Raw genomic sequence first — 144,179 nt, forward strand, 5'->3', positions numbered from 1 at the left:
GTCTGCTTATTACTGTATTCTCATGTGGACAAACTGACAGGAGTGGAGCCTCGCTTCGCCTGTTCTTCTTACCAGGGGTAGGCAACTAGATTCAGCTGGAGGGTTTTTGGCGGAGCTGATTGTCGGGGGGCCGGATCATAATAATTTTAAATAAAGGTAAAGCTTTTACTATATTGCCTCTTAGATCTCCAAGTGTCTAGGGCAGAGATATAATAGTTTTACCCTACGAGGTCAGGACTACTGCTGGTTTTCTATTCGACCTGATAATTAATTGCACCCACATGGTGTACCAGGTCTAAATCAGTCCCTGATTAGAGGGGAATAATTTTAAAAAGCAGCACTACTGGGTCTAGGGCACTCAAACTAAGCTCTGGACCTTCAAAGCCAGTTCCACATAATTTTTTCATTGTTCCCCTCTAATCAGGGACTGATTTTTGACCTGGGACACCAGGTGAGTGTAATAAATTAAGTACTAGCAGCCTCCAGACCCTGTAGGGCAGCATTTCCCAAACTCTGTCCTAGGGCACCCAAGGGAAGTACGTTTTGGTTTTGCCCTACCACTACACAGCTGATTAAAATGATCAACGCTTGATGATTAGTTGATTATTCGAATCAGCTCTAGTGCTAGGGCAAAAACCAAAATGTGCACCCCTTGGGGTCCAGAGGACCGAGTTTGGGAAACCCTGTCGTATGGTCAGAGTTGAGTACCCCTGGTCTAGGGGATATGGGGCTAGGGGTTGGCCCAATCCCAAATTTAACCTTAAACCCTTCACCCAATGCACTTCTGGAGATCTGAGAGGATTTGATTGGTATAAGCAATATGGTGAAACTTCTCCCTGGCCTATCAGAGGGCAAGGTGGAGCTATTGCGATGTTACTTAAAGTACACCTATCAGATCTCCATAAGTGTATAGGGGCCGATTTGGGATTGGGCCTTTGTTTCTGGACAGCGCCTACATTTCAGGACCATTACGCATGAAACACTGAGAATCAGACTGCTGATAGGTACTTATCACAGTGGGAGGCCGTTCCTTCTCTTGCTAGAACAAAAGCGGTACCTGCTGCGTGCCGACCCAGTAGCGATGGACCTGCCGTTTCTACTAGTAGAATGGTAATGCTCGTCAGTGGCCAACAACTTTAAAACCTACCCTAACCAGAAACCGTGGATAGATGGCAACATTCGCGCAAAACTGAAAGCGCGAACCACTGCATTTAACCATGGCAAGGTGACTGGGAATATGGCAGAATAAAAGCTGAATAGTCATTCCCTCTGCAAGGCAATCAAACAGGCAAAACGTCAGTATAGAGACAAAGTGAGTCGTAATTCAACGGCTCAGACGTACTGTATGTGGCAGGGTCTACAGATAATCACAGACTACAAAAGAAAAACCAGCCACTTTGCGGTCACCGACGTCTTGCTTCCAGACAAGCTAAACACGTTCTTTGCCTGCTTTGAGGATAACGCAGTGCCACCGGCGCGGCCCGCTACTAAGGACTGTGGGCTCTCCTTCTCTGTGGCTGACGTGAGTAAGACATTTTAAACTTGTTAACCCTTGCAAGGCTGCCTGCCCAGACTGCATCTCTAGCTGCGTCATCAGAGGATGCGGATACCAGCTGACTGGTCTGTTTACAGACATATTCAATCTCTCCCTGTCACAATCTGCTGGCCCCACATGCTTCAAGATGGCCACCATTGTTCCTGTGCCCAAGAATGCAAAGGTAACTGATCTAAATGACTATCGCCCCGTAGCACTCACTTCTGTCATCATGAAGTGCTTTGAGAGACTAGTCTAGGATCATATCACCTCCACCTTACCTGCTTCAATTTGCTTACCGCCCCAATAAGTCCACAGACGATGCAATCGCCATCACACTTCCCTATCATATGGACAAGAGGAATTAATACCTATTTAAGAATGCTGGTCATTGACTATAGCTCAGCATTCAACACCATAGTACCCTCCATGCTCATCAATAAGCCCTGTGCAATAGGGTCCTGAACTTCCTGTCGGGCCGCCCCCAGGTGGTGAAGGTAGGAAACAACACCTCTACTTCGCTGATCCTCAATACTGGGGCCCCACAAAGGTGTGTGCTCAGCCCTCTCCTTTACTCCCTCTACCCATGACTGCGTGGCCAAGCACGTCTCCAATTCAATCATCAAGTTTGCAGACAAACAATAGTAGTAGGCTTGATTACCAACAACGACGCGACAGCCTACAGGGAGGAGGTGAGGGCTCGGAGTGGTGCCAGGAAGATGACCTCTCACTCAACGTCAACAAAACAAAGGAGATGATCGTGGACTTCAGGAAACAGCAGAGGAAGCACCCCCTATCCACATCGACGGGACTGCAATGGAGAAGTTGGGACGTTAAGTTCCTCGGCGTACACATCACTGACAAACTGAAATGGTCCACCCACACAGACAGTGTGGTGAAGGCGCAACAGCGCCTCTTCAACCTCAGGAGGCTAAAGAAATTTGTCTCGTCACCTTAAACCTTCAAACTTTTACAGATGCACAATTGAGAGCATCCTGTCGGGGCGTATCACCGCCTGGTATGGCAACTGCACAACCTCTGGGCTCTCCAGAGGGTGGTGCGGTCTGCACAACGCATCACCGTGGGCAGACTACCTGTCCTCCAGGACACCTACAGCATGTCACTGGAAGGCCAAAATGATCATCAAGGACAACAACCACCAGAGCCACTGCCTGTTCACCCTGCTATCATCCAGAAGGTGAGGTCAGTACAGGTGCATCAAAGCTGGGACCGAGAGACTGAAAACAGCTTCAATCTCAAGGTCATCAGACTGTTAAATAGCCATCACTAACATAGAGAGGCTGCTGCCTATATACACTTACTTGAAATCATTGGCCACTTTAATAAATGAAACACTAGTCACTTTTAATAATGTTTACATATCTTGCATTACTCATCTCATGTATACACAGTATTCTATACTATTCTACTGTATCTGTCTATGCCACTCTGACATTGTTCGTCCATATATTTATATAGTCTTAATTCCATTCCTTTACTTAGATTTGTGTATATTGTGTATTTGTTGTGAAATTGTTAGATATTACTTGTTAGATATTGGTGCACTGTTGGAACTAGAAGCACAAGCGTTTCGCTACACCTGCAATAACATCTGCTAAACACGTGTATGTGACCAATAAAATTTGTCTTGGCTTTGAGCCAATCGGAGAGCACAAACCCCCAATTAGGGGAACCAACGAGTGACAAAAAATGCATTTTCTCTACATCCACGGATGAGCCGGTCACACTTCATATGAAATGTAGGCTATGGGATGGTAGCTAGCTAAGGGCACAGACGCAATACTAAATACTTCCTCCAAGCTAGCTAACCACTATAGCTAGTATTGATGTTCTAATTAAATCACAATGGATTAGTTTCCATGAAACAGCTTCCTGTGTTAGCTGCCGAGCTAATGCAGTGTCCTTAGCTAGCTAGCTATGTTGTGCTAAACATTTTGCTATGTGCTAGCACTGGGATTATGTAGAGTGAATTTAATTGTTTCTTGATCATCTTGTTAGGTAGTTATCTAGTTGATACTGGCCATTCTACAAAATGGCAACATCAGCGCAGCTAGCTAGCTAACGTTGGAATCTAGACCATAAACTAAGCAAAACATACAGACATGCATTGCCTAACTACGCTACTGCCTTCTTCTGGTTTGTAGTATTTTAAGGCTTTGTGACTGATGACTTCAAGGTCTTTGCTGTGTGAACACGAGATTTACTGCCGACACTCTGTTCAGAAGTGCAAATTACTCTTGGCTGGCGTATGGTAAACAATCCTGTGTGTGTTCCTGCTCTTACATGTAGGTGTGCTTGATTTACCCTGCCCAGCACCCTTGATAGGTAGAGTTTCAATGTTGGAAACATTTTATTGGTCTGAATGTCTGATGTGGTGGATTTTTAACCGGTTTGCTTTTGCCAGACCATTACTATTCCAATGAAGGTGTTCTTTGTCATATTTCTTGCAGTATAGAATAGATAACCTTTCCACATTGACAGTGCAAATGGCTAGACGTTCAGTCTGTATAATCGTTTTTGGTTTGAGTCTCTTCTCTTCGAAATGATTTAATGCCTCCTTTTATGTTTTTCCTATTTCAACAGTGCTCTTCCAGTGCCTGCTCCGTGTCCAGATCCTTCCGGTGCTGCCCTGACGGGGTGGTATTGAATGGCTGAAAGAGAAGGCTTTCTTCAGCTCTGGGAATAAAATGGCTGACACCACAGAATCCAAGAGCTAAGACTCTATTTTACCCTTGTCTACTTTGTTTATTATCTTGAGACTTGAATACCCCTTCCTTAAATGTATACGCCTACTATGGCAATGCATGATATGAGCCGTGTCAAGGGTTTCCCCTGTAAAGAGTGTGATATGGTTTGCCCCAGTACACCTAGTCTATTAGAACACATGAAGGCTCACTACCAGCAAGAAGAAAATGGCAGGTTTGAGTGTGAGCAATGTGGCCGCATCTATAAGCATGCTGGCAGCCTGGCCAACCATAAGAAATCCCATGAAGTGGGTTCCTTTCAGTGCCCAGTCTGCACCAGAACCCTGCCCAATGCTGTGGCTCTGAAAAACCACCTCCGTATCCACACCCTATCCCCAAGCAGTGCCCAGGCAGAGGAAGACGGCGGTGACGAAGGCGCTGAAGACGGACATGATGAGAGGAACTATGGTCTTGCACAAGACCTGTCTGATGGCTTTGCCCGCAGTCACCTGAACAACAGTGGAATGGGTCATGGTGTGATGTCACATGACCCAGATGATCATAAGAAGTCACCTGTAACCGATGATGCCTGGGATCGTCCATTCAAATGCGATCAGTGTGATAGGACCTACCGCCACCATGGGAGCCTGGTTAATCACAAGAAATGTCACCAGGAAGGGGCGTTCAAGTGCACCGTCTGTTACAAGCAGTTCAACAACCTGGCTGCTCTCAATGGTCATGAGCGAACCCACTCAAAGTTTAAGACTCCTGGAGCATCGATGGTTAACAACATACATGATTCTGTGACTGATCAGCGTTCGTCTGCGCCCCAAACCGATGATGCGGCTAACTGCTTCTGCCACCTGTGCCAGGTAGCTTTGCCCAACAAGAGTGACTTCCAGGAGCACATCCTGTTGCATAATGCAGCCTCTTCTTCACTGGGTCTTTCCCGTAGTTTCCCTGGGATAATGGCGCACAATCTCAGCGCTGTCCGCTCCCCAGCATACACACCTGCCTTGGGTGACCCTCTGCCGCTTCCTCCTTTGCCAAATGATAAACGTGGCCCCTTTGACCCAATGCTTGGACCTCCTGTCAATAACCCCATTTACACTTGTGCATACTGTGGGGCTGGGCATCCTGATCTGGAGAGCCTCAAAGTTCATTACCTGACCCATGACCCCCACCCAGGCTCCCATGGTCAGGATGGTATCCTGAACACTGATGGGATTGGCTCTAACTCTAACCCATCACCATCTGGAGAGAGAGTGCATTCTTCTGATGATGGCGAACGTCGTTTCAAGTGTCAGGATTGTGGGAAAAGCTACCGCCATGCTGGAAGCCTGGTTAACCACAAGCGCTCCCACCAGACTGGCCTCTACCAGTGCACCATCTGCTGCAAGCAGTATCCGCACTTGGCAGCGTTGCATAGCCACCTCCGCAGCCATAAGGGAAGAACATCCAACCAATCATCCCTCAACACTGAAGGCGACTGGCTCTCCTCTGAACCCCTGACACTTGACTCTCAGAATAGTTATGTGCAGGAGGGGAGCGGCGCAACCACCCCCATCTCCCTACCGGGAAATCTTGGTGACGCTGCTCACTTTGTACCTGATGGTGGCCACAGCAGTGGTTTGGATTCACTGGAGTTCCATGATCGATTTGATGGCTCCCTTGCCCAGAGCAACTCTGGGCACTCCCCTCTTCCCCAGAACCACCGCCAGGCTGATAGACACATGTGCACTGACTGTGGAGAAATGTATGGGGACATCTCTGGCATCAAGTCTCACATGTGCCCCCAACGGCGACAGAACCAGGGGATGTCAAATGGATTCATGGGAAACATGAGTGGCTACAACAGTCCTGGAGGCGCTGCTCTCCCTTCAGGTGGAGGAAATGTGAAAGAGAGCAATGGACAGCGCTCTCAGTATGGTTCTCAGTCCCATGCCCAAGTAGGGGGGAAAAGGATGAATAAAGAAGATGACGATGATGGTGAAGTGTACCAGTGCTCGGTGTGTGGAAACCATTATGCCAGCCTCAGAGCTCTGAGAAGCCATCTGCGCAGCCATGCTAACAATCCCACAGGGCCTGGGACTTCGGCACTTTCTCCTAACGGTGAGGCAGACTGGAGGATTATCTGCAGCACCTGTGGCCAGAGCTTCTCCAGAAAGCAAGACCTGTTAAACCACCAACTGATTCATGGGCCACAAAGGTCAGATGCAGCAGCGCAGAGCATGGGGGCCGATCCCACCAATACTAATGGCAAAATGGATGGTGATGGGAGGAATCACATTTGCGTTGACTGTGGCATGTTCTTCGCTGATCGCCATCACCTGATCACTCACCTGTGTCCTGGAAAGGGAAGAGGAGGAGTGCTGAGCAAAGAAGGATTGAATGGCGCTAAAGGGATGACTGGCGGAGATGGAGTTAGTGGCGGCGGAGTTGGAGGACCTGGAGGCAGTCGTGATATGGGAGGACAGGACCGTAGACAACAGATGCCAGATTCGGAGGATCGACCCCACAAATGTGACCAGTGTGGAAGGGGCTACAGGCACCCTTGCTCCCTGCTCAACCACAAGAAATCTCACAAGACCGGAGTCTTCAGATGCCTTGTCTGCCAGAAGCGCTACTACAACCTGCTGGCCCTCAAGAACCACCAGAGGACCCACTTTGATTTAAAAAGGTAAGCTTTTGTTTGATGCTTTTCCCCATTGAGACTTGTTTGTCTTTGTGGGCCTATTAATAACATAAGATCTGTTTGCATAGCTGAATTTGGTCCAAATTTCTAATTGTCATCAATAGGACAGTTTACACTAAAGTCTGGATTGTACAGTATCTCTTCCATCGATTGGTCTTTATTTTCTCTGAAATAATGACATGTGGTATTTTTCATTGTAATAATACTAGATATGAGTAAGAATAATCAATTTGCCTATCGAGGGCCTCCGCATTGATGTAAAAAAAAATAGGCATTCGATTTGTTGAAGAAAACACACCGCTTTTCCCTCACTGTACAGCGGCACAGCTGAAAAACTAACAACATTGTCATTTTAATGTAAGAGTCTACTCTGTGCTACAGTCCAATCTGTAAAGCTAATTTAAAAACAAAACACCCCTTAAGCAACCCTGAGGAACCCAAGAAATGGCCAGGCCATGACATTTTTGAATCCATTCTAAACGTAAAATGTATTTCTGACTGGTGATTTCCCTTTATTGGCTTGCTACAGCAAGGCTGCCGCTGGCACAGGGAGAAGCGGTCCCCAAGTGGCACCCGATTCCGAAACGATGGCTTTACTTGAATGGTAAATAACCTTCCCCAAATGTGCTTTTATCATCATTACTAAACGTAGCTAGTGCCCATTCAGCGAGTAGGCTTGTCCACTCATTATGTTAGGAGCGAGTTGAATGGCTGGCAGATCGTGGAATAGGGAAAAGGAGTGTTTACCAGTAACTAACCCATCTTTAATTTGGTCCTCACTTTCTTTTGCAGGCACAAGTGTGAGGAGTGTGGGAAGGCCTTCAAGATCCAGAAGCAGCTAGAAAACCACCTTCGGCTCCATGAAGAACACCGAGCAAAGGCTCACGCCCAGCTTGCAAAACTAGGCAATGGGAGGTATCAAGGAGGACCCTCTGGCATGCAGGCCATGAGAGGAGAATCGTCCAAATCCCAGAACCCTGGCATGGGGGAAGTCAAGTATGGACAACAACAACAAGGCTTCAAGCAACCTTACTCAGAGGCTGGCACTTCGAGGGCTCAGAATTTTGATCTACAAGAAGGGGGACGACGACCCTTCGCCTGTGATGAGTGCGGACGGAGCTATCGTCATGCAGGAAGCTTGGCCAATCACAAGAATCTTCACAAAATTGGCGAGTATCACTGCAATGTCTGCAACTCCACTTACCCGAACCGCCTGGCCATGAAAAACCATCTGCGTCTTCATTTTGCCCTCAAGAAGCACACTTGCCAGGAATGTGGCAAAGGATTCCGTACCCAAAAGCAGCTGACCACCCACCACTCTGCACAGCTCTGCAAGGGGGCTGCAGGAGCTGTTGCTCAAATGGATTATGAGTGTGATGGGTGCTGCGAGGGTTTCGCTACTGCAGACCAGCTGGCTGCACATGACTGCCCTGCTCAGCAGCTCCCTTCGTCCTCGGCCTCCCTCAACAGCTCAAGCCTCAGCATCGATGGGGCTGACCTTGTGCCAGATGAACGCCCCTACAGCTGTGACATCTGCAACTGCTCTTACAAACATGCCAGCAGCCTGCTGAACCACAAGCACACACACAAGACGGGCACCTTTACTTGCACCTACTGCGACAAGCCGTACTCCAACTACATGGCGCTGCGCAACCACATGCGCATCCACACGCAGAAGAAGAGGCACATCTGCCACCACTGTGGGAAAGCATTCCGGCTAGCCAGATTCCTCCGCAATCACCAGAAGGTCCATGAGGAGGGCCACACACGCTTTGGCTGCACCAGCTGCGGGAAGAGCTTCCAGGGGAGGTCAGGCCTGGCGAGGCACCGCTGCGGGGAGAACCAGGTAGGCAAGGAGGGCAGGAGGATGGCCACTGCAAGCACGACAGGGGGAGAAGAGTGCCGGTACACGTGAGTTTTCGTCTGTTGTTTGTGATTCTTGAAGTGAAAATAGTGAAGATCATAGGTTTCTACATGTCTATTACAGGTATATGATCTCCAATCCGGCTTCCTTGGGACCATACGTGCACCGGAATTCGGATATTTCTGAAGTTTGGACAGATTGATTAGTGGAGACCAGATAAGTCACCCTGTTTGCTTTCAGTTAGATATTCATCCGTTTCCTAGGCTACTATGAATCAGACTTGATTTCATTGTTCAGTTGGATGTTTTATTTTCTGCTTTTACAAAGAATACTGCCATTAATTGATATCAATTCAAACTAGCTGACAGTATAATAAGTAAGATTTATGATTTGTGTGTTCCTTGTACTTGTTATGAATTGTAGTGCTCCTTTGTTTGTGCTTCCCTGTCTCTTTTATAGGTACATTGTACATTTTAGGTTGTTGGTAGTGTAAACCTAGTTTAGTGGGCTTCTTTGTTTGACAAAGTCAAGGCACAAAAGCTGGTTAAAATGGTAAAAGACCATACAAGTGAAAAGGTTCTTGTATGTTTTTTTGTTGTTGCTGATACATTGATAAAGAGCATAAGCCTATCCTTAGATCCACAGTAAGTATTTGGAGCTTGCTACACTGCACATGCTTTGTTGTAATTTAGTTATTTTATGGGGGTGGGGTAATCTGCACTAAGCCACCATATTTCACCACAGTTGCGGCCAATTAGAAAGTCAGAATCATTTCAATAACTTTGAAAGTGTGATGGAATTGTTGTATCCAAATGTGCAGTGCAGGGAGCCACACATACCTTCTAAGACTCAATCAAAGAATTGAAAGCTAATTTAATGACGATCCATATTTTCCCCCCTTGTTTCCACCAAAAATGTGTCCCCCTCTTTTACTATGTGTATAAATTGACTATTTCTTCTTGCAGGACATGGTAAACCACTTATAGTCATCTCCAAAGCTTTAAGCCGGATTCCAGATCATATACCTGTACAAATTATTTTGAGATATATAAATTTAATCTAATGGAAAAGTGGTAACCAGCCAATTAGTTTTGATAGATTAGTAAAAAATGGACCGCAAGCAGTTACTAATTTCTTCTTCTCTTTTGTCTCTCCACAGATGTGACCAGTGTGGCCGCTCCTACGCCCATGCCAGCTCCCTCCTCAACCACAAAAACACCCACACCGTCGGCATTTACCACTGTGCTGTGTGCCTCAAGACCTATTCCAACCTCCTGGCCCTCAAGAACCACCGGCGCATCCATTCAGAGATACGGCGTCACCGCTGCCCAGAATGCGGCAAGGCTTTCCGTGTCTCCTCCCAGCTTAACAGCCACCGTCGCGTCCACCTAAAGGAGAGGGAGCTAACTTGTGTCCCCTGCCAGCGCAGCTTCCCCAGCCAGGCCAGCTTCCGGCTCCATCAGGAGATCTCCCACGGCCAAGCCCCCAGGCCCCCCCAGCAGAAACAGGCCAGGGCTGGGGGAGCCTCTGGGTGCACATCCGGGGGCGGGAGCTCAGGCCTTAACTGGGACTCCGGCCTGGATCTCACGCTGTTGCAGGCCCAAGGACTGGTCCCCAATGGACTACCAAAAATGAACTCCCTGTCCTTCCAAGGCCCCAGTGGCAGCAGGAGCCGTGGGGCGACGGGGACCAAGTCGCACGTCTGCAACCAGTGCGGCCGTGGCTACCTCCACGCCAGCTCCCTCCTCAACCACAAAAACAGTCACAAAACAGGCGCCTACTTCTGTAACTCCTGTCAGAAGGAGTTTCCCAACCTGATGTCCCTCAAGAACCACCGGCGCATTCACACTGAGCCCAAACGTTTCCAGTGCCCCGACTGCGGAAAGTCCTTCCGTGTGTCCACCCAGCTCATCTGCCACCGGCGCATCCACACCAAGGAAAAGCCCTTTTCCTGCCAGCAATGCGACAAGCGCTTCTCCAGCAAGTCCAACCTGCGCCACCACCAGAAGGTGCACTGGAGCAGCTCAGCGCCCCCTACAATGGCCATGGGCGCTGCCAGCTTCTTGGGTATGCCCTCAGGCCCATTTCTATAAGTATGGGTGGGGGGTGGGGGTGCTAGTGTGAGATGCATTGAAATGCCAAGGTTTTAGAGGTGCCAAAACTCTTAGTCCCCTTCCTTCTCATTCACCACCATCTCCCTCTTGTTGTAGAGTGTGAGGTTTATATCTGTAGATGATCACAGAGCAGATTATGTGTTTTAGACACACAGGCCCTGCATGCAACCTGAGACAAGGGAGGGGGGAGGGGGAGAGGACTGACTTGGCATGGACGACATCTACACTGGTTAAGACAGTCTGGTTGCAAAAGCTTCCCCCATCCGCTTCATCCCAACCAGCATGCCTACTCTTGCTTGCATTCACTCGATGGCCTTTGCTAGGGGACGAGAACCCATTCACCTGTATTGGTACGCAAGGATTACTGCTCACTCAGTGTAGGATGTGTGCTAGACTTCTCTGTTCGGCCCTTTAGAAACCTTAATGATATACTGTTGTCATAGCTCCCTGTTGCATGTTACACAGTAGATGATTGTAGATTTCTCGGTGTTTTATTGACAGTTAAGCCCCAGTGTCAAAGAAGTTACAGCAAACGGGGCACAATGGGAAGAACATCCTTATGCCGTGCCGAGAGTGTGGCGTGAAGCTCACCAAGTCAACCACATTGATGAATTTGACCAATGATAAGGGTTTTTTTTGTGGCATCTTTGCAGTTTGAATGCATTGCACATCATGACATCCCATTCCATATCTGTCGATTTTGGATAAAGCCTTTGCATGCGGCCTTTGTCATGTTCTACAAAACATCTTAACCAGTAAGAACATTTTTATTTCAAACAGTATCTCTGAAGTGAGCAATATGTTGGAGCAAAGAGTTGAGATGTACTTTGGCATTGTAAAAATGTAGTTTTAACGGTCAATTAATGCAGTGGTTGGATATGTCACATTTCTGTAATATAGAACTGACCTGAGGGTGTATTGCTCTCTTGTGAGGTTCTAATCGTTTTCTAACTTGTGTGTTTCTTGCAGCACGAAGATGAGCTTCAAACCTTATTATTCTGCAGATGACAGCAATGCTCTTTATCGGTTGCTTCTTTCTGGCATCACATTTGTGTGTTCCTCCTAATATTTCAAAAAAAAAAATGTTTCTGGGCACCCTTATTTTAAACACTGCGCCTAACTAGTTAACATGTATAGACAATAAGTTGTGGTTTAAAAAATAAAAAATAAATAAAAAAAGAAAGTAAAGAAAATGTATATTGTTAGGCCCATGCCGGCATTTGGTTTTATCCTGTATCGTAATCGTATTTCTGACTGTATTATTTACAGTTCGACTTTTATAAAACAAATCATTGTAGAATGCATTTATTTATATTAACACTTGTAATGGAAAACGCTAGTCTTAGGATCTCTGTTTAGGAGCTGTGTTGTAACCACCCCCTTTCCTTACACTTACCCCTGACTATATGTATAAGTGACATGGAGTCAAGTATGAAGGACTCCCAAAGAACACTTGTTACAGTACTCCTCCATGTTGTCTCAATTTGTTATGGTTTAAAAAACAAACAAAAAAAAGTCCCTTGTACAATAAACAGGGAACTTGTATAATGTGTGTTTTTTGATTGCAGTACAAAGATTAAGGAATTATTTCTGAAGTGACGTTGTGACTGTCTCCCCTCAAGTCAGACTGGACTTCCTTCTGTTTCACAAAAAGCTCACACTCAAAGGGATGACTTTGTGAATTGTTTGTGCGTTCAGTCCTCATTCTCTAAGTTTTTGTTACACCTTATCGTAACCCTTGTATTTATTAGTATTTCTTTTATTTAATTGCGTTTTGACTATTCAAAGCTCTGTGTGAACACCTTTTTACTGGGAGCGCTGGTGCTAGTACGTGAAATATAAAGTGACAGTGAAGTGATTTAGGAGTATTGTGATGACTAGACCACAGGACAACTAACTATATTTTAATTGAACTCTTGCGTTTTCTCCAGAATTGGTTAAAAGTGGACACTTCCAACCATCATTACGGTTAGATTAGAAAGGATTGGTTTGAACAACTATAATGAATCATTTTCAGTTCTAACTTTTTTGTTTCATACATGTATGTAATGCCTACTATACACTTTTTATAAACTGTTTTGATAATTCATTTCTTAACAAAACCTGTCCATATTATAACCCCTAATGCTGAGTACTGAAAATAAATAGCTGGAAAACAAGTGAAGAACATTGTGGTGAATCAATTGTCCTTTAACGCCACACTTTTGAAAGTGTTTTAATCAACATGTTTTCACACAGGCAATTTTTAACCTGTGAAGGTGAAATCAACCTGGGTTAACTCAACCTTGTTAAAGACTTGGCGTGAACATTTTCACTTCAGTGAATTGGTCAAATTAAAATGCGTCTAGTTGAGGGGCCAAATAATTGACCTGTTTGAGGATATGTAAGGAAGGGGGGTATACAATTGCAGATCTTTAAGCAAATGATGCAGACTGAGGATGAAGTTTGATAATGTTATTTACCTTGTTGCCTCTAGTGGTGCCCTCATCATACACCTAGGCTGTGTACACAGACAGCCCATTGCTGATATTTTTTTCACTAAATGTTATTTTGATCAATCACATCAGATCTTATTCAGAGCTGATCGAATTAGTTATAATGGCAATTAGTGGAGAAAAAGATTGGCATAAGGCTCCCTGTATAAACACAGCCCTAGATGATTTGACCTGCCATTTTCAGTCCTTTACTCAAGTTTAGTGCAAACAATAAAAAATAAAAAAAATGGACACTAATGCATCTATATGTAATCTTTAAGGTACAATGTTTGAATGCATTCCATTATCTTGATGCTAGAATATTTATTTGTTTTAATGCAACACATAAAATTCCCAATAATATTGAGTTTACAATGTGGTTGTTGAAAATATACCTTTTCATTTTATAACCAACCAAATGGGTTTGGAGTTCTTTCATCCTTGGAAGAAGAAGAATATCCTCCCAAAACTCCTTTCTTTAGTTTTTCCACTTCGCTGATATTTCGCCCAACCTCATTTTTCCACGTAGGCTTTTTTTTTTTTTTTTTTATCAACCCGGTCAAGTTTGAGAGTGCATATTTGCCGCTAGTTAGCTTAGCACGCTAACACCAGTGTTCATATGGAATCTGTTGAGCTGATGCCAACGTCTAGCAACCACAATGGCATTTCTATTATAATATGTTGTTCAAGAGTGTGGTCACTATACACGTTGGATGGAGTGTCTGCGTGGTGGTGAAGTCTGTTTTTGGATGTCCACTTTTGTTCAATTGCTTCCTATAAGCTCTTAGATTAGTATGGTAAACTAACAAGTGGCTGCTCAAAATAACTAAATGAAATATTTTTGTCTGGGTTGATTAAGAAATGCTCAAGTATTGGGAGAAACCAAAGGAAATAGTTTTTTGAGTAAATTGTCCTAAGGGTTGTAGAATCAACATTGCAATATTGCTGTCTCCCGATTTTTGTGTATTTGTCACCATGAATATGAAACTAGCCCAGATATTGAAGATACAAATCTCTAACCCTTAATCTTTCACATGTAACTGACCTATTCCATATTTGTTTTGTTTTCATGTACATTTCGTCTTTTATATATGCATGATAGTTTGTGCTTAATAAAGATCCATCCGTGTTGAATATAATTAACTGTAGCTATACATTTGTTCCCAAATTGAGACATCAGATTCTTCTACCAAATTCAAGGTACAGTTACAAAGCTATGTAAACGACCAAATTAAATACTGGTAGCTAGTGGAAATGCATAATAAACCCATATACCTGCAGTGTACAGTGGGAGAGTGACATTTACAACACATGTAGACTTACCGTTTGACTCAAGGCTCAGTACGCCATCAGTGTAGGGAAGGCCGATTTGATTTGCCCAATGGTTTGATTGACATATTGAAAAGGCTCAGGTGAATTGCCCGAAAAACTATTTATTGTTGAAGGTGCCATCTTTAACATTTCAGTAATATTTTTGACTCCCTCTCTGATTTTGAAGAATATGACATCTTATAAGTCCAAAATATTATTTTGTAGACACTATTGTTGGGCTTTCAACTTCTGAAAACTAGAACCAATATTGAATCAAGAAGATGCTGCATTTTGTATAAACTGAGGGTAGCCATGATGTGCCACTCTGACATGTGGAAATGTTAAAGAATGCACCTTTAATTGTTGAAGAATTATTGATGAAGCTGTTTCTAATGCAGCTTTCACATGCTATTGGAGTTATCAGAAGCTTTTAGTTCCCAGTGGGAAATTTCACTTGAAGAACTGTCCAAGTCGAAATTACAAGTACAGAGACATTTTTGTTACCCAAATTGTGACGTTTCACCACTGACCTTTTACCTTTGACAACAAATCTGTTTTTGATAATTACACCCTTATCAGTATGTATAATGTAGCTAGTCTGACCATATTGTTGATGTTAAGCAAGCTAGCTTACTTCATTAAGAATTGTTCCAACTTCAAAAGCACTTGAACACAACCATGTCGGGCTTATGACTTTCCAGTTTCCCCATTTTCCACAAGTATGTGAAGCCAGCATTAATGTGTATACAAACGAAATATCAGAATTATGGCATGACACAATTCCTACATTTTACATTTTCAGGTCATCCACCAATTGGCGCAGGGAGACCACCCAAGTCGCATGTCTGCAACCAGTGCGGCCGTGGTTACCGCCATGCCGGATCCCTCCAGAACCACAAGAACGTCCACAAGACAGGTGCCTATTTCTGCAGCTCTTGTCAGAAGGAGTTCTCCAACCTGATGGCTCTCAAGACCCATCGGCGCATCCACACTGAGGTCAAACGCCACCGGTGCTCAGATTGTGGAAAGGCCTTTCGTGCACCTAGCCAACTCATCGTCCACCAGCGCATTCACACCCAGGAGAAGCCCTTCTCCTGCCAGCAATGCACCAAACGCTTCTCCAGCAAGTCCAACCTACGCCACCACATGAAGTTGCACTGGAGCGGCTCAGCGCCTTCCAATTTCCTGGGTATGCGCTCAGGCCCATTTCTATAGGTGGGCAAAGGGAAAGTGCTGCTGTGATATACATTGAAAAGCCAAGGTTTCTGGAGGTTTGGTATAATACAAGTTCAAAGTTTACATTTTCAGGTAAACCGGTAATTGGTGTGGGGGCCAAATCGCACATCTGTGACCAGTGTGGCCGTGCTTACCGTCACGCTAGCTCCCTCCTCAACCACAAGACCATCCACAAGACAGGTGTTTATTTCTGCACCTCCTGTCAAAAGGAGTTTCACAATCTGAACGCCCTCAAGAACCACCGGCGCCTCCATACGGAGACCAAACGCTACGAGTGCCCGGAGTGCGGAAAGTCCTTCCGTGTGTCCACCCAGCTCATAATCCACCGGCGCATCCACACCAAGGAGAAACCCTTCTCCTGCCAGCAGTGCGACAAGCGCTTCTCCAGTAAGTCCAACCTGTGCCACCCTCTTGGCTCTGCCTCAGACCCATATCTATACAAAGTATGGGTGGGGGTGAGGAAAGGGGAAGCATCGAAATGCCAAGGTTCTGGAGGTGCCAAAACTCTTCTTCACCCTCCTTCTCATTCACCACCATCCCCCCTTTGTTATAGACTGTGATTTTCATAGAGCAGGTTATGTGGTCTAGACACTCAAGGCCCTGCATGCGACCCCAGACAAGGGGAAAAAGTGGACTTGACATGGACACTATCTATACTGGTTAGGATACAGGTTTCAAAATCTTCACCCATCTGCCTTCATCTCACCCAATCAGTTAGCTGTGCTTACTGCATTCACTCGATGGCCTTTGCTAGGGTACAAAAACCCTTCCGCCTGCAATGGTACACCAGGATTACTGGTAAAAAAGTCAATATTAAGGTTTTGGGATTGTTCCATTTAGACTGCTACACATCATAACATCCCATCTGTTAATCTTCAGTGAAGCCTTTGCTTGCGGCTTTTGTTGTGTCATACAGTATAAAAGATATTGAAGAGTAACTCATGGATTTTAAACATATGCGCAATATGTTGGATTAAAGAGTTGTGATGTACTTTGACATTTTACATTGTAAAGATTGAGTTTTAACGGTGAATGTAGTAATATAGAACTGACCTGAGGGTGTATTGCTCTCTTGTGAGGTTCTAATCGTTTTCTAACTTGTGCGTTTCTTGCAGCACGAAGATGAGCTTCAAACCTTATTATTCTGCAGATGACGACAATGCTCTTAATGGGTTGCTACTGTCTGAGATAACATTTTTGTATTCCTCCCATTATTTCAAAATGGCTCTTGGCCCCAATATTTTTAGCACTGCGCCTAGCCAGCAAGCATGTATAGATGATGAAAAGAAACATGGATAAAAATGAAGAAATGTATATTGTTAGGCCGGTGCCTGCATTTGGTTTTAACATGTATCATAATTATACATCTGACTGTATTACTAACAGTATGGCTTTTATAAATCATTATAGTATGCTTTAGGATCTCTCAGTTTAGGAGCTGTGTTGTAACCACCCCTTGTCCTTACACTTACCGCAGACCGTTCATCATGTACAGTTGAAGTCGGAAGTTTACATACACTTAGGTTGGAGTCATTAAAACTCATTTTTCAACCACTCCACAAATTTCTTGTTAACAAACTATAGTTTTGGCAAGTCGGTTAGGACATCTACTTTGTGCATGACACAAGTCATTTTTCCAACAATCTTTTACAGACAGATTATTTCACTTATAATTCACTGTATCACAATTCCAGTGGGTCAGAAGTTTACATACACTAAGTTGACTCTCCCTTTAGACAGCTTGGAAAATTCCAGAAAATTATACCATGGCTTTAGAAGCTTCTGATAGTTGAAATCATTTGAGTCAATTGGAGGTGTACCTGTGGATGTATTTCAAGGCCTACCAAACTCAGTGCCTGTTTGCTTGACATCATGGGAAAATCTAAAGAAATCAGCCAAGACCTCAGAAAACAAATTGGAGACCTCCACAAGTCTGGTTCATCTTTGGGAGCAATTTCCAAACACCTGAAGGTACCACGTTCATCTATACAAACAATAGTATGCACGTATAAACACCATGGGACCACACAGCTGTCATACTGCTCAGGAAGGAGACACGTTCTGTCTCCTAGAGATGAACGTACTTTGGTGCGAAAAGTGCAAATCAATCCCAGAACAACAGCAAAGGACCTTGTGAAGATGCTGGAGGAAACGGGTACAAAAGTATCTATATCCACTGTAAAACGAGTCCTATATCGAAAGGTTGCTCAGCAAGGAAGAAGCCACTGCTCCAAAACCGGCATAAAAAATCCAGACTATGGTTTGCAACTGCACATAGGGACAAAGATCGTACTTATTGGAGAAATGTCCTCTGGTCTGATGAAACAAAAATATAACTGTTTGGCCATAATGACCATCATTATGTTTGGAGGAAAAAGGGGGAGGCTTGCAAACCAAAGAACACAATCCCAACCGTGAAGCACGGGGGTGGTAGCATCATGTTGTGGGGGTGCTTTGTTGCAGGAGGGACTGGTGCACTTCACAAAATAGATAGCATCATGAGGTAGGAAAATTACGTGGATATATTGAAGCAACATCTCAAGACATCAGTCAGGAAGTTAAAGCTTGGTCGCGAATGGGTCTTTCAAATGGACAATGACCCCAAGCATACTTCCAAAGTTGTGGCAAAATGGCTTAAGGACAACAAAGTCAAGGTATTGGAGTGGCCATAACAAAGCCCTGACCTCAATCCTATAGAATATTTGTGGGTAGAACTGAAAAAGCGTGTGCGAGCAAGGATGCCTACAAACCTGACTCAGTTACACCAGCTCTGTCAGGAGGAATGGGCCAAAATTCACCCAACTTATTGTGGGAAGGTTGTGGAAGGATACCTGAAACGTTTGACCCAAGTTAAACAATTTAAAGACAATGCTGCCAAATACTAATTGAGTGTATGTAAACTTCTAACCCACTGGGAATGTGATGAAAGAAATAAAAGCTGAAATAAATAATTCTCTCTACTATTATTCTGACAATTCACATTCATAAAATAAAGTGATGATCCTAACTGACCTAAAACAGGGAATTTTTACTAGGATGAAATGTCAGGAATTGTAAAAAACTGAGTTTAAATGTATTTGGCTAAGGTGTATGTAAACTTCCGACTTCAACTGTATGTATAATTGATATGGAGTCAAGGATGAAGGAGTCTTTGACACTTTAAATTGACTGTACTTCCTTAAGTTTCCCTTGTACAATAAACAGGGAGCTGCTATGTGTGTTTTGATTGCAGTATGAAGTTTAAGGAAGATTAAGGATTATTGCTGCCATTTGAGTGATGTGTCTGTCTTCCCTCAACTCAGACTGGACACTTCTGTTTCACACACACAAAAGCAAAACACTTACAAACGGATAACTTTGTTAAAGTTTTGTGCTTTTATTATGTTAAGTTTGTTACTTTTGTATTGTAACCTTTATATTCATTCATTAGCTAGTATTTCCATTACATTACATTACATTACATTTAAGTCATTTAGCAGACGCTCTTATCCAGAGCGACTTACAAAATGGTGCATTCACCTTATGATATCCAGTGGAACAACCACTTTACAATAGTGCATCTAAATCTTTTAAGGGGGGGGGGGGGGGGGGGGGTTAGAAGGATTACTTTATCCTATCCTAGGTATTCCTTAAAGAGGTGGGGTTTCAGGTGTCTCCGGAAGGTGGTGATTGACTCCGCTGTCCTGGCGTCGTGAGGGAGCTTGTTCCACCATTGGGGTGCCAGAGCAGCGAACAGTTTTGACTGGGCTGAGCGGGAACTGTGCTTCCTCAGAGGTAGGGGGGCCAGCAGGCCAGTGGTGGATGAACGCAGTGCCCTTGTTTGGGTGTAGGGCCTGATCAGAGCCTGAAGGTATGGAGGTGCCGTTCCCTTCACAGCTCCGTAGGCAATCACCATGGTCTTGTAGCGGATGCGAGCTTCAACTGGAAGCCAGTGGAGAGAGCGGAGGAGCGGGGTGACGTAAGAGAACTTGGGAAGGTTGAACACCAGACGGGCTGCGGCGTTCTGGATGAGTTGTAGGGGTTTAATGGCACAGGCAGGGAGCCCAGCCAACAGCGAGTTGCAGTAATCCAGACGGGAGATGACAAGTGCCTGGATTAGGACCTGCGCCGCTTCCTGTGTGAGGCAGGGTCGTACTCTGCGAATGTTAAAATTTCCATATACAATTGTGTTATATTCAACTATTCAAAGCTCTGTATGAACGTATTTTACTGGGAGTACTGCTAGTAAGTGAAATATAAAGTCACTGAATTGATTTAGGAGTGTTGTGATAAAACTAGACCAGAGGACAACTGTATATTTTAGTTTAACATAAAAAAGTATACAAAATGGACACTTGAACCTTCATTACAGCTAGTTTAGAAATAATTGCTTTGAACAAGTTTTAATTTCAAGTTCTTACTTTTTGTAGTATATATGTAATGCTTACTATACACTTTTATAAACTATGTTTTGATTATACATTTCTTAACAAAACTTGTCCATATTATAACCCCTAATGTGGAGTACTGAAAATAAATAGCTGGAAAAATGTGTTGTGAATCACAATTGTCCTTCAGCTCCTCACACTTTGTATGTATTTACATTTTTTATAACAGTCACAATTTATTTGAAGGTTACTTCAATATTTCCAGGACTCCTATAGTATTTCATTGCTATAGTCATGAACTGTTTAAAGCAGGGTTAAAGTAGGCCTGTTTTGGGGGCTCTTTTCTATGACAGTGCATTCCCTTCAGTCAGGAAGGCCTGTCATAGAAAAAAGAACAAATATATTCACCATCATGATCACTAAGGCTTTGCTCATTTGTGCTCAATCAGACAGTTTACCTGAGCGGTCTACAGTTATCCCACTTCCGTTTCCCAATGTCCATGTCCATTCGGAATGATGAATGTGACCTAAGCCCCATGTACCATGGGAGAGCAGAGGAGTCTAGCATCAAGGCAAATCCCCTGGGGCCAAGGACTGTGACTGTCCTGAGAGTCCAGTAAGAGGAAGCCATTCATCACTGTCTGGGGCCTTGTGACCCTGGTGTTCTGTTGATGCCATGAGGGGACAGTGACTAGGGCACTATGTATTCCCAAATGGCACTCTACTCCCTACAGTGCACTACTTTCGATGAGGGTCCATCCCACTGGGCACAGACATCAGTTCAACATCCAGTTTTGATTGACATTTGGTTGAGTTGTGAATTCAATGATGTGGAAACAACATTGATTCAACCAGATTTTGCCCAGTGTGTAGGGAATAGGGTGCCATTTGGGATATAGACAGAGTCTGGGTGTGCAGCCATGAGGGGGTAGCGGGGGAGTACAGCATGTGGATGTGGAGGTAACAGACTATTGAATCACTGCGCAAAATGGAGTACTGTATTTATTTCGGTGTTTTTTCCGAAATGTTCAAATTGGTTGTTTGCGCTTTCCTTTGTTGATTGGTGGAGCTAGATTAGTATGGCTGACACATGGGAATGGTTCAGTTAATCAAAAACATGCCTTTTTATTTGCATTTCCTTTTATCTCCATCTTGAATTTCCTACTTCTCCAGATTCCCCATTCAGGTCATTTCATTGTGGTTTTGTGTGTCTTTCACCGAAACCTTGTGTAAAGTATTGTACATTCAAATGTTAAAATATGTGCTGTGTCATTTAACAAATGCCCATACTAACTAATTAGAATCAGCACATAGTAGAGGACAAATGAACAGCAGTGTACTGTACAAAACAATCATAAAACCTCAATGGTAAGTAGCCATAATGAGGGGATGGAGATAGAATTTGCACCAGGGTGAGTTATCAAAGTGGGGATGTCTTGCATGCCTTAATGATGAGGTCATAATGTGCAGACTGGACCGTGAGTTATGGATTCATAATGGTCCTTTTGGGAGGCTGGGAACCTGACGGGCAGTGTGCTGGAGGAGCTAACCCACACAGTATGGCTGAGCAGCTGTTCAAAGCCCTTTGTTCAAACTGTCTGAGTAGGAGTGCTGATATAGGACCAGTTTTGTCTATTGGATATTAATGAATAATATATGGACAGGGCCGGATCATAGATCCGCACTGCTGCCCTGAGATGCTTCTTCAATATGGCCTAGTCCATCTTTAAAAACACACTGGATGGCAGTGGGTCCTTTCAAGGAAGAACATTGACATAATACAATAATGATGGATTACATTTATATTGTTCGTTTCACGAGGTGTCAAAATATGTTAAATTGTAAGGAGTGAACTCTGTCACCTCACCCACTACCAATTTGTAACACTTGACTTACCTGAGTGACGCACAGCAGCCATTATTGAGTCAGAATGCTTGCCAAGTCTCGCATATCACAGTGGAGAGTTGTCTGAGATGTTGCTAACCCAGTGGAGGGCGATCAGGGTCTACAGAGATACTCACTGTGACTTCATCCAAAACTCAATGAATTGGCCCCAGGGACTTCAGACACACTCGATGCTTCATGACAAGGTGTTGATAGGATAACATGAGGATGCTTAACACAAACTAATATCCCATATTCCTGAATCAAAATAACATGAAATAACATTACATTGCCATATGTTTGGTAGATTATGATCTAAGAACATCATTTACAAATATTACAATTGAATTTGAGCCAATGTGTACTATAGCGAACGAGACTGACAACAGTAATGAAGACCAACCACTGCGAGGGTACACTGAACAATCCTTTTCTTTATTCATTTTTTGTTATCATTTCAATATGTCTGTCGGGTAAGTTTTTTTTATCATTTTTATTTTAAATTAAAATTTGACACACTTATAAAAGACAGCATCTGCATAGAGTTGTCATCTTAAAGATCCATGGAGAAAAGGGAGAGAGAGAGCAAGAGGGGAGATAGCGAAGGGTGGGGAGGGGAAATACTGGCACATCACACTAACTAAACAGAACAGCAAACAGCAGTACAAGAGAGGGAGAGAGAGGGACAGATAGTTTTTTACATTACGGTACGCACACATACACACACACAAAAAAAACGGGACACAAGTTGCATTTCCAGTCAAAGTTGCAGCAAACGATCCAACTGTCCTCTTTTTTTCAGTCTCTCTCAGTATAATTTTCTTGTTTCGCTCGATCTCTTCCACCCTGACAACCCCCTCTAACTGACTTTCACTGAACAAGATGGAGTTGTTCTCTTCTACCTGTGTTGTTACACATTTCAAATCACTTCCACCAACTGTGGCTTTCGATCTGCAACCAAAACTGTGTGGTCGATCGAGGTCTGGAATAATTTTGTCTCACTTCTGCATGTTAGAGAAAGCCCTTTTTTTTGTATTGCACATAAAAGTGGATTTCTATATTGTCACAGGCCAATCTTTGAGAATGATCCACAACTTTCCCTTTGAGGATGATCAGACCTCCTTGGGTTGCTCTCACAATTGGGACAAAATCCTCTCAAACTCCTAAGAAGGTGATTCAGTTGACGCGCTAAGATATCGGTACAAAAGAGGACAAAACTCAACGCAGAGCCTAACTCATTTCAAAAATTGAAATTCTTCTTACAATTTTGACAGTGGAAATAATTTTCTCTCCTATTTCTCTCCCATGAACATAGGAGAGTTGCAACACTTGCCAGACATTAAAGATCACACAAATGAGTGCTTAACTACTTTAAATGTCATGACCACTACGTAATGACGGGTTCAATTAAGAGAAGGACTTATTTTTTTCACCACAGTATACTTTCCACAGCGATGAGAAACCCTGGACCTATGAGAAGAAGTCCAAAGCCAAGTGACAAGGTTGACATTGTCATTATACAAGACAATACCAATCATAATGACAGGTCTGTTTTTGGCTGACTACCGGCTAATAATTGGAGACAAAGAGAGTGTTTGAGTTCATATTTGTCCTGGAAGCAGGAAACCGAGACAACATGGCAACATGTACGTTGCCACTCCCTTCTTACTACGGATGGAGGGAAGCACTATTCATCAGAGACGGATGCCTCTGAACGAAATTAAACTGATGGGTTTTTGACTGATATGGTTGGTCACACAAATTATTCTTTCTTTTGTCCAAACACTCCAAACACGCATTAAAACTGAAAGAACATATATGTACGGACAGTCAGTCCAAAGAGGGGGGACAGTGGGTATAGGGCAGAGATCGAACCACTTCACAACTTTGACAGGAACAAGTTTCTCAGTAGTTTTATACATGGACATGCAAGTCATTTTTTTTATCTCTTTGAAGTATTTACAATAATTACAAGACACAAAGATCCAGTTCAGTTTGACAAAATTGCGAGCATTCAATATTACTACTATTATTTTTGTTAACATAACTCCTTTATTTCTTTAAATCATTGCTATAATATAATCACTCACTTTTTTAGTTTAGCATTTGATCATTTTGCCATTCTTTCTCCCTCAGTTTGCACATGTTACTGCATTTTCATTCCATTATAATAATATAATTCATATCTATTCAGTTTTCTGTTAACCTACTGTTAGCCATTCAGATAATGATCAACTTTCTGAAGTCACAATTTCGGGGCACCGTTCCTACACCGCCAACCCCCCTCCCAATTAGAACACTGATACAAAGGAAATGATTTAATTTCAAGAACAACCTCTTCTGTGAAAACAGTTTGAATATTGACATAACGGTGAGGATAAAGCCAGTGGCCATTGCATAGGGCCTTGGATTTCTTGTGGCTACAACAAGCAAATATGTATGGGTGCCCATATATAGCCAGCGAAACTCCAAAAATGAACCATGATAATATAAAACAGATATTTAGTTTTGAAAGATCTAACTGGTTATATTTGCAGTTCAAGACCATATTCAAATGCTTTCCAGAAGAGGTTTTTCTTGCCATTGACTGCACTGACAAGGCTTTGTACTGACAGAAGCTAGATGGCAAGGTCATTACCGTCATTCATTCTCCACTCATTTACAGAATGCTTTCTCTATGCTCACTACGTTTGGAGGTCATTCCGATGTACCGCACACCCGATACATCTATTTATTTCAAAACAATACAGGAATAAAAACATAGAATACTTTGGTTCATCCAGGTCAGTGCCCTTATATTCACCAAAGATGATCTGGGTACACTCCATTCAGGTGTGTTGCCAGCACACAGAAAGCAAAGCAAGTGAGCATTGAAATGGGTGGTAAAGAAGCCATAACAAAAAACATGTAGATATTGTGTGCATAAAGATAGGTGTATAGACTATACAGAAATAATAATAGTCACTGTTGTCTCCTTTGGACTCAAGTGTAAGAGGACTGCATGTACATCATATGATTATGCATCTCTTCTCACTATTGCAACCATGAAGACTACAAACTACGAATGATTAAAGGACAATTTGTGAAGTCCATTCAACAAGTCATTTCAAACGTTTGAATCAATTAGCTGACAGAACAATGTACAATGATTTGAAGGGGGGAAAATAATTGGGATGATAACTCTAGATTCCTATTATTATATTATAAGCATTTTTTTTGTTGTAAACTTGACTTTCTTTGTGCTCTTTGATCAGGTGACTGAGAACACGTGGGGCAAAATGCTTTGGTTTGAATTTGGTAACATATATAAATAGTGTATTTTTGTTGTTCTGTTTTCAACATAAAACTGGAACTCAACAGCTACAACCCATGGACCTGCTAAACCCAAACAGCCCTTACGCCTAGTCGCGTGCTCAGAGTGTGATGCAACTGGTCTGCGTCGATCACAGACGTGCACACACATACTGTACACAAACAAACGTTCATGCTCACACACAAACACACACACGCACCATCTTTTTTTGTTGCCAGGGACGAGGGGCATGCACACAAGGCCTAGGAGCTCACAAGTTGCAGTCGCAGCTTAAAGACTCACGATTAACGTTTCCTCACAAAGGACGCATACGCCACCATAGAAGCACACGAAGCAAAGTGGGATAGATGCCATGGGAGAGAAAGAGGGGTACAGAATGGAATGTATCAGAATTACTACTAGGGGTTCTGCCATGGTGGGGGGAAACCGCACAGTACAGTACTCTGGAGGAAGGGTGGGACGACATTTTGCACCAAACAGTACCCAGAGGTTTACACACACTCGTACATACGTAGATCACCTCTCTGGACGTACCGCTGTAAATATGGTGTCTCTGTAGACTTGCAATAAAACAGACACCAGCAGTGATATTACTATAACCCCTCACCCCGTCCCCTGTGAGTAAATATAAATAATCGATCGATAAATTAAACCGTGAACGTGATAGACAGTGTTTTCTTAAAGAGTGTAAAGTGCGCACATGATCGAGAGCAGAAATCACCATGCAAACTCACAAAGCCGAAAGTTGCATGCCTTAAAGAATAAGGGCTCCCTAGCCATATTCCTTTTAAAAAACAACAACGACATCAATATAACCCCATTTTAACTGTACATGTAAGTGGTTGGACACATTAAATACACAGAAGCTTTAAAAAATAACATGCTGGCCAGTGCTGGAATGACTTGAGGACTACAGTCAGATTCCCTCCTGGATCTGTGGGTGGAGATGTTGGTCGAATGAACCTACATTTCCCGTTTGCCATTCCTATGCCCTCAATAGCTCTTGCTGCAGAAAGACGTTCTTGCCATGGAAAGATACAAATTGGACTTCAGAGGCTCACCAAAGTAATATAAGCGCCTTTAAGTCATGGTGGGACTGAAATATCACGTCTCATGTGGTGATGGAGATTGTACAGAACTCAAAAGTGGTTACCGGCACGTAGAAAACAGTGACATGGGTTAGTCCTGAAGTTAAATCATGTTTAACTGTTTAAATAGAGGCCATTTTTTGTTGTTTCTCGCTCAATGTGTTCCAAGGTGTAAAGTGAGTGCCAAACTCCCAATGTTATGTGGTTGTTCATGGAAAAAGTCAGCAACGCAAACTCCCATTCTGTAAGGACAGCCCACTATCAAAGGCCACTGTTTCACACTCAGAACCAAAGAGCCTTTTGCATGGATATGTGAAACGACTGAACCTTTCATCGAAGGTTTCAGCTTCCTATTTATTGCAAGTATTGTCCTTATGATGATATGGCAGACCTTAGCAAAAAGCCTCAGCTAACTACTACTTATCACTTGAAAGGGACATGATTTGGTTGGCCGCTGAGCTGAAAGTGGAACATAACTTTAATTTAGTTACTATAGTTTAAAGTTTGGACAACAACAGAGACAGTTCAATGACAGTCAGTCAGGGATGACCATCATAGGGCCACTTGACTTAGAAATTCACCAAGAAACCGACGACTTTGAAAATAACGTTCCTTGCTGATGACAATGACAGGGGAATGACTGTGAAGGGTGAGTGGGTGTGTATTGATTTTGTAGCAGCCAATAGGTAAGATGAATTAGGTCTAACTCTGAAATATCCTATCCAATGTCCTGTGAGGTTTGCATTAATCGACTATTCTGTGTCAGAAGGCTAATCTAACGTGATTCTCTGTGTTGGGGCACCCGTGAAGTAAAATCATCTGCCTTTGGTTTTACACTGAACAGAGTCACTTTTGGCATTTGGAAATGTTGAATTTAGCTACATTTCCATAGCACTCTTAAAATCCAAGTTCAGAATACTGAGAGCTGGCTCCTCCCTTTGAATATACAATATTAAGGACATATTCAACACAAAATTAGTATTTTAAGAAAACATTTGACAACATATTGTTTTTTCCTTACAATTATTACATATACAGTCAAAGTATCAATTACAAGAAAACACAGTTTCATCTTGCGGTGGCTAGCATAGTCTGTTTGGGCACTTGAAATGAAGAAAAATACAACTTCTGACTTACATTTAAGTCATTTAGCAGACGCTCTTATCCAGAGGGTAGTACAGGAGCAATTAGGGTTAAGTGCCTTACTCAAGGGCACATAAACAGATTGTTCACCTAGTCAGCTCAGGTATTCGAACCAGCAACCTTTCAGTTACTGGCCCAACGCTCTTAACCACTAGGTTACAACTTATATCCTATGAAGTTCCTACATATAGGAAGCTAACGTCAAAGGATAATTGGGTTACTCTTTAAATTGGCTATAATCAAATCAAATCAATACACCATCAATAAAGTTGTTGCTTTTTCAATATCTATTGATCGTAGAGTATATTCGACATTCTGATTAGGTCCATGTCCAATCTAGATCACATGGGGTAAGGCCTTGTCATATGAACTACACTGGGACACTATTCCATGAAGGTGACCCCAAACAGTCAGAACGATTTAGTTCATCTAGTCGGGGCCAACACCGTCAACGCAAGCCAGGGAATTGGGACTTCGAGGGCAAGAGGCTCACGAGTCATGATTTTGATCCAGTCATTCCCGCAATTTGGATCTTAATCTGCGACATTATAGTGCTGGCTTCAACAGAGTCACTATGACATCCGTATCATGTTGCCATGCATATTTCCTTGGCAAGGTAGAGTTGTCTCCTTCAGATAAATGTAGCAGCATTCATATCTGTTCTTAGCCTGAACTCAAATGGCATTGGTTTGTAGATTGTGCAATCATAGAGCACAGTATTCTCTCCTGACCTTGTCATTCTGAACTGGTAATTGTTCAGCACCATCAATGGAATATTAAGAGGAAAACACCCATCTTTATGAAATGGCACCCAAACAACTCAAGCAGAGGGTTGAATAGGTTCCCTTAAAACTCAACATGACCTACCGATTGATAGATTATCAATACCTAACATGTTTTATGAATCGATTCTATAGTTGCGTGTTTTTTAAGATTATATCTTTGCTTAGTAAAAAATAAAATTTCACAAGAGGGGCACACAAACTTGTTCCATTCAAAGTACCCATTTGCTTATATGTTTTGTATCTTTGAAAATAGAATAAAGCAAACTGCAAAATATAGCTAAAGGTCCATAAAGAAAATATGAGGCCAGACTATTTGTCACAGGACACATCACACACTATACGACCACAGTAGAACTAACCACTTCCAAAGTAAGACATGAGACTCTACACCAGGGCTAGCCAGCATTTCAAGTTTTGAGATTCCGTTGTTCAATTTTCATCTTTACTTTTTAATATGTTCCACATTTTTTGCAAAATCTGTAGAACAGGCATGACGGCTATAGGTCTCTCTTTCTTTCACCTCTCTCTCTCTTCCTTCCCTCTCTGGTGTATTTCTTCTCTGTCTGTTCTCTTTTAACATCCTTGGGAAAACTCGAGCTGGTCGGCTTTCTTTGTCAAAACTGCATAGTTCGACCATCGGTTTACCCCCCCCCCCCCCCCCCCCCCCCCATCTCTCTAATCTGTCTCTCTGAATTTGGTTTCTGCCACAGACATATCGAATTAACTGAAGACCCGGAGACATTCCTCTCTCCATGCTCCTACTATATGGATAAGAGCAGAGAAGGGCTTTGATGGAGCACCTGCAAACTGTTAAGTTGTTCTTTAAACCTGCTACTGCAGTGCCACGCCTTTCATCTGCCGTTGTAACAGCTCCATGGGTGTAAGCTCTTGTCCCTATTGGTCGAAGTAAAGACATTGTTGCGAATGAATGCCTATCTAGGAGATTTGATTAGCCTATTGGCAGGTTACTCAAGTTGACTACACTAATTTGACTGGCTGATTAACCTGATTGACAGGAATAATCAACCCATGAGAAGTCTCTAAAAGACCAAAACCAAAGTCAGTGTCTCCCAACGAAACGTGATTATTGTATCTATGAAATAAGCTACACCGATCATCCCAATTCCCTTCTTCTGTTTTGTGCATTATGTTCTAAAATCGCATTCCAAGTAAACTACCTTTGCTGGAACGACACACAATTTAGCAGTCATTGGCACTGTCCTGGAGATCCCCCAAAAAATAATGAAACGTAAAAAAAATATATGTTTTACGTCATATTTCTTTCCAGGTAGCTAACCCATGTGCTGTTTCTTATGTTCAATACATTTACATGTACATTGCAAATATTATGTTTATTTGTACCCTCTTTTTTGTATGTTATGTATTTAGTCAGTTATATTGTCGTATTTTTTTTGTCTTTGTTTTTTCAACCCCACCCAATCCCTTTTAGAACGTTTTCCTTATCTGATATTGTATATGATATTTTTCTCTCTGTGTGTTTTTTTTCTCTTGTGGCCGTCCTTCATCGTTGTCGTCGTCATCATTAAAAGCCCAGGTATCCGCCGATAGTGGACGCCAAGACAACTCCCAGAATAGTACAGCAGACGATGATCATGAGCTTCTTCTGCAAGGGGGGGTGGGGGGGGGGGGAGACAAGGCGGTGATGGTGTTAGCAAGACACAGGGATGTGATTGCATACATGCTACGGGACAGTTTTACGGTAAGGGACAATATCATTTATCTATACAACACATTACTGTGTACATTATGTCCAAAGCTATCACGCCTGTGGATGTTGGTCGCTTGGTAATCACTAAGGTACTGTGTGAATGAGGGTGAAATGCCCAAGAGGAAATGCACTGTACATGAAGAGGTGGTGGATATTATTATTATTAGAGTGTGTGCGTGAGTGTGTGTGTGTGTGTGTACTCTTTAATAATATAGTATGAGGGGGTGGTGGGCATTAACCTTTTGTGGTGTGATTGACTGTAGGAGGATGCTGTGCCTATTTTAGTATGTGTGCCTGTGTTTGTTTATATGATGTCATACGTATAGTATGTATATTAGAATGTACAGTATGTATATATCCTCATGTAGGTGGGGGATGTGGATTACAGCAAAGTAACAGTGATAAAACATGAGTATGCACAATATATGCGTTAGCCCTGCTCTACGGAGAGCCTGTGACTTACCTTGCGAGCCTGGCTCTGGTATTTGACAGCCTTCTTGGTGTCAGACACCGCCCGCTCCACAAAGTCCACGGAGTGCTCCACGTTGTACTCAATTCTGTCAATCATCTCTCCCTGTAAACAGCAAAAAGCACCGTCATCAAAATGCAAGCGGACTGAGGAGAATACCTTGTCTATTATCACTTAAAGTCAGCCTCAACCACATTGTATGCATATGTTTCCGCCCCATATTTTTTAAGGCTCATGTGTGGTATTGTATTTCTGGTCTTTCAAATCCAAACAAAGCTTCTAGCACAAATATAAGCTGTTTCTATTCATTTTTATTCCAGTTATAAAGTACTGTAAGTGATATTGATGACGCCACTTAGCATCTAAATGTTGTCTTCCATCTAAAGGATGGATTTTTTTATATTAACAACAGTATGGATACATAAATGAGATGAGCTTAGCTAAGTACCTATGTTTATTCATCACACACAATTGCATATTGTCCATGAGGAAAAGCCCTCAGAGAAAGAGAAGAATTGTCACTCAAAAGCATTTTTTCCCCCCTATTGTACTTTGGATGAAATAATCCAAAGCCCCCACTCACAAACGGTTTATAGTGCATGAGCTAAACTTAGAAACCATATTTCCCTGTTACCCAGAAGCAATTTCCTAATTTAGGTCATCCTGATGAGATTCATAGGCTCTTAATGGATGTCAACAGTGAGAATCGAAATTGGCAACATAGTATTCTCATATTGTATCTCACATAATGTATAGAGATGCTATGTAATATTAATAAATGTTCTGTAAATATGAAAATATTTGATCATGTAACTTAATTAAGTTACGTTTTGGGAATAAACTGTAGTATGTTACCAACACATTTAAGACAAAAATTCTAGAATATCATACAGTATTTAAGTGAGGTGATTTGTCATGCATTTATAAGGTGCAAGTATTTGCTATACCATTTCAATTTAAGTGCAACCACAAAGCCACAACCCTGAACATACTGTAAGAACCCTTCGTTAATTAAGATAACTGAACCCTAGCAACAGAGAGCCGGCTACACGGATGAAACCAGGATGTAAAAAAGGCTACAGTTGTAGCCTGAGCTTTTCTGAATGGCTACACAGCATTGCTCATTGGTGTGGAACTAGTTTAGGCAACAGTGTGTTTACTCACAGTCTCAATCTAAACATAGAATGATAACAGGATACCGCATGCAACATTTCTCTAGTGTCAAAGCACAATTACTCATATATGCCTGTGAACCCACACGCCCGAGGCTAAATGTCATACATTCATACGTTCAGCTCCAAATATCTGCCCTGTTCTCAGTCAACTGTGTCAAAAACGAAATCACAGTTGGACAGATTTCATTATGGAAGATGTAAGGCACAGTCCGAAGATACATAAATGCTCCAATGTTTCCATTTCAACATCACAAAATGACTCTGATGCCATTGGTGCAGAATTAAGCCACACCCTTGATATTGGCGTGAGTAGGCCCGATTGTAATCTATTCTGTGCTCAAGATAAGGCTAATGGCATAAAACTGGGCTTTCATTAATTCATTCATCTTTTAAAAACATTTCAAATAAAAACAAAAGTTTACCTGGCTCTCGACCAGCATGGCCATGTCTACAAACATGTCGTGCAGCTCACGGATGCTGTTCTCCAGCTTGATGATCTCGGTGTGTCGGGTCTCAATCTCATTCAGGGCCTGCTTGTCTATCTGAGAGTCCATCTTGATCTAAGGACCCAAAACAGAGGGTTGAGAAGGAGACCGAGGATGAGGATAGAAGAGGATTTGATGTGTTATTTTACCCCCTGTAATAATCAACATTCTTCTTCTGTTAAAAATCATATCAGGACATAGCGGTAGTTTATTGAAAGCAAACGTGACAGATGTAGCGAGTTAGCTATAACTAGCCACACAGGTTATTAGCATCTGTGGTCCCCATGCCTTCACCGTGGATATATGTCTGCCGTGGGGAATGGCCAGGCTCAGGTGTTGTACTCACATCATCGGTGAAAATGGCAAGCTTGCCACTCTCCAGCATATCCTCCAGCTCCTCGTTGGTGGTTGTTCTCCCAGCTGCCGAGCACACACAGGCACACGCACGCACGCACACACACACACACACACACACACACACACACACACACACACACACACACACACACACACACACACACACACACACACACACACACACACAATGAAATATATTGCCAACAAATGATCATAATGCTTTGCCCGATGCACTTAAAGTTTAGTTATTTAAATCAACACATTTCCACGGTTTTAGTGCCAATTTGAGGCACAGCACAGATTCTGGGCAGTAATTAAAAAAGAGCATGTATCTCTAACCAGATGTCTAGAATAATCTAGATCAATTTAAAGCTCGAAGGTATCCTAAAAATATTATTCAAAATGAAAGAAAATACAGCTTTTAAATTAAATGTACGAGCTGAATTACAATCAAGTTACCACTGTACTATAACGAAAGTCTTTTGTTTTTGCAAACTTTATGACTACACAACTTATCATTGGCTAATATGTGGTCATATGTGGCCATTCAACCCCCTTGTCTACTTAGTATAGTCTTAATAAACTTAAAATGCATCTATTCTGCTTAGTCTGTCCCAGTCTTTGAAAAATACTGTGTCTGTGCATAATACTAGTTGATGTCTGGATCTCAGATGTCACTATGGCTGTGAGTTGTGTATGAAATGCTTGCCAGTGTCTGTGTCTGTGTACTTCAGTATTATCTAATACTTCAGTATTAAAAGGATACTCACTGTCTGTGAATTACAGTCTGTCTCATATGAAGGTCAGTGGGGCTGCCTTGAAAATATCCTTACGTCTGCAAAACCCATTTTTGTGTCTGCGCTGTTGGGTATCAGTGTATATTTAGTAAGAACTCTGGCTATTTCTTGTGTAAGATACTAACGTACCTCCTTGTCAGTCGGTGTAACCCTGTCTGCTGTGAAAATGTGTATGCATGGCATTAGTCTTGCTGATTTATTTCCAATCACAAAATCAATCAACCAATCAATCAATTGGATTGTATTTGTGCAGCCATTTTAACAAAGTAATTGACAAAGAACGCTAAACAAAGTCTGGGCCTAACCCACCCTAAAAGAGAGAATCTTGGTTGATAATGTCAATATACTGCAATGTCTGTGTACTGTATGGTTCTATGCCCTACGAACTGTACTATACTTGTAAAGTATCGCCATACATAGATACTACATAGAGCAGGGTTCCCCAACTGGTGGCCCATGGACCGAATTTGGCCCGCGGGTGGAATCATTTGGCCTCCCAATATTTTTAATTTGGCCACCCAATGATCCATGATATAGAGTATAGTATCGAATGTCAGTGGTGTATTAACTGTGCCCTATGATGGTGGTGGGCTACAGATACTCACTGATCTCCAGCTGTCTCTGGATACGGTCCTTGCAGCGGTCCCTGTATTTGGACTGCGTGGTGTTGTACTCGGTCATCACCTCTACAAACTTGCGTGACAGCGTCGAGTGCTAAAAGGACAGACACAGGGAGATCAGATGGGGGGTTAGGGAGTGGCCACTGGCGCAAAGAAAATCATAAATTAGGTCGATCAACACCATCTGATAATGTGATGATGCCTAATTGGCCATTTGCAGTGCACATCAATCATAGCCTTGATGAAAATGGCAGAAACGCCTTCATATGTATGCACACATGCACCTGAATTCAAATAGTGGCTGCTGCATTAGAGATTTTGCTGATGCTGCAAAGTCAATGACAGTGGCAGTTGAACGTTCCGTCCACCAGAGGGGATCATTGAGTATCACTGAGCCTTGTGCATTGAATTACTGCCGAAAATAATACAGGCAGGGGTCAAAGCAAGGGTGGCTCAATTCTGTGTCCTGGAGGGAAGGCCTGATATTCAGCCCAGCTGTGTCTCCTGCTCAGCTTGCCTGAATAACCCATTAACGATGCAGGGCAGAGAATAAGAGAGAGGTACACTCTTAGAAAAGTGCTATCTAGAAAAGTGCCATCTAGAACTTAAAATGGTTATTTTGGCAGTCCCCACAGGAGAACCCTCTGAAGAGCCCTTTTTGGTTCCAGGTAGAACACTTAAGTTCCATGTAGAACCCTTTACACAGATGGTTCTACAAGGAACCCAAAATAGTTATGTTTGCTATCAATGACTCTGCATATTACCTGGTCATGGTGGGGACCAATACAGAGGTTTTAAACTACTTGATCCAAAGTAAGAACCGCTGTCTTAAAATTATACTATTTTGAATTTATTTGTTATTACTTTTGTACAACACATTTTTATATGTTAATTAATCTGCAGTGCAAATGAAGACTCCACACTGCATCAGCAGTGACTATAATTTCCTGGAACAAAAAAAAGGTTCTACCTCAAACCAAAAAGTGTTATCTTAAGGGGACAGCCGAAGATCCTTTTTGGAACCCGTTTTTTCTAAGTGTAGCTACGGTGAGGATGGAAGAAAGGCTGGGTTAGTGGCAGTGAGTCAGAGGATCAGGTGGTTGAGAGAGTCAAGAGCCTAAAATGACAGATGTCCTTTCTGGCCACCTCTGAAGAACATTGGTTCACAGTGAGATGATCTGAATTTCAAATGAATAAACATTTGGGTGGTTTAAAAGAAAACAGTGTCATTTTGAAAAAGGCACAATTCAGTGCACAGCTTGATTGAATGTTTAGGTGGGCTATAGTGAGTATCTAGAGTTGTTCATGTGATATGATATGGGAAATGTCACCTTTCCCATTGTACTTGTATTGGTATACTGTGGGTTCTGAAATGATTGACACCCTTGATAATAATTCAAATACTGAGCTATATTATATGCTCAAAAATAGGGGGAATTATATTATTTTATACTAATACAATTGCTCAGAGAAAGAGATGATTTTGTTTAACAAGTAATATTTTTTTTCTCAAAAAGGCAAGGGTCAAAATTATTGACACCCCTAAAGATTCTTAGAAATATAGTAATCAAAAGTGTAGTATTTGGTCCCATATTCCTAGCACGCAATGACTACACTATGGATAATCCTGAATGAATCATGAATAATGATGAGTGAGAAAGTCACAGAGGGTCAAAAATCATTCATACCCCCAAGACCTCTCACCATTACCAATAACAGGGGAGTATAGTATGTCTTGGGGGTATGACGTTTGACCCTCTGTAACTTTCTCACTCATCATGATTCACAATTCATTCAGGGTTATCCATAATCACGGTAGCATCCACATTAATGAAGAAGTGTTTAGAAACATGCTCTATTCTTATTTAAAATATAAGTGAGTCCAAAATGACACGATACATGATTTACCATTCATTTCTATTGGGCACAAAATTATCTGAAACACAACCTAAAGGAACTGCAAATGCATCCAACAAGTTTGTAGAGTCACAAGTTTGATGTAGTTATTACGTGCTGTAACGTCTGCTTCCAACTCACACTCTCAAAGACGTAGATCCCCTGAACGCAGCTCACTCTCCAGATCAACAATCACCTGAATTCTGATCACCTGTATGTCATGATCACACACTATTTAGTTCAGTTCTTTGCACCCAATCATTGTGAGGTATTGTTTGTTTTGTGACACACTTCTATTCAGAGCTCTGGTTTTCCCGTAATTGAATCCTCCAGTGTATGATTGTTTTTGCCTGCCTCACTAACGCCGCCTCTTGCCTATTCCCTGCCTGTACCTTAGCCTACCGGATTTCCTGTTATCAACCTATTGCCTGATCTCCCGGATGATGTTATTAGCCGTTTCCCTTCCTGTACTGTTGCCTTGTTGGACCCCCCTGTGTATGACCTTCTGCATGCCCCTGGACCCAGCTACCTGCCTCCTCCTGTGGTCCTTTACAATAAACACCTGCTGCACCCTGCACTTGAAATCAGCTCTCAGTCTCCCATCGTGCTCATTACACGTGCTAGGAATATTGGACCAAATACTAAACTTTTGACTACTTTATTTATAAGAATCTTTAGGGGTGTCAATCATTTTAATCCCTACCTTTTAGAGCAATTGTATTAGTATAAAATAATATATTTTCCCAATTTTGAGCATACAGTATAGCTTAGTGTTTGAATTATACATTTTATACAGTCATTATTGCTCATCTTTATCAAGGGTGTCAATAATTTCACACCCCACTGTATGTGAATAATGTTGGTAGTGTTGCTGTGTCACTCCTTTTTATACCACCTCCTTTTCATACTGCAGGGCAGTGGCTCAGCTTATTTAAAGGTCTCATAGCCCTTTCCTGCAGTCAAATTACTAGTGGCCTCATGGGTGAAATGTTATTCATATTTTTAATTTATTCATAATTCCTAAACAAATATTTTTTTAAAGCTACTGAAAATCTGGTGTTTCTACGTCAAATGGTTTTGTTATTTTTCAGTCTTCTGTGATGTACACTGAACAAAAATATAAACGCAACATGTAAAGTGTTGGTTCCGTGTTTCATGAGCTGAAATCAAACGTCCCAGAAATGTTCCATATGCGCAAAAAACGTATTTTTCTCAAATGTTATGCATACATTTTTTTTACACCCCTGTTGGTGAGCATTATAGCATTTGTCAAGATAATCCATCCACCTGACAGTTGTGGCATATCAAGAAGCTGATTAAACAGCATGATCATTACACATTACACAAGACAATAAAAGGCCACTCTAAAATGGGCAGTTTATTCACACAACACAATGCCACAGATAGTTTTGAGGGAGCGTGCAATTGTCATGATACACTGCAGGAATGTTCACCAGAGCTGTTCCTAGAGAATTCAATGTTCATTTCTCTACCACGTTGTTTTAGAGAATTTGGCAGTATGTCTAACAGGCCTCAACTGCAGACCACGTGTAACCACGCCAGCCCAGGATCTCCACATTCGGGTCCTTCACAAGCGGGATCGTCTGAGGGGAGGGGCATGGGTGCTGAGGAGTATTTTTGTCTGTGATAAATCCCTTTTGTAGGAAAAAACAAATTCTGATTGGCTGGGCCTGGCTGACCATTGGGTGGGCCTCCCAGGCCCACCAATGGCTGTGCCCCTGCCCATTCATAGATTAGGGCCTAATTTATTTATTTCAATTGACTGATTTCCTTATATGAACTGTAACTCAGCAACTTTATTGAAATGGTTGCATGTTGTGTTTATATTTTTGATTAGTATATACACAGCTGAAGTCGGAAGTTTACATACACCTTAGCCAAATATATTTAAACTCAGTTTTTCACAATTCCTGACATTTCATCCTCGTAGAAATGTAGGATCCCCACAGTTAGGATCCCCACTTTATTTTAAGAATGTGAAATGTCAGAATAATAGTAGAGAGAATTATTTATTTCAGCTTTAATTCCTTTCATCACATTCCCAGTGGGTCAGAAGTTTACGTACACTCAATTAGTATTTGGTAGCATTGCCATTAAATTGTTTAACTTGGGTCAAACGTTTCGGGTAGCCTTCCACAACCTTCCCACAATAAGTTGGGTGAATTTTGGCCCATTCCTCCTGACAGAGCTGCTGTAACTGAGTCAGGTTTGTAGGCCTCCTTGCTCGCACACACTTTCAGTTCTGCCCACACATTTTCTACAGGATTGAGGTCAGGGCTTTGTGATGGCCACTCCAATACCTTGACTTTATTGTCCTTAAGCCATTTTGCCACAACTTTGGAAGTATGCTTGTCCATTTGGAAGACCCATTTGCGACCAAGCTTTAACTTCCTGACTGATGTCTTGAGATGTTGCTTCAATATATCCACATAATTTTCCTCCCTCATGATGCCATCTATTTTGTGAAGTGCACCAGTCCCTCCTGCAGCAAAGCACCCCCACAACATGATGCTGCCACCCCCGTGCTTCACGGTTGGGATGGTGTTCTTCGGCTTGCAAGCCTCCCCCTTTTTCCTCCAAACATAATGATGGTCATTATGGCCAAACAGTTCTATTTTTGTTTCATCAGACCAGAGGACATTTCTCCAAAAAGTACGATCTTTGTCCCCATGTGCAGTTGCAAACCGTAGTCTGGCTTTTTATGGCGGTTTTGGAGCGGTGGCTTCTTCCTTGCTGAGCTGCCTTTCAGATTATGTTGATATAGGACTCGTTTTACTGTGGATATAGATACCTTTGCACCTGTTTCCTTCAGCATCTTCACAAGGTCCTTTGCTGTTGTTCTGAGATTGATTTGCACTTTTCGCACCAAAGTACGTTCATCTCAAGGAGACAGAACGTGTTTCCTTCCGGAGCGGTCCCATGGTGTTTAAACTTGTGTACTATTGTTTGTTACAGATGAATGTGATACCTTCGGGCATTTGGAAATTGCTCCCAAGGATGAACCAGACTTGTGGAGGTCTACAATTTGTTTTCTGAGGTCTTGGCTGATTTCTTTAGATTTTCCATGATGTCAAGCAAAGAGGCACTGAGTTTGAAGGTAGGCCTTGAAATACATTCACAGGTACACCAATTGACTCAAATTATGTCAATTAGCCTATCAGAAGCTTCTAAAGCCATTACATAATTTTCTGGAATTTTCCAAGCTGTTTAAAGGCACAGTCAACTTAGTGTATGTAAACTTCTGACCCATTGGAACAGTGAATAATAAGTCAAATAATCTGTCTGCAAACAATTGCTGGAAAAAGTACTTGTGTCATGCACAAAGTAGATGTCCTAACCGACTTGCCAAAACTATAGTTTGTTAACAAGAAATTTGTGGAGTAGTTGAAAAATGAGTTTTAATGACTCCAACCTAAGTGTATGTAAACTTCCAACTTCAACTGTATATAAAGTGTAATATTGGGGTGCAAATTCAAAATGTAATACATTTCAACTCTATATCTGACATGGTACAGGTGTCTTCATTTTTAAAGCCCATAACCATGTGTGTGTGAGGTGTATACTTTGGTTTCAAAGTAGATTTGTTTAAATTACCAAGAAACACTCTGTGTAACCCTGATTCAGCCCACCGCAGTAAAACTGTTTGCAATTGAGCAGATTGACAATCTTTCACATTTCCATTCAGAGAATGTGGTGCCGTCATAATTTCACTCCATATTCAAAGAACATACCTTTGGTTTTTGTGTTACTCTAAAGTTAACCAAGGCTTTTAAATGTGGTCCCATGTGAAAGATAATTAGTCCTCATACAGACGTCATAACCTAATGAATCTTTATTTGAGAATGAAGCTTCATTCACCATCACCGGTTAATTTGAGAACAGGTTACAACCCAAGGGGGAGGACCTACCCCAATCCAGCGGAACATTTATCCTAATCTTTAATCGTTCGTTTTTTAAACACATTTCTCACATGGCTTTTCTAAAACTCTTGATATATGCCAAGTTGTTTAATCTTAAAGGTACATTTGAATATATCTTTCATAGGGCCCTTCTTAGGTGCTACATAATTACTTACTTCATCCTTGAAATGACATGATCAATTAACACATTTTCTATCATGTCAAAAGATAAATGGACGTCAATGAGCTTTTACATTCAACGGTGCATGACGGTCCATGGTCATGAAGGCCTTAGGAATTCCCGCTTCATAGGGGTATCCCTTAAGTCTCCTACTATATGAAGATTTATACTCTAGGCCTAATTGGTGGTATTCTGGGTAGGCATCAGACCACATGGTACAATAACAATATAGCTTTAAATCCAGATCTGTATTCAAATAGTATTTGTTTTCATTTCTTTTTCAAAGCCAAGTCTGCAAAAGTGTAGTTGGCAGAAGGCTAAAGTAGTGGTGAAGCCGTGTATTCTCCTTCTTTATGATACACCAGCAGCTTTATGTTTGATCAACACCTTTTTGGTACTTGGCATCTCCTCAGTGGATGTGCAGAAGATAGAGGACTCACCTGTGTCTTACGAATTCGCAGGTCTGCAGATGATCTGTTCAGCCCCTCCTCCTGCTCAATGCTCTGTTCGATTGCTGCGAAAGAGGCAAGAAATGGTGAGAAATAAACAACGGAACCACCAAACAAACAGAAAGGAGATTCCCCATCTTCCACTGAACTTCAGTCAGTTACCTCTCCATCAGAGTCTGGTACTACTATAGCTAGCATGCTAATATGCTAACATTATGCCATCTTGGGTGGAGCAACGAGTACTGTATGTCATGTGCAATGTGCTAATGCTACAATTACAAATAGGCCCAGGCCTAATGATACAATTCTACAATTCTACAATTTTACAACAGATTTGTAAAAAAGGCATTTTACTTAATGAGTCATCATACAGTACCAAACCCGATAGGGGGAAGTCAGACCCGAGTTATGCGCGTAAATGGAACTTAATTCCCTTTTTATGCACTTTTCTCTCTAGGCGTTATCGTGACCTTGAACTTAAGCATGAGGTAAAGTATGTGCCAGCCAGCTATTTGTTTGGGGTGGAGATCATAGAACTGGAGGTGTGGCAGAGGTGTGCCTACTGATACGCTGTATTCTGATCTTGACTTAATTCCCTCATAATTCCACCACCTTCACGCACGAGAAAATCATTAATAAGGTCGAGCAAACTGTCAGTTCCAAAAAATATCTACTTTACGATAGAAATAACACCAATCTCCATGCACTATCATTTAGAAACGTATAAAAGCTATTGATAAGACCTAGGTAAATTAATAATCAGTTTGGATAAGGGGATTATAAATATACAGTGCCTTAAGAAAGTATTTACACCCCTTGAATTATTCCACATTTTGTTGTGTTACAAGCCTGAATACACACAATACCCATAATGAAGTGAAAACATGAAGTGAAATCATGTTTTTAGACATTTTTGCTAATTTATTTAAAATTAAATAATGAAATATCTCATTTACATAAGTATTCACACTGCTGAGTCAATACTTTGTAGAACCACCTTTGGGTAAGTCTCTAAGAGCTTTCCACAGCTGAATTGTGCAATATTAGCACATTATTCTTTTCAAAGTTCTTCAAGCTCTGTCAGATTGGTTGTTGATCATTGCTATACAACCATTTTCACGTCTTGCCATAGATTTTCAAGCCGATTTAAGTCAAAACTGTAACTAGGCAACTGAGGAACATTCAATGTCGCCCTTACAGAAAAAAACACATGATTTCACATGTGGAAAATCACATGAGTTCACGTGAAATTTCATATGTGAAATCATGTGAAAGCCTGTGTTCATGGAACACTTCACCTGTGATCACATTTTCACGTGTAGTTTCATGTTATCACAGGTTCCTTTACATGTTGTCACGTTATCACATTAACTTGACATAAGATCACATATGATCACATGAAAATGTGTTTTTGTAGCACTTCACTTATGTTCACGTGAAATGCATGTGGTTTTCCCATAAGGGCCTCTTGGTAAGCAACTCCAGTATGTATTTGGCCTTATGTTTTATGTTATTATCCTGCTCTAAGGTGAATTTATCTGACAGTGGTGTTGGAAAGCAGACTGAACTAGGTTTCCTCAATGATTTTGCATGTGCTTAGCTCTATTCTGTTTCTTTTTATCCCAAAAAAATCCCTAGTCCTTGTAGATGACAAGCATACCCATAACGTGATGCAGCCACCACCATTCTTGAAAATATGAAGTGGTAGTGTACTCAGATTTTCCCTAAACATAATACTTTGTATTCAGGACAAAAAGTACATTTCTTTGGCACATTTTTTTCAGGATTACTTTAGTACCTTATTGCAAACAGGATGCATGTTTTGGAATATTTTTGTTCTGTACAGGCTTCCTTCTTTTCACTCTGTCATTTATGTTAGTATTGTGGAGTAACTACAATGCCGTTGATCCATCATCAGTTCTCCTATCACAGCAATTAAACTCTGTAACTGTTTTCAAATCACCATTGGCTTCATGGTGAAATCCGTGAGCGGTTTCCTCCCTCTCTGGCAACTGATTTAGGAAGGGTACCTTTATCTTTGCAGTGAGTGGGTATATTGAAACACCATCCAAAGTGTAAAAATGTATAACTGCACCATGCTGGAATGTCTGCTTTTTTTTACCCATCTACCAATATGTGCCCTTCTTTGCGAACCATCGGAAAACCTCCCTGCTCTTTGTGGTTGAATCTGTGCTTGGAATTCACTACTCGACTTAGGGCCCTTACAAATAATTGTATGTGTGGGGTACAGAGATGGGGTAGTCCTTTAAAAATCATTTTATGTGACTTGTTAAGCACATTTTTTTGTCCTGAACTTACTTAGACTTGCCATAACAAAAGGTTTGAATGCTTATTGACTCAAGACATTTGCGCTTTTAATTTTATTAATTTGTAAACATTTCTAAAAACATCATTCCACTTTGACATTATGGGTATTGTGTGTAGATCAGTGACACAAAATCTGAATGTAGTCCATTTCAAATTCAGGCTGTAAACACAACAAAATGTGGAAAAATTCAAGGGGTGTGAATACTTTCTGAAGGCACTGTAGGCCATTTTCAAAACGAGAAGTTGCTTTTTAGGGGCAGTCACTTTTTAAATCAAAAGATTTCCTAAGTATGAATCCATAGTGTATTGCTGACCACAAACCAAACATTATTTTCCAGTTGTGTTCTAAATTTGATGCAACGGTGTAAAATGCCTCGGTGCATTTGATTTGGATCGACAAAACAGAGAAATAGCAGGATTTTCGGATGTCAAATTGTCAGCTTATGACATACCATCTCCTTTTGAACAAATGCAATGTTCCCAAAACTATAAAACATTGATCAAAAACAACACATTTGGGGTATTCTGCCAAGCCCCTTTTAAATAGAGGTAATGTCCTTAAAAAGCTTTTGAAAAAAAAACGTAATTCCTGATACATACTTATGGACAAATGTTGGGTTTCTCACAACTACGAGATAATGTGATTCCCAATATAATCTATTGTGTACTGTATGTGATTATTCATCGTTTTACATTGGTTTTCTCTCTCTGTGTGACCTTCCCCAAGAGCATTTCAGAGAACAATAAAGAATGTCAAACGAAAGCACCAGATGTAAGGACCTATTATGTCACCCATAGTATAACATTTGCATTTGTGAATCATCTATGTAGGCTTTATAAGGGCTTCATTAAGCTTCATAAGATTGTCAATGTAACTGCGCAACCCCTTCTCACAATATCTCCCACCTCTTAACCTCTTTTAGGCTCCCGAGTGGCGCAGCGGTTTAAGGCACTGCATCTCAGTGCTAGAGGCGTCACTACAGACCCTGATTCGATCCCGGGCTGTATCATAACTGGCCGTGATCAGGAGTCCCATAGGGCGGTGCACAATTGGTCTAGCATCGTTCGGGTTAGGGGAGGGTTTGGCCGGGGTAGGCCGTCATTGTAAAATAAGAATTTGTTCTTAACTGACTTGCCTAGTTAAATAAAGGTTAAATAAATAAAATTAAAATAAATATTCCAGATTAATTGTCTAACTATATGGCGCATACTCTTCCTGTAATTTTTCTTTATGACTACTGTGCGCCCTGGTCAAAGACACAGTGCTCCGCTGGTGTCTCTATAAGCTAGGCCCACTTTGAACCCACCTTAGATCAATAACAAAGGAGATTTCCATATTGCTGATTGGATGCTTTGTTGCTGCTGCATGGTGCCCAGACGCCAATGTCCCATCACTGTTCATTACCTTTGATAGAGGAAGCTCTCTCTCAGCATCAAAGTCTTTTGTGATGCAATTTAGAGGAAACAACCAGATAAGTGGGAGTTTTCTAGATTATTGGACTATAATAAAGAACGAAGTTAGAGGAATGCGACTCAGCGACATTGAGTGAGTGGTTTCCTATCTGGTTTCAGAGGGAGCTTATACTTCAAAGGAGATTAGTCTAAAATTCCTACTGGTATTTGAATTCATGCCCCAAAATCAGACCTCTTGTGCACATTTGTATAGTATCTTAGTGGTGGTCTATCAGCAGCGAGTGGGTTGGACACTGAGATGTTTGAGATGTTTGCCTCGTGGTGCTTCAGGTATTTTCATATCAACTACATATAATAAGTATGATTTGTTTTAGTTTGTGCCTCTGAAATGATCGATTTTATGTTATGTATTCTTGACCTATCTTCGGTCTTGTATCTTGGGTAGTGCACCTGTGGTAATGTGGATAATGCAGGGAATCTATAGCGTATTTACCCACAGCATCTGTGAGGTCATACAATATCTATCCATGATGGTTTCCCTATCGTTGCATAACATCCTGATCAATCTAGAGAATCTACCGTACAGTTGAGTATCTACAGTTGAAGTTGGAAGTTTACATACACTTAGGTTGGAGTCATTAAAACTCGTTTTTCAACCACTCCACAAATTTCTTGTTAACAAACTATAGTTTTTTTTAGCAAGTCAGTTAGGACATCTACTTTGTGCATGACACAAGTCATTTTTCCAACAATTGTTGACAGACAGATTATTTATCACAGTTCCAGTGGGTCAAAAGTAAAATCTAAAGAAATCATCCAAGACCTCAGAAAAACAATTGTAGACCTCCACAAGTCTGGTTCATGCATGGCAGCAATTTCCAAATGCCTGAAGGTATCACATTCATCTGTACAAACAATAGTACGCAAGTATAAATACCATGGGACCACGCAGCCATTATACCACTCAGGATGGAGACGCGTTCTGTCTCCTAGAGATGAACATACTTTGGTGTGAAAAGTGCAAATCAATCCCAGAACAACAGCAAAGGACCTTGTGAAGATGCTGGAGGAAACAGGTACAAAAGCATCTATATCCACAGTAAAACGAGTCCTATATCGACATAACCTGAAAGGCCGCTCAGAAAGGAAGAAGCCACTGCTCCAAAACCGCCATAAAAAAGCCAGACTACGGTTTGCAACTGCACATTGGGACAAAGATCGTACTTTTTGGAGAAATGTCCTCTGGTCTGATGAAACAAAAATAGAACTGTTTGGCCATAATGACCATTGTTATGTTTGGAGGAAAAAGGGGGAGGCTTGCAAGCTGAAGAACACCATCCCAACCGTTAAGCACGGGGGTGGCAGCATCATGTTGTGGGGGTGCTTTACTGCAGGAGGGACTGGTGCACTTCACAAAATAGATGGCATCATGAGGGAGGAAAATTATGTGGATATATTGAAGCAACATCTCAAGACATCAGTCAGGAAGTTAAAGCTTGGTCGCAAATGGGTCTTCCAAATGGACAATGACCCCAAGCATACTTCCAAAGTTGTGGCAAAATGGCTTAAGGACAACAAAGTTAAGGTATTGGAGTGGCCATCACAAAGCCCTGACCTCAATCCTGTAGAAAATTTGTGTGCAGAACTGAAAACGCGTGTGCGAGCAAGGAGGCCTACAAACCTGACTCCGTTACACCAGCTCTGTCAGGAGGAATGGGCCAAAATTCACCCAACTTATTGTGGGAAGGTTGTGGAAGGCTACCCGAAACGTTTGACCCAAGTTAAACAATTTAAAGGCAATGCTACCAAATACTAATTGAGTGTACGTAAACTTCTGACCCACTGGGAATGTGATGAAAGAAATAAAAGCTGAAATAAATCATTCTCTCTACTATCTGACATTTCACATTCTTAAAATAAAGTGATGATCCTAACTGACCTAAGACAGGGAATTTTTACTAGGATTAATTGTCAGGAACTGTGAAAAACTGAGTTTAAATGTATTTGGCTAAGGTGTATGTAAACTTCCGACTTCAACTGTATCTATAGTGGTGGATCTACGGTTGGTCGGCTACCTAGCTACAGTATAGCAGCGCTCCCTGGTGAGGCACTTCCTCTGGCTTGCTGCCTACTGCCTTTTCATTTTTCACTGTGTCATGACTCAGCTGATTTGCATAATAAGGCCAAGGGGGGTCTCCTTAATGTGGTCTTAAACAAGGGGTTTACCTGTCTTTCAGTAAATATCAACACTATATGGCTGGTTGAAAGGTCATTGACCATTGTTGTTCTGTTGCTTAAACACTTTGTCTGACTGGATGAGACAGGAGCTGCTTCTCTCTCCTGGACTGCAAAGCTACCGCATGACATACTGTACAAGGAAGCAGACTAGTAGCATAACGTAGCGTAGCGTAGCGGTCGCCTGTAAACCTGAGGCGATCTTTCACACGAGGTCTGATGGAAAATGTTGCATTTTTGGAGCGCAGTGTATAATGCACTTAGCATTCAATTCATCTGAATGTTATTACCTTTTCTGTACTGATGCTGGTTTAATGCACTATTCAGTGTATTGGGAGTCTGAAGAGGTTGCTTCCTAGTTTACAAACTAGACTGGCGAGCAACTGTAAATGGTAGTTCTTACATTGTAAAATAACAATTTTCAATAAAATGCTATTGAATCATATGAGGCACAAGAGGGTATTCCTAAGAAGAACGCAAAGCCTAACATAGAAATTGCTACACCATCAAGTCCTATTACAGTTTTTAAAGGACATTTTTCAATTCTCACTTTATTAGTTATTAGGAAATGGTGAGCAAAGCAACATATTGCACCTAGATCCAGGCGTCAACTGATATGCGACCTGGCATGCTGCCAGTCTGAGGGCAGAGGCTGGAGGAAGAAGGCGTTTGGATGACAAGAGTGATGTCAGCTCCATTGCGGCTTTGTTTTTTACAATATGCCCCTTGGGGGGATCACCAGAGACAACCTATTTTCTACAGCAAAACCCCCAGAAGTATATTCTCTGTTCTCTACTGTACACATAACTAGGCAGCTGACGAGCTGATTTAAATGATTTGCATATATTCATGTGTTCACAGTGGGTAGGGTTGAAATGTATAGTAATGCTACTGTAAAAAAATATACAATTTGAGAGTCAACTGAGAAATTCTGCAGTTTTTTTTCTGTATAACGTCGAATCAAAGAGTACCCAAGATTTTTGTATGCTCTCTGTTTTTATCTTTACTTCCTACTCAATTGTATTATAAATCTACCACATGAGAGAGACTATTGTATTAACAAACGATATCACGGATTCGTTTCAAACAAACACACACTTGCAAGACTGCAGTATGGTCTGTATATTCAACGTATGCAAATATTTGTCTGTATGTTCGAGATACGGATGGAAAATTAAAACATGAAAAGCAGATCCATGTTCTTAAAGGTCAAAAACAGACAGACCTTGTGGGGATTGCAATTATAGACCGATACCTACCATCAAAGCTGTTTTCAGTGTGCATGTGCATTTGCATATGCGAGTGTGAATGGGATGTGTGTTGGGGCGAATGGTTGGATGGAACTCCCAGATAGATGAATTCACTGCTCGACCATCACACATTCATGCAGCAATGTCCTTGAACTATCATGGCTTGAATTGTTAACTGTCAATCCAGTTAACATTAGCCGCCTCAGCTTTGCTCTTAGCTATAATTCTCCCCTCGTTAAAAATACAATTGTTGTAGATGATACTCTGACCCCAATTGACTCTTGTCCTTATTAACAAAAGTCCCTGAGATGCTCATTTGACGTTATTGCAGGGGGCCACTAGACGTAGCAAATATCGTCATGTTTGTCCATCGTAACCATTTTGTTTTAGGATGATGGGCCTGAAATCATGGGGACTTCCTTGAGGACAAACACTCTCTGATTTAAGGGGCTGATAGACTAAACATTGTCTTGTGTTTTTATTTGCGCTATAGAAGTCTGCTGTGTTGCCTTTACATAAATGGCTTCATTGGCTTTATCTGACCATCAGTGTTCTAGTCAGGTAATCTAATGAAGCAAGTGTTCTGGCTCTGAGAAAGTGTTTAAGTAGCGAGTTCAGTATGAAAATGGAAAAGATAAATAGGGTAGGTTTGACATAATTTCCTTCATAGCCAAGAGGTTCTAATCTTGTGTTCAACATCTAGCGTGGACAACTTAACTCCGTGCTGTAATGGTTGGCATGGTGTTTTTCAGGCACTGTGTTTTCCAGTGTTTCACACAACATTTTCCATTTTCATTTTATATTACCTTTTAATTTTGAGCGAACTTTATTGGCTGTCTTCTTGATGTCAGCTGTGAGGTCCTCCAACTCCTGCTTGGTCTCTGAGATACAGAAAGAGAGACAGAATTATGCCATGCTCAACATTGTGTTCCATATTATACCATTATGGCAACAATATTCAGTTATCACAATTCCCAACCTGTGTCAATCACAATACCACTGATAAAACAACTTAGGTTGTCAGTAAATGAATGTATTGTATGCGAGTGATATTGCAAATGTTCTCATGTATGTATAACAGTGTGCAAACATACTAGTGGGTGAATGAAAAGTGGTATTGTATGTGAAAATCAGTTTATTCATCAGTTTATTGTCTAGACAAAGAATATGGGATTGTGGAGGTTGGAGTGGATGAGTGTGTGTGACAGTGTTTAAGCCTGTGTGTGTGTTTGCGTCTATATGAAAACGTACTCATGCATGAAACGGTGCACACTGTGTGCGTGCGAGTGTGTTTGTGTGGGACTCAGCTGCAGTGTTTGGGCTGATTTATTACCGCTGCAGTGCCATTCATTCAGTCACTGGAAACCAGCTCAGCCCTTTCTATCTCTCCTCTCTTCCTCTCCTCTCTTCCTCTCCTCCTCCCTCCCTCCCTCCCTCCCTCCCTCCCTCCCTCCCTCCCTCCCTCCCTCCCTCCCTCCCTCCCTCCCTCCCTCCCTCCCTCCCTCCCTCCCTCCCTCCCACCCACATACTTCACTTCCTACATCATCCTCTCCTTCCTTCGCACCTGTAATTCCCTCAATCCCTCCCTTCTCTCTCGACCACCTCCGCAAACATCCCAACACTCTCATCTAGTCTAGTCCAAAAGTCTGTTTTCCAGAGCACTCCACTAACAAGAGGACTATCTCCTAACACATCATTAACTGGTAATAGAAATCTCATATGCATAATTTGTTTATCTACAACAAATGTATAACGTCTACCCATGATTATAGATAACTAATGAGTTAATTGCCGGCATGTTTCTCTCGCGTTGTAATTTGGCTGTCTGCTCATTAAGATAGTTTGTGCTTTACCTAAGATAAGAGTTTTCACAAGAGTGCAGCACCTACATCCGCTGGTTAATCGTAAAACATGTGCCTTGTAGACTCGTACTTCATGAATCATAAAGACACAACATATCTAATTCTGTGACGCTAGGAAGTACACTCTTAGAAAAAAAGGTGCTATCTAGAACCTAAACGGGTTCTTCAGCTGTCCCCATAGGAGAACCCTTTGAAGAACTCTTTTTTGGTTCTAGGTAGAAACATTTTGGTTCTATGTAGAGGGCTCGACATTGAACCCAAAAGGGTTCTACCTGTAACCAAAAAGGGTTCTACCTGTAACCAAAAGGGTTCTCCTATGGGGAGAGCTGAAGAACCGTTTTGAAACCCTTTTTTATAAGAGTGTAGTTTAGCAATATTGAGAGCTGGAAAGGTTTAAAATAAATCATTCAACACACTAAAATAATATCATTTAGAATCTAATTTTGTGGTAGAAAAGGATATTCATAATTTACAACAGTAAGCTACTACAATGATACAGTATTCTACCACTGCTCTACGGCGTTATTATATGCATTGAAATGTAGGGACTGTTCTGTCCATCACAAGTAAGTCAATGATATATTTACAGGAACATTAGGATAACCAGTCATTTGCATACAGACAACACAGATAGGTCAATTACCTTTCAAAGTACTGTATCAGCAAGGAAAGCCATTGTAGTTTTGTGATATTTGTTTGGGGTATATTTAGAGTCAATTAGTGCAAATTAACCTGTAATCACTGGGCACATTTTAGGTGCTATCAACAAACCAATCAGATGCTAACAAGCTCCTGTCTGGTACTTAATAGGCTAACACTGGATGCCTTGATTGTTGGGTTGTGTTGTGTTTTGAATACTGTGCTGTTTTTTCTGAGATTATGTCTAAATGTTAGTGTATTTAAGGTGTCCTGTAGCTACTCCATGCCTCTGCATTTGACCTGTCTATCGATTATCCGAAAGCAAAAAGGGTCCTATGAAACTGAACTGGAAACTCATATCAGCACATAACAACACCTCCTTGTGGGTCAGTACTGCTGTCTGGGGCTAGCATACGTGATCTATATTTCAAGACACAAGAGCTGGCTACAACACAAAGCCATTTCAGTTGAAAGATTTAGCTTTTGGCCCCTGAACCCTTACCTATAAGACCTTTACCTTTAAGACCCTTACCTTTAAGACCCTTACCTTTAAGACCCTTAGCTGAAAGGCCCTTTCCTATAAAGCCTTTACTGATAAGGGATTTTATATGTGTAAGTGTAACTGCATATAGACTACAACTAAATAGCTTACTAAATAAGTTGGCTGCCGTGTATTGCCTTCTGTTAACGGGTCCTCCCTGTCCTTGTGTTCACCCTGTGTGTGACGTGATAAGTGAATTCTGTGCTAAGTCAAATGGAGTGATTCCTCAGGATTTCACTATACATTATGGAGATGCCCTTCGGCCATGATTGGAGAGAGGCATGAGATTTAAACATGTTCCGTTGCTAAGTCCAAGAATGATTGTTCCTTGTACGATTCACAATTCATTTGAAAATAGCAAAGTGTGACAGTGCAATCTGAATAACTACAGGCTACAGCGTGAAGATAACTGATAACTGAAGATGAATTTTCTACACAGATTTCTTCAGTAAGCAACTACACTTCCCAGCATGCATTATTCAAGGAAGTACACTGGAATGCATTTTGTATCATCCACTGACTACTAAACATTATTTGGAATGGCTTGACTACCAAACATTATTTGGAATGGCTTGACATAGGGAGAGGTCAAATTTAAGCTTTTGGTTCATTTTGAGGACATAAATGTAAGATTAAGCTAGCATACATGAATATAATAAAAAACAGAACAGAAACAGAAATATGCCGGCAATTCTGTAGGGACAACATACATACGGTCTGAGTTGGAATATTTAATATAATCAATAATAACAGTGAATCTGAAGATATTATGTTTATGTGAATATATGTAAGCAATGATCTTCCTACTTAGACGCTTTAGTCACAAAGAAATGTTCCAAATGACCAGATTCCCCACATTTATCACATAAAGAAATCAGACAACATACACACACATAGCATAGCAACCACATACTTACTAGTTAAACCACCTGGGTAGATAACTAGTAACCAGTTAGCTCACTCACAAAAACTGAACTCCAACAACTAGTCCCCTGGAGCAAGTCCTTCATGAAGCATGCATCACAAGAAAAAAAAGGAGGGGAAATGGGGGGAAAAGGAAGGAAAGACAGACAGAAAGACAGAAACAGTCCAACAACATTACATAAGATAAAACATGCTTGTGTAGAAATTGAAATCATAAGACAAAAGTAATCGTACGCAAAAACACATTGAGAAGCTACAATAAAAGTGATTGGGCAATAAAAGGGATGTGAACGTGTGAGAAAAGGAAGTGAAATCAGAAGGATTCCGTGATGACGGTACAGTAGGTATTGTGCCACTGCCTGCCCTGAAACTCTGGGTTAACCCAGACTAGAGGTTGTCTGACAAGGCCTAACATTAGCAATGAAACATTCATTCACTCCAGTTGAGTCACTAGCAGCCTGGGTCACTGTGAACTCTAAAGAACATGCTACACTCATCTCCTAACAACAAGCACGGCCCTACAGCAGCACGGCAACAATGAAGGGGCCATTTTCTGAAACGTCTTTCACTGTACGTTCTCGACTGATTGATTGTGTCATAAGGGCCTAAAAGCAGTGGTTGAAGGTTAACAGGATTGGATTTCAATCAAATTATTGGAGAAAATACAATAGTATTTAAATATTTACACACATCTTCATGTCTGTTTTATACCATACTCATAAGTGTTATGCATGGTAATAGTTAGGGCTCTTCTTTTTTCTTGAAGCCTGCCTCCAAACAACTTCATTTCATGTTAGGGCAAATGTATGTGTTGTCTTCATTGACAGTAAGATTATAATGTGTCATAATAATGACAATATTGTCACAATAAACACAAAAACACTTTTCATTGAGTATTCGGTGAGTGTGGTGGTGAACCCTCGTCAACCAGTGGGTAGAGTCCCACCCTTGAAAATTAATTTGTTGAGTCGTGTGTGTTGGCCGGTTGTGAGTGCGTGGGCCGGGTGTGACTCAGTAAGAGATGAGTGGGTGGGGTCACATTCACTGAGTGCGTGGGTGGAGTATCTCCCACAGGTATATAGCCAGGGTCACACACACACTTAAACCAATCTGTCTCTGCTATCCTCAGGCCCTTACTTACTCCCCCTCACACAGACCTGAAAGGATTTGACACCAATACTAAACTGGAAAGCAATATTGAATTTTCTGGCATATCACTTCTACCTATCCAGTCCTGTCAGTGCTGCAAGATGGAGTCCATGAGGACTGAGGGAAAGCAGTATGGAACTGGTATGGAATTGGGGCCCCGTCTTAAAAGTATCCATTCCGGCTCATGGATGTGGCTCGTGGCCACCGAGACTTACTTTCATCAGGGTTGGGCGCTGCCAGGATGGCGCTATGCTGCTTCTTGACCTGCTCCACATCTTCTGACAGCTTATCTATACAGACTCGGATCTCTTCCACCTGCACAGGGAGTGAGAAGGCAACATACATGAGGGCTTAATTCTTATACTCTTTAAATGAGTGTACTGTCAAATGGCCATGGTCTAAGGGGCTTTTCCGTTCTAGTAATTCTATTTCTATGGAATTGACAAACCACAGCCACCCATGGAGAGGATGTGTGTATAGCGTGGGAGTGCTGAGGCCTCTGAACCTCATCATGGACAGGATTACCTCACACACTCAATCATTGACTGCCATGACAACCCAATGGAAGCACTTTCTGGTGGGTGGGAGAGCAGGGGAATCTCCATAAGACCACATAAGTCAATTACTGACTGGTAATTATAATCTCTGCTGGTTTAGGGTTTGGAGGCTTGATTCTTAGCCATCGTTGGGGGAATTTAGGAAGGTTATTTGGTCTAAATGGTTTGCACACTGAGACATCACAGCGAAACCTGTTCTACATACATACATACATACATACATACATACATACATACACCGGCAATAACATCTGCATGTGACAAATACAATTTGATTTGTAATACCTTATTACAGTATTAGCTATATATCGTCACACGTTGGGGATCAATATCTCTATCTAACATTTGTATGATACAAGACGGTTGCTGTTTTAATGGTGGGTGTTCAAACTCCTCCAACCCCACAGAATGTGCAGAGGCGCCTGCAGATAATACATATCCAAGAACTTCTGACTATCCCCTGAAATCCTGTGCAAAGTCAGACTCAGCAGCCTAACCACACATTCTGTATTCATTCCACCTCTCCATCTGAATGGGTTGTGTAATCCAATTCCCAATACAGACGTGTCAAAGGCAGATACAGATGTGTCAAAGTCCCCCTATTCTTGGTACTGTTTGTGGATATGCGGATACTTTTGCAATGACTGTATGGATATGAGCATCTATGTGCTCTGCATTCCTATTCATTCTCTTCTCCATTATTAATAGCTCTTCCTATTGTTCTTTCTATGGGACAGAGAGTTCAATGACAACGGCTTGTGAGCTACTTCCTCAACGAAGCTAAGGCATACCGAATAAACTCATGCTTTATAGTGAATCATTGTTTAGCCCAGATTGAGCCAATTCCCCTTCCCCTATAGTGTTCACTTAATAGTTTTAGAGGAAAGCTTTGTAAAGCTGGTAAAGATTCATTTTCATTAGGACAGAGGAGTTGAGCCACAGCCCATAAGGTAGTGAGGAGCACAGCTAAGCCAGGCTATATGACTGCACCCAGCCTGCAGCAGCAGCAGAGCTCTTCAAAGGCAGGTGTCCTCAATCCCAGCTAGCCCCTCAGGGCCCCATTAACAGTGTCTACCTGGTCTTCCAGGCTTGATAAGATGCCTATCAAAAGACAAGGACCAGAGTTGGGGATTTTGTTTGCGATTCATGGTGCTGTATTGCAGATAACTGGGTATCTGTTCAAGGTTTTTGCTTTAAAAGCCTTTCCAAAGAGAGAAAACAATTCCTCTGTGTAAAAAATGGAGGGGTCTTACACAAAAAATAAACTACTGGAAATGTTAAGCCACAGATTGTCTGTACTCCCATAAATGCTGGGACATTCTGTAGACATCTTGTCAGACATCCAGGATGTTAATGTCTTCGTTAAGACTTAACACTCAGCGATAAAGAGTTCTGGCAGCATCTCCCAAGTATGAAATATACCTCCACTGATAGAGTTGATGGATTCACTGCAGTCTTATTATGGTAGGAAGAAGAGTAAGTTCACTCAATTTTGGCTTTCCCCCGCCATTGGATCGTCAATTAGTATGCAAATCATTCCAATTTATTGTGGTTGAACACACCAAAGATAATATTGCTCTATTTGCATATCCTGCCCCTTCTCCTTTTCCTCTCATAGCATGTTCCTTGTTGCATAGGATGAATGTGTGAAGAAATTATGCTTAAGCACTTTCAATTTTGAAAGATAAAGCTGAAGGGAACATGACCTGGAGGTAATGTAGCCAGTAGGCCTATTTTCTTTTCTTGTTTTTACATTATGGGGCCGGATGGCCCCCATTATAATATGGCATTAATAACACTGCACTTGGAAACACTAGTAAATGGGTAACACGTAAAACAGTAACACCTTAACTTTAGAGATATGGCACTTATAAGGCATTTACCAACAGTTAACTGCCAATTATGACCTTATGGCATTATGCATAGACCTTAATTAGTCATTTTGCCCCCTTTTATTAAATATGACCTGCAGACATGTGGATACAAGAAACTACCAGGTTAAGTTATATATGTAATAATGGTTATTAGGATATTTCTCATGCCATTCAATGGCATGTATTACAGTTGTTTTGTTGCACTGACCTGTTCAAAGAACTCATCCATGAAATGATCCCGGTCAACCTGGACAACTTCTTCATCATCATCGCTGTCCTTAGCCTGAAACAGAACAAGTGAAAAACAACATCAGTGGCATATTGCTATTTATTGTTGATTGTGTATTTGTGACCTGTGCAAACCGCAGATAACACAGTACGACACTTGGCTATAGATCTCTCCTAACTGTTGGAAGGGTAAGGAGTAAGGATGGAAGGGTAAGAGTTAGAGAATGAAAAAGGAAAACCCTTGTATCCATACTGCTTAGGTGACATGCATGGCAGCCATTTTAGATAAAGCCACAAAAAAGGCTTTGAAATATGTGTGTTATATTTGCGCTGTCACTTCAAACAGTTCATGATATGAAGGGAATGACCCTTGAAGGGAGTGAAGGGAGTGACCCTCAGCGTCTTACACAAACCCTCCTCGGCTTAGAGCGATGCGGGCTATTTAAACTGACCTCAACAGGGTCAAGGACTAAGACACAGTGAGAAAGAGAGGCTGTATACGAAGGTGTTGAAAATGGCAGGAGAATCGATGGAACACCTTACATTTGCGCTAAAATAATAAAGACGTGTCCTCGGCTTCTTGTCGCGCTTAGCGTTGATGAATTGCCAGAGGCCCATGGAGAGGGCCTGAGGTGTGTAGTGTTGGCAAGGTGGAGCGTGGGCCGTCTGCCATAGGGCAGCACACTGCTCATTCTGTTGCTGATATTAGGGGCACTAGAAATTATACACCCAACAAAAAGGCAATAGATAGGCCAGAGATCACCGTGTATGATCAAATTGATGAACTGTTTAGGCAACAGCTTGATGGGTATTTTGCCTATTTGCGCCAGAGAAGGGCATAGTATTTATGTTCAATAAACAGACAAGCAATAACAGCAAGCGGCAGTTAGATCTAGGGCTCTATTTAATCCGTAGTGCTGAAGAGCTGTGCTATAGCGCGATAGACATTTAAAGGCAATGTTCCCGCGTTAGCGGAGACTGCATTCACAGTAAACGCTACATATGTCGGCTCAATCGGAAATGACCTATACATTTCAATTACACTATAACGCTGAACCTCAGCGATATGGATTGAAACGAGCCCCTAAAGTGTTTTGTGACCTAATGGTAGCCATGTTGAATCACATTGTGAGGGGGAGAAGGGTTGACAAATCCATTTCACCTGGGGAAAAACAACAAACCGACAAGACCTCTACAGAAGTCCACAACAGAAGAACAGTCATTGCTGAACAGCTTAGTCATAAACACAGCTAGTGGACAGCTATCTATAACTGTTGCCAAACAGAGAAATCTACAAAATGGCAGCCCTATACTTGGGCACACTCTAGTTAACCTTTTCCCTTCACTCTCCATTGCTTCCTGTATGTCTTCTGGCCAGAAAAAGACAGGAGAGTTAAGTCCTCTAAATCGCATCTCATGCCAAAACATACAGCAGCAACGTTTTTTCATAGGCGCATATGGGAGGGAAAAATAGCTCCAAGGGAGAGGCTGGATACGTTGGAAGGCCTAGTCGAGTTGCTGAGTGTTGAACTTGAGCGCTGGCTCCCTGATTGTAACGGACAGTTAACTATGTCTCCAGCTGTTGGGGCTGGCTTTGCCTTGGTTAGGGTTTGAAACATTTCCCTCCAGTCCTCACCTCTAACTAGCTAGCTCCACCTCGAGGCTGTGCAAGTTCATGTTCCTGCCCTGTGTGCCCTCAGATGACAGTCACCCACTCTGCCTTGTATGGTATGATGAGAGACGGTTCCTGGTTGGATCACTCACTGTCCAATGTAATGTGACGCTAGTGTATTTGGGGTGTGTGACAAAGGATTAATATGGCTTCAGTGCAAGGAGCTTTGATATTGATACACACTGCAGTTCTTGGAGGACATGGCACCATTTAGCCACTTTGCTGTTGTTATGTTTTTTTCTCTTACCTCGTTGTATACATTTTTTGTCATTTAAATGCTTTTCTGAAAAACATGTCATGACATGCCATTTTGTTAATTTTTTTGCTCCATTTAAGCACATAATAGAGAATATAATGTGTTGAGTTTTCACAGTAGCTTTCAGGCTAATGAGCGGTGACTCACATTTGTGCTAACATTCACACAGGCAATATCAATGACCTATCATATTCGTATCAATTTCTAGCAATTATTTTCTGAAGCATTTAGTACCAGCTCCATTTAAATGGCCATAGCTATGCAAAAAAAAATGCTGTGATTATTTGATTAAATGACATGTTGCTCAAATTTGGGTTAATGAGTAATTGGTTTCACCTCTACACATGATCATCAAAGAGAAAGATATATAGAATGTTCAATCAGAATAAACAACCGACAGGCTTCCACAGAGAACAGCGATTCTGACAGACTCGCCTGAATCAGTTTAGGTTCCCTTGGTTTTTATCAAAGGCTACAGATCTGGAACTGTGGTTCATCTATGTGGTCCGTTTCATTCAAAAGGCCTTGGACTGGAGCATGTTGGAGTAAGATATGAACACGACTGATTGTGTACAATCAAGTGACTGTGGTCATACATGTATTGTGTTGTCCTCCAAGCTTTCATTGTAAAAGTGTCACACCCTGATCTGTTTCACCTGTCCTTGTGCTTGTCTCTACCCCCCTCCAGGTGTCACCCATCTTCCCCATTATCCACTGGGTACTTATACCCGTGTTCTCTGTTTGTCTGTTGCCAGTTCGTCTTGTTTGTCAAGTCAACCAGCGTTTTGTCTCAGCTCCTGCTTTTCCCCAGTCTCTCTTTTTCTCGCCCTCCTGGTTTTGACCCTTGCCTGTCCTGACTCGGAGCCCGCCTGCCTGATCACTCTGCCTCCCCCTGACCCTGAGCCTGCCTGCCGTCCTGTACCGTTCCCCCACAACTCTGGATTATCGACCCCTGACTGCCTTGACCTGTCATTTGCCTGCCCCTGTTGCTGTAATAAACATTTTTACTTCAACACAGTCTGCATTTGAGTCTTACCTGAAACATGATAAAAAGGGTGTGGTTACAACAGACAATCAATCAAAGTATTGATTATAATAGGCATGCAGATACCACCAATCTGGATAATGTGGTAGATGTTTTCATAGGTGTAAAGTAGCAAGTAAAAACCATATAGCAGACATAGTAATATACTATGCTTGCGATATAACTGCAGTGCTGCAAGTAAATCATGAATTTGATAAGAGATAGTGGCCTATTCCTAGATACTTTCCAATTAAGATAACTGACGCAGATTAAACATTTTAATCCATGTTGAAACTACCAAAAGCTTTACCATTACTTTCAGGGAACCCCCAATGGTTTGTTCACGATCAACTGCTCAGATTTCCTCCTTCCCAGAGCTGAAATATTCTGTCAATTGTCTATGTATTATTCATAGAATGATGGAACTAGCTTCTGCTGCATATTACCCAGCCCACCATCTCCATGGCTGCCTGACTGTTACACTGCACAGATGCACACAATCTTAGCTGGGCTTATTTGATATAGATCATGATGTTGTAAGAGGTATCAATGTATGTCAAATTCTAAGCATTTAGCCTACACCTACGTATTGCACAAAAGGTGAATGTTTTTAAACTAAACAAAATGTGCCATTTCTTGTTCAGTGCATTCGGAAAGTATTCGGACCCCTTGACTTTTTCCACATTTTGTTACATTACAGCCTTATTGTCACGTCCTGGCCAGTATAAGGGTTAATTGTCATTTTAGTTTGGTCAGGACGTGGCAGAGGGTATTTGTTTTATGTGGTTCGGGGTGGTGTTTTGGTAAAAGGGCGTTTGATTTAGTATTTCCGGGTTTTGGTTTATGATCTATGTTTATGTAATTCTATGTTGAGTCTAGTGTGTCTGTTTCTATGTTTGGGTTCATTGGGGTTGGGACTCTCAATTGAAGGCAGGTGTTGTCTATTTGCCTTTGATTGAGAGTCCCATATATGAGGGTGTGTTTGTGTTTGTCTGTTGTGGGAGATTGTTTTTGCACTGTGTTAGGATAGCCTGCAAAACTGTTGCACTGTCATTGTTTATTGTTTTTGTATAGTGTTCACGTGAGCGATTAATTAAATTCAAAGATGAACACGACATCCGCTGCGTATTGGTCTACATTTTCAGACGACGATTTCGCTATATCGTCAGAAGACGAAGACAGCCGTGACACTTATTCTAAAATTGATTAAATTGTATTTTTTCTCTCATCAATCTACACAAAATACCCCATAATGACAAAGAAAAACAGGTTTTAAGAAATGTTTTAAAATATATAAAATAAATTGAAATATTACATTTACATAAGTATTCAGATTCTTTACTCACTACTTTGTTGAAGCAACTTTGGCAGTGATTACAGCCTTAAGTCTTCTTGGGTATGCCTCTACAAGCTTGGCACACCTGTATTTGGGGAGTTACTCCCATTCATCCCTACAGATCCTCTCAAGCTCTGTCAGGTTGGATGAGATGTTCGTTCGGGCTCAAGTCAGGCCTGACTGGGCCACTCAAGGACATTCAGAAACTTGTTGTCTTGGCTGTGTGCTTAGGGTCATTGTCCTGTTGGAAGATGAACCTTCGACCCAGTCTGAGGTCCTGAGTGCTCTGGAGCAGGTTTTCATCAAGGATCGCTCTTTACTTTGCTCCGTTCATCTTTCCCTCGATCCTGACTAGTCTCCCAGAAACATCCCCACAGCATGATGCTGCCACCACCATGCTTCACTATAGGAATGGTGCCAGATTTCCTCCAGAAGCAACGCTTGGCATTCAGGTCAAAGAGTTCAATCTTGGTTTCATCAGACCAGAGAATCTTGTTTCTCATGGCCTGAGAGTTCTTTAGGTGCCTTTTGGCAAACTCCAAGCAGACTGTCATGTGCATTTACTGAGGAATGGCTTCTGTCTGGCCACTCTACCATAAAGGCCTGATTGGTGGAGTGCTGCGGAGATGGTTGTCCTTCTGGAAGGTTCTTCCATCTCCACAGAGGATCTCAAGAGCTCTGTCAGAGTGACCATCAGGTTCTTGGTCATCTCGCTGACCATGGCTCTTCTCCCCCGATTGCTCAGTTTGGCCAGCTCTAGGAAGAGTCTTGGTGGTTCCGAACTTCTTCAATTTTAGAATGATGGAGGCCACTGCGTTCTTGGGAACCTTCAATGCTTCAGAAATATTTTGGTACCCTTCCCCAGATCTGTGCCTCGACACAATCCTGTCTCGGAGCTGTATGGACAATTACTTCAACCTCATGGCTTGGTTTTTGCTCTGACCTGTACTGTCAACTGTGGGACCTTAAATAGACAGGCGTGTGCCTTTCCAAATCATGTCCAATCAATTGAATTTACCACAGGTGGACTCCAATGAAGTTGTAGAAACATCTCAAGGATGATCAATGGAAACAGGATGCACAAGAGATACATTTTGAGTCTCATAGCAAAGGGTCTGAATACGTATGTAAATAATGAATTTCTGTTTTTCATTTTAGCGTCCACAGTTTCTAAAAACCTGTTTTTACTTATTCTGAGTAGATTGATGAGGGAAAATGGTTATTTAATAAAATGTAGAATAAGGCTATAACAAAACAAAATGTGGAAAAAGGGAAGGGGTCTGAATACTTTCCGAATGCACTGTAGATGGTAAGCCACAAACAAATATGCATAAGCACACACACAGTTGTAGTATCACACAAAAGCATGTTGGCTTTATTTGAAAAGGCAAGTGCACATAAATGGATAAATGCACCTTCATCCTGATATGTGACAGAGATTAAGTGAGAAATAGATATTTCCGGACTTTAAAAATATAAATTGTGATCGTAGAAAAATCTAATATGACAAGTAGCTTTGATTGTAAAAGAGTCAGGTAACAACAAAGATATTCAGAATATCCAAGATAATTGCTATATTGTAATTACTTTGCCACCATGGCCTATTTATTGTCTTAACTTACCTCATTTGCACTCACTGTATATAGACTTTTTGTTTTCTTTTGTTCTACTGTATTATTGACTGTATGTTTTTGTTTATTCCATGTGTAACTCTGTGTTGTTGTATGTGTCGAATTGCTATGCTTTATCTTGGCCAGATCGCAGTTGCAAATGAGAACTTGTTCTCAACTAGCCTACCTGGTTAAATAAAGGTGAAATAAAAAAAATGTAAATAAAAAATAACTGACCTCTTCAGAGAGGCAATGTCTTCTCATATTTCACAATGTCAGTGTTGTATTACAATTTGGAGTAATAGGGGTCTGTGTTAGTGTTGTATTACAATTTGGATCTCTTATCACAATAGCACACTTACCTACACACTAACACAGACCCCTTCTAAATCAATACAGCTATAAATAGCTACGCTTGAATAGCTACATTTGTTTGCTAGCTATCACCCTACACCACTATGCATTGTTTGAGTATGTGTGCATGCATACGTGGTGGCTTTATACTATGTGTTTAGTCAAGAAAAGAGGAGGATACCAATCATGCTTTTCACCCAGGGGTGTAGAACAGTCCTCTAGGACTGCAGTGCTGCAGGTTTTCTATTTTGCCCTTGCCCATAATTGATCAGTTAATGTCACTGATTGCCCAGAGAGTCCACACACCTAGCAACACAGGTCTAAATCAGCCACTGATTTAAAAAAGCAAGAATGAAAACCAGCAGCCATTGCAGCCCTTCATGACTCAAAGTCAGGCAGCACCTCTTTTTGAACCCGTAACAATTATTAATTAAATATGGCAAATGTTATGCAGAAGTATTATGTTACGATGTGAGTAGCATATGTACCTCATTCATCCCCTGGTGTCACTACAAGGTAGATATAATCTGCAATCACTACTTTTGGCGCCTACCTAAAGTCAGACAGAAAGCACCCAACATGTGAATTAAAATGTGTAGTGAAACGAGCAGCGGGGCTAATGCTAACTCATCGCTAGCTCTGTTGCCAGATGCCTCTGAGGGGATCCTCATCACAAGCTGCAGCTATGTCGGCTAGGCTACAGCTATCTCATCTTGAACTGGTCAGCATTTTTACATTTCCATGTGTGTTGTCTACTCACTGTAGCTATATTTGGCTGTTTTCTTCCTTTACACCTCCCAGGCCCTGCCAGCACTCCACCTGCATCCGGTTTCACCCGACGGGGAAATGGCAGCCTCTCTAGCCCTTGCTTGCCAATGGGCAAATAAGCTAGTTTACAGCTCATGTCTTCCATATGAGAGGCATGTGTATACTAATGAAAAGGGGCCAAGGGGCAAAACATTCCATGACAACAGATATCCGTGAGGAGAGAGAGCATGTACGTAGGTAGGTATGAATAGATGCATATATGAGCAGGTAAATCTGTTAGGACTATGTTTAATGGAATGGGGTTTAGGTGGAATTCAACTGACGATAGGAATGTGACTACAATAGTGCATAACATGTCTGGGCTGCAGAGATAAGGCTTGAGAAAGGTTTGCTGCAGTAACATCAGAATTCAAATCTTTAGATTGTGTTACAACTGGTACCAGATAGATGAATCTAGTATTAAAATTCATTTGGACAACAATGGTACAATGTAGACACTGAGGAAATGAAATGCTAATTATTTAGCAGAGAATAGACATCAAAAGATGCTGTGGGATAAGATATGGTTGAATACGGTTGCACGTGGTTGGTGGAATCAGATGGGGTTGCAGAACAATCCACAGAAATGCAGTCATACACAGTTTAGCATCACCAATGTACCTACCTAGTGTACCGCTCACTTGCTTGTGGCAATGAATTGTTGTAACAGCTGGACTAAACAAAACATCACGCTAGCATTCAGGTTACACTGGACAGGCTAAATTGCTAGACTGGCTAATCAGGGCTCGAACCAAGTCATATTTAATCTAATGTTAAGTAGGGACTATATCTAATGTAGAGCTTATAGCTAAAACTAACTCCAGACAACCTACTCTTCACTGTACACACTATTCTGAGTTACAACAAGCAGCAAAAAGGACTTGACAGTAACGTAATGGATGCACAGTACTTCCACCATTCCCCTCCCTTCAGATATACCAGAACATTCAAAAACACATTCATTGCTAGGTGTGAATGCGACCTCATAGTGTTCAGAGCAGCACATAAAGCATTGCACATCTGGGAGATAGGCCTCTTGAGGGCACCACAGGGAAATGCTGCTGTGTCGCTCTGAGCAATGTAGGGCAGGCCTAATACACCTGCCATGTGAGTCTCAGTAATTCTGGCTATAGAATATAGAACAGTACACGGTTATAAACTGTTTAGGGATCTAAAAAGTCGCCCTAGTTAAAAGTGTGTGTACTCTGCATGTGATCCAAAGACATACATCATCGCATTTCAACTGGGTAACCCACATGAAGAAGCCCTGTCTGTGTCCCACTCACCCCCTTTAAGTAGCCAGCCCCGTCCAGATGCATGCCAGAGACTCGCAACACAATGAAACTCTTAACGACCACAAAGCTAGCCGTGGGGTTATCTGCTCGCAGACTGTAACACACCTTTTTAAGTAGTTCATTCATTATATTCATGGGGATACAATGCTAGGAAGGAAGCATGCATTCTAAAGTTGTATCTCTGGATGTCGTGTAAAAAAGAAAAAGCTAGCCTTCAATGAAAATGTAGTAATTTAAAAACCTTCAATAGGCTTATCCCTCACACCAGAGAGAGGACTATGTACTGTACAGTATGTTATACTACAGGCAATGTTACCCTTATGGAGCACTATAATGATACTAAAGGCAAATCATCTGAAATGTACACTAAAACATTTTAAAACAGTACAATGAATTACCTCCAACACTTCTGTGTACTAAATGATCCTCGCCTCATTAAAACAACACTACAAATTTGGGCCGTACATAAACGCTGAAAAATGTACACCATCTCACTCGCTATTACATAAGCAAATATTTCATTTATCGCTTATTCATCAAGCCGTTGACAGCCTAACCAGCTGTTTTGGATCTAGTGGCAGGGAGCTTCCCTCTATATATATTGTTTTATTGGTGGAGGAGAAGGGAAGTTACAATGCTGTTGTCCATGGAATCACATGAAGCTATGACATTGGCCCTGCAGTAAAAATGTCTACATAAAATATAACATGTCCCACTGCTTTGCTTTTGTGAGCGGATGGATGAGTGGATGGATGAGTGGATGGATGGGGGAAGAGATTATGGATGCATAGAATGTGAGTATTATGTGTGTGTGTGTATGTGTGTGTATGTGTAGCCTTGGAAGTGTACATTTATGTGGATGTGTGTGGATGTGTATCTTATGAAGTGTTATTCACAAAACTCTAGTCTGGATCTCTGAGATTGCCTAAACACACAAGTATTGATTATCTCCTAAAAACACACACCCTAGAGAAAACAGCCAAAGCACATTTGAAATGCAGAATTATATTCTTGCAACGTTCTTGAAAACCATTTGAAACTGAAGGCTCGTAAAATGATCATATTGAGTAAATCATATTAAATTTGATCCATTCAGCAGCTTAAAAACCAACAACTGAGACGCAGTTGAGGTTTTATGGGAGATATTGCAGCAAACAGCATCCGTGATCGCCTGCTAGCCTGCGGACAGCATTGGATCCACCAGGAATAATGTGAGTAGCATCCAGACAGCTAACAAACAGTGTACCAGTTCAACCACAGAGGACGGATGCATACTGCTGCGATCCCTGCTGCTGATGCTATAACAAATGTGCTGCTGGGAGGATGGATGGATTGATAGGGCCCATGTATGTGCAGCTGCTTGGTCATACAGCTTATAAACCTATTTGTGCAAATGTATACACATGTGTATATGAGTGTGTTTATGTGCATATTAATTGGATTAATTTGACTGACTGCACTTTGACAGCTAAAGCCCTGCGGCAAAGATGGAGCTATGGTGAGTGTGGAGGAGGAGGAGGAGCAGAGGGGATGGGATGAGAGAGATAGAGTGAGGCAGAATGTGAGAGAGAGATAGAGAGAAAGGGTCAAGAGAAAAAAGAGAGCGGCTGTGGGGGAGGGGACAGAGGAGAGCAAGAGAGAGAGAGAGAGAGACAGAGACAGAGTGGGGGATGGGAGGAAGAGGGAGGGTGAGATCCATGGAGAGAGCGAAGGAGAGGGAGACAGAGATGGAGAGAGGGAGGGAGAGAAATTGGAAAAGGGTGGGGGAGGGGAAGAGGAGAGAGTCTGTAGCTAGCTAACACACATGATGCAGTTTAAACAGCATCTGTTACCACCTACAAAAAATCTCATTGCTCCCAGCACAGTGGATCAAACAGCCATTGTGACCCAACCAGGGGTCGCCCATTCCATATGTCACCCCACCCCCAACGCCATCCCTCTGAATCCACGCCACACAACTCTCTGTCAGGGAGAGTTACATAAGCCTAGGTGACCTCAGGTGTGAGGGTGAATACAAATGTCATGAGCGCCTTGCCCAACCCTTAGTCCATCTGTGCTGGGAGTGGAAGAAGCCATCGGAGAGCGAGAGAGACACCCTGTCCCCCATTACTGCCCATGTCTTTGGGGCCTGGTAACAACATTAACTAATGTCCCAATGTAGTACATAGGGGTTAGGGTTAGACTTGGGGAGGTTGAGGGGTGGCAGCAGAGGTAGAGGGCATGGAGAGGGGAGAGATTAAATAAAGAGTCCTAATGTATACACAGGTCAACCATCATCCACTTCATGTCCATCTTTTGTCAATCCATGTTCGCTTTTCCACATTCAGGGCTATGAAAAGCATTGATTGTCACTGTCTATGTTCCTTTATCAGCCGTCATTCTGATGCATTAAGGGGGCCAAGGGAGAAAATGGAAGCGAGCCGTCTTTTTTATGACTCATAATGGTACGCGGGATGGATGGAGGATGGAGGAGGGGATGTTTAGATAGAAATAGATGCTGTGGCTTCCACACTGACTCAGCGAAAAACTCACGGGAGTGTCTTAAGTGTAGTAACAAACAAGTTTAAGGATGTGATGAGCGAGCTGCACTGGCTGCCAAACCTGGGCTACAGGCAGCACCCACAGGCTCACAGAGAGAGAAAGGGAGGCTCCAGTAGAGACACAGGTTTCGACCCGATTCTTCTCCCTTCTCCCGAAGTGTGCACTTGCACACTCACCATGGTGGAAACTCCCTCCAGTATACGCTTGCACCACTCCAATGCTTTTAAATCCATGAGAGGAAGTGCATATGCTGGGAGAAGTGTGGAGAATCGGGACGCACTTCACTTATTCATCAATACGATGCACAGTCATATCAACCGCTCTTCCCAGAGTATTTTACACTGTATGATACTCATCCACTGCACTGCACTGAGCATCCCCAAAAAATCCAGAAATATAATTAGTGAGAAATGGAAATGTATTAATCTTATATTTAAGTAATAAGGCCTGAGGGGGTATGGTATATGGCCATGTCACGGTCGTCGTAGTAAGTGGACCAAGGCGCAGCGGGTCGAGTGCTCATCTTAACTTTATTTGTGAACACTTAAATAAACAAAACAAGAAACAAACTAACAGTCTTGCAGGCTAAATACAGCAGTGCAAAGAACAACCTCCCACAATTCCCAAAACAAACATACTCCTAATTATAGGACCTTCAATCAGAGGCAACGATAACCAGCTGCCTCCAATTGAAGGCCCCAATCCCAAATACCTAAACATAGAAATAAACACCCTAGACTCGACATAGAAATATACAATATAGAACTAAACCAAACCCCGGAATACATAAATCAAACACCCCTCTACATAAACACACACCCCGAACCATATAAAACAAATATCCCCTGCCACGTCCTGACCAAACTATAATAACAAATAACCCCTTACTGGTCAGGACGTGACAGGCCAATATATCATGGCTAATGGCTGTTCTTATGCAGAATGGGACCGGCGAGTGCTGAAGCACATAGAGCATCAAAATTGTCTGTCCTTGGTTGGCACCACTCACCCTAGAATTCCAAACTGCATCTGGAAGCAATGTTAGCACAATAACTGTTAGTTGGGAGCTTCATGAAATGGGTTTCCATGGCCGAGCAGCCGCACACAAGCCTAAGATCATCATGTGCAATGCAAAGCGTTGGCTGGAGTGGTGTATCAAGCTTCACCATCTGGCAGTCCGACGGACGAATCTGGGTTTGGCGGATACCAGGTGAACGCTACCTGCCCTGTGAACGCTACAGTGCCAACTGTAAAGTTTGGTGGAGGAGGAATAATGGTCGGTGGCTGTTTTTCATGGTTTCGGGCTAGGCCCCTTAGTTCCAGTGAAGGGAAATCTTAACTCTACTGTATACAATGAAATACTAGACGATTCTGTACTTCCAACTTTGCGGCAACAGTTTGGGGAAGCCCCTTTCCTGTTTCACCATGACAATGCCCCCGTGCACAAAGCGAGGTCCATACAGAAATGGTTTGTTGAGATCGGTGTGGAATAACTTGACTGTCCTGACCTCATCATCCCCATTGAACACCTTTGGGATAAATTGGAACGCCAACTGCAAGCCAGGCCTAATCGCCCAACATCAGTGCCCAACCTCACTAATACTGTGGCTGAATGGAATCAAGTCCCTGCAGCAATGTTCAAACATCTAGTAGAAAGCCTTCCCAGAAGAGTGGAGGCTGTTATAGCAGCAAAGTGGGGACCAACTCTGTATTAATGCCCATTATTTTGGAATGAGATGTTCGACAAGCATGTGTCCACATACTGTTGGTCATGTAGTGTACCACAAACCCCCAAGGTGCCTTATTGCTAGTATAAACTGGTTACCAACGTAATTAGAGCAGTAAAAATACATGTTTTGTCATACCCGTGGTATACGGTCTGATATACCTTGGCTGTCAGCCAATCAGCATACAGGGCTCGAACCACCCAGTTTATAATTTACACTGTGGAATGGGTTAGAGGTTAAAGTAACTAATGAAAGAGGGCTAATCGAAAGGTTGCGTGTCGGCTGAGCCATATCTCCAAAACCCTAACACAAAATGACAATCTTCTAATTCCCCTTTAAATGAATTAATAAAAACTTAATGACTATCACTATCAGTTTTTATCAGAAGTTTGTGTGTCATCAACAAGTATGATAAGAGGAGTAGAAATATTGCCAGAGGTGTTTTTGGAAACATGTGGCACGGTGCTAAGTTCAAACTCAATTTAGACCTTCTCTGAACTGCATGCAAAGCCCCCAAAATACATTTAGACTTACTTAAATTCACTTCATCACTGATTAACCAAGTCTGTGGTCTCCCTCAGGGGATTACAGCTGAGAAATGGAGACAGGTTCGTGAGGCTGCCAAGACATTTTTGGGGCATTGTACATGACCAATTCCCAGAATTCAATGAGTCATGTAATCAATATATAAAATGGTGAATGATGGGAGGGTTTAACAAATCTATGATTGCGTGTTTTAAAATATCTTGCATCACGTAGCCTAGGAACCTATAGGAGTGTTCCATCTTACAACTAGTGTCTACCTAGATTATTCTTCATCCTGTTGTCATATGCTCTAATGTCAACTGTTCATAACAACTGCATGACCACTTCTGTCATATGTTATTACATGCTTCATAAGAGTCTACATACCAGATGATATTGCAGGGTGTTATGTCATTTACTAACCTCTGTGTCACATTATTACATTGAATGGAATGACGGGTGTCATAACCATGTCATATGCCGTTATAGAGAAGGCACAGACACCTGAAGTAAAGTGAGCTTCATTTGAGGTGTTATTAAACAGTTACGCATGTGGTTGTTCAACAGGATGAGTTGAGAATCACAAAACGTTACCATTCAAAGGATCTCCAAGAAACTGTGGCAAATGGGAGCACAGATGTATTTAAGATTGTACATTTTTGGAAAAACTGCACTCCAGATATAAAAATGAAACATTATAATACCAACAACTTGCCAAAACAGAAAAATGTCCTAATAAAACGGAAGCAAATAGAATTTTACAACATAAAGGTTTCTGGAGCATACCAGGATTTGTGACAGCTGTGAAAAAAGGAAGATGTGCAGGCTACAGTAACAATGGCTAGTTAGTCAGGTATCTAGCTCGCTAGATAATTAGTTGATGTTGCAACTGCAACATTTCGTTGACCCACCGATGGCTAACTAGCTTACTATCTAGCAATCTGCTAGCACTAGCTAGTTAACTACACTAGCTACTGGTGGAAATACAAAACATACTCTGTAGCACATTGCACATTAACACCCTCTTTCACACTTTAAATGCATCTTAATACACATTATTTTACACAATCGAATTAATGTCATTAGCTATTGTTACCATTAGCTACTGCCAATGTTTGTCTATGGATGTTCCGTGGCCGTGTGCTCAATTTTATATACCTGTCAGCATTGGGTGTCCACATACTTTTGTATAGTGTATGTTTTGGCCAATGAGAGAATTTGAAGCCACCGGTTGGTCATAAGGTATTTCAGTTAAATATTTCAAGAACAAAATTACAAGTATTTAAGATTTATTTTGCTGTAGTGGGGACAGTAAATTAGTAACTTTCAAAACATTTTATTTTAACGGAAACAAATCCATATATTTTTTCAGTTTAAATTTGTATGTTTAGCTCACATAATATCATTTAAAAGTCTGTAATAGAATAGACATGGATTTTTGACATGTTTTATTTATCTTTATTTAGGAGAGTCAGTTAAGAACAAATTCTTATTTACAATGACGGCCTACCCCGGCCAAGACCTAACCTGGATGACTCTGGGCCAATTGTGTGCCACTCTATGGGACTCCCAATCACGGCCGGTTGTGATACAGGCTGGAATCAAATCAGGGTCTGTAGGGATGCCTCTAGCACTGAAATACAGTGCCTTAGATAGCTGCCCAAATGTAGACATTAATAAATGCATTTCTACAGCTTCCAAAATATCTTTACAATGGTGGGGGATTGCCAAGATGGAGGCGTGGGGCTTCAAAACAGTGCCCCCTGTCAGTCATCTAGAGTGTATATAAATCATTGGATTTGCCCAAGAGAGAACTACTGCCCCATCTCCTTGAAACCACGGAAGTTTAAGGCCGATTAAAAAATGTAAATATTCGTGGCCAATCTTCGTGTAAAAATTTCTTTTTTGCGAAGACAGTCATGTTACTAATAATTGCTTCTAACACACCATATGTATGTCATTGAACCGATTATTTAAAAATTGCACACAGAAGACGTTATAATGATAGTTTTGTTGCTAATGGCAGCTTGCAGTACCCCGGTCAGCCTTCAACTTGTGTTACTCAATGAGTAGGTTTCCTGAGTAGGTCAAACTGCGCATGTTATGTCTCCATGAGGCACCATCTTCGCAAGCTTCCTGGTCTTCAAATGTGCTATTGAGTCTTCACATAGGAATGAATGGTGTCATGTGATTGATGGCTTTGGCCATTCTTTTTACAGTAATTGGATTTGCCACATGAGCCGACATCTGTCTTCTCCCATTCTTTTACTTAGTCCCACCCTTCTTCTTCTTCCAATTTCAGGATTCGCTGACACAAGAACTCTAAATAACTTTTCATTGGGTCTCCAATCTCTCCATGACATTTCAGGTATACTGTATAATTTGTAGAAATGTTTGCAGGCAGCGCTTTGCAGTGGAGAAGGTTGGAAGATGGCAGATGGTGAGATGACGCCAGGCAGAAAAAAGGGCGCGAGGTTCAAACCCAAACCAATATCTGTGAAATTCAAGCTGAGTATTTTCTCCTTTGAGTGAAGTACAGAGGAGATAATGACATGTTATGCTTTTTAAAACCCTGAGCAGTCGACGAATAGTGAACTCAGAAATGTAACCTGACAGAAGGAAAGAGGACAAACATGCGCCAACACGTGAGGTGAAGGCTTCCGAGCCTCACCCCAATGATCAGAAAAATGCCCAAGATGACTCTGGCCCAGTGGGAGTACAATTCGTGGAGAAAGTGGATCCATGCCTTTTGGCTGATCTATTTGTGGTATCAGGCTGGGTGAAGAAGGAGTTTGGTTCTGTCAATTCGGTCAAAACATCCAGAAGTGGACTTGTGTTGACTTTTTGTGTGTTTGCTGCCCAGAGGGAGAGGGTGCTACGCATTTCATAGCTGTGTCCTGCTTTGCTCTCCGGAACAGAGCGCCACTGAAAGGAGTGATCTACGTGAGTGTTGAGGTAGATCTACTTAAGTTGAGGATCCCCTGTGTCTGCGATGAACACCGTTTGGTAAAACGCAGACCCGATAGCGAGCACGAGACTGAGGAGACCTTGTCTGTTTTTCTGAGTTATGATGCAGAGTGTTTGCCGAATAAAGTCATGCTAGTGTATAAAAGTTATCCCATGAGAGCTTTTGTTCTGAACACACTACAGTGTTTCAGGTGCCAAGTTTATGGTCATGATGCAGCAGTATGTAGGAGGGAGATTCCGAGGTGTGAGAATTGTGCAGGTGGACATGGGACAAAGTGGAGTGTTTCAATTGTGGGGGTGGCCATGTAGCTGGGGATCAGAAATGTCCTGTGCTGGTGAGACTGATTTTAAATTTCCAGGGTGAGGGCAGTGCAGAAAGTGTCATATGCTGAGGCAGTGAGGAAAGTAGAGGATTGTGGGCAAAGGGTGAGGGAGCCTGAGAGGATTAGGTAGTAGGCCAGTACAGAGTTACCCAAACAATTTTTGCGTTAGTAAGGTTGGCTTCGTGGCGTTTATTGCTGTGGTCATTAATTGTACCGTACAGATGGAAAGGAAATCCCAGAACATTGAATTGGTAGTAGCAGGAGCAGAGAAGTTTTTTGGGTGTCATAGATTTTAGTGCAGAAGAACTACAGGGGGTTTTGAGAGAAGGGGTTCCAGCCTCCCAGGCCGACGGCCTGGTGTATGATTTGTTAGGGCAAAAGTAGTGGAAAGGTGTGGTGGGGATAGTGGTATGTATGTAGGGGTAGATGGTGGTGCAATTTCTTTTTTTCCTCATTTCCTTTTTTTGTGAACAAATGGTCAATGCACTTTCTGAACTGTGAAAAGCAGCAATACGCAACAAAGCGTCTAGTCAGACGGAAAACCACATGAAGAAGAAGAAGACAGTTTGCAGATCCTATAAAGTTATTTAGCTAGAGCTCTTGTGTCAGTGAATCATATCGCTGAAATCTGAAGACGAAGGGTGGGACTTAACAACAGAACAACAACACATGAGAAACAATGAAATTAAAAAGTAATTGTGTTTAAAGTGTACTGAAAGAGAATGTATTGTGTGATGTGCTGCAAAATGTGCTTTATAATTCGAAATTCCTCCGGTAGCTAGCAAGCTAGCTAGCTAACTATCTAGCTATGCATAAATGGGGGCACAGTGGGGCTGCTTGTGCTCATGTCATGGCCCTACAGCTGTGGCTACCTAGCTACAGGCGATATTTGGATTGTGAGAAGCATGGCTCTCCAACTCTATTCCTGTCACGTCCTGACCAGTATAGGGGTTATTTGTATTTGTAGGTTGGTCAGGACGTGGCAGAGGGTATTTGTTTTATGTGGTTCGGGGGTTATGTGTATTGTAGAGGGTGTTTTATTTATGTATTACGGGGTTTTGGTGTATGTTCTGGGTTTTGTATTCTAGGTTGGTTTTCTAGTTTGTTTATTTCTGTGTGGTCTGTGTGGCTCCCGATCAGGGAGTTGTTCCTGATTGGGAGTCATATATTAGTTGCGTGTTTTCACCTGGGGATTTGTGGGTAGTTGATTTTGCATTGCTTGTGATTATAGCCTGTAAAACTGTTCCTGTCATTTCTTTGTTTATTGTTTTTTCCGTGTTCACATTTTAATAAATAATAATAATGATGAGCACGCAACCCGTTGCGCCTTGGTCCTCTCTCTCCTACGACAGCCGTTACAGTTCCTGGAGAGCTACATGTTGCAATTGCACCATCAACTACTTAGTTGTGTTTGGCAAGTTGTTGGTATTATAATGTGTCCTTTTTGATATCTTGATGTGGTCCAATTTGTACAACTCCAAATAAAAGAAATCCTAAGTACATCTGTGCTCCCATTTGCACATGTTTTTTTTTAATCCTTTGAATGGTACAATGTTGTGATACTCTCAACTCATCCTGTGGTATAAGCACATTCATAACTGTTTTATAAGACCTCAAATTAATGTCACGTTACGTAAGGTGTCTGTACACACTATAACGGCATATGACATGGTTATGACACCCATCATTCCGTTCAATAATGTGACACAGAGGTTGGGAAATGAGAACACCCTGTAATATCATCTGGTATGTAGACTCTTATGTAGTATGTAATAACATATGACATAAGTTGTCACGCAGACTGTGTAATAGCAGTTGTTATTAACAGTGACATAAGAGCATATGACAGCTGGATGAACAGAACATGACACCCATTATAACAAATTTTATAACATCTTATTTCGTTACTTATAATTATTTAAAATGACTTATAACAGCTTATGACAAATGTTATAATGTGTTATATAGTTATAAAGGCTTTATGAATGCATACATAAGGATACCTACAGTAAAGTATTACCAATTTTTTCTCCTTGTGTTAAAAGCAAATACCCAATTAGGAAGATTAAGCTGTATTGACTTATTGATTGATTGTTTTCTGTTGCCTTGCCAAATCCCCTTGCAGAAGACATTATAGGGAGCAGTGAGCTGCATATTTCTTCACCTCCCCTCCCTCCTTCCATCCCTTGCCTCATGAATGAAACAGGAAGTGGGGTGATCGATTACATATTCAACTTACACAAAAAAGAACAGTCTGAACTATATGTAAACGAGCTTACTCACTTAAGTATTGCATCTGAATGCTGTTTCATTGTAATTTACTTACTTATGTCCAGACTAAAATTCAACGGCTACAACTTATTATGTAATGTGGGATATTCAAAGTGTGCAACTACTGCTACTACCACCATACCAATGTGAGATCAGCAATACTGGTAAACTAGGTCATTTAAGGATGCGAGGGGCATTGTGCCGATAGCACCAGTGATGCCATCTTTTAGAAAAATAGATACACAAAGGAGGATGGATATTCGGAATGAAAGTGACAGCATGGGACAAATACATGCAAAGCTGTTTCTAGTATCAGGATTTGATTGTACAGTTATAATGGTACTCTCTAACCTGGATTTCCTCCCTAAATGCAGGATTCAATTGTTGTTTGATTTTTTAATTGTCAGCAATTACTATATTGTTATAGTATAGTTTCTATGTAAAGGGTAGTACTACAGAAGGGTCATCCCTCTTTGCAACTTTCTGAGGACTTTACATCAGCCATAAGTAGCTTCTCACCCATCAAAATGCTTTAAGTGCTTAACTTATTCATGTACTGTAGTAGAGAGAGATATTGATTACTTGTTGGGGTCATACGTCTGTAGCTTTATCAATAGTTAGGCTACCTGCAGGCATGGGTTCTTGAGGATCTCAAATATACAGTACATCAATCTAAATCGGTCATCATATAATGTTTTTTCCTTCTGTTGTAAAACTATTTCACTCACTTTAGTGGTTGGATTGATATATCTGGGAACACCTTTTAAATGTGTTTCTCATCAGGGTGTATGATTTCTTCACAGTGTAGTAAATGGATCTGACATTTACCCTTTACAATCACAAAAAGACATTGTATCTCCTCGCCCCCAAAAAATGGCAAAACTTTTACCTCTAAAAGATCATACAACACAATCAGACCATCTGACATTCCTAGATTGTTTCCAAGACAATTTCCCCAACTAGCAATTTCCGAAATAATATTCCGCACCGATAACATGGTGATCATGCAAACTGAGAGAGCAGGTGACAATCAAACTTCAATAACATCTCCCCAACATAGTGGTCCTTAAGGGACATGTTGCTGCTGAACTCTTTTCCTTCCTTTGTCCTATCATTGTGCTGAGTCATTTAAAGACGTTAGATTAAAACCATATCACGTGACGTAGTCCTTTACAGTCATACCCGGGATTGAAAATGGCAGATTTGGGCACTGATAAGCGCCTAAATTGGAACAAAGTAGCTGTACAGTAACCTGCTATAAATTACATCAGAGCTCAGGCTCTAATCTTCACAGCGCTGACTGACAGCCGTTCTGAACTTGAGCACAGCACGCGACAAGAAGTCGCCCCAATCCCTCCTGCTAATTGAAAGTTTTGCGAATGTTTTGTTGTCTGAGTAAGGGAAATGCTTTATATTAAAAGGACTCTGTGTGTTTTGAAAGATGAGACATTGAGGATTATAATAAATACCGCTTTGATGTCATACAAGCAAGCCAAACACCTGTGCACTTCACATTTCCATAATCATCAAACTCAATTCATATACAATGTCAACGTTTTTGATCACTATGTTTGATGTACAGTTACCAGATGACATGATGTTATACCCTGTGTTGTTCTGAACAGAATGAGCCTATGTTTGTCTATTGTGAGAATAAAATTGCCGTGGAACACGCACCTGACTGCACTCATGAGTCCTTTCTACACTCTTAGAAAAAAAGGTTCCAAAAGGGTTATTTGGCTATCCCCGTAGGAGAACCCTATTTGGTTCCAGGTAGAACCCTTTTTGGTTCTATGTAGAACTATTTTGGGTTCCATGTAGAACCCTCTGGGGAAAGTATTCTCCATGGAACCCAGTAGGGTTCTACCTGGAACCAAAAGGGATCTTCAAAAGGTCTCCAATGGAGACAACCGAATAACCCTTTTTTTCTAAGAGCATACGTGCACCAAAAGTATGGTCTGTTTCTCTGAATTACTTTATGAAAGCCCTACACGGTAAGATAGTATTTTATAACTTATCTAGTCTAGCTTGGCAATAGAACAAGCTTCAAATGATGCCCACCTGACCCTGATTGTGATTTATAATGGTCTGTTTTTGGATTGTGTAAGCAACAGTAATTGTGTGATGGCTGGGATGCAGGGTTGTGTTCCAAACAAAACACCTACAACTGTACTTGCTCTAGCTCCTCAACGGCACAGCTAGGAGAGCTTAGAAAAGCACCTTGTAGTTGACGACTCTTCTTTGAGTCATTAAAGTGCATTGAAATGACTTAGTAACTGTGCACACTTTGAAGAGGTGTGCGGCCACTTGAATACACCAGTTAGTTCTCTCACTCAAACCCTTGTAATGTGTTTGTCTTATGTTGCACCTACCCCACATTCTCCAAGAATATTCTTATCATGTTACTGAATGTATCCAGAGTATTTCGGATTTAATGTTAAATCACATGAAATCCACAGTGTAGTGTTTGGATTCAGTCTTGTGTCAAAGGAACTGTTGTGTCCTAAACTTTGGTCTAATAATTTCACCATAATGACATTTTCCAAACCGTTTCAATTGCTACCATGCTTATGCATATGTTTTCATATTTCTTCCGTTATTAACATTTCAATGTAGCCCTATCCATATAGGTCCATTTTCACGAGTGTAAAGGGTTAAATAAAAGTCTGAATTTGTGGCAAAGAGATGGCATACCCAACACTTCGGATTCCGTGTTTCAAAACGTACAAAAACGGACTTCAATGATCATGGGCATTCAATATCAAAGAGATTTCGATTCTACAGAGCTTGAAAGATAGAATGATAGTCATTGGAACATCTTATTACTTAAAGCAGTGTGAGTCACAATAAATCCCAACTGTACGGCATCCTGAGACGATGGTGACGACTGCTTCACCTTTGTTTAGCTCAGTCTGAGTGAAAGGGGATGTGAGGTAGGCTAAGAAACAGAATTCCGCTGGACAGCCACCTGATCTCATCTGACTGATCAACCCGCTCCTCTCTGACTTGTATGGGCACAGTCGGGCACAGAATCCTCAGAAAAGTAGGATGGTCACCAGAGTGAAAGTGATTGTTCAGCGTGTTAATTTAGTGGCTAAAATTGTTGACAGAAGAAAGTGGTCCGGCCTGGAATGGCCAGTCAGCATGTCTTTCTTTACCCTACGTTGACATTTAAAAAATGCAAGCTATTCTTTATATAGCACATAGTAAAAACAATTGAGTAAAAGTGGAGTAGGAATTATTAGATGGTTTTTGGACTTTCTAGAACTCATTTGAAGGTATAACCCCGAGGAGAAATGACTCGCTGTATTGAGGTAAACTTAACTATATCAAAAAAGCAGGGCAGACATCGAGGTAGTTTCTATTTAATAAAAAAATCCTTCAGTCCAAATATGTGGGGATAAACAACATGTGACAGATTCAGCAGTGTGAGGTGAGTAAGACTCAAAGACAGAGACAGAGACTGTTCCTGAGTACCCTAGGCCTACTAGACTAGTCAGCTTTTAACCATACCCCCAAACCCAATCCACACAAAATACATACTACACTCGAAACAAAGGCTATTTATTGTCCACCTCAAGTGACTTTCCTTCCATTGTTCAGTTCATTGCCATTGAGAGGACTATAGATGCTAAAACATGCCGTAGAGGGCTATTTTTACTGTATAATGTGTCCACCACGTCAAGGGCACGTGTACCAGTCTGTAAGTACCAGTGGGCAAACAGATCCCTCGGTCAGATGAAAGACGTCTTGCTGCAATAAATGCGTCACATTCCCTCCTGCTATTTAATCCTGATTAGCATTTTTTTTACTTCATTGTTGAACTTCTGTGTCTCTACGACTACAGTTACAGGCTTAATTACGTTTTGGGTTGACAGAGTGCAAAGGAAGATCCCTCCGCTTAAATGACTTTGTGGAGGAGGACTCAAAACACACATCACTCATTCAGCTTGGGTCTGCGCAACATTGTTTATTGGGAAATAGATCAAATGTAGGACTTATCTACCGGTAGTTCTAGGTTTGTGTTTGTATTGTGTGTACCACTGAAAACCACTGTGATTTTAAATATAGTGGCTGTCTTTGCCCTTGGTTGCATATGACCTCACAGAACACTGCGCCCGTCCCCCATCATCCCCCACTCTACCACAGACGCGCTAGACTTTAGGGCTAAACCAGGAAACTGTGGCTTTTCCTGGGTTATTCATTTCCAACATGGCTGCCGTTATGACTCACCGCTTGATACAAACACATCTTTAGAATAGATAATGCACATCCTTGACCTCTCCTGGAATCTATTCTCCATCCACGAAACATCATGCCTTAAGGAAAATACTCAAAACAGAGCGACCAGAATTCTCTGGTGCAATCTGCTATTACATTGATGTGGCATGTAGTCAGGGGTGGTGCTCATACATAATGTATTACTAGCTGCGGTAATCACTCATGGGGAGTGACTATTGGAGGGCCATCAAATGGAGATGCTCTGCTACACATTTTGCGACCCCCCTTCCTTTTTGAAAAAAATCCACTTTAGGATAAGAATCCTTTCAGTAATGACAGCCTATACATCTACTAACTGCATCAAATGCAAATCGCCACTGTGGTCTCTGATATAATTTGTTTAGCAGTGAGCATGATGACATTTTAGGGTCAGGAAGGATTACTGTCTCCTAGAAACTTGACAGAAATGTCCTAATATGGAATTGTGTACCATAAAAGATGCATACTTCAAATAAAAGACAACATAAAAGTAGATGAACATTTCAACTTCAAATATGCCAATAAAATTACAAAAGCCGCTACAAACAGATGCAAATATGTCAAATGCATTCAGTTCAGCAGAACTGCTAGGCTGTGCCATTGAGACAGAACTTCCCTCATACAGATTTTAACATGCAGTTGTTTTCCTAAATACGATCATTTCTGAAATACATCCAGCAGAATTCAGTCATACACTTTGACCAAACCACTTTGACCAAATTCAGCGTGTATATCCACTCCCCTGTACACAGTTCTGCTCTGCGTTTTTTAAGTGGTGGTTTGTGCCATGCCCTTCAATGACTCAAGGACAGCTTAAGGCACAATAGAGCCAAGATATATCGCAACTTTCATGTGGCATAATCTTTATTACAGCTGGCAAATTGTTCTTTGCTATCATGTGTATTCTACTATCATTACAACACGTTAGCCCTATTAGCTTTAGTATCATTTGTGCTGAGGGAGCCTTGATTAACCCTTGTTATCAAAGGTCAAAAGGTTATAGAAGGTTCACTCATTCATCAGCTGCTATCTGTGTTTGATTGTACCCATTTCGATGATGAATTGTTAAAAAACAAAGGCTTTTGATTCAGAATAGGTGGCTATAAATGTATCCTATTCCAGCCTAATTCTCAACAGCATTGATAAAAATATGAACAATGTCATCTTAAAGTTGTTTCATTGTTATTACATTGCAATAACAATGTTTTGCAACATTTAAGTATGGTAGTGTATAAGCTGAGCTAACCGTGTTGCTAACGGAGATGTGTGGGACTTGTTAGTACAGGTGAATGTTTCAAAAAGTATTCACTCCTCCCTTGACTTTTTGCGTTTGGTGCATTAAAAAGTGGGATTAAAATGTATTTGATTGTCATTTTTGGTTAATGATCTACACAAAATACTCTGTAGTGTCAAAGTAGAAGAAAAATTCTAACATTTATGAAAAATAAAACATGAATATATCTGAATTAGATAAGTATTCACCCTCCTGAGACAATACATGTTAGAAACACCACTTACAGTGTGAGTCTTTTGGGGTCTCTAAAATATTTGCACACCTGATTTGTACAATATTTGCACATGATAATTTTTTTAATTCTTCAAGCTCTGTCAAGTTGGTTGTTGATCATTGCTAGAAAGCCATTTTCAAGTCTTGCTATAGATTGTCAAGCCGATTTAAGTCAAAATTGTAACTAGGCCACTCAGGAACATTCAATGTCATCTTGGTAAACAACTCCAGTGTAGATTTGGCCTTGTGCTAAATTAGGTAATTGTCCTACTGAAAGGTGGGTTTGTCTCCCATTGTCTGTTGGAAAGAAAACTGAACCAGGTTTTCCTCTAAGATATTGCCTGTGCTCAGCTGTATTCCGTTTATGTTTATCCTAAAAAACTCTGTAGTCCTTGCCGATGACAAGCATACCCATAACATGATGCAGCCACCATCATGCTTGAAAATATGAAGAATGGTACTCAGTGATGTGTTGTGTTGAATTTGAATTCAGGACAAAAAGTTAATTTCATTTTTTGCAGTATTACTTAACAACCTTGTTGCAAACTATGCATGTTTTTGAATATTTTTATTCTATACAGGCTTCCTTCTTTTCATTCTGTCATTTAGGTTAGTATTGTGGAGTACAGTAACAACAATGTTTTTGATCCATCCTCGTTTTTCTCATATCATAACCATTAAATGCTGTAACTGTTTTAAAATCACCATTGGCCTCATGGTGAAATCCCTGAGCCATTTTATTCCTCTCCGGCAACTGAGTTAGGAAACACGCCTGTATCTTTGTAGTGACTGGGTGTATTGATACACCATCCAAAGCCTAATTAATTAATTTACCATACTCAAAGGGATATTCAGCTCAGATATTTTTCTTTTTACACTACCATTCGGTGCCCTTCTTTGCAAGGCATTGAAAAACCTCCCTGGCCTTTGTGGTTGAATCTGTGCTTGAAATTCACTTCTCGATTGAAGGACCTTACAGATAATTGTATGTGGGAATACTTATTGACTCAAGACATTTCAGCTTTTCATTTTTTTTTATACATATGTAAAATGTTCTACAAACTAAATTCCACTTTCACATTATGGGGTATTGTGTGTAGATCAGTGACACAAAATCTAAATTTAATCAATTTTACATTTAGGCTGTAAAACAACTAAATGTGGAAAAAGTAAAGCGGAGTGAATACTTTCTGAAGGCACTTTATATACATTACCACAGAACTCTACAGTACAGGAAAAAGCCTGTCAATGTAAATAAAGGTGTGCTGTCTAGGTCGGAGACGGAAGTCAAACACTCATTTCCTCTGACGCAATCAGGGAGTTCCAGCTTGTGTCTTACTAAAATCCCTGTTTATGTGGGACACATTGCATGGTAGGGCGGTGAATGCTGTTTTTCTCACTCTTAATAAACTTCCGTCATGGCATACATGACTATGAATGCTAAATACATGTGGGGCTAAATAAAGCAACACAGGGAATCGAGACACAAAGCTTTAAGCAAAATGACAGAAAATATACAGTAACTGGAATAACAGAATGTTTTGCTAATTCTGCATTGGACACAAAGATGTCACTGGATATGTTATAAACCTGTATAAATAAAGTCACTACCTTACCAAGTAGGTCCAAATTGGATTCATGTATTGCATTTATGGCTCTGCCAGTCAAGGACACAAGTAATGGTACTGATATTCAAGACAGTATAAATTACATAATGTTCTATAGACTACTAATATGAGAGGTTGGCAATGCGATAGGCCTATACATAAAACAGTCCAGAAGAGTATCCACTTTGCAACTAAAATGACACACTGTCTGCATTTAGACAGGCAACCCAATTCTGATATTTCACTAATTGGTCTTTTGACCAATCATATCAGCTCGGAGAAAGCTCTGATATGAAAATATATGATGTGATTGGTCAGAGGACCAATAAGTGGTAAAAAAAAAAAGAATGCAGTCATAAAACCAATTAAAAAAAAAAAAAAGCCCACACATTTTTTCTCTGAATAAATGTATTGTGTCATGCAGAATGCTAGTGCATTTACAGAAATGTTAAGGACATTGAGTGAGTGAAAGCTTTTGGTCTTGGGAGAAGAAATCAATAACGTGTGTGTGTGTGTGTGTGTGTGTGTGTGTGTGTGTGCTGTGTGTGTGTGTGTGTGTGTCTGTGTGTGTCAATGATAGAGAGCAATATTAATTTTATGAGTAAGGAATTCCAGTGATATCTCTGTAGCCTATAATGCTTAGAAATATGTTTTTGAATAAGAAACTGTGCCTTTTCAACCCCCAGAATGTGTCCCTTCTCAGCAACCCCTACCCCAATTATGTCCCTTCTCAGCAACCCCTACCCCAGTTTATAATCAATAACATTGGAACATATATTGTGCAGCAACGCACGCGCGCACCCTCAACCGAAGGTCTATCAGCCGATTCTTTGGCTTACACGGGAATAGTCGGTATAGACATGGTAAATATAGCCGGCCAATCTTTCGCTCAATCACACGTAGCACATTCGGTAAAACCCGTGCAGACACGGCTTGCTCAGAGTAGGACGATGTAGCGCGCCACGTATACGTCACTGTGATGTTGATGATTACATAAAACGTAATTATTACCCAATCATATAACATCTGTTGCCAGAATTACGTGATATTCTATCATTATAATATAACATTAACAATATTATTTCCATAGAGTTTAGACTGACGGTAGCGATTATTTATCCATTTCACTGCAGATGGCATAGATTATATCGGGAACGTGAGGGGCTTGGGTTGGGGATACAAAACCATAAATTACAGGTAAAGAAAGAACGAAAATCCGTCTCAGAGAGCAAGATAATCTACAAAAATGAGCACGTCTAATAAACGCTCTTATGGTTCGTTTGGACGCGAAAGCATCATAACCGAGATATTTTTGTAGCCTAGTCTCCTTGAATCTGCAGTGGGCAGTGAGGCAAGTGCCTAGTGTCTGACTGAGTATGGATCTTGCTGTGTTCAGCGTTTCAGTGGGAAGGCACAGGAGGCACAGAATTCATGCAAGGTGAATCCGCTGACCAGGGGCTATCTCAGGAACGGTGGCACAATCACAATCATGTGCTATAATGTTCACAGCCTGTATAGCCTGTATTGGCTCCACATTTTGATATAATAATCACACACAGGCACGCACGCACGCACACACACACACGCTATAGATATAGGTGCAGAGCGGCAGTGAGTCCAGGCGTTTCCTCGGATATTTTATTGATCTCCAGACGTTGGAGGTTGGGCTACGCCAAAAAAAGCCATGCATGCTTCGGGGCCTCATTTTGATTTGATTGCCTTGAGGATAGGAGACATTTGTTTTTCAATTAAACCTAGACAGACAAATTGCACAAATATATGACAGTGGCTATCCTTATGGCATATATCTAGTCACTGAATGTGTTGTAAACCAGTATGAATGTGGTTTTCCAATGCAGGGAAAAATTAAACCCTGGTGCAGATCCTGCCATAGCATGGTGTCGCCAAAGCGAACCCAATTGAACCCTATAGACGCATAGTTGGGAGAGAGCTAGAATTCTGTCCTCCTTGATCGAATTTGGGTCTAATACAAGCAATCATGTAAGCTATACCTTATTATAGAGGCCAGTTATAACAAAATGTACAATCTCAAAATATGACCCCCCCACCCCCACCGTAGTTGGCCCCGTCCCACTCGTATAAAACGCTCTCTCCATCAACTATCTAGAAAAAGATACATCCGATGGGCTGAGGCAATTCTGAACAAATATTTAGTTCTACCAAGGGTTGAATAAAAATCCTTAACAGTGTTTGCAGGGATTGCTAGGCTAGGCGCACTATGGGCTAGGATAGCTTTCATCCACAGTATTTTACCACTGTTCTGGGTAGCTGTCCATCCAATAAGCAGTCATACGCTTATATTGATTTGGGTTATTTCTAGCAGTAGACTATCTATGGTAGATGAGTTTGTTTTATATGCTTGCCTGCCTGCAATGCTAATAGCCCTATACTATTTTCTCAAATCAATGCATTTTAACGGACCTTTAATAGAGAAGTCATATTTTTATCATGCTCACATTACGTGTATGATCATCAGTGCACGCATGCGGGCACCACTAGGCTATTGACACTGATGGGAAGACACATTCGAATGCGTAAAATATAAATTAATAGCCTAAAGATATCAGCCTCTGTATTTTTGGTAAGAACCGAAACCTCAGTGCACATATTTGTTATGTTTGCCGTGAGCTAGCGCTCAGCAAGGAGATGTCAGACGCTGACGCCCGATTGCGGTGAGGATTCGGAAGGGAGGAGAGAGTGGGACCAAGAGAGGAGGGCAGGAATGGTAGAAATATATAAGCTTACACTTCGTAGTTCTTGTGTACGATCCTTCATTGTTTCCCCGCCGTGCTGGCTAAAATATAATCGCCTGGGTTGTTCCGCCTCGTTGTCTTCTTATGTCTAAAGGTCCGACAATGTTATATTTTCTTCCAGTATTCAAATGAGGGGGTAGGCTCTGAGTCTCCCCTGTGCGCTACCTTCTCTGTCTTTTTTCCCTTTCTCTAGTCCCCCCTCTACCGTGCTTGTGCGTCCTCCTTGGCGGTGCAGTGTCGCCCCGCAGCGCGCTCCGACTCCAGCAAACGAATGCGATACGAGCGCGGTACTGATGCTGCAAAAAAAAAAGAATGAAAAAAGAAGCGATGCAGAGGGATGGAACTCTGTGCGCACGCGTGGTCTTCATCTCTATCACTTTACCTGCTACCCCTCCCCCTCCGCCCTTTTTTCCCTTCGGTGTCTATCCGCAGCGCGTAATCGGTCAGCGCCCCATGCCAATACAGTGAACTGTAGTTTGTTTTAGGTGAATTAAAATAATTTGGTGAAATTCAGTCCACAAGCAGAGACTGGGTAGGGCAACGGAAACCCCAGCCCCCCTTCCCAAAGGAGCGGTTTCCACAAGGGGCTCAGGGTGGTCTATAGTGGCAGGCAGAAGGGAGTGAGATAATCAGAGGATGAGGTGATGTTACCCCCATTAAACACGTTTTTTTTTATCGGAAGCCACCCACTTCAATGCACAAGAGCTCTGTGTATGAGCTGTCCACCACAATCCTGCAAACGCCATCATAATGACTGGAATAGAAAGAAGTCAGCTGTAGGTTAAAAGGCAATGTAGCCTAATGATTTAGAGAACTCAATATCAGACTTGACTTTCTGCTTTAATATTAGGCTACAGCAGACTGTTTTACTGACAGGCCTAGATTTTGAAAACCTTAACATAGTTGTATATATATATAATTTTTTTTTTTTACAGTTATTAGATTGTAATACATCTAGACCTGCATTATAATAGCCTATAACCCGAGGCAAATGCCATCAAAATTGTTTCAACATTTCAGATATTTTTGTTTAATTAAATTAGAATAGGCTACCATGTTAGATTGCTTTATAAGTTTACATCTTGATTCAAAGTTATCTTGTTGTATACTGTATTCAGGTGCCTTTCCCCCCAAACCAACAGGAGGAGTCATATTACTAAACACAACATTAATATTGTCTCCATTTCCTCACATGATGACTCAATTGATCAGAGTTGTGCACTCACATTCCATATTGACAGTATCCCTGAATGGCCCCTGACTGTTTGAGCATAGCCTACTGTAATGAATAATCAATAATAGCTCCTAACATTATTCAATGCCTGTATCCAAGGAAATGTATGGACTTCATGTCCTAATAATGCACGTTATATCCTCATTCACTGGAATCATTAGTCTAGCCCAGACGACCCAACCTGTGGCTTGGTATGGTCCAGTACGATCTGTAATACTTCTGTTTTAACTCTACAACCAATGTACAGTAACCGGTACTGAGGTTAGACTGAAGTTGTCAGGCTACCAATATTAAAATGGGAGAAATTCAAAAGGATAAACATATACTATCTACCAATTAATCAGTACCTATGTCATGCAGTGCCGTCATATATACAGTAAGATCGCTAATAAATTGGGCCGAGGTGCAGAGTCATTTCAAATAAGGATTTTATGATTGTGATGAACTCACGCTCTACTCTAATTTCCTTGGAAATGGCAGCATGCCCAGTGATGAAGCAACAGTCTTGTACTGTATAACCCACCTTGATGTCTTCCATTTAGCTAGCATAGAGTAGAAAGAAAAAAAGCAGCGATGAGGCAGGGTTAAAACACAGCCGATAGAGTGGGGGGTTCACCTCACTGAAAAGGGGGTATATCCTGAAGGAGACCCTGATAGTCATTACATGATACATACTGTATGCCTGATTCACACTATAGGGCTGACCTGAACTATACCCTGCTGGCTCTGACCATTTCTTTTCACATTGTTCTGCAGCGTTACAGTAACTATGGTGGATGCGTAACCAGTTCAGCCCAGTGCGGCTTGACTCGGCACAGTTTGGCTCAGCTCAGTTTGGCTGAGTAGTGTGAAATAGATACAGTAATGAAATCCCATTGTGCACATTGCTTGTTTTTTAACTGATGCCATCTGGGTAACCTGTTCTTATCACTTCTTAGAAGTTCCCAGCTGTCTTCACAAAACCAGGCCTGCTGAAAAGGACTCGGAGTTAAGGCCTACAATTGAAATAAAAAATACATGATCTAGAGGTGTCACGCCCTGACCTGAGAGATCCTTTTTATGTCTCTATTTAGGTTTGGTCAGGGTGTGATTTGGGTGGGCATTCTATGTCCTTTTTTCTATGTTTTTGTATTTCTTTGTTTTGGCCTGGTATGGCTCTCAATCAGGGACAGCTGTACATCGTTGTCGCTGATTGGGAGCCATACTTAGGCAGCCTGTTTTCCTTTGGGGTTTTGTGGGTAGTTGTTTTCTATCTTGTGTTTTTCACCTGACAGAACTGTTGGCTTTCGTTTTTGTTTAAGTGTTTCGTCATTTATAATAAATTATGACCACTTACCACGCTGCATCTTGGTCCCCTCTTTCAGACGATCGTTACAAGAGGTAGGTAAGTCAGAGATTATACATGTCGTATACACCACAAGTGCTCCCTTCAAAAAGTCATAAAAACATTTTAACTCCAGGAATTAATCTTGAGAGGTGATTATCCTTTTCCAAATAATCAGCCATTATAATTAGAATTCTAAACTGTCATCACCCAACCCTTGAATTTCATGTGAACGCATGATCTTATGTGGAGTTAATATGATAATATGTGGCAACATGTAAAGCAACATGTGATAACATGAAGCTGCACATGTGAAAACGTGATCACATGTGAAGTGTTCCAAAAACATGTTTTCACATGATTTCACGTGACATTTCATGTGAAATCATGTGATTGTACATGTGTGAAATATTTTTGTTTCTCTGTAAAGGAATACAGGGCCAAATCCTACTGTAACTTGATATTCATGAATAACTTGAATTCTCATGTCTACCATTGACCCCAATAACATGGTTTACATGAAAGTCTGGGTTAACACGTGTAAATTCAGCCCACAGGTAGGATTCAGCCCCAAAGTATCTAATTATTCAGTAGATAAATAATCCCTGGCACCATGATAGGCCTACTCAGTTTATTGAATGACAGTACAAGCAGAAAATAGAAAATTCAATTATCAAATGTAATTTTCATTAACAAAGTTTAAACATGTGAAAGGAAAGTAACATAATTACACCAAAAAAAGAATAAATACAGTGTAAACTAAATGTAAGTGACATGTAAGGCACATTTGCTTTCTCAGCTGTTGCCAAGTGTCATGTCAGTTGGGGAATGTGGTCATATTTCTGTTACCTTCGTCTAATGCAGAGGATGGGTCCCAAATGGCACCCTATTCCCTATATAGTGCACTACTTTTGACCAGAGCCCTATGGGCCCTGGTCTAAGGTAATGCACTATAAATGGAATAGGATGCCATTTGCAACCATCCAGAGTGATGCATCCAGAGTCAGTGGTCTCACCCACTTCATCTGGGTGGTAATGAATCAGCAAAAGCATTTGCGTAATGTTCCCCTTCAAGCAAGCCTCAAGTAGAGCTAAAATCCCTCCTTTCACATTACTTCGAAGAAGTTTTTTTTCATGTGTCACAGTTATACGAGTAATACTGAAACCCCAACTATTTGGATGTATCAGACATTACATAGATTGTAAAAAAAAAAAAATAGGTCAATATTGAGAAATTATTTAGTTTTCTGACAGAAAGAAAAACGATACGAATGTAGTGGCAACCCTGAAGCAATGAATCATTTTATTGCCTTGGAAAGGAAAGACCGAGCTTCTCAACGCAAGCTAATTGGTTGACCTATAGATTTAATGAATATTTTTGAACTGATTTACCATTAGCCTCATGTAACAAAGGTGAAGCAAAGAGAAAACTGCAAAGGACCGTCTGGCTTGTCATGTGTTGTTGCGGCCTTATGCTCCACAGGGAGTGAAGAGGAGTAAATAGTCCTATGTGGCTCAGATGTCAAGAGCATTGGTTAGAGGGTTGTGGGTTTGATTCCCGCTGGAGGTCACGTACTCTGAAATATATGCACTGTACTGTAAGTCCTTTTGGATAAAAGCATCTGCTAAATGGCATATTATTATATTATAATTAAGTAACTCATTTAACATGAAGGGCACCGGTCCTGTTCCGTTTACTGTGAGAACCCTGGAAGAGGGTGGGTAAGCATCTCTGTCTTTCTGTCCCAGTCATGGACATAACTCAGCCTACCCTGGGACCCAGGCGAGGGGGCATACTGATCACAGAAGGCTCCTTTAAGGCTGGGGCCGCAAACCACAGACAGGGACACATAAATCGTACCGTGTTTCAACTTGAAACTTTGGTTGACGTTCATGCCCCTTTGAGGGATTATGGAGCCCTTTCCTAGCAGGTCATAGTTCCATCTGTGGTCATGGTCCCACACCTCAAAGTTCAAGGCTCTGTTAGGGAACACAGAGAGTGGGTGAATGAGAGAGAGCACTCTAAGTAAGAGCAGTGGTAATACACAAAATATTCACAATGCTCGCTAAATGTATTTTTTTTCTAAATGTATTTTTTTTTTTTACTCTTACAAGGTTTTATAGAATTAGGCAGCATAATTACCAAACTGGAAACTACCCTGGAGATCCCACCGACAAAGACACAGAGAGCCCAAAACACCCTTAACATATGTCTTGCTGCTCCACTTATTCCTTTGTACAGGAAGCCTATACATAGTAACCCTCAAGAGACGGATATGACTATTTAACATAAAAATTGAAAAAAAACTCACTGTCTACTTTTCAAATCCACCGTTCCATACTGAATCCTGTAGTTCCAGTAGGGGAAGTCATTGTTCCAGATCACAGGAGTGGAACCGCCTTGCTTTCCGTAGAAGACCTTGACGTAGCCATCTGTCTTAGATAAGTTGTCGCCCCAGAGCCCCGTAGCTCGGACCACCGTCACATTCATCCTGGCCACGCCCGGTTTACCGGGGCAGCAGTTGGAGTCCACGTTCCTGTGACCGCTACACTTACAGATGCAGTCTTTGTTGCGTCTCCCCGTCTTGCAAGCAGAAGGGCAGGAGATGGACACAGCGTACTTCTGGATGTAGTCTCTGATGGCATTGCGCAGGTTGGCCTTAAGGATGGGGTTGTCTCTGGCCAGGAAGTGCAAGGAGCTGAGCTGGTAAGAGACCCCACCAGGGACCTTCTTCAGGGACTTCAGCCAGGTTTTATAGCCAGACTTAATGTCAGGGTTGAAGAGGATGCCCACAACCTCAACGTTGCCGCCCTGCACTTCGGTGACGCGGTCCGAGAAGGTGGCTCCGAAGCTATGGCCTGTCTTCAGTTTTTTGCTCTGGGACTTGCAGTAATTGGTCTCGGCGCTGATCGTGACACCCTTGATGGTGCCACTGGCTTCCACCCCCAGACAGTTGCTGACAGAATGGAGGGAGAGGCTGCTCATGGCCATCTCACAGGTGCGTATGGCTGTGGTGGAGTGCACCCGGCCCCCCAAGTTCACCTTGCGGATGTAGTGGGTGCCATAGATGGAGATGAAGTGGCTGTAGGCAGGGCCGGTCTTGTGAGTGTACGTGCTGGGGAGGTTTTTTAGGGAGTCCTGAAACTCCTGGTTCAGGGGAGGTTGGGTTCAGAGGCGGAAGCTAAGGACAGGGAGAGAGGTATGTGGAATGAAAACAACTTCAACAACATGGAGAACACTGTTGTTTTCCGTATGCAATCTATATAAATTGCTGTTGGCTTTTTTTGCTTTAGACTGCATTAATTTACATGCTATGGCACTAAAATCAAAATCTTGACTCGCGTTTTAATATTTGCATTTGAATTCATGGCTGGTGAAAGAGAACTTGTCTTTGGTGGAGTGGTCTCTGGCGGACATGGCAGTTTTGGAGTGTGTACCTCCAACAGCAACCCCGGCAATGCCCTTGATGCCCAGGCCAACCTTCCAGCTGACGTTGGCAGAGTTAGCGGTCTCCTTCAGAACGGAGCTGCTCGACTCGTACATCTGGCTGCTGAGGCTCCGACGACACGTCACCTTTATGCGCCAGTCCAGTACGGAGAGCGGTAACTTCTGGACCTGGTTGTCCATCAGAGTGTTGGTGCACAGGGTGCAGTTACCGGCGTGCCCACCCACCATGAACTTCCGCACATCCACCACAAAGGCGCCGGAGGTCTGCATCTTGACGATGTCAAAACCATCTCCAGCCAGGTTGTGACCGGGGACGAACGGAGCCTCTGGCAGTCGGTGAAGGAGCCAGTGTGGCAGCCGTGACACACAGGGAGGAGGAGGAGGAAGAGTAAAAGGTTGACAGTCATTGCAGGTGCTGGGAAGAGAGAGAATTGACAAATGTGGTATGACAAAGGCAGGGGATAGACAGAAAGAATTTAATGAGGGATTTTTAAAATAAAGTTATTATAAGATTTTGCAATTGCCATCCCAATGGGCAAAGACGTCACATCAACATCACAACAATGGGTATATTTACTACATTTGGGTGTAATATTAAAGGACAGAAATAAATAAAAAAACGTCTTAGGTCACTGAAATCCACATGGAAGTTCGTTCAGGCATTCCAAGATTTGTATTTCCCACATTGCCATGAAAAGGTCACTAAAGTTAATGAATTGGAAAACAATATAACATAGATCATACATTGTATATAAGAGGAGTTATTGATGCAAACATCTTGGATTCAGATCTAAATCCAAGCAAAGAAAACTGGTTGACATTTACTGGTGTCACGCCCTGACCTGAGAGAGCCTTTTTATGTCTCTATTTAAGTTTGGTCAGGGTGTGATTTGGGTGGGCATTCTATGTCCTTTTTTCTATGCTTTGTATTTCTTTGTTTTGGCCTGGTATGGCTCTCAATCAGGGACAGCTGTACATCGTTGTCACTGATTGGGAGCCATACTTAGGCAGCCTGTTTTCCTTTGGGGTTTTGTGGGTAGTTGTTTTCTGTCTTGTGTGTTCACCTGGCAGAACTGTTGGCTTTCGTTTTCTTGTTTTATTTAAAGTGTCATTAAAGTTAATATGAGCACTTACCACGCTGCATCTTGGTCCCCTCTGTCAGACGATTGTTACAAATGGGAAGATTTTGCTGTACATATGAGAGAATAATTTTGATTAAGTATATCTTTATAAAAAAAAAAGTAATTTGAGGAACAAATGAATTATTATTTGATTTACTGAGCCTCCATCATATCCTAAAGAGGACTTTTTACTAAAAAATAAATAACGATTTAGTAGTAGTATTGTTTTCTATCTCTCAATTTCTCCATACCGTGCAACAATGATTACAGTATTCATACTCCACTGACTGAATGGCTCTCTCATTTGAACTGTCTTTGAGAATCCAAATAACTAAACCTTATATTAGGCAGTATGTCCTTTTGGACAATCGAGCTCTTTCAATTCTTTGGATTGTGAGTAGTTCTCTTACTGACTGTTGGAAATAGTCAAGTGAGTTAACAATAGTTCATGGGTTCACAATAGTGACTATATGACCATCATGTAGATGAAGAAAATAGAACTGAAATTCAGAATAACGTTACTTCATTTCGAATATGAACAGCAGGCTCTTTATATCAAGTGATGATTCATAAAATATGTACATTGAGTGGCAGGGAAACAACAATAGTGAGTTTTCTACAAGAGGAATGCAATCAAATTATTTGTACTCACCTTACACAGAGACGTTGGTATTTTGTGGTGAAATACGTTGGATAGGACAACAGTAAACATATGCGTATCTTTACATTCCAACATACAGTATGTCAAATGGGGAGTGGCTAACAGAGATATACCAATTTATGGAGTAGTCTGTGACAAACCAAACATCCAACTAAGCACAAACTCTCTCTCACACACACACTTTCTCACAACCTCTAACACCCAAATATACCCATACACAAATACAAGGGACAGGCATACTTAATAAAAAAAAACGTTCACTTCACTGCTTTATTTAGCCTTATTTAGTTTGACAATTTCCCATTAACAGACCAGTAAAATAGTTCTGACACACACTCTGTCTTGTTCCCTCCAACTGCATATTTGTATGACAGTCCCAGCCCTCAACATTGAGAGTTAGATCAGGCCCTCGGTTTTTTATCTGATGAAAAATGAATGCTTAGAAGTATAAAACCAGATGTGCCAAATTTACATTAATGTTGCATCTTTCAAGATACCTTTGTAGTGTGCACATCAGTAACTGTTATTTTCCAATCCATTGCACTATGCACTATCGCTCCACCATTTCCTGGTTGCTAAAACTCTAGTAGTTCGCCAAATTTCAGTTTGTGACAAAATAAGCTGGTATAGTGTAGAGAATCACTGTACCATCTAAACCGCTGTGAAATATATTTAATGTAAACAAAAATATTATTATTTCAGCTGTTTGAATCTGATGTACAAAACAAGTAACAAAAACAAAACAGCATAGAAATAGTGCATATAGAACAGATCCACCGCTTCTTAGACTTGATTTCAAGTAGAATGATAAATCTATAAAGCACATTTCTATGTGAATTTGGTCAGGTCGCACAAAAAGTTGCATATTGGCACTTTAATGTTGTCTGAAGTGAACTTGGGTAAATATTGTAAACATTTTAGACAGATTGTCCTGTATGTATGACAAATGTATTCCAGCACATTGTTTAGTACGCACACACAAACATGTCATACAACTTTGTATTAAAATCTGTTACTATTATAATCTGTTACTATTATAAATGTGTTACATGAATTACGCAACTAACATACAGAAAATGTATTGAATATGGCTCTCAACATTGATTTCAGAAACAGGGTTTGTTGAGCAGCAGATAATTCCTTGAGTCATTTTCACTCCTGGTGCATTTCCCAATGAGTATTTACCCCAGTGTTTTACCCAAAAGGCTCAGACTTTTCTGTTTCCATCTACATGTGATGTCACCCGTGTCTCACTGGGCCATGGCTCCAGCGGACCTGCTCTATCTTGGAGCCAAGGCAAGGCTCTGGTTACTTTTTAGCTGGCTCCCGAGTGGCGCAGCAGTCGAAGGCACTGCATCTCTGTGCTAGAGGCATCACTACAGACCCTGGTTTGATTCCAGACTGTATCACAACCGGCCGTGATTGGGAGTCCCATAGGGCGGTGCACAAATGGCCCAGCGTCGTCCGGGTTAGTGTTTGGCCGGGGTAGGCCGTCATTGTAAATAAGAATTTGTTCTTAATTGACTTGCCTAGTTAAATAAAGGTTAAATAAAAAAGGACAAACGTTTACACCTTCTCACAAAGCAACAGTCTTGTGTGATGCAGTTGTTGATTCTGCTCGCCACAAGTCTTAAGGATCACACTCCTGATGGAACCAAAATAACACTAGCGCTACATTAACATAAAACACTGGCAGTCCACTGGTGTGGGGGTAAGTCTCAATGGAAAAGCACCATTAGTGATGGGGTACAACTTGTTTTCAGAGAAATAACATTTCCCTCGGCTCATTATAGCAGCTGTGATGCTGGTACAGTAGAGATAGGAGTTTTATTGTTAGATTCCAAAATGGTTGTTTTGTTTATTTAGTAGGCCTAGTTGTGTAGTTGTAGTAGTAGAAGTAGTAGTGGTAGTATTAGTTGTACTAGTAGTAGAAATGACTACAGCTGCCTTGGCCCTATACGGTTCTCTTTTTTTTTTTTACTAATGACCTACCACTAGCTTTGAATAAAGCCTGTGTGTCTACAGTGAGGGAAAAAAGTATTTGATCCCCTGCTGATTTTGTACGTTTGCCCACTGACAAAGAAATGATCAGTCTATAATTTTAATGGTAGGTTTATTTGAACAGTGAGAGACAGAATAACAACAAAAAAATCCAGAAAAAATATAAAATTATTTGCATTTTAATGGGGGAAATAAGTATTTGACCCCTCTGCAAAACATGACTTAGTACTTGGTGGCAAAACCCTTGTTGGCAATCACAGAGGTCAGACGTTTCTTGTAGTTGGCCACCAGGTTTGCACACATCTCAGGAGGGATTTTGTCCCACTCCTCTTTGCAGATCTTCTCCAAGTCATTAAGGTTTCGAGGCTGACGTTTGGCAACTCGAACCTTCAGCTCCCTCCACAGATTTTCTAAAGGATTAAGGTCTGGAGACTGGCTAGGCCACTCCAGGACCTTAATTTGCTTCTTCTTGAGCCACACCTTTGTTGCCTTGGCCGTGTGTTTTGGGTCATTGTCATGCTGGAATACCCATCCACGACCCATTTTCAATGCCCTGGCTGAGGGAAGGAGGTTCTCACCCAAGATTTGACGGTACATGGCCCCGTCCATCGTCCCTTTGATGCGGTGAAGTTGTCCTGTCCCCTTGGCAGAAAAACACCGCCAAAGCATAATGTTTCCACCTCCATGTTTGACGGTGGGGGTGGTGTTCTTGGGGTCATAGGCAGCATTCCTCCTCCTCCAAACACGGCGAGTTGAGTTGATGCCAAAGAGCTCCATTTTGGTCTCATCTGACCACAACACTTTCACCCAGTTGTCCTCTGAATCATTCAGATGTTCATTGGCAAACTTCAGATGGGCATGTATATGTGCTTTCTTGAGCAGGGGGACCTTGCGGGCGCTGCAGGATTTCAGTCCTTCACGGCGTAGTGTGTTACCAATTGTTTTCTTGGTGACTATGGTCCCAGCTGCCTTGAGATCATTGACAAGATCCTCCCGTGTAGTTCTGGGCTGATTCCTCATCATTCTCATGATCATTGCAACTCCACGAGGTGAGATCTTGCATGGAGCCCCAGGCCAAGGGAGATTGACAGTTCTTCTGTGTTTCTTCCATTTGCGAATAATCGCACCAACTGTTGTCACCTTCTCACCAAGCTGCTTGGCGATGGTCTTGTAGCCCATTCCAGCCTTGTGTAGGTCTACAATCTTGTGCCTGACATCCTTGGAGAGCTCTTTGGTCTTGGCCATGGTGGAGAGTTTGGAATCTGATTGCTTGCTTCTGTGGACAGGTGTCTTTTACACAGGTAACAAACTGAGATTAGGAGCACTCCCTTTAAGAGTGTGCTCCTAATCTCAGCTCGTTACCTGTATAAAAGACACCTGGGAGCCAGAAATCTTTCTGATTGAGAGGGGGTCAAATACTTATTTTCCTCATTAAAATGCAAATCAATTTATAACATTTTTGACATGCATTTTTTTGGATTCTTTTGTTGTTATTCTGTCTCTCACTGTTCAAATAAACCTACCATTAAAATTATAGACTGATCATTTCTTTGTCAGTGGGCAAACATACAAAATCAGCAGGGGATCAAATACTTTTCCCCCTCACTGTATTTGTAAGAGTGTAACTGTGTGTGTGAGAATTTGCATGTGTGTGTGTACAGAGCAGCCTCAGAGGTGTTGAAAGGAAAGAAGACAAATAGATGACTCAGCAGAAAAGTTGGATAAAGTCACACCTCTTAAATGGCTCTGCCGAGACGGCACATTCTCTTATAACACAAAGAGGAACATAGTTCCCTTCTTTTTTATAGCAACTCAGTCAAAATAAGCTTCATCTGCTTGTCTTTACTTCTCACTTCACCCCAAAAAGTTGGTCAACGGACAAATTGCCTGCCAGCATGGTTTTTGCTGAGCATGCTGCAATAAGTGTTGCATGTTACTGTCTGCTTGGTCTGGTTTGAACGAGGGTGTGGGTTTCCATGTTTCCATGTCCGTCTACTGTAGTCTGTCTGTTGCAGTAGTGGTTATTCGTATGTAGCCTAGTAAAATGGGTTGTTCAACCCTTTAGTTGGGGGGGGGAAGCTTGTCAGGTTCTATGATGATACAAGACTGAGGATTGAAGACCTCAAAGACTTCCAAATGTACAGTATATAAGCTCAATTCAATTTCAGACCACAATGTTGTAAGCAATTCAAAATACGAACTACATATGCACCACAGCACTTGTCATGGAACTAATTAACGCTACATTTTTCGCACAGGAGAATCCTCTAACCGTCTGAGCAGCTAGAGGAAATCACAGATACTTAGATGGCTTGAGATACGACCTCAGCAGATTTACAATAAATATGTATATTTATAAACGTACATATTTTTGTTAAATGTGCTGTAATTAAAGGTAAAGGATGTTTCATGTGAGGAATTGTACTTGGTTACAGATTAAACCGAGATCCGAATTTGACATGTAAGCACGCAGGCCTCTGAGAGATCAAATTATGTTCAGTCTAACCGGCAGGATGTGGAGGCGTAAGGGGACTGATGACAGACATGTAGATTTACTGTTTCAGTTTCAGGCGGAAGCCAAGCCATCAAACAATGTCACAGAATTCCAAAATAAAGGCCAGGGCCTGGTGCCCACTGCAGTACTTTACTGACAACTCAGCACTCTGCGCGAGACGCTGCGAAGACAATGAAACACACCAGGAATTGAATGAAAAAGTCCAGAATGAGACTTTTATTCTTAGTTCTTCAACATGGGTTCAGATCAGATAAATCCCTGATACTGCTATGATGATGTACTATTTCACATAGTCATGGCAGAAATGGGATGCTATAAAAAAAAAAAACCTTAGTCTCGTTGGATTTCTTCCAAAACGATGAGACAGCAAGCCAGGAGACGAGGGAGAATTGTATTGCCGTCTTCAGAAAGGGGATGAGAATGGGAGAATTCAAAACTGTTCATTTGTGACAGTGCAAGACGGAACAATGCCTTGCCTTTGCCTTGAAAATAACACTTCTCATGTGAATGGCTCAAAAAGAATGAGCTGAAATTTAAGATTTTTTTTTTTTAAAGCCCTATATCCGGCTAACAATTAGTGATTGTAAACACCAAATTAGGGCCTCAACATACTTGCCTAATCCCTTATCACCTCTCCACAGTATAGTTACAGGCCAGCTGGACCCACAATGCACTGCAACATGTTACGCTTAACTGACCATTGGGACAATTGTATGTGTGGGTGAAATGGTGTTATATTGTCCCATTACAGCTCCCTGGCACGCCTCCTTGGTCACAGTCATTCTTTCCATCCCTCCTCTCCTCCGGCCCTTCAAGTCAAAAGTCCACTGAGTCATAATGCTGCAGGCCCTGCTCCCCCTAGAGGCCAAAGAGGGCAAAGACATGCTCAGCCATGTACTAAAACTTTTGATTTCCAATTTAGATGGAAATTGTGGTGTCCATCTCATGTTTGATTAGCAAGGGCATTTTATCTGGGTTTTTATTTTTGGCAACTCACAGAAACAGAAGTTCTTGCTTCCTTAAAAGCTATTGACACCAGGAAGTCATTAGGGGCTGACAATTTGGACCCGTCTTTGCTTACGTATGCATCACCCCCCATTGCTGGCTCAGTAACACACATTTTTTATTTAACTTTAGTATCAGGAAATATTCCAAAAGTGTGGAAAGAAGCTTTTGTATTGCCACTCAACTCCACAAGGGTGGGGATCGTAGTGATCTCGATAATTATCGACCCATTTCCAGGCTCCCTTGTCTTGCGAAATTCCTAGAATCATTGGTCAACAAACAGCTACGTTATTATCTGTCTGTAAATGGTGTTCTTAATGTTAATCAATCCGGATTCAGACCTGAACATAGCACCACTACGGTAAACGATATTGCAAATGCCTTAGATGAAAGAAAGAATTGGGCTCCATGTTTGTAGACTTGTCAAAAGCTTTTGATACTGTAGACCATGTTATTCTGTTGAGTAAGCCGTCCCTGGTAGGGTTGGGTACTGATGCTTGCCGATGGTTTGATAATTATCTCAATGACAGAACTCCGGCCATCAAGGTAGATGGGGGTCAAATCTGAGTTCCTAGAATTACATAAAGGGGTGCCCCTTTCCTCGGCCCACTACTGTTGACAAACGATATAAATAACATTGGTAATGCTGTAAAAACAACATCTATTCATTTGTACGCAGATGATACAGTGTTGTATTCCATTGCTCCATCAGTTGGATAAGCCTTTTCAAATTTGAAATCAGATTTTTTAGCACTGCAGTGGTCACTATTGGACCTAAAGTTAGTGCTAAATGCAAACAAAACAAAATGCATGTTTTTTTCTAGGTCCCATAACCCAGATTTAAATGAACTTGTAATGACTAGTTTGAACGTTACACAAATTGAGCGAGTTCCTTCCTACAAATTGTCTTTGTATCTGGTTTGAGAGAGAACTGTAATTAAAAACAAAACATGTCACTGAGCTGGTGAAGAAGGTGACGTTCAAGGTTGGTTTATTTTACAGAAGGAAGGAAATTGTCAATTTTGATTATGGGGATATTATCTATATGTATGCAACAGCATCTGCACTTAAACCGCTAGATGTTGTTTTCCATTGTGCCCTGAGGTTTATTACTGGTAATGCTTATAGAACTCACCAATATGTTCTTATCAAAAAGTGGGTTGGGCCTCTTTGTATGTAAGGAGAGAGCAGCATTCTCTTGTGTTTTATTTACAAAGCACTCATGCAGAAATGTCCTTTGTATCTATCATCATTAATTCAATTTAGACTTAGAAATGACCAAACCCGGTCACCGGCTTGGATGACACAGGAGGCCCCTTCAGTCTCCATAGAGTTGGTTTTAATTTTTTCCCCCTTTATGAGGAACAACTCATAAAGGATCTCTGAAATGAGATGTTCTGGTCCCCCTTGGTCAGCTCAGAGAAATGATCAGAGACCTATGCTGATAAATGTGTCAGTTTTTCTTAATATGTTTGGTAATTTTGTATTATTGTATGTTGTACAGTGCATTCAGAAAATATTCAGACCCCTTCCCTTTTTCCACAATTTGTTACGTTACAGACTTATTCTAAAATTGATTAAAGAAATGTTTTTCCTCATCAATCTACACACAATACCCATTAATGACAAATCGAAAACAGGTTTTTTGACATTTTTGCAAATGTATTACAAATAAAAAAAAGAAATGCCTTATTTACATAAGTATTCAGACCTTTGCTATGAGACTCAGGTGCATTCTGTTTCCATTGAGCATATATTATTGAACCTCTATTTAACTAGGCATCCTTGAGATGTTTCTTCAACTTGATTTAGAGTCCACCTGCGGTAAATCCAATTGATTTGGAAAGGCACACACTTGTCTATATAAGATCCCACAGCTGACAGTGCATGTCAGAACAAAAACCAAGACATGTGGTCGAAGAAATTGTCCGCAGAGCTTCAAGACAGGGTTGTGTCAAGGAAGAGATCGGGGGAAGAGTACCAAAAAATTCTGCAGCATTGAAGGTCCCCAAGAACACAGTGGCCTCCATCATTCTTAAGCTGGAGTCTTATATCTCCCTCACTAACTTTAAGCATCAGCTGTCAGAGCAGCTTACCGATCAATGCACCTGTAAGCAGCCCATCTGTAAATAGCCCACCCAATTACCTCATCCCCATATTGTTATTTTTTATTATTTTTTCGTTTGCACCCCAGTATCTCTACTTGCACATTCATCTTCTGCACATCTATCACTCCAGTGTTTAATTGCTAAATTGTAATTATTATTATGGCCTATTTATTGCCTTACCTTCCTAATCTTACTACATTTGCACACACTGTATATAGATTTTTCTATTGTGTTATTGACTGTACGTTTGTTTATCCCATGTGTAACTCTGTGTTTGTGTCGCACTGCTTTGCTTTATCTTGGCTAGGTTGCAGTTGTAAATGAGAACTTGTTCTCAGCTGGCCTACCTGGTTAAATAAAGGTTAAATAAAAAATACAATATATATTTTTTTTATATGGAAGAAGTTTGGAACCACCAAGACTCTTCTTAGAGCTGGGCGCCCAGCCAAACTGAGCAATCGAGGGAGAAGGGCCTTGGTTAGTGAGGTGACCAAGAATGGTCTGAAAGCCAAGCATCAAGTCTGGAGGAAACCTGGCACCATCCCTACGGTGACGCATGGTGGTGGCAGCATCATGCTGTGGGGATGTTTTCAGTGGCAGGGACTGGGAGACTAGTCAGGATTGAGGGAAAGATGAACAGAGAAAAGTACAGCCAGATCCGTGATGACAACCTGATCCAGAGCGCTCGGGACAAGTTTCTGAATGTCCTTGAGTGGCCCAGCCAGAGCCTGGACTTGAACCCGATCTAACATCTCTGGAGAGACCTGAAAATAACTGTGCAGCGACGCTCCCCATCCAACCTGACAGAGCTTCAGAAGATCTGCAGAGAAGAATGTGAGAAACTCCCAAATTACAGGCGTGCCATGCTTGTAGCGTCATACCCAAGAAGACTCAAGGTTGTAATCGCTACCAAAGGTGCTTCAACAAAGTACTGAGTAAAGGGTCTGAATACTTATGTAAATGTGATATTTCCGTTTTTTTATTTAACACATTTGCAAAAATGTCTACAAACCTGTTTTTACATTTACATTTACATTTAAGTCATTTAGCAGACGCTCTTATCCAGAGCGACGTACAAAATGGTGCATTCACCTTATGATATCCAGTGGAACAACCACTTTACAATAGTGCATCTAAATATTTTAAGGGGGGGGGGGGGTTAGAAGGATTACTTAATCCTATCCTAGGTATTCCTTAAAGAGGTGGGGTTTCAGGTGTCTCCGGAAGGTGGTGATTGACTCCGCTGTCCTGGCGTCGTGAGGGAGCTTGTTCCACCATTGGGGTGCCAGAGCAGCGAACAGTTTTGACTGAGCTGAGCGGGAACTGTGCTTCCTCAGAGGTAGGGGGGCCAGCAGGCCAGTGGTGGATGAACGCAGTGCCCTTGTTTGGGTGTAGGGCCTGATCAGAGCCTGAAGGTATGGAGGTGCCGTTCCCTTCACAGCTCCGTAGGCAATCACCATGGTCTTGTAGCGGATGCGAGCTTCAACTGGAAGCCAGTGGAGAGAGCGGAGGAGCGGGGTGACGTGAGAGAACTTGGGAAGGTTGAACACCAGACGGGCTGCGGCGTTCTGGATGAGTTGTAGGGGTTTAATGGCACAGGCAGGGAGCCCAGCCAACAGCGAGTTGCAGTAATCCAGACGGGAGATGACAAGTGCCTGGATTAGGACCTGCGCCGCTTCCTGTGTGAGGCAGGGTCGTACTCTGCGAATGTTGTGGAGCATGAACCTACAGGATCGGGTCACCGCCTTGATGTTAGTGGAGAACGACAGGGTGTTGTCCAGGATCACGCCAAGGTTCTTAGCACTCTGGGAGGAGGACACAAGGGAGTTGTCAACCGTGATGGCGAGATCATGGAACGGGCAGTCCTTCCCCGGGAGGAAGAGCAGCTCCGTCTTGCCGAGGTTCAGCTTGAGCTGGTGATCCGTCATCCACACTGATATGTCTGACAGACATGCAGAGATGCGATTCGCCGCCTGGTTATCAGAAGGGGGAAAGGAGAAGATTAATTGTGTGTCGTCTGCATAGCAATGATAGGAGAGACCATGTGAGGATATGACAGAGCCAAGTGACTTGGTGTATAGCGAGAATAGGAGAGGGCCTAGAACAGAGCCCTGGGGGACACCAGTGGTGAGAGCGCATGGTGCGGAGACAGATTCTCGCCACGCCACCTGGTAGGAGCGACCTGTCAGGTAGGACGCAATCCAAGCGTGGGCCGCGCCGGAGATGCCCAACTCGGAGAGGGTGGAGAGGAGGATCTGATGATTTTGCTTTGTCATTGTGGGGTATTGTCTGTAGATTGATGAGGAAAAAAACTACTTAATAAATTTTAGAATAAGGCTGTAATGTAACAAAATGTGGAAAAAGTCAAGTGGTCTGAATACTCTCCGAATGCACTGTATATACTGTATGTTTTGATGTATTTACACAGGGCTCATATGAAAATGAGACCATGACCTCTCTGTCAAAATCAAGGGAAAGTCAGTCAGTTGTACGACTGAATGCCTGAAATGAAGTGTCTTCCGCATTTAACCAAACCCCTCTGGTTTAATAATGCTAATATCTACAAGTGTTATGTTATAAAGGTGAATGTTTTCAAAACCGCGGGTATGTGGAGGATCTTAGATTGCTGCGATGACCCTGTCTCTCCCTGTTGAGGTTACAAGATTAACTGATGCCAGCCAGGAGATGCCAGCGCTACATTTAGCAGAATGATCCAGCGCATATGAGATAATGAAAAAGAAAAAAGAAAAAAACCACTCAGTCTTTGGCTGTGTCCTTTTTTGTATCCTCTAACTAAAACAGAGGTAGAGGCTTGGTAATGTACTGTATGTAGGCGATGTTCTTTCACTCACACAGAGAGTGGGCCTATTTAGAAAAACACTGCTACAGTGATGGTACTGCTTGTGTATCCATCACTGCACTTAATCCCCCAACATAACTGTACTAAAGACACATTGGCTTACGGTGTGTTTGTAGGTAACAGCGATAAATAATTATGTTTGGATGCGAGGGAGGCCATCCTACAGAGTTTTTGTAACTGTGAAGCCTGAAGCTAATTATAGTACAGTGTACGACAGGAACAGCTAAATCAATTCCTTGAGGGCTACAGTATGTATAGGCTGGAGGGAGCCTCCTCAGCTCTAAACAAGATAATTAGCTGTATCATTTGGTCAATAATTTGTTTGTTGTGAGTTTTACATCTCTGAAATAATTATAAATAATAAAGTTGAAGTATTAAACTATATTTGGCTTCAAAAATAGGGAAATCACAATAATAGCCTCACAGTCTTGCAAAAACAAATCGGCCTAAAAGTAGAACTTCAAAGAAGGCTCTGTAACACCCTTGACAGGACAACTGTGTAGATAATATTATGCAAATGTTTAAATATGTAAAGTAACCTCTATGCATGACAAGGAGTCAAATGTGATTATTTGACCTTGTGGTCACGCATTCACATCCATTTTCTAAGGATTCAGGAACATATGTAAAGCAACCTGCCTCTGCCAGTAAGAGGCGATAGCTACCCAAGCAATTTTTGTATTTTATTTTAATATATTGCAAATATACTTAAATATACAACAAATATATGATATACTAGAAAATTACAACTTAAGTATAATGTAGGTATACTATCATAAACCTTCCATATACTTGTTAAAAGTGTACTTTAAATCATTGTTTTTCAGTCTTTTAGTATACTATAAATATACCATCATCAACCTTCAATACACTTATTAAATGTGTACTTTTAAATTAATTGTTTTTCAGTCTTTAAGTTTACTTTATGTTCATTATCATTAAACTTACACACTCATTAAAATTGTGCTTACATTTCAAACACTTTAGTTGTCATTTAGTATTGTCATCAAAATACACTTGGAGTTGTTTTAAAGTTGAATCATTCATATTTTTTTAATGAAACACTGCAAGTACACTAAGTATACAGTGCCTTGTAAAAGTATTAATACCCCTTGGATTTCTTCACATTTTATTGTGTTGAAAAGTGGGGTTAAAATTGATTTCATTGTCATTTTTTTGTCAACAATTTACTCAAAATACTATTACCTCAAAGTAGAAGATTTAAAAAAAAAAAGATTAATACAAATTTGATAACTAAAATATAGACATTGCATAAGTTTTCAGCCCCTTTGGTTAGGCAAGCCTAAATTAGTTCAGGAGAAGAATTTAGCTTAACAAATCACATATGTTAGATGCACAAAAATAATAGGGCTTGGCATGATTTTTAAATGACTAACCCGTCTTCTGTTCCCCATACAGTACATACAACATCTATAAGGTCCCTCAGTCAAGTACTGAATTTCAAGCGCAGATTCAACTACAAAGACCAGGGAGCCTTTCAAAGCCTCATAAAGAAGGGCATTGATTGGTAGATGGGTAACAATATCAAATCAGACATTGAATATCTCTTTAAGCATTGTCAAGTTAATAATTATGCAAAACAAATAATTATGTTTGGGGCAAATCCAACACATCACTGAGGAACTGCCTCCTTGTTTTCAAGCATGGTAGTGGCTGCATCATGGTATGGGTATGCTTTACATCGGCAAATACTGGGGAGTTTTTCAGGATAAAAAAAAATGTGATGGAGCTAAGCACAGGCAAAATCCTAGAGGAAAACCTGCTTCAGTCTGCTTTACACCAGACACTGAGAGAGGAATTCAACTTTCAGCAGGACAGTAACCTATAACACAAGGCCAAATCTACACTGGTCGCTACCAAGAAGACAGTGAATGTTCCTGAGTGGCCAAGTTACAGCTTTGACTTAAATCTGCTTGAGAATCTATGGCAAGATTTCAAATTGCTGTCTAGCCATGATACCCAACATTTTGACAGAGCTTGAAGAGTTATGAAAACAATAAGGTGCTAATACAGTGCCTTGCGAAAGTATTCGGCCCCCTTGAACTTTTCGACCTTTTGCCACATTTCAGGCTTCAAACATAAAGATATAAAACTGTAATTTTTTGTGAAGAATCAACAACAAGTGGGACACAATTATGAAGTGGAACGAAATTTATTGGATATTTAACTTTTTTAACAAATAAAAAACTGAAAAGTTGGCCGTGCAAAATTATTCAGCCCCTTTACTTTCAGTGCAGCAAACTCTCTCCAGAAGTTCAGTGAGGATCTCTGAATGATCCAATGTTGACCTAAATGACTAATGATGATAAATAGAATCCACCTGTGTGTAATCAAGTCTCCGTATAAATGCACCTGCTCTGTGATAGTCTCAGAGGTGCGTTTAAAGTGCAGAGAGCATCATGAAGAACAAGGAACACACCAGGCAGGTCCGAGATACTGTTGTGGAGAAGTTTAAAGCCGGATTTGGATACAAAAAGATTTCGCAAGCTTTAAACATCCCAAGGAGCACTGTGCAAGCGATAATATTGAAATGGAATGAGTATCAGACCACTGCAAATCTACGAAGACCCAGCCGTCCCTCTAAACTTTCAGCTCATACAAGGAGAAGACTGATCAGAGATGCAGCCAAGAGGCCCATGATCACTCTGGATGAACTGCAGAGATCTACAGCTGAGGTGGGAGACTCTGTCCATAGGACAACAATCAGTCGTATACTGCACAAATCTGGCCTTTATGGAAGTGTGGCAAGAAGAAAGCCATTTCTTAAAGATATCCATAAAAAGTGTAGTTTAAAGTTTGCCACTAGCCACCTGGGAGACACACCAAACATGTGGAAGAAGGTGCTTTGGTCAGATGAAACCAAAATCGAACTTTTTGGCAACAATGCAAAACGTTATGTTTGGCGTAAAAGCAACACAGCTCATCACCCTGAACACACCATCCCCACTGTCAAACATGGTGGTGGCAGCATCATGGTTTGGGCCTGCTTTTCTTCAGCAGGGGCAGGGAAGATGGTTAAAATTGATGGGAAGATGGATGGAGCCAAATACAGGACCATTCTGGAAGAACCTGATGGAGTCTGCAAAAGACCTGAGACTGGGATGGAGATTTGTCTTCCAACAAGACAATGATCCAAAACATAAAGCAAAATCTACAATGGAATGGTTCACAAATAAACATATCCAGGTGTTAGAATGGCCAAGTCAAAGTCCAGACCTGAATCCAATCGAGAATCTGTGGAAAGAACTGAAAACTGCTGTTCACAAACGCTCTCCATCCAACCTCACTGAGCTCGAGCTGTTTTGCAAGGAGGAATGGGCAAAGATTTCAGTCTCTCGATGTGCAAAACTGATAGAGACATACCCCAAGCGACTTACAGCTGTAATCGCAGCAAAAGGTGGCGCTACAAAGTATTAACTTAAGGGGGCTGAATAATTTTGCACGCCCAATTTTCCAGTTTTTTATTTGTTAAAAAAGTTTGAAATATCCAATAAATTTCGTTCCACTTCATGATTGTGTCCCACTTGTTGTTGATTCTTCACAAAAAATTACAGTTTTATATCTTTATGTTTGAAGCCTGAAATGTGGCAAAAGGTCAAAGTTCAAGGGGGCCGAATACTTTCGCAAGGCACTGTATTGCACAATCCAGGTGTGTAAAGCTCTTAGATAGATTTACCCAAGAAGACAAACCAGTGTAATCTGTGTCAAAGGTGTTTCTAACATCCATTGATTCAAGGGGGTGAATACTTACGCAATGACTGTTTTAGTTATTTAATTTCTATAAATCTTTAAAACACACTTTGACATTAGAGTATTTGTGTAGATTGTTGACCAAAAATGTAATCCATTTTAATCCCACTTTGTAACAATACAATTTGAAGAAATCCAAGTGGTATGAATACTTTTGCAAGGCACTGTAGTTTCAGTGCCAATAATGAGTTTTTAAGTACTTTCTGAATTCCTGTTCAGAAGTGTGCAGGGAGAATTGACAATGATAAGATTGTTTATTCAACATAAGGAAACATGCACAGCTGAGGAACATGCTTCCCGAGAGTATACTCATATTTCAAAAATATATAATTAAGTGCATTTTCAAAAAAGTATATTTAACTTAAATGTCCACAAAATATACTTAGTCTACTTTCAAAAACACATGTGCCACAAATATGTGCATATTACCTAGCATCCTTTTCTGCAGCTGAAGTTCTGATTTAAAATGTGATATTTTTCCTCATATTTAGCCTATTCAAATGTTTTGATGTTCATTTTCAAACTGAATAATGTACTTTTAATTACACATGGCATATTACACATTACACATTTTATTTAAATGTTAATTTATCACCGTAATGTGAGCAACTAAAGTGTGAAATGCCAGTGGTGCACAGTTTTCAAATGCAATACCTGACAAATGCTGCTGCAGCCAGAACTGCTTTGTAAATAACATGTTAATATTGGCTGAGAAGATCCCTTGGTCAATCCAAGGTAACCTTTACATGGCTAATTACAATATCAAATGTTGTTAATTTTTTTATTTCACCTTTATTTAACCAGGTTGGCGTAGTCTATTTGTAAAATAATACTTGAAACACATAAAAACACCTTATTTGTAAAGGAAACACGGGAATTCTAATTCAAATACAATTTCAATATACTTCAAATTCATGAGAAATATACAGAAAATGTACTTACGGTGTATTCAATGTATATTTATTTTGCTCTTTATCTGATATACTAGGTAAGTACAATATACTTAAGTACAATTTTTTTCTCTCCAATTTAGATAATTTAAAATATACACTGCTCAAAAAAATAAAGGGAACACTTAAATAACACAATGTAACGCCAAGTCAATCACACTTCTGTGAAATCAAACTGTCCACTTAGGAAGCAACACTGATTGACAATAAATTTCACATGCTGTTGTGCAAATAGAATAGACAACAGGTGGAAATTATAGGCAATTAGCAAGACACCCCCAATAAAGGAGTGGTTCTGCAGGTGGGGACCACAGACCACTTCTCAGTTCCTATGCTTCCTGGCTGATGTTTTGGTCACTTTTGAATGCTGGCGGTGCTTTCACTCTAGTGGTAGCATGAGACGGAGTCTACAACCCACACAAGTGGCTCAGGTAGTGCAGCTCATCCAGGATGGCACATCAATGCGAGCTGTGGCAAGAAGGTTTGCTGTGTCTGTCAGCGTAGTGTCCAGAGCATGGAGGCGCTACCAGGAGACAGGCCAGTACATCAGGAGACGTGGAGGAGGCCGTAGGAGGGCAACAACCCAGCAGCAGGACCGCTACCTCCGCCTTTGTGCAAGGAGGAGCAGGAGAAGCACTGCCAGAGCCCTGCAAAATGACCTCCAGCAGGCCACAAATGTGCATGTGTCTGCTCAAACGGTCAGAAACAGACTCCATGAGGGTGGTATGAGGGCCCGACGTCCACAGGTGGGGGTTGTGCTTACAGCCCAACACCGTGCAGGACGTTTGGCATTTGCCAGAGAACACCAAGATTGGCAAATTCGCCACTGGCGCCCTGTGCTCTTCACAGATGAAAGCAGGTTCACACTGAGCACGTGACAGACGTTACAGAGTCTGGAGACGCCGTGGAGAACGTTCTGCTGCCTGCAACATCCTCCAGCATGACCGGTTTGGCGGTGGGTCAGTCATGGTGTGGGGTGGCATTTCTTTGGGGGGCCGCACAGCCCTCCATGTGCTCGCCAGAGGTAGCCTGACTGCCATTAGGTACCGAGATGAGATCCTCAGACCCCTTGTGAGACCATATGCTGGTGCGGTTGGCCCTGGGTTCCTCCTAATGCAAGACAATGCTAGACCTCATGTGGCTGGAGTGTGTCAGCAGTTCCTGCAAGAGGAAGGCATTGATGCTATGGACTGGCCCGCCCGTTCCCCAGACCTGAATCCAATTGAGCACATCTGGGACATCATGTCTCGCTCCATCCACCAACGCCACGTTGCACAACAGACTGTCCAGGAGTTGGCGGATGCTTTAGTCCAGGTCTGGAAGGAGATCCCTCAGGAGACCATCCGCCACCTCATCAGGAGCATGCCCAGGCGTTGTAGGGAGGTCATACAGGCACGTGGAGTCCACACACACTACTGAGCCTCATTTTGACTTGTTTTAAGGACATTATATCAAAGTTGGATCAGCCTGTAGTGTGGTTTTCCACTTTAATTTTGAGTGTGACTCCAAATCCAGACCTCCATGGGTTGATAAATTGGATTTCCATTGATTATTTTTGTGTAATTTTGTTGTCGGCACATTCAACTATGTAAAGAAAAAAGTATTTAATAACATTATTTCTTTCATTCAGATCTAGGATGTGTTGTTTAAGTGTTCCCTTTATTTTTTTGAGCAGTATATTTCATATACTTAAAATGCTAATAAAATAAAATTGACATTAAATGTTTTAAATGTATTTCAAATTGCTCCAATTTAGATCATTTTAAATATCCTTAAGTACATTTATCACACACCTACTTAAATATATTCAAATATATTAATTTAGTATGATTTAAGTATACTTCAATGTATTTTTCGCTTGGGTTAATCAGATGGGAGCTCTTAACTGCTCAATTGTCAGTTATTAAAGAGCTCAGGTTTATAAAGTAGGTTTCCAAAGGTAGACAGTATACAATACAATTCCAATAGTGTTGCAATGTAGGCTTCTAATACAACTGAATCCTTATTCAACTCTATTTGGGGAGGCATTATGTTTGTCTCTGGTGAAGGTGACCTGAGGCTCAGACAGACATGTTTAGAAGATCCCTGTCATTAAGCGTGCATGTCCCCTTCGGCTCTCTGCAGGTACAACAACAGACCCAGAGTACAGTAAGGGAGCTTGCCAAGGCCAATGACGTCATTGTCTGTCTGGATCAATGAAGACGTTCGATCAGGCTCTTGAGGAAAAGGCCTGGTCTTTACTTTGAAACATCACTCCCGTCGACCGACAGACAGACAGACAGACAGACAGACAGACAGACAGACAGACAGACAGACAGACAGACAGACAGACAGACAGACAGACAGACAGACAGACAGACAGACAGACAGACAGACAGACAGACAGACAGACAGACAGACAGACAGACAGACAGACAGACAGACAGACAGAGCCGTGTTTGTGCAGGCGTGTGTGTCAGCTCCTTATTAACTAAGGAATTCCAGTGGCATCTGTGTTGGAGAACAAACTTTCCCTAAGAAAACTTCCCAAACGCCCTGTAACTTTTTGCTCTAAAACACTGTCATCCAGTGCATGGTGATCAATTCCAATGAGCTTTGTATGCAGGATGCATACAATATTAACTTTCAACAATAAATTCCTTCGAACTGCACCACCTGCTGGTCGAATCCTTTAGCACAGTATCACTAAGCTGAGTAGAGGTATATGTAGAAGAAAAATGTTTATAAGATCATCTTCAAAATAAATATATTATTGTTTATATCTGACAATAAATGATTATTCTACATTTGATTTTCTTAAATTTGTATTTACCTCAATTTATAGATTTTTATTTCAATAGAATGAAACTGTTATTTCCTATAGATATCAGATTTTAAAATTGTATCAACATATATTTGAGGTTAGATCTTTTGGGGTATGGCAATATAAGGATTAATGATGGAAGCCGCAGCATATCAGTGTGCAGTACAGTGCTCTCTACAAACCCACAGGCCTCAGTACATTCTAAACTGTCAAGATAGCACTGCAATTGGGATGACAAATTGGGTGAGAAATGAGAACATGTCGTATTTTGGGACATGAGAACTCGGTACCACTTGTAAAGAGGAGTGTGGTAGAAAGAGTAATCCCTGCAGCCTTTCAACATTCCTAATATACATAACTTGCTGTATCTTTGCCCTGTTATCTTCGAGTTTGTAATCGAAAAATGAGTCTTAATACTTGATTTACCTTCCTGACTACATTGCAGCAAAGTACTGTTGGCTGTAACATAAAACCAATACCTGTGCAGTGTGTGACTATCACACACTAATTCTTCCTTATTTATTGCCATAATGAATGTACACTACATTTACAGAGGGTAAAAATTCCACCATGTTGTGTGAGTCATGCAGGTTAATCCAGGTATCTTAATTTGTTCACCCTTTTACAGACAACTTTCTTGCAGTGCAGGAAATGTAAAACTTGTAGAGGTTTGTAATTTCCACTTTGAAATTTCAGACTTGATTTTCCATTACGAAAAATGTATCAACCCCTCCAAAAATGTAGATTCATTTTAATGACAATATACAATTCCTGTTGCTGCAGAATTTTGTTCTTGCTGTAGCAACCTAGCTCAAATTACGATCCTACATCTATCTGTAAACTAAGCCGTTGCTCCTGTATATTGAGCAAAGCCATTGGCTGAACCCCTCCTTTTATCCCCCCTAATTTGGGGGTCAGGACCTCTGTGGTACTCTGGCCCATAGTACTTGACATACTGTAAATTGAGTAGCTGGCTAATTGAATGAGCATTGGAGGATTAAGGCACATGTCTCACTTACTTGCCGAGTTTTCTGCTTTCACCCAAAGTAATGGATCTCAGTGACCAGGCCTCCACGCTCTCTGAAAAACACTCAAGGCATTGAATGTGCCTCATTTATAAAACTTTTTTTTAAATGCTTGAAAAATGGACGTAGATGGTCCATAAAACATTCGTTAACTAAAGAACAATTACTAAACACTAATGCGTTGTTACAGCATTAATATACTAACTGCCACAATAGATTACTTTCATTTTTGTGAATGATCCCTTATGTGTTCTTGAAGTTCAAGACCAAACAACTACCTAGGTAAGGATTCTGGGACAGGCAATGGAAGGTTGAGACAGACCCGGTGATAGAGGCCTGACGTGGAGCCGGGCACTCCCATCTAAGTGTATGACAGATCAGTTGTGAGGGCCAGCAGGGGTACACAACATTTACATTTTAGTCATTTAGCAGACGCTCTTATCCAGAGTGACTTACATACATTTAATTTCATGCATTTTTTTTGTACTGGCCACCCATGGGAATCGAACCCACAACCCTGGCGTTGCACACACCATGCTGGCGTTGCAAACACCATGCTCTACCAACTGAGCCACAGGGAAGACAACAGATCCCTAAACAGTTGTGCTGCAGATAACAGATCAAACACTCTTTTTTTTTTTTAAAACAATGGGGGAGACTTTAAAGTTTCCAAGGTGTACAATCCCAAGTAACAACAACTATATGTTTTGAAATTTGCACCGATCTGAAAATGAAGCAATTACAATTGGTTAGTAGGTTAAAACAGGACAAAACAAGCGAGTAGAGCGGTCATGTGCAAAAGGATTGAAGCCGTGCTATAATAGCCCATTACACATGGTCGTCATTATGTCACACAACTGACTGTGTATATTTGGCCTTCGGTTTTAGGTTATTGTCCTGCTGAAAGGTGAATTTGTCTCCCAGTGTCTGTTGGAAAGCAAACTGAACCAGGTTTTCCTCTAGGATGTTGCCTGTGCTTAGCTCTATTCTGTTTATTTTTATCCTAAAAAAACTCCCTCGTCCTTGCCAAGCATACCTATAACACGATGCAGCAACCACTATGCTTGAAAATATGAAGAGTAGTACTCAGTAATGTGTTGGATTTGCCCCAAACATAACGCTTTGTATTAATTTCTTTGCCACACTTCTTGCCGTTTTACTTTAGTGTCTTATGGCAAACAGGATAAACGTTTTTGAATATTTTTATTCTGTTGATCCATCCTCAGTTTTCTCCTATTACCTCCATTATACACTGGGTGTATTGAGACACTATCCAAAGTGAAATGAATAACTTCACTATTCTCAAAGGGATATTCAATGTATTCAATTCAATTTATTTGAAGTTTTACCCATCTACCAACAGGTGCCCTTTTCTGCGAGGCATTGGAAAACCTACCTGGTGTTTGTGGTTGAATCTGTGTTTTAAATTCACTGCTCGACTGAGGGACCTCACAGATAATTGTATGTGTGGGGTACAGAGATGAGGTTTCAATCAAAAATCATGTTTCAACACAATTTTTGCCCACAGAGTTGATGCAACTTATTATGTGACTTGTTGAGCAAAATGTTACTCCTGAACTTATTTAGCTTGCCCTAAGAAAGAGGTTGAATACTTACTGACTCAATACATTAAAGCTTTTCATTTTTTATTAATTTGTTACATTTCAAAAACATCATTCCACTTTGACAATATGGGATATTGTGTGTAGGACAGTTACAAAAAGCTACATAAAAATAAAATAAAAATTCAGGCTGTAAAACAACAAAATGTGGAAAAAGTCAAGGGGTCAGAATACTTTCTGAAGGCACATGAGTGTGGGTGTTAATGTGTGTGTGTGTGTGTGCAAGAGTGTCAGTGTAGGTGTGTGTGTGGGTAGAGACCTGTGAGTATGCATATAGTCAGTGCATATAGTCCTTGGTGGGGGTGGGCATCTGGAAAAAAATAAAAAAAATAAACTGGAAACACTTATTTCCCTCACTAGCTTTAAGCACCAGCTGTCAGAGCAGCTCACATATCACTGCACCTGTACATAGCCCATCTATAATTTAGCCCAAACAATTACCTGTTCCCCTACTGTATTTATTTATTTATTTTGCTCCTTTGCACCCTATTATTTCTATTTCTACTTTGCACTTTCTTCCACTACAAATCTACAATTCCAGTGTTTTACTTGCTATATTGTATTTACTTTGCCACCTTGGCCTTTTTTGCCTTTACATCCCTTATCTCACCTCATTTGCTCACATTGTATATAGACTTATTTTTCTACTGTATTATTGACTGTATGTTTGTTTTACTCCATGTGTAACTCTGTGTTGTTGTATGTGTCGAACTGCTTTGCTTTATCTTGGCCAGGTCGCAGTTGTAAATGAGAACTTGTTCTCAACTTGCCTACCTGGTTAAATAAAGGTGAAATAAAAAATAAATAAATAAATAATTGTCTATCTGTTTAAACGTCTCATTGCATGGGGGTAGAAGCTGTCTCAGAGCCTGTTGGTCCGAGACCTGATACTTTGGTACCGCCTACCGGACGGAAGCAGAGAGAACAGTTTATGACAGGGGTGACTGGAGTTGTTGGTAATGCTTCAGGCCTTCATCAGACACTGCTTGGTGTGTATGTCCTGAATGGGTCGGAGCTCGTCCCCAGTGATGTGCTGGGTCATCCGCACCACACTCTGTAGGTCCTTGCGGTCGAGGGCGGTGCAGTTGCCATACCAGGAAATGATGCAGCCAGTCAAGATGCTCTCAATGGTGCATATGTAGAAGTTCTTGAAGATCTGAAGGGCCTTGCTAAATCTCTTTAGCCTTCTGAGGGTGAAGAGGCGGTGTCACGCCTTCTTCATGACTGTGCCGGTGTGAGAGGACCATGTTAAGATATCAGTGGTTGGGACACAGAGGAACTTAAAGCGCTTGACCCTCTCATCTCCACTCTGTTAGTGTGAGTGGTGTGCACCCCCACTTTTTTCCTGCATTCCACAATCAGCTCCTTGGTCTTGCTGAAGTTAAGGTGGAGATTGCTGTCCTGGCACCACACTGCCAGGTATCTGACCTCCTCTCTGTAGGCAGTCTCATCACTGTCGGTAATCAGGCCCACCACCGCCGTGTCATCAGCAAACTTAATGATGGAGTTGGCCACGCAGTCGTGGGTAAACAGGGAGTACAGGTGGGAAAGTACACATTAAGTACACAACTAAGTGTTGTTGGTCAGCGTGGCGGAGGTGTTGTTACCTACCCTTACCAGCTGGGTGCGGCCATCAGGTAGTCCAGGATCCAGTTGCAGAGGGAGGTGTTCAGTCCCTGGGTCCCAAGCTTGGTGATGAGCTTGGAGGGGACAATAGTGTTGAATGCTGAGCTGTATCACAATTCCAGTGGGTCAGAAGTTTACATACACTAAGTTGACTGTGCCTTTAAACAGCTTGGAAAATTCCAGAAAATTATGTCATGGCTTTAGAAGCTTCTGATTGACTCAAATGATGTCAATTAGCCTATTGGAGGTGTACCTGTGGATGTATTTCAAGGACTACCTTCAAACTCAGTGCCTCTTTGCTTGACATCATGAAGAAATCTAAAGAAATCAGCCAAGACCTCAGAAAAAAAATTGTAGACCTCCACAAGTCTGGTTCATCCTTGGGAGCAATTTCCAAACGCCTGAAGGTACCACATTCATCTGTACAAACAATAGTACACGAGTATATACACCATGGGACTGCGCAGCTGTCATAGCGCTCAGGAAGGAGACGCATTCTGTCTCCTAGAGATGAACGTACTTTGGTGCGAAAAGTGCAAATCAATCCCAGAACAACAGCAAGGGACCTTGTGAACATGCTGGAGGAAACAGGTGCAAAAGTATCTATATCCACAGTAAAACGAGTCCTATATCGACATAACCTGAAAGGCAGCTCAGCAAGGAAGAAGCCACTGCTCCAAAACCAGCACAAAAAAGCCAGACTATGGTTTGCAACTGCACATGGGGACAAAGATCGTACTTTTGGGAGAAATGTCCTCTGGTCTGATGAAACAAAAATAGAACTGTTTGTCCATTATGACCATCATTATGTTTGGAGGAATAAGGGGGAGGCTGGCAAGTCGAAGAACACCATCCCAGCCGTGAAGCACGGGGGTGGCAGCATCATGTTGTGGGGGTGCTTTGCTGCAGGAGGGACTGGTGCACTTCACAAAATAGATGGCATCATGAGGAGGAAGATTGTGGATATATTGTAGCAACATCTCAAGACATCAGTCAGGAAGTTAAAGCTTGGTTGCAAATGGGTCTTCCAAATGGACAATGACCCCAAGCATACTTCCAAAGTTTTGGCAAAATGGCTTAAGGACAACAAAGTCAAGATATTGGAGTGGCCATCACAAAGCCCTGACCTCAATCCCATAGAACATTTCTGGGCAGAACTGAAAAAGCTTGCGTGAGCAAGGAGGCCTACAAACCTGACTACGTTACACCAGCTCTGTCAGAAGGAATGGGCCAAAATTCACCCAACTTATTGTGGGAAGCTTGTGGAAGGCTACCTGAAATGTTTGACCCAAGTTAAACAATTCAAAGGCACTGGGAATGTGATGAAATAAATAAAAGCTGAAATAAATCATTCTCTCTACTATTATTCTGACATTTCACATTCGTAAAATAAAGTGGTGATCCTAACTGACCTAAGACAGGGAATTTTTACTGGGATTAAATGTCAGGAATTGTGAAAAACTGAGTTTAAATGTATTTGGCTAAGGTGTATGTAAACTTCCGATTTCAACTGTAGGTACAGTGCCTTGCAAAAGTATTCACCCCCTTGGCGTTTTTCCTATTTTGCTGCATTACAACCTATAATTTAAATTGATTTTTATTTGGATTTCATGTAATGGACATACACAAAATAGTCCAAATTGGTGAAGTGAAATGAAAAAAAATAACTTGTTCCAAAAAATTATTTAAAAAAAAAGAAAAGTGGTGTGTGTGCATATGTATTCACCCCCTTTGCTATGAAGAGTGGCCAGAAAAAAGCCATTGCTTAAAGAAAAAAATAATCAAACACGTTTGGTATTCACGTTTGGAGACTCCCCAACATATGGAAGAAGGTACTCTGGTCAGACAAAAATTTAGCTTTTTGGCCAACTAGGAAAATGCTATGTCTGGCGCAAACCCAACACCTCTCATCACCCCGAGACACCATCCCCACAGTGAAGCATGGTGGTGGTGGAAGCATCATGCTGTGAGGATGTTTTTCCATCGGCAGGGACTTTGAAGCTGGTCAGAATTTAAGGAATGATGGATGGCGCTATATACAGGGAAATTCTCGAGGGAAACCTGTTTCAGTCTTCCAGAGATTTGAGACTGGGACGGAGGTTCACCTTCCAGCAGGGACAATGACCCTAAGCATACTGCTAAAGCAACACTTGAGCGGTTTAAGGGGAAACATTTAAATGTCTTGGAATGGTCTAATCAACGCCCAGACCTCAAACCAATTGAGAATCTGTTGTATGACTTAAAGATTGCTGTACACCAGCGGAACCCATCCAACTTGAAGGAGCTGGAGCAGTTTTGCCTTGAAGAATGGGTAAAATTTCAGTGGCCAAATGTGCCAAGCTTATAGAGACATACCCCAAGAGACTTGCAGCTGTAATTGCTACAAAAGTATTGACTTTGGGGGGTTGGGGGGGATAGTTATGCACGCTCAAGTTCTGTTTTTTTGGTCTTATTTCTTGTTTATCTCACACAAAAAAATATTTTGCATCTTCAAAGTGGTTGGCATTTTGTGTAAATCAAACGATACAAACCCCTCAATGTATTTTAATTCCAGGTTGGAAGGCAACAAAATAAGAAAAATGCCAAGGGGGTGAATACAGCAGCATGCAACTTTACTGAACAAAAATATAAACGCAACACGTAAAGTGCTGGTTTCATGAGCTGAAATAAAAGATCCCAGAAATTTGGTGCACAAAAGTTGTTTACATCCCTGGTAGTGAGCATTTCTCCTTTGCCAAGATAATCCATCCACCTGACATGTGTGGAATATCAGGAAACGGATTAAACAACATGATAATTACAGGTGCACCTTGTGCTGGGGACAATAAAAGTCCACTCTAAAATGTGCAGTTTTTTCACACAACACAATGCCACAGATGTCAAGTTTTGAGGGAGTGTGGAATTGGCATGCTGACTGCAGGAATGTACACCAGAGCTGTTGCCAGATAATTGAATGTTAATTTCTCTATCATAAGCCACCTCTAACGTCGATTTAGATAATTTGGCAGTACATCCAACCGGCCTCACAACCGCAGACCATGTGTATGGCGCCATGAGGGCGAGCAGTTTGCTGATGTCAACATTGTGAACAGAGTGCCCCATGGTGGCGGTAGGGTTTTGTTAAGGGCAGGCATAAGCTAAGGACAACGAACACAATTGCATTTTATCGATGGCAATTTGAATGCACAGAGATAGTGTGATGAGATCCTGAGGCCCATTGTCATGCCATTAATCTGCCGCCATCACCTCATGTTTCAGCATTATAATGCACGACCCCATGTCGCAATGTCTGCAAACAATTCCTGGAAGCTGAAAATGTCCCAGTTCTTCCATGACCTGCATACTCAACAAAAATGTCACCCATTGCGCACGTTTGGGATGCTCTTGATCGATGTGTATGACAGCGTGTTCCAGTTCCAACCAATATCCAGCAATTTAGCACAGCCATTGAAGAGGAGTGGGACAACATTCCACTGGCCACAATCAACAGCCTGATCAACTCTATGCGAAGGAGATGTGTTGCACTGCATGAGACAAATGGTGGTCACACCAGATACGGACTGGTTTTCTGATCCATGCCCTTACCCTTTTTTAAGGTATCTGTGACCAACAGATGCATAACTGTAATCCCAGTCATGTGAAATCCATAGATTAGGGCCTAATGAATTGATTTAAATTGACTGATTTCCTTATATGAACTGTAACTCAGTAAAATCTTTAAAATTGTTGCATGTTGCATTTTGTTTGTTTGTTATAGATTGTATAGTCTGTGAATCTGTTGGGGGCGGTATGACAACTGGAGTGGGTCTAAGGTGTTAGGGATGACGGAGTTGATGTGTGCCCTGACCAGGCTTTCTAAGCGTCTCATTGTTACAGATGTGAGTGCTATAGGGCGATATTCATTGTTGCAGGTTACCTTAGAGTTCTTGGGAACAGGAATGATGGTGATCTGCTTGAAGCATGTGGGGATTATGCACTGGGACTGGGAGAGGTGGAAAATGTTCATAAAGACGCCTGCCAGCTGGTCTACTCATGCCCTGAGGTCGTACCCTGGTTTTTCATTTGGCCCAGCAGCCTTATGAGTGTTAAAGGGCTTACTCACATCAGCAAGATCACCCAGTCATCCGTTTATGCAAGGCACTGTGTTTTGTCGCCGAAGCATGCTTAAAAGGCATTAAGTTTGTCTGGTAGACTGGCATCATTGGGCAGCTCATGGCTGGGTTTTTCCTTTATAATTCGTAATAGATTTTGACCACATGCGTCGAGTGTCGGAGCCGGATGTTATCTTATTCCTTTAGTCTTTTTGCATTTTTTGCATTTTTTGCACTTATATTACATAAGTGTACATAAGTGTAGCAAAGCACCCTTTACCGGTTCAAACAGCCGACCATTCAGTGCAGCTTTTGATACTATCGATCATAATCTGTTGCTGAACAAAATGTATACGTCATGGATTTACATCCTCTGCCATATTAGGGATTGAGAGCTACCTACCTAATAGAACAGAGAGGGGTTTCTTTAATGGTAGCCTCTCTAACGTAAACCAGGTAGAGTGTGGTATACCCGTATAGGGCCAAGGCAGCTGCCTTGGACCTATACGGTTCTCTTTTTTTTTTTTTTTACTAATGACCTACCACTAGCCTTGAATAAAGCCTGTGTGTCTACAGTGAGGGAAAAAAGTATTTGATCCCCTGCTGATTTTGTACGTTTGCCCACTGACAAAGAAATTATCAGTCTATAATTTTAATGGTAGGTTTATTTGAACATTAAAATGCAAATCAATTTCTAACATTTTTGACATGCGTTTTTCTGGATTTGTTTTGTTGTTATTCTGTCTCTCACTGTTCAAATAAACCTACCATTAAAATTCTAGACTGATCATTTCTTTGTCAGTGGGCAAACGTACAAAATCAGCAGGCGATCAAATACTTTTTTCCCTCACTGTATGTACGCTGATGACTCAACATTGTACACATCAGCTACCACAGCAAGTGAAATCCCTGCAACCCTTAACAAAGAGCTGCAGTCAGTTTTATAATAGGTGGCTAGTAATATGATATACCTAAATATATCAAAAACTAAAACCATTGTACATGGGACAAATCATTCGCTACATCTTAAACCTGATCTAAATCTAGACATGAATAATGTGGCGATTGTAATATTATAATGGAGCAATGTAAATTTGTATAATGCACATTGCTTTGTTTGTTTACATGTTTTTATCTCTGTTTGGACCCCAGGACGAGTAGCTGCTGCCTTGGCAACAGCTAATGGGGACCCTAATAAAATACTAAATACTAAGTGGGTCATGTCTTCTGGTGGGGAAAAAAAACATTACAATCACATTAAAATACATGATGAAAAAAAGTTACTCAGTGTTTGAATTGGGTTTTCGAGGAAACATCAAATTAAAATATGTGGTTTATCATAAAGGAGGAAACCTGTTCTGACTATATTAATGGGTATTCCTCCTCTGACCTCCACTGAGTCACAGATTGTTTTTTAGCAGTCACTCCACTGCTCTCACTGAGCCTCCTGAGACTTTTTAATGCCAAATACCATCTGTCCACCACAGAGACAAAAGATACCAGATTGGAAATGAGTATATTGCACGAGGGGCTGTAATAACCTTTTAATTAAAAGAGGAAACAGGGGAGTTGCCATAGTATGTCAAAGATACATTCCCCAAGCCTGATTGAAAAAAAATCTGCTATTAAATATAAATCTAGTTGACCATTTGAATATTTATAGGATCTGCATTAGATGTGTCTCCTAATTTCATAAATGACAGATTTGATCAAATAAAATTACACAAACGTATAAAGTTATAGACTACTCTGTACAGACAAATGGCATATTCAACAGTTAAGCACTACTGCATGTCAGTCATATACAGTGCCTTCGGAAAGTATTCAGACCCCTTGACTTTTTCCACATTTTTGTTGCATTACAGCCTTATTCTAAAATGAATTAAATATTATGTTTTTCTCAGCAATCTACACAAAATACGAAAACAGGTTTTTAGAAATGTTAGCAAATCTATTGAAAAAACTAACAGAAATACCTTATTTACATAAGTATTCAGACCCTTTGCTATGAGACTCGAAATTGAGCTCAGGTACATCCTGTTTCCATTGATCATCTTTGAGTCCATTTGTGGTAAATTCAATTGATTGGACATGATTTGGAAAGGCACACACGTGTCTATATAAGGGCCCATAGTTGACAGTGCATGTCAGAGCAAAAACCAAGCCAGGATTTTGTTGAGGCACAGATCTGGGGAAAGGTACCAAAACATTTCTGCAGCATTGAAGGTCCCCAAGAACACAGTGGCCTCCATCATTCTTAAATGGAAGAAGTTTGGAATCACCAAGACTCTTCCTAGAGCTGGCCACCCGGCCAAATTGAGCAATCGGGGAGAAGGGCTTTGGTCAGGGAATTGACCAAGAACACGATGGTCACTCTGAAAGAGCTCTAGAGTTCCTCTGTGGAGATGGGAGAACATTCCAGATGGACAACCATCTCTGCAGCACTCCACCAATCATCCCTTTATGGTAGAGTGGCCATACGGAAGCCACTCCTCAGTAAAAGGAACATGACAGCCCGCTTGGAGTTTGCCAAAAGGCAAACAAGATTCTCTGGTCTGATGAAACCAAGATTCAACTCTTTGGCCTGAATGCCAAGCATCACGTCTGGTTGTTTTCTTTATACATTTGCAAAAATGTCTAAACCTGTTTTTGCTTTGTCATTATGGGGTATTGTGTTTAGATTCATGAGGGAAAAACAACATTTAATAAATTTTAGAATAAGACTGTAATGTAACAAAATGTGGAAAAAGTGAAGGGGTCTGAATACTTTCTGAAGGTATTGTACACTTGTTTCATTCTAGTTAATAATGGAGAATTGAAAAATATTCGAGTTTGTATTGATCAGTGTTGGGGAAGCTACTTTGAAAATATACACTGAGTGTACAAAACGCTCTTTCCCTGACATAGACTGACAAGGTGAATCCTGGCTAAAGCTATGATCCCTTATTGATGTCTCTTGTTAAATCCACTTCAATCAGTGTAAATGAAGGGGAGTAGACAGGTTAAAGAGGATTTTTAAGCCTAGAGACAATTAAGACATGGATTGTGTATTTGTGCCATTCAGAGGGTGAACGGGCAAGACAAAAGATTGAAGTGCCTTTGAATGGGGTATGGTAGTATGTGCCAGGCGCATCAGTTTGAGTGTGTCAAGAACTGCAAAGCTGCTGGGATTTTCATGCTCAACAGTTTACCCTGCGTATCAAGAATGGTCCACCACCCAAAGGACATCCAACCAACTTGACACAACTGTGCGAAGCATTGGAGTCAACATGGGCCATTCGACACCTTGTAAAGCTACCCTTAGAAAAATACAGTTTACTTAACTAATGTTATTTCTGAAAAAGTAGTTCACTACATCCAAACTACCTTGTGATTAAATTATCATATCTAAATCTGAAATGTCATAGACTAAAAATTGGAATAACTGATCACTCTGGAGTCAGATGTTAACAGAATGTGTAATTTTGCCTACTAAACATAAAAACTGTTTCAAGTAAGAAATTCTTGCCTACTTCCCCCATTATTTTATTTTTGTAAATAAAGTAATGTGTAGTTCCAGTAGTTAGTGAAAACACTACCAATATTTGAATTTAGTTAAACTACGACCAAGCTACTGCAAGAAGTAGTTAAATGATGTAGTTCACTACTCCCCAACACTGGTATTGATTTAGCTATTTATCAGTTCACTGCAGTGTTGGTAATCAACAAGAAATAAGCTATTGCACAATTATTGGTGTTTACACCACTCCCATATAGTCTGTATTGGATAGTTAATTGCTCAGGCACTTTCAAATGTATAGCTAAGGGGGTGCTGTACCATATATATATATATATATATATCATACATAAACTGTGACATTTCTGGGGAGTAGCCAAACACATCTGCACAAATGTTTTTGTGTAGGGTAGGCCTACATGCACTCTGCAACCTAACACAGTTTCTTCTCTTGAAAACAAACTGTATACAGGCAGGCAAAATGTTAAAGTGAAGTTGATTGAATGAAAGTTATGGTACATAAGGCATGTTGAGGGATAAAAACAATGGCCTGGCCTTTTCTCTATTGGTTTGCTCAACTCCTGCGTCATCTCTCGCCTCCTTTTGAAAAAGGTCAAAGGTAATCGAGGAGAGTCGGCGATTAAAAGAAACCTGGATGAAAATGCACTTGTATGAAATGACACTCCTCTTCACTCACGTGTCATCAGGCAAATGACATTTACAGGGGTGGAATCCCAAAATAAATGTGTACAATTATAAAACTAATTTAGCTAGTTGTGCAAGACATTTTATAGATAAAAGGATAGGTTAAGTAGCATATCGTTTTAAAATGTATGCCAGCTTTTCTCCTCTGAGAAAACATCTAAATTCTTTCACAAAGGTCTCAGGTAGGATATACATGACTATCCTTGATAAAAGGTGGCTATTGGGGAGGACACTCTTCTGTCCACCTACTAACACATTTACACCAGAGAGGATTTGGCAAAGCTGATGGTTTACAACGCCCAAAATCTGTACATGAAGTGAGAAGAAAATTATCAGAATATGACCACAAAGTGAGAAATTTTTGTATTGTCAATGAGAGTATCGAATTCGGTCAAAACAAAAAATGTAGTTGCTAATTTGCTACGTGAGGCTTATTTTATCAAATAGAAGTTTCGTAATGGCTATGTTGTTATGAATTCACTGATACGTGGATGAACGCGTCATTTTGGCAACTACAAAAAAACTTGATATCGGAGTTGTGCCTGTTGTTCACACGCGTATATGCTCTGTCATTGGCTAGAATGGTCCCATCTGATCTTGCATTCCTCCCATCTTTGAGGACATGTATTTCCATTGTTAAGGCTCACACATCGCACCGGATGTGGATCTAGCGTTCATCTGCCGATCGTTCAGCGCGGTGCACATGTAACCGATGTGAAATGGTTAGTTAGTTAGCGGTGGTGCGCGCTAATAGCGTTTCAATCACTGACGTCACTCGCTCTGAGACCTGAAGTGGTTGTTCCCCTTGCGTTGCAAGGGCCGAGGCTATTGCGGCGCGATGGGTAACGATGCTTCGTGGGTGTCAGTTGTTGATGTGTGCAAGGGTCCCTGGTTCGAGCCCAGGTTGGGGCGAAGAGAGGGACGGAACCTACACTGTTACACACACTTGGTTCGCAAATTTTGTTCAGAGGTGCTAAGTTCTCTAGGCCAGCAAATGCTATTGGTGTGTCTGAGCCCTTAGAGCGGTCACTCAATTATAATAGATCACAATAGATAATAAATCATCTTTGTTTACTCTCCTCGACCACTTTTTTTTTTTTTTTTGTCATTTAGCAGATGCTCTTATCCAGAGCGACTTACAGTAGTGAATGCAAACATTTCATTTCAAGCATATATATATATTTTTTTGTGTACTGGCCCCCCGTGGGAATCGAACCCACAACCCTGGTGTTGCACACACCATGCTGGCGTTGCAAACGAGCATACAGTTACTACCACATAAATGTATAAGCATTTCAATACACCAGCAATAATATCTGCTAAACACGTGTATGTGACCAATACATTTAGATTTTATTTGAAATTGCAAAAAGTGTGAACACACACTTTTAAAACCTAAATAAATTCATTCAAATGTGCCAAACCAACAAACTTCAATATCACATACTTCAATATACATACTTCAATATTACGTGAAATGCCTACTTTTTGCAAGAACCAAGATTTTGTTCTTAGACTAGCATGAAAGTTTGGCCCCTCCTTCGAACCGATTTGACTCATGAAGGGTGACTTGTTATTTTGTCATAATACCACGCGCGGTAGACATGCTTTCCGGCAACAATGTATCACAAAAGGAAGTCTGAACAGACGTGGCTGCATGAGCTAATTAGTCTAGTGCGTTTACACTATTTAGTTGGCAATTTAGTTCAGCTACCAGCACGCAGCAAACGTGTGCAACTGAGCGACTTCCTATATCTCTGCAGTCAACAGTAATTGAACATGGCCAGCTCAACTCGTAAAGGCTAAAAGCCAATTATTCTTGATCCGAAAATGTGGTCGGAGGCTCGGTATGGAGGGTGTGACGCAATTGCGAAGCCTCCAGAGGCATACAGATGCCAAATTGAGCTCCGTACCGTACTGCATCGCCATGCGCCTCCCAACTTGTATAACAATGCGGAGTGCTCCATATAGCTCGTAAAGCTTCGCATTGACATGATTGGTTGACGGTAGGTGGGGGCAGGAGGTCCTGTATAAACACACACTTCATTGACAACAGCTCTGCTCAACAAAGAACAGAATGTATGAAATGCCCTGACTTCTGCGGAGGCCATATCACCATAAATGCTGCACGGCCAACGCAGAGGTTGGATTGACCATGCAGCGCCTTTAAAGGAGAAGCATCCAGCTACAGAGTCTGTTCTGAGGTTGTGCGGTCTGCAATACGCATGCGTCTCAGACGGTATGTGCGCACGCAACATCTAAACGTTTCAATCTCCTGTATCGAGTGAGTCTGTAGCTTTGTTCCAGGGCGTTAGTTAGTGTGCTATGCACATACCTATCGGCGCATTTGCTCTGGTCCAGGACGTTATGTTAACCACAGTTGACTGTGCAGCGCAAGTACACTAGCTTCTAATGATGAATGTAATTTCACCACCCGTGCACCATTCGACATCCTGTCTCACCTAGTATGTCAACAGCGTCTGTGGCGTGAGAAGGGATCTGCTGGAGCCAGATCCTATTGAAACCAAGACGAGGGAGTGTAACGACCTACCTACCATGATCCTTGCCCTGTTTTCCGCTTGTGTTGTGAATGGTCGTTTTTTTTTTTTTACCGTAGTGTAGAGAGAAGAGCGCGAAATGTTTTAGTTTTAAGGGGGTGCGGCGCGCAGTTATGTAACGCAACCACAGATCGTTTAGGCTAATTACAAAATCCCCATAGTTTAGCACATTAAATGCCATGTAACCCGTAATGGTAATGAGGAATCTATAATACAACTAAGAAAAAGGGAATCATTAAGTGTAGACATTATATAATTATAATATACAATGATATTATTATCGTAGCAACATAGGCTGTAAGCATATATCTTCTTCACTGATTTAAAGCATTATTGAGTTATTGTGTTAGGCATAGGAACAAGGAATGAAGTTAAAGGTTATCTATCATAACATCTATGATATATATGTGAAAGCATATAAATTAAGTTCAATTTTACATTATTTTAAGATGGAAAGTGGCTTGTTTACTTACAGACTAGCCAGACCAGCTTACTTTGTGGCAGTAGGCCTGTACAAAGAGCAGTCTTCTAGATTTATTATCTATTATCTATTTTTTATTTTACCTTTTTTAACTAGGCATGCCAGTTAAGAACAAATTCATATTTACAATGACAGCCTATCAAGAAACAGTGGGTTAACTGCCTTGTTCAGGGGCAGAACAACAGACGTTTACCTTGTCAGCTCAGGATTTAATCCAGCAATTTTTCGGTTTCTGGCCCAGTGCTCTAACCACTGCTCTATTTGGTTCTCATAGGTAGAAAAAGTAGGCTTAAACAATAACAATATTTAAAGTCCCTGTAAATATGAAATATATTGCTATTTCAAGTATTTGTAAGTCAAAGGATAGACCTATATTTCAATACTTTATATAAAATGTAACAGACAACACAAAAGACAAAGGACATTGCAAAGGACATTAGAAAGGACATTGTTAGTTGTGGTAATATGTACATTAAGTCATGCATGGAGACTACAATGTGGTAGTTCAATAAATCGGCCAACCACCTGCAAACACTGTTCCCTCCTACCAGACATCAACACATTAGATGACAAAATAACATTTTAGCTGATGTGAGGATTTCCTGAAGGAGAGGCCAGACACCGGGTCAAGATACATGACGTTTATTTATTGGAGCCCTGAGTAAAATTGCCCAGATCTTACAGAATAAGCCTAAGTTTATGAGATTTCTAATAAAACAATTACTTCTACGATGCTCAAAATTGCAGACAGTCCTTACAGCTGACTCCCAAATCCCACTAAGTCATAATAAAACAGCAGTGTGCACTTTGCTACTGTAGTAATTTATGTTTACTTTGTTTGTGTCAATGCATTATATCAGGGGTTCTTAAACTTTTTAAGCCTGGGACCCAAATGAGAAATTCTGTGTTTTCCTGGGACCCAAGTTTACAACAACATGCAACTATATGTAAATATTGTTACATTTCATTGACCTTATGCCCATTAACAAATGCAACATAGACAAATAACAATTAAATGAAATACCCATATAAATAGCTATCCATGTTTATTTTTCACCATTAAAACACTATTAAATATGTGTCTAGGTTGGACCTGTTGCTGTTAAAATACAATAAATCATTTTTATTCTGAATTGGAATAAACTGATTGATCACACAGGTGTAGACCATAAAACACACACACGCAGTCCTAATGGTAGGTGTGTGACTGGTTGAAGTTTTCAACAAGCAGGTCTATTCTGGGCTCAGTTTTTGACAGTTGAGAACCCTGACTCACACAGGTATGTGGTGCCAAACTGGATCAGAACATCTACTGCTTTCTCAGTCAGTTTGTCAGCCTCAAAAAGCATCATGCGTTTTTCAGTGTATTCCAGTTCAGAATAAAAATGATTGCTTGTATTTTAACAGCAACAGTTTTCTTTCCATCTTCCATCTGTACTGTTACTAGGGTTGCACTCTCCGTAGCTAGATAGCGTGCTTTGGCTAATGTTAGCTATTACCTGTATACAAAGCCAGGGGATTGTTTGAATGAGAAACTCACATCTACTACTATGAGAGTTAGTACTCCCTTATTTCTGCTTATCATCACTTGTTATACAATTACAACAATGCCTTGCTAGCTGACTTACTTTTCCACTGTCAAAGCACAGCTTCCGGAAGTATTCTGCCCTGTTCTGAAAGAACTCCCTGGGTTTACCATCATGGGGCGGCAGGTAGTCTAGTGGTTAGAGCGTTGGGCTAGATCGAATCCCCCAGCTGACAAGATAAAAATCTGTCGTTCTGCCCCTGAACAAGGCAGTTAACCCACTGTTCCTAGAAAGTCATTGTAAATAAGAATGTGTTCTTAACTAACTTGCTTTGTTAAATAAAGTATTTTTTTTAAATGCTATGGATGTTTGGTCAGGACCTGTCTTTTTAATTTGTTCGTTTTGAAAGACTCATTACTAAGCACTTCCCTGCACAAAACACATTATGGCGCTCCTCGTTATTTCTCAAAGTGTGTATGAAACCAAGAGAGAGAAACTCATCGCTGTATTTGCGTTTAATGACAATTGAACTCAGTCAGAATTTGTGGATAGCTTGAGTCCATTCGATGACAGCGGTGAGTGATGGCGAGTGGGAATTACAAGCCAGTGGCTGACAGCGCATCATCTGCTGCTGAACTACAGCACTGCCCCGTGTGGGTCGCGGAGTGATCTTCAAGAAAACTGCCGAAAAAATATCTGTTAAACCGCGAAGCACACGGGCATCTCCTTCCACTAGTCATGCAGCTGCCAAACTGAGCAGCGACATCGCTGCTAAGCAGAGAGTGCACTGAACAGAGGGAGAGTGTAGTTGCACTTGGCCAAAATCAATTCCAGTAATTAATTAAATAATTAGAAATGTACTCTGACACCTCGCGACCCACTTTGGGTCTGCATTATTATATATGCATTCTAGAAAATGTAAAAAAAATTTTTTTTGCAAAGCTGAGGGGGAACCCCGGTCAAGCATAGCAAACAATGTAAAGAAGGGGTTAATGTGAAAATAATAGTTTTAATAGTATAACTTTATTATGATCAACAACAAAAACATTTTTGTTTATTTTTAGTTCATTAACGTAGACTTGTTTTTATTACATTTTTTACATATTTTTAAATCTACAATTTTCAATAGTGGGAAATGTCATGGTATGTACTGTTTATTAAGACATCGATTGTCTCTGAGTCTACTTAAGCAAAATGGCGTGCACACGTGGCCGACCGTAAAGGGAAAGGCTATATGGATACGCCTGGTGCCCAAATTGATGACGTTTGTCGCACAGCCAGAGTCGAGCCGAGACAAACGCATTTGGTTCAGTTAGTTCAGTCAGAAGAGAGGCCCAACTCGGCGGGAAATCTGTCTCCCTTTCCAGCAGGTGGCGTTTTTTCGTTGTTTCGCCCACCAAGCAAGGAGTTTTGTATGGAGGTCATTGAGTGTGGAATTAGGTCAACAAATAAATGAATGGTTTATTTGCAACGTGAGGTTTATTTGATCGAATAGAAGCTTCGTAATGCTTCAGGTGTTATGAGTGTACTTAGTTTTGATGAACCCTTCTAGTTTCTGCTTGTGGCTAGAAACTTCAGGGATAATGTTTTACTCAGCCAAAGTTGGCACGTGGGAGTGTTCTGAATCATTCATTTAATATCGGAGTCATTTTTTTTTTTTATTACAAAAATGTAACATTAGACGTTAATGCTGCCGTTGTATATTTTCGATGAAAATCACAACAATAAATGTGGTTCAGCCGTCACCCTGGCCTGATATTGGCTACACCATCTAGCTACTTCCCTCTCCTTACTGCGGGAGCGAAGTGTGCCCGGTGTAGTTGTGTTGTCTGTCGGTTTATGATGCAAACTCTCCCATTTGAGCAGTGTAGACTGTATGACGGTGGCATCCAAATGGTTACTACCAATATTACAAGTTATTTGTCGTGTAGGCTGCTATCCTTCTACTCGAAGTAAAATCAAGTGGGATGGACCAAATTGGAGATGGTGACGTTTCTACATGTTATTTCTCCTTGCCCATCGAAATAAACATAACTTTCTTTTAGTTTCTTAACTATACTGAACAAAAATATGAACGCAACATGCAACAATTTCAACGATTTTACTGTTACAGCTCATATAAGGAAATCAGTCAATTGAAATACATTCATTAGACCCTAATGGTCCTGGATTTCATCTGACTGAGGAGGGGCACAGCCATGGTTGGGCCTGAGAGGGCATAGGCCCACTCACGCAGGCCCAGCCAGACAGAAATACTTCTGTTTCATCAGCTGTCCGGGTGGCTGGTCTCAGACGATCCTATAGGTGAAGAAGCCGGATGTGGAGGTCCTGGGCTGGCATGATTACACAATGTCTGAGGTTGTGAGGCTGGTTGAACGTACTGCCAAATTCTCTAAAATGATGTTGGAGGCAGCTTATGGTACAGAAATGAACATTCAATTCTATGGCAACAGCTCTGGTGGACATTCCTGTAGTCATCATGCCAATTACACAGTCCCTCAAAACTTGACATCTGTGGCATTGTGTTGTGTGTCAAAACTGCACATTTTAGTGGCCTTTTATTGTCCCCAGCACAAGGTGCACCTGTTTAATTATCATGCTGTTTAATCAGCTTCTTTATATGCCACACCTGTCAGGTGGATGTATTATCTTGGCAAAGGAGAAATGCTTACTAACAGGGTTGTAAACAACTTTGTGCACAACATTTGAGAGAAATAAGCTTTTTGTGCATATGGAACATTTCTGGGATGTTTTATTTCAGCTCATGAAACATGGCACTAACAATTGTTATGTTTGCGTTTATATTTTTGTTCAGTATAGTTGCATGCTGCTGTTGTTGCCAGCATGCAGCATAAACTAGCTGAAAAGGGCTTATCAGCACGATTGACTTAACCGAATCGATTCGTCTAAACACACTGCGCTCTCAGGTGCACGACATATCCTACGACATAAATGTGGGCAGCAGGCGTGTCCCTATACCCTCTCCGGACTGGAAACACAATTGTTATGAATGAGATCGGGGAAACGTTATTGCGTTTGCACTAGTGATACTACGGTAGCATCCAAGGGGTGTACACACATGATGCGTTGATAGAGGCAGCTAGTTCTCTGTGTAAATCAGTTGTGCGCTGACTTCTATTTTATATTTTGGGGGTGTGGGGGAAAGAATGAAAGAGGTCTTCCGCCAAAACGGACGAAATCATGAACGGCGCCGTATACATTTCGTTTTTTCAAGGTCAGCTGGAATCTGCACTAGAGCAAGTAGTGCAACTCGCAGTCCAGGAAATAACCAAGACTGTTGGGTCAAGCTTGAATTCCGTGTTAATGAAAACGGCCGTCAAAGAACAAGAAAACCAACGACTTAAGTTAAAGCTTCAATCACTGGAGTTTGAATGTAATGGGGTAGAAAATGGAGCCGCGTTCAACGGTGGCATGGAAGACAACGCGGCCACGGATCGAACAAAGCCCGAGACACACACCCCCAGCCACTGCACAGAGCGCGGCGTGCACGCAAACACTCAAAGACTGGATCAAAAAGGACGAGTAGTGGGTAAGGTTACGAGTTAGGCAAGGTTACTAGTTAGGCAAGGTTACTACCAAGGAACCTAGATGTTTATACATTTGAAACAAGGCAATAACTCCATTCTGTAGCCCTACAGTCTGTTTGACCGCTGACTGTTTGTTTATGTTTCTGTGGCACAACGTATCCACACACTCCGTTAACATATAGTGGCGAAGTCAACAACAACAGGACAAAGCACAGTATCCGCATAGAGCAGAAGAAACTTGATAATAATAACCAGAGTTGATATGTAAATATGACGTGCAGTAGCAGCCTACAGCACACTGAGAATCAATAACATGTGTGGTAAAATCTTCAGGATATGAAAAACGGTCGTTTTCAATGTGGTTCTATTACCTTGGTTTCTTTGTTTCACTTGGGTTTTATTTGACTCAGGCATGTGTCCTTGTGAACGCTTACAATGGTCTTTTGTCTCGAAGTGTACACTTAACAATAATTATGTGTCGAGGCCAATTTGTCATCTGCGTTGACATTGTTGCCATTGAGATTGTTACAATGTACAGTTAGTTGTAGGTTGAGAACCAGTGACATCACCAACCTTGTCACTAGTTGTGTCAAGCAAACGGTTCACTGAAAGGCTGCACATCCATCCCCATTCATTTTTCCTATCAGTGAAAATGATAGGCCTACTTATTGACTACTGCAACATACATCCCTTCCTACATTCTTCTCTGTAATTGAAGATGGGTTGGGATGAGAGGACTATCAGTGGTTGGCAAGGCAGTGACGTTATTGTTGTTGAGCCTTTACTTGGCAGTGGCAGCAAAGGATAGGATGCCTTTCCCCCCTCCAATAATTCTCCAATGAGAGTCACAAGCGCAAACCACACCCACTCAGTTCTCAGAGGGGATACATTTAGGGAGAGGGGTGTAAGATATTAAATGGCGGGTGGAGGAGACACTGAGCAAGCTGTGTGTCATCGTGCCCCAAAATGCTGAGGCCATTGGCAGACCTTCAACTCAATTTGCACATTTTGGACAAAGCTGAGGCTGGAGCTGTATCTCGCCACTTTTTAGGATATTTAGGTTGTGACGGCCAGGGAGGCCATTTTGATGTTGTAGGTAAATGAAACCTGGCAGCAACATTCATCCTTCAGACACCCACACAGGTAGCTCCTCATACAGTGCATGATGTCATACTTACACAATGCAACAATAACAATTAGGCTAGTAGGCTTCTTCCTCTCTGACTCAGCTCAATTACTATTTATATCCTGTGGTTTTAACAAAAAGGGGTAATTGTAGAGACCATACTGCACAAAATCTCCACACAGTTTTCACACTTGATTTCCAACTTGATTTGTTTTCTTCCTCAGGGTTTTGGGCATGTAATCCATTCTCTTTTCTAGTTATGTAAATCCGTGTGTGTAAAACCCTGTTTGCTTTGTCAAGTGGCATTGTAGATGATCTAAGGTTGCCAGAAACCAACTAGGCCTATGCTGTCATTGTTTGCAGCAGCTTGGTGCTCTGCTGCTCACCACAGCTTTAAAGCAGTTGCCATCCCACTCCTACTTTAGTCAAATTACATCAATAAGTATGTTTACATGCACACTAATAATTTTATATGAAACTGATTATGGCAGAAGGCTGAGTATGGCATTAATAATGTAAACACCTTGCTTATCTTAATCGGTGTAAGGTCATAATCGAAGTAAGCATACGCTGAGCAATCTTTAAAATATTTAGGACATGTAAACAACTTAATCGGCATTCCAGCAGTGTATTTAGTCTACTCATTTGCTAGCACCGGTAGTGCAAGCCTCCTTTTATGCACAAGTGAATTGAGTTTGGAAAAACTGAAAGTATGCATCTTAGAAATTGTTTTCACATACACACGTTCTATGTCCAACCTCAGAACAAAATATTATTCGCAAAAATAACATGGTCACTGTGGTAGAATGTTTATTTTGATTGCCGATTTTTCTGCATCTATCAAAGGTCCCATCAGAAGCCTGATTTCAGATGTCCATGTAAATAAGATTATTAGTGAAATTGTTATTCTTGCAAAGCATGTAAACATTTTAAAGCTGCAATATTTAACTTTTTGGGCGGTCTGACCAAATTCACATAGAAATGTGAGTTTTATATATCTGTCAAGTCTAAGAGGCGGTAGATCTGTTCAATGTGCGTTATTTCTATGATTCACATTCTTACGTTTAGTTTTTGCGTCTTTTACTTTCGGTTTTGTACACCAGCTTCATGGAAAATATCTTTCACAGCAGTTGGGATGGTACAATTGTTCTCAACACTATGTTTGCTTGTTTTGTCACAAACTGAAATAAGGTTAACTATTAGAATTTTAGCACCCAGGAAATGGCGGAGCGATTTCTGCATAGTGCATCTTTAAACAATCTATTCTATTAATCTGACTATCCACAATCTTATTATTGTGTGCATGAAACCGTGATCAATGACTAAGTACTTCAGTTCCTTCTCAGCTTTATCTGTAACTAAGACCTAACGCCGTCGATGTGTGGTGATGGATATGTAAAATGTTTTCTCACCATGTTTTGCACAACTTGTTTTACATTTACAACTTGTGAATAAGAACAGAGGGTGAGAGTCATCGGGGTGTGTGTGTGTAGGCCATTGTATGATTCAGCATGTCGGCTAGGCCTGGGCTTTCTATTACACAGTTGTTAATTCTTGGAAAGAGTAGTCTAGCTCATTTCAGATATTGGCACTACAGTGTATGCAATGAAAAGCGTATTCTCTCTGTGATTGGATATGTTTGAAAATATCAAGTGTAGTAATTTGATTTAGCTTCATCCATTATGGGATCTGTGAACTTCCTTGATTACGTCAGGGGAATGTTTACCGCTCCCAAAGTATACCTATTGCAAAGGGGGACGTGACCGAGCTATCTGAGCAATGAAGCCTTCTCATAGTATTATAAAGGTTTCCCTTCAATATTTTACTGCTCTATAAAAGTATGAGATTGAATTATAGTAATTCACTCATATTGAATATAACTAATTTATTGTCATTGCCACCATGGATGAAATGCCCAATAAAACCTGCCTCACATTTAAACTGTTTTTGATGCTTCTGATAACAATGCTTTACAAGCAAGGGGTGTCAAGGCTAATGTGTATAAAGAAGGGATGGACTGGATTCAAAAGGACTCAATGGCTGTTATTTTTCCAATTCTAATGGCTGAGCCAAAAATAGACCTTAACATTTTAAATGGATGAGACACCATTTTTTTCCAAACAAAGTTTGGAAATGGTGTGGCTTGTGATTTCATTGTAGAATGCATTTTTGGGTTATTTGATTAAATCCTCTACACAAATAATTGCAACCCTAGTCATCTACATAGTAAAAAGAGTCGTTTTGGAGAGAAGTTGTTTTTGCCTACTGTGTTCAACAAATATCCTAGAATGAGAGCATTGTGCGCAACGTGATTTACCAAATATATATATATATTTTTTTTTACCTTAATCAGTGCCAACTTTCAAATGTCACTATCTACAAACATACCAGCCATTGATCTATGCCTAATCATTTCCTCTTAACTCACAACAGGTTTTTATTTCTACTTCCCTCTCCATTATTTACTGATCTATTTCCTTAGCAGAATTAGCCTACTGTCTTTCATTATAAGTATTTTGTCTCTGTTTCCTTCTCTGCAGGTCAGCTAAAGATGGTCATGGAGCATGTGCTGGAGTTTGCTGTGTGCGAGCTGACCAAAATCGTGGAGGCCAGTTTCGATGACCTGCTCCTGGAGATGACCAAGAAAGAGCGGGAGCACAGCGCTCTGGAGGAGCAGTTACGCCGTGTGGCTCACCGGGAGAACGGGAAGGGTGGGGTGTCAAGGAGGTGTGGGTCAGAAAACAACACAGCATTTCCCAGCGGCTCAGAGGACACTAGGCAGGAATCCAGAAACGTCACAGTCAAAATTGTCAGAGGACAAAGGGAGCAAACGGAGACAACAAATGGTCTGTGTTTTAACATTAAAATTATGTTCTAGTCAACATGACAATCAACTGCATGCTTTATTTACAGTCCCAAATGTGACATACACACACATAAAAGGGACGCTTGCTATGATACCAGTCAAATCCCACAGCACTGGAGGTTATGCTTTGTTATGGAAAATGTAGGGATGGAAAGTACCACAGTACGGCCAGGGCTCGGCACCTCCCGTGCCTATACATTAAATTACTCATGAGAGGCCAGTAACTTCCTGTTCATATGGTTTCAAGTTGCATCTTGCAATGCCACAGGGTAAATCCAGTTGAATTCAATCACTTTTTGACAGCACCCCTTTTGATTTGAACGAAACCTTCTATACATATTTGCCTGTTGTAGATGTGCTCAGAAAATACCATGAGGCATCCATGTCTTCATCACTGGAAAAGATAAACGGTTGAGTTGCATTTAAAAACTTACAAACAGGGTTGTCAATCAATTGTAAAATGTCTTGAATTTGTAATTTAAAAAAATATATTTTTTTACCTTAAACGTCAATTATCTATAAATACGTAGTTTTTCATATTCGCGTGTTCTATCGTAGACCCTATTTTACATAATCTGAGGTTTTTGTAGTGTGCCCACCATCAGCTGTCATGTTTTAGCTGATAACTGGAATAAAATGGACATTTCTACATTCAAATGGTACCACAAAGATGGTTGGAGGTCCACACATCAGACAATGTTGACATGAATGGGAATATCTGTTTTTAAATTATACTATCAATCCTCCATATGAAACCGATTTGAAATATAGATAATAGACATGACCATTTTAAGTTGACATTCGACAGTGGATGGACCGGTGGCCACCTTTTTATGGTACTAATTAGAAGTAAAACATTTCATTTACATTTCAATGGTGTAGCAGCTAAATTGCAGTGATCTGAAGGGATATGTCCATTCTATGACTTAACACAACATGCTCTTAAATACAGGTTGGGTATAATTTCAATCATAGAAAAATTCTATGATTGAAAGTACACCCAACCTGTATTTAAGAGCATCTGGGGGCGGGCACAACATAAAAACCTCAGATAATGTAAAGTAGGGTCTGAGCTACAACATATGCTAATATGAAGAAAAATAATTGTTTCGTATATGTGTGTGTGTGTATGTATATATATTTTATTTTACATTTGTTTATTTATTTATTTTACATTTGTTTTCAAGAACTTATAAAATAGACAACCCTGTTTTTCTAGGCTTTTAAATTCTATCAAGCTCAACCATTTATCTTTTCCAGTGATGAAAACATGGATGTCTCATTGTATGAAAAATGGGTCAACTTTGAGGACCTTTCTCTCCTGAATGCTTTTGCATCCAGGTCCAAAAAGGCACTTTCTGACCACTTCGTCCATGGGCAAACGTGTGTGTGGAAGGTTTTGTTTCAATTAAAAGGGGTGCGGTCAAAAAAAAGTGATTTGAATTCGAATGGATTTACACAACATATTAAGATGAATACAAGGGTATTGTTAATCTCAGGTACACTTTATTTTACAAGCTGCTCTTTTTGCTTGATTGATAAATTGGTAATGACCTAATAATGAAGGTTATTTTGGGAGTCATTCTACATTGAAACAAGTGCCGGTACATACCAGTTAGTTACCAATTGTGTTGAATTCTTTGAATTGCCAGAAAGTACACATAATGACCATGTTATGTCTGAGTAAAGACTTGGCGAGTATTAGTTGAAACAAATCAAGTGTTCTTAATTTCTACTGCTGAAAATAAGCTTGTGGCCAAGTAGTCAGACTGTAAAACACACACCAAAAAAACATTTTGAATAGGAGTCAATATGGACTAACCAGAGCTCTGAGGCCCCATTTTCTAAATAAAAATGTTAATGTGTTTCATAACCATGTTATAAGCCATGCCTTGCACACAACACCAGTCTCGGTTGAACTGGTCAATTGATCTATTTAGTAATTGTCAAAATGGGAGCTGAAGCTCACCTCTTATAGTTAACTATTAACCGTGTCAGTGCCAAATAGTTGCTCCAGTTAAGGCCCTGCAATCTGTTACAGTATATATGGCGTCATGCCATGTACAGCAGATATAGGTTTCCCTCTACTCTAAGAGTCCAGTCTTATACTTGTGCTGGTAATACTGCTTAGATATTATTAAGCTGGTTCAAACACTTAATATGTGTATATTGTCTTGGGTAATGTAAGCATTTTTGTAAAATTGATCAATATTAAAATGTACGACATTAGAAATGACTTCTATAGTGATTGAAATAATCACAATGTGTTAACTGCTTCTTCAGGTGCAATGATGTACAAACACAAACGTGCACACGTGCTGTTTTTTATAAATATTTGTCAGTGTTTGTATCCACATCATGGATAGGTTTTGCACTTTTATTCCAGTTCAGTTGTCTTGTTCAAGTTTGTTTCGTCTCTTTCTCCCCCTCTCTCAGTGCAGACAGTGACAAGAAGCCCGTATGAATTGTATTTGTTTTCCAGTTCAGATTTGTCTTGTTCTCAGTGTTGTCGCTCTCTCCCCCCCTCTGTGTGTAGACAGTGACAAGCAAGCTGTCCTGACCGTAGCCCAGGACTGGGTCCCCATCCTGGACAAGGTCTTTGGGCAGAAGTGGTGCAGCGACCTGTGGCAAATCAAAGAGCTGGCTTCAGGGAAGGGGGGTGAGGAGCGGACCGGGGGATCTGGGCTGGGGATTGTGGGCTCCTTCCCCAGTCTGAACGCCCTGATCCGTGAAAACCTGGAGCCCTCCCCCACCAGCCCCCTGCAAGACCCCCAGTGGATGCCTCTGGAGGACATGGAGGTCCTCTCCTCGACCTTGGACACTCCGCAAGACCCTCCTGCTACCATAAGCACCACAGGTGAGCATGGGAACTACTGAAATGATGTCCCTACGTGACATGGCCAGTTGTGTGCACACTTACTCTTAAGTCCCATGACTCTTTATGCTTCATTTTGTATTATATTCATCTATCTGTTCTCCTTAATGTGTATTCTCTGAGTCTTGTACAAAACAAGACGGCTCTAGCTTCATTGTCACTTCCTCTTGGAACAATTGGATTTCCTTCCCCTATTATTAAAAACTGTCACCCTTTATTGCCTATAATCTTCATTTCACTCGCTATTTTCTTTGTCTCTATTTCTATCCCTCCGTCTGTGTTTCAGTTGAGGAGTCCCTCAGGTCTCCGTCGATGCTTCACCGGCTCCTCACACTCCCCGCTCAGCTCCTAGAGGAAGACGAGAACACCATGGAAACCATCCCCCTGCTCCCCGACGCTTCACCTGGCAGAGCAGCTGTGCGCCGTCAAAACACAGAATCACCTAACCAGACCTGCCCATCTCCTCCCAAGAAAAAGGTTGCTGTTTCACAGGAGGAGGAGGAGGAGGAGGAGGAAGACGAAGAGAAGGAAGACAAAGGGACAACGACGCTGGACTCAAAGGTGAAGACCGTGCCTCTCAAAGGCAGGAAGGGTTACGAGTGTAAAGAATGCGGCAAGAAGTTCAGCCGAGCGCCGCTCCTGAAAGCTCACCAGCAGACTCATATCAGCACAGCACTGGCGAAGACGACAGCAATCTGCTGTTCCGAGTGCGGGAAACGCTTCTCCCAGGCATCCCGGCTACAGGCGCACCTACGAACACACACTGGGAAAAAGTCTTGAGCAGATGGAAAAGGGAATTGGAAGATTGAAGCAAAAAAAAAAAGGAGAATTGGAATCAAAGTCGATCTTCAGTCCATATCTCACATATAGCCATATCAGTAGCAGGATGGTCACCGGTTCTCGAGTTCATACATTTGAGTTCACTTTTAAGTACCTTAAGTCGGGAATCGGTGGCATTTTTTCCAGGTACAGATTTGCTGACTGCTGTTTCTTAATTGTTACCACCATTTTGATTTCCTACATGTGGCGACAAGGTAAATACTTTGTAATCATTTGGGATTGGATCTCGCTGGTAGTTGTGGTTAGTATGTATCGCCATTGTACATTCTCTATAGCATGGGACAGTGGCGCTCACAACAAACAATGAAGTTACATTTTTAAGTGATCTTTTTACTTTTCGCAATATACTTTTCTAAATTTTTGGAATATCAAACTGGTCTCTTTGCTTTATTATTTCACATCAAGGTTATTTGCTATACCGGAGTCCATAATCTTGACTTTTGTGGACTACAACTTCAACAAACATTACACTGATTTGTGAGAGTTGTATCTTTCAGTGGCAGAAGCGTTGTCTCATCTTTTTCCCGGTGCTACAAGCAGTGACTGAATTTCAAAGGGCGTATGTGCCCAGGGTAAAGGGGGAGAGAGACGGACTGCTGGAGTCAATAGCAGAGGTAATACCTTTGTTTTGCTTACCTCTGAATGTGAATCTCTGTACAGGTGGAAAGAACCTGGTATTTCTCTTTACCTTCTTCATGCAATTCACTATTTACAGTCCTCACTTGACAGTATTTTTATTTTTTCACTCAACATAAATACCTCCTTTAAACAGTCAAATAATATACGTTTGATAAAGGTATTGTTACATTGGTAGCCCTTTTAGTTTTTATAAAGAACCACAGATTCAGAACATCGTGCAATTTACTCCTGAATCACAAGTCTGCAGACCTCTAGTTGATGACTAGCACAAGCTTTGTGACGATGACATGGCACAGTGGTTCCTCTTGGGCTTTTCTACATCCTATCTATGTCTGCCCTAGAAGGACCATTCCTGACACAAGTCTATGAAGATAAAGTGAGGGAAAGAATGGAATCTCGCCCTTGTGCTGATTGTGGAGGCTGTGTTTTCAAGTGTCATGGGATGTAGAGAAATACCACATTGATGAAACACACTTTTTGGTTTGTTTTATTTGTTTTGTTTGACCTCCGGATGAGTCAAATGGATGTGGAGCATCTGATTGGACATCGGGAATATTGTTTCTGCTCATATCGCCATGCCTAACAGAATACTTTGTTGGAACATAAAATATTGAAGGGAGGGGCATTCTAATAAGGGATGGGTGGGGGGGTTGAGGGGCAGGGTTGTATAGATTTGTGTTTGCAGGATTGCTCTTTGCTTTTCTACAGATATCTTGGGAGGCAAACACTGTTTAAGCCCCTCTGCGAGATTCCTTAAGTATCGTAGTGTCTTCCCATTTTGATTGTGCTTTGTCTCTTGTAGATGTGTCTGCAGCTTGTAGTGCTGAGCGATAAGTCCTTTTTGAGGTCGGGTTCGGTTTTAAAGAAAACAACATTAAATGCATTGTGGGTTGAATGCTGTAACACAGAATAAAACAATTAAAGTCACATGATACTGCTTATCACTTATTAACCATTTATTCACGACTTTAGTTTAAGTTGTGTATATTACATTTGTTTTATTTGATGGCTTTATTATTTAATTCCAAGTCATCTCAAATCTCTATAGAGCTGCTGCCCATTCTGTCTGACAATTACTATTTTAGTAGTTCTTCAAAGTAAATAACGCATACTTTTATGACTGCTGAATACCAACTATCAATGACTTAGATCATGTATTTTCAGGTAGAGATGCCTCGTGAAGCAACTGCTCTCTATCCCTCTTGAGAGCACATTCTCTCTTTCTCTCTCTGCCCCACACTAACCTAACGTAGCAGGCGTAAAAGAAACACACAGGCGGAACAAGTAGGCACGCAATGGATTATGGTCATAGTAGTTAATTACCACGTTTTCTGCGCCAAACAATGTAGTATTTTGGCCTGTTGTAAACTGCAACTCCCTACTATATTGCACAGTTTAGGCTTGATATGATTTCTCTCTAGAGAAATGTTGCAATGTGCACATTGAGCTCACAGTAAAAAACAAAACGAACAAAATGGAATTCAAGTAATTTTACCATCGGTCAATTAGTTGTTTACAAACTGAAAAATAACTGAAATGATGGTTAATCCCTCAGCACAAAGCATGAATGTAATAGCAAGCAATACTCAGTACCATTGAGACCATGGTAATGTTACATATTCGCGGCGAAGCCAGTAACCTATTGTTGAAGATGTACATGCACTTCAAACAACAATCGATGAAAATAAATACTCAAATGTCTTCCGTAATCCACTGGATTTGTTTTGTCTTCCTCAGGGAAGGTTGTTTCTGTGGCTCTGTTTCCAAGGCATCAGTCCGGCTTCTACACCAGAGCGGGAAACCCACGGCAACGTCCCAATCCATTGTAGTCGTACTCACGTGCCCACTGACTTTCTGTTAAAGTAGTCGTACTAGCGCTCTTCTGAATTTGTGCTCCTGTGCTACCTTTTCATATTTTGCTTAATTGTAGCCACAGATTACATCTTAGTTTACACTCCCTTGTGCTTTAACTCATGTAAGTCCTTGACATAAGTGTAGATGAATTACTATGTATCAGAAACCATCAGGACCATATGTTCTAATTCTATTTCTATCGGAATCTGAGAAGACAATATATTACAAAAGATATGTTTTTTTTTATTCAGGTCAAACCAACATCAAAGTTTACATGGGCACAATTTAAAAATGGTTTGGTACACAACCTCTCGCATCTTCAACTGTTACCAATTTAAAGAAATTGCATGCAACGTATTCACATTTTCATAAGATACAATGTATGGAGAGAGAATTTCCCTCCTTGACTTCAGGGTTGTAACCAATGTGCAAATTGATGATTTTAAAGTGTTTTAACACTGGTTTCTAATGCAAAAGAGCATTATTGGCCAAAGAGCTGAACTGATTATTGGGAAAATATAATTGGCCTTTCCTATGTAAACACAGCCTAAGACTGAAACATTGTAGAAACCCTTAAAGGCTTTAAGTGGTAGAAAATGTATGTTGCTGATTGTATCTGCAGCCAGTGCTGCACACTTGCAATTAATGACTTGCTATTTTTTTTTACATTTACATTTTAGTCATTTAGCAGACGCTCTTATCCAGAGCGACTTACAGTAGTGAATGCATACATTTCATACATTTTTTTTTTCTGTGCTGGCCCCCCGTGGGAATGATTGATGATAGGACAAAGCATAGGCCAATCTAGAACTCACACAGTGCACTTCATTCCCACTAAAAGCAGTGTTGTGTAGACACATCACCACTCAAAACACGTTTGTGCTCCGCAGTAAGCTAACCTTGAACAGTGCTGAATTGCAAATTTCAAGAAGATTGGTGTGATGTATCAGTATTTAAGCTTTTGTTTTGTCTGAACTCCATTAATTGGAACTGTAAACTTGACACATCTGCTTTGTTTTACTTTTCAATGTTAGCCATACCCTGACCCCGTCTTTCTCCTATCTAGCACTTTGCTCTCGCATTGATGTTGTCTCCTAATGCCCGACAAGTGTAATCAAGACTTAACACACCTCTTGAAAGAGTTGTGACGACTGTGTTCAAATGCCTCATTTTGTTGTTTTTGCTTTTGCTAATGAATCACCAAACCACTTTTCTTCAAATGCCTATTCTGACACGTATTCTTCTAATTTATAGCACTTTGTTATTTTTGCTGTTACTTTACAAGACCTCCATACCTCATTTTGAATATCAGAAAAGAGTAAACACAGCAAATTGGTTATTTGAAACACCATTACCTCAATATTATTACAATACTATCACAAATATTAATGTTTGTCTGCATGACAATAGTGTTTCATTGGCATTAACTAGCACAACCTTAAGGATTCCTACCAAAACAGTTCAATATTAAGCCATATTCTCTTCCTTTGTCACATGGGCATACAGATAGCTGCCACAATAATGGAAACACTTGAGTAAATGAGGGATACAAAGTATATTGAAAGCAGGTAATTCACAACCCATCATGCTTAGGGTCATGTATAAAAATGCTGGGCAGGCCATTATTTTGGTTACCATGGTTATGCCCCCATCCACAGGGCACGAGTGGTCACTTAATGTTTTGAAGAGCATGAAAATGATGTAAACCATATGCCATGGCTGTCTCAGTCACCAGATCTCAACCCAATTGAACAATTATTTCTCATGGAAGAATGGTGTCTCAACCCTCTGAGAGTTCCAGACACTTGTAGAATCTATGCCAAGGTGCATTGAAGCAGTTCTGGGTCGTGGTGGTCCAACACCCTATTAAGACACTTTCTGTTGGTGTTTTCTTTATTTTGGCAGTTACCTGTTTGTAAGGTTGCAAACATTGATGGGACCCACACAAATGTTATTTAGTTACCTGGCAAAGATGGCTCTCTGCAGAAATATAGGACATTTAATATCACACGTCACAGAGTCAACTATTATCCTTATGCACGTAACAGAGGGATATAGTTATAACCTACTAAGAGCATGCACACAGATTTGTCATTAAGAAGTGCATTCAATCGAGCATTGCATTATTGTAAAGAAATGTTGTGTCCGCTTCTAGACATTCATTTAGGCTATTTCCTGAAAAGTGGTTGAATGGTTCCCTTTTAGAAGTAATGAACTGAGTAAAAGCCTCATCCTCATTTGAACTAAACGTGGAGGTGCAAAATTATTAAAGTGATTTCAACTGAATTGTGATGCTACATTTTGAAAGAAGGAATTAAATGGAGTAGACATCTTTTTTAGAATTCATGATTTTGGTTGTTTTTTCTTAGAAGTATTAGAATTATGTTTGTAATCCAGGGAACATGTGCAGATTTCAAATTGATATCCAAATAAAATAAATTCATAAGGATTTTATTTATTTTATGTTCCATTTGTGATATTGTTAAATTGTTTTAGTTCTTCACTCAATTATATTCTGATAAGATGTGATCGATTGTAGGACATACAAGCGATCACAAGATCGTAAGATATTAATTTGAGCCAGTTTGCTGCAGCAACAGGAAAGTAGAATTATGTGGATTATAATTAAATGGACATTTTTGTAGGGGTTGATACATTTTTTGGGGTTGATACATTGATACAAGGGAAATCAAGTCAAATTTCAAAGTGGAAATTAAACTTCAGATGCCTTTTTACATGTTTTAAATGTCCTGCATTGCAATAAAGTTCTGCAACAGTGTGATCAAATGAAGATCCTACATCTGTATTCCCTTTAATTTGGCATGCTGAAACTAGATTTTGCCAAATTGTAGAGTAGTTTGGTTTCTGTATTTCTTAAAAACGAGAGCACTTCTGAAATGCCATTCATGCCAAATCAACTCTGCCAAGATAATTATATTATGTAGGCAATGGGACGTTGTGTTATACATATTAGAAAATAACTGGGTACTTAGTGTAAGAAAAATAAATCAATAAAATGTTAACATTCAACCTTTTGTTTTCCCTATTATTTA

The 144,179-nt window shown here is 41.1% G+C and overlaps 3 protein-coding genes and 1 pseudogene across 7 annotated transcripts in view; 2 read left to right on the forward strand and 2 right to left on the reverse strand.

Annotated features, from left to right (window-relative positions):
- The window catches only part of LOC106607502 (zinc finger protein 646), a 22,613-nt gene extending 3,466 nt beyond the window's left edge, over nt 1-19,147 (forward strand). The window contains exons 2-6 of one of the 4 annotated variants that reach the window (XM_014204506.3): nt 4,139-6,919; nt 7,464-7,538; nt 7,727-8,845; nt 9,958-10,865; nt 15,500-19,147. In XM_014204506.3, coding sequence (XP_014059981.1) covers nt 4,335-6,919; nt 7,464-7,538; nt 7,727-8,845; nt 9,958-10,865; nt 15,500-15,912 — 5,100 coding nt within the window. In that variant the 5' untranslated portion in view covers nt 4,139-4,334 and the 3' untranslated portion in view covers nt 15,913-19,147. Of the gene's footprint in view, nt 1-4,138; nt 6,920-7,463; nt 7,539-7,726; nt 8,846-9,957; nt 10,866-11,413; nt 14,526-15,499 lie in introns of those variants that run through there. The other 3 variants (XM_045720620.2, XM_014204508.3, XM_014204507.3) reach the window with 3 other exon arrangements.
- Nucleotides 19,148-29,940: 10,793 nt separating this feature from the next.
- On the reverse strand, nt 29,941-84,617 carry stx1b (syntaxin 1B). Its single transcript, NM_001141022.1, has 10 exons — nt 84,440-84,617; nt 55,572-55,646; nt 53,148-53,247; nt 48,624-48,698; nt 40,583-40,656; nt 34,131-34,239; nt 32,718-32,791; nt 32,309-32,446; nt 30,706-30,816; nt 29,941-30,137 (listed from the first exon to the last, which is right to left on the reverse strand). Exons 1-10 carry the CDS (start codon nt 84,467-84,469, stop codon nt 30,057-30,059), a joined length of 867 nt encoding a protein of 288 aa, NP_001134494.1. The 5' UTR covers nt 84,470-84,617; the 3' UTR covers nt 29,941-30,056.
- Nucleotides 84,618-87,616: 2,999 nt separating this feature from the next.
- LOC106607416 (perforin-1-like) lies at nt 87,617-90,860 on the reverse strand (annotated as a pseudogene). Its single transcript, XR_014392531.1, has 3 exons — nt 90,353-90,860; nt 89,318-90,190; nt 87,617-88,985 (listed from the first exon to the last, which is right to left on the reverse strand). The product of XR_014392531.1 is annotated as a perforin-1-like (transcript).
- Nucleotides 90,861-130,346: 39,486 nt separating this feature from the next.
- LOC106607504 (uncharacterized) lies at nt 130,347-140,199 on the forward strand. Its single transcript, XM_014204510.3, has 4 exons — nt 130,347-130,928; nt 134,593-134,898; nt 137,455-137,775; nt 138,080-140,199. Exons 1-4 carry the CDS (start codon nt 130,580-130,582, stop codon nt 138,571-138,573), a joined length of 1,470 nt encoding a protein of 489 aa, XP_014059985.1. The 5' UTR covers nt 130,347-130,579; the 3' UTR covers nt 138,574-140,199.
- The last annotated feature ends 3,980 nt before the right edge of the window (nt 140,200-144,179 follow it).

The sequence above is a fragment of the Salmo salar genome, chromosome 06, assembly GCF_965601325.2.
Source record: "Salmo salar chromosome 06, fSalSal1, whole genome shotgun sequence".
In the NCBI taxonomy this organism is placed as follows: domain Eukaryota; kingdom Metazoa; phylum Chordata; class Actinopteri; order Salmoniformes; family Salmonidae; genus Salmo; species Salmo salar.

What these genes read in the sequence shown, in the direction of transcription:
- stx1b (NM_001141022.1), bottom strand. Translation starts at nt 84,469, where the DNA reads ATGAAGGATCGTACACAAGAACTACGAAGT. An exon ending in TGGATGAGTTCTTTGAACAG is followed by an intron (nt 53,248 to 55,571) that starts GTCAGTGCAACA and finishes CTCCCTGTGCAG; the next exon opens with GTGGAAGAGATCCGAGTCTG. An exon ending in AGCGCCCAACCCTGATGAAA is followed by an intron (nt 48,699 to 53,147) that starts GTAAGTCTCGGT and finishes TCTGTATCTCAG; the next exon opens with AGACCAAGCAGGAGTTGGAG.
- LOC106607504 (XM_014204510.3), top strand. Translation starts at nt 130,580, where the DNA reads ATGAACGGCGCCGTATACATTTCGTTTTTTCAAGGTCAGCTGGAATCT. An exon ending in TCAAAAAGGACGAGTAGTGG is followed by an intron (nt 130,929 to 134,592) that starts GTAAGGTTACGA and finishes CCTTCTCTGCAG; the next exon opens with GTCAGCTAAAGATGGTCATG. An exon ending in GCAAACGGAGACAACAAATG is followed by an intron (nt 134,899 to 137,454) that starts GTCTGTGTTTTA and finishes CTCTGTGTGTAG; the next exon opens with ACAGTGACAAGCAAGCTGTC.